This window comes from Pseudorasbora parva, chromosome 10 (genome assembly GCF_024679245.1).
Source record: "Pseudorasbora parva isolate DD20220531a chromosome 10, ASM2467924v1, whole genome shotgun sequence".
NCBI classification, from domain to species: domain Eukaryota; kingdom Metazoa; phylum Chordata; class Actinopteri; order Cypriniformes; family Gobionidae; genus Pseudorasbora; species Pseudorasbora parva.
Window position 1 is genome coordinate 29367452 of NC_090181.1, and position 134011 is coordinate 29501462.

Here is a 134011-nt window from a genome sequence, read left to right on the forward strand (position 1 = left end):
GACCTGTCTACTCATCCGGACTCCAACTGTTTATGACTGGCATAGTTTATAAATGCATTAGCCCCTCAAATATATGTTTCTAAAAACTGTCCGCGAATGTAGATATTGCTTCAGCACAGTTATTTAAATGCTGTTTATTAAAAGAGGAAATGCAAGTGGTTACTCTTACACATTTTTTAAGCATTTATGAACTATTTAAAAAAATATTGCACCATAACAGCCTGCATTAACATGTGAATAATAATCATGGACATTCATTTCATTTCTCATAATCATTTAAAATGTGTATGCATATCTTTAAGGCCTGCAGAGGAATGGTAAAGCGCTAAATACCTGCATCTCTCCCTCTGCACATTATCTAACCAGACAAATGCAAGCATTAGTCTGTATTACTGTCACGTCAGAACAAAGAAAAACTGGTGCGAGGACTCAAGTGCAGTAAGGAAGGTGATTTATTTACAAAAAAAAAACTCAAAACAAAACCCACAAGGGGGGAAAAACATAATAAGAATAACAAAAAAAAAAACTGAAACAAACCAACAGCGATCACAGGGAACCGGGAGACGTAGACGATACAACAATCCGACAAAAGCTCCATTTGCACGAGACTAGTATTATCTGGGGACCTCTGGTGATTTGTAATAATTGCAGAGAATGTCTGTGATCTTAATCCCGTGCGAATCGGTCATGTCTGTAATTTGTAAAGTTAAAAAAATCCCCCGCAAATTACCTACAATATTTCGCCGCGCACCGAGGTCCTGTGGTCATAGTTGTCCCGTGCGAATCGACATCTCTGTGATTTGGCCAGGATTAGGCGGATCGTATAGAAGTTTTTTTTTTTTTCTGTGAGCATTTTTGTCTTTATCTTTCATGAAGAATAAGTCTGCATTCATAATGCGCACCGTTATGAATTCCCATGCAGCCGCACAGATTATACTTTCACTTTAGAATGAGTATCAATTTGGGAGTAAACTGATTGAATGGTGTGTTTAAAGGTGCCATCAGTAAAAATTGAGGTAAAAATATCCAAAAAATGACCTACACGCATTAAAAGAATGAGAAGAAATAAGGGCGATGATGTCATAAAAAAAAATGTCAAGTTATAGTGCTGCAGAGATATCAACGTTAATTAGCAGTAGCATTACTAGCCCCGGCCCGTCAGGTGTCGTAATACCAGTCTCGGCCATGGGAGGCGGTATGCGGGCAACATGACCACCAGCCAACCTGGCGTACTTGAACCTGATGTCAATCGTGTGGAAAGTAGCCTACAGCCCACTACTTCATTTCAGTTCAGGGAAGAGAGTGGACGGATGGCCGAAGCCCTTGGCCCCTTAAATGTATCTGATATGATAAAAATAGCTGTTTTTACCTGACCGGAAAAAGCGGAAGTGCGGGCGCCCGGCGACTGTGTCCCGTCCCGTCATAATAAAAGTCCCGGTACTCGCGAGCCGTTTAGAATAGGCGCCCTCCAGTGGACGAAAAGTTGTATAGTGCACCTTTAATATTAACATCAATACTGTTCTTAAAGGGGTTGGTGAAATGCTGTTTCATGCATACTGAGCTTTTTACACTGTTAAAGACTTGGATTCCCATCCTAAACATAGACAAAGTTTCAAAAACTAATGTTGGACGTTTGATGGAGTATTTCTGTGTTAAAAATACTCCTTCCGGTTTCTCACAAGTTTCGGAGAGTTTTTTTCGAGTATGGCTCGGCTTGACGTTAATAGAGCAGAAGGTCCTTGTATGGGCCGTACGGGCTCTTCTCCCCATAAACACTCTCAGGTGCAGATGCAGTCGTCGTTATAGTCCGCGCCGCGCTCCACTTTATTCCTATGGGTGACATCAACGCTTCAGCACAGCATTCCGGGAAGGCAGCGCTGCATTTGAACCGATTTGAACACAGAAATGACGGAAAGCTTCACAACATCACGCCTCAGTCACGTCGCAAAGTGGATCTCCACCGTTCACTGCTGTCAGGACTTAATCATACCCAAGAAGTGTGTTTTTGACGGAGCAGTCCCAGCGATAAAGGTTCGGTCCTGCTTTGAAAGCAGCCGGTGAGTTAAACTGCTTCAAATGTCTGTGCTGTTGGCTATCGTCGCGTGAGTAAACATCAGTAAACGACACGATAGCGTGCTTCGTCATTCAAATGCGCTAACGGTTACTCCATTGTTGTTCTCTGTATAACGTTACACTAGTCTGACGTGCAAAACCGTTTTGCTTGCTACTGCTAAGGTTTAGTCGCATACAATAGTCCATAAACCGAATCATGTCCTCATAAACTGCGAGTAAAGACACACAAATGTTGACAGGCCACTAAATACAGTACATACCACAGAGACGGACGTCCTGCTGCTGCTGTTTCTCCTGTTCAATTTATTTCAGCCTCCGAATGATTCTGGATCATATATCTATTTGCTGAGATCGATAGCCATGAGTTTCTCCACGCTTGAGGACTTCACCGCTTTGTGCGCATTCGTTGTTCTTTAGCTCCGCCCACACGATACACCTCCAGGCACTCGTTTTTTTCCGGAAAGACTCGGTACAGCCCATATTTCTTTTATAAATATAATAAAACTAAAGACTTTTCGGAGATATGAAGGATGCAATACTACTCTATACTCAAGATTGACATGAGATTGACTGAAACTGAGTGTTTCACCCCCCCTTTAATGAAAAACAGAACAGAACAGTACAGTACAATGACAATCTTGTTTAAATAGGCTCTTTTACATTTAGTTTTGAAACTGAATCTTCCGCCTTATAGGCTTTTGTCATCTTCTCACTCGTGATAAATGAAATCTGATTCCTGCCACTGGTCTGAGCTAAGTTCATGGTGTCTGTTCGCTAACTGAATAAAATTATGTTTATGTAATACTATAAAATAATCAAAACAAGATCGATGTCTGTTTATGATTTCATACAGCTGTATCTATAATGAAGTCTTGACATCATATCCAGGAGAAGTCAGTAAATTTGAGTAAAATCACAGGCTTTGCTTATCCCGTGTGAATGCACCACGCAAAACTCAGATGTGGGGGAGTAATTTCTAAATCACAGAGGTCCCTAGATAACACTAATCCCATGCGAATAGTGCTAAAGACTGACAAACACAAGGAGTTTATAAAAGGGAACAAATGAGACAGGGACCGAGGGAAAACAGGTGGGGCAAATTAAACCAATAATGAGATAACAAGGGGGGAGGTATCAAACCAGACAGAAGCACAATGGCTTCTAAATTACTTACTATCACTTCCTAATCCAAAGTAAAACTACAAACATTTAACCACTTTCAGGGGTTGTGTTGTTTTTATTATTTGAATTTTTTTTGAGGTTTACTTATAATGTTAATAAAACAAATATGTCGGGAAAAAAATTAAACCGTCATTCTGACTTTTCTGTCTGAAATGATATTTTTTTACGGGGCTTGTAAGTAAACGGCCGCTGTAATGATTGGCTAACATTATTGCATAGGAAACCGCAGCCCGATCTCACATCAATTTGCATGTATTTTACGAGGTGGCTAATTCGTGCAAATTCTTACGATCTCACTCGTACAAATTTTTATGAATTTATCAAAATTGCACACATGAACTGCCCAGTTCTAATGAATTCGTATCTCACGAATTCGCCGTGCGATAGCATTAGAAACCATATGACGCCCCCTCACTATATGAAAACATTATTTTCTGTATATAAAACCGTCAATTACAGACAAAGCATTGACATAGTTTACTTAGTTTGTGATGCAATTGCTGTCAGATTTATTACAGCTGCTTCATCTTTCAACAAAAGTTTTTTGTGAACTCTCCATTATAAAACTATCTGCGGTCAAATTCTCTGAACAAACATATAATCCTCCAATGAGATCTGGATGTCATTGTAAATAAACCATTCATTTGTTTGTGACACTGATCCTTCTGAAGTCCTAACAATGACGCAGACATTGTAAAGGTTTTTAAGCAGGAAGCTCCAAAGCAAATGTTCTTTTACTCTTTCATTTGTCCCGTTGTCAAGAGACCCAAGTACGTTGTCACATGCCTGTCCTGTCTGGTGTGCACATGTGGGTTTTGTTATTTTGCGCATGTGCTCATGTCATTGTCTGATCCCTCCCCCCTTGTTATCTAATTCGTTTTTGATTTCTCCCACCTGTGTTCCCTCGGTCCCTGCCTCATTTGTTCCCTTTTATAAGCTCCTGCTTGTCAGTCTTGGTCAGATCGTTGTTATGTCTTCGTCTCCAGTTCCCTGTGATTTCCCAGTTGGTATGTTTTGAGTTATGTTTGATTATGTATTTTGCCCCCTTGTGGGTTTTATTTTGAGTTTATGTTTTATGTTGTAAATAAATCACCTTTCCTTGCACTTGAGTCCTCGCACCATTTTCCCTTTGTGTTTGTGACATGACAGAACGATCTGACCTTACTATGAGGAATCAGCAGAGAAGGTCTCTCTCAGTGCCAATTCCGGGGGTCCCGAGTCTGGGGGCCCCGAGTCCAGACATGGCCTGGAGCGCTGTAATGGGAGGCTTTGTGGTGGCAGTCCTGCATGCTTGGGAGAAGCACAGGGTGTCATCCACAACTCCGGTGGTCCCTGTGCCGGTGGTCCCAGTTCCGGTGGATCGTGTTCCGGTGGTCCCAGTTCCGGTAGATCGTGTTCCGGTGGTCCCTGTGCTGGTGGTTCGTGTTCCAGTGGTCCCGGTTCCGGTGGATCGTGTTCCGGTGGTCCCTGTGCCGGTGGATCGTGTTTCCTGTGCCGGTGGATCGTGTTCCGGTAGTCCCGAGTCCAGACACAGCCTGGAGCGCTGTAATGGGATGCTTCGTGGTGGCAGTCCTGCATGCTTGGGAGAAGCACAGGGTGTCATCCACAACTCTGGATCGTGTTCCGGTGGTCCCTGTGCCGGTGGATCGTGGTCCCTGTGCCGGTGGATCGTGATCTGGATGTCCCTGTGCCGGTGGATCGTAGTCCCTGTGCCGGTGGATCGTGATCTGGTGGTCCCTGTGCCGGTGGATCGTGTTCTGGTGGTCCCAGTGCCGGTGGACTCTGTGCCGGTGGAGTCTTTGTCTCCTCCCGCACCACCCAGGCATCTTGCTCTGCTCCTGTCCTGGCCGCTTGAACTTTGTGGGCCACAATGGCCTTATGTTTTATTTATTTTCCCTATTCCTCCCTTGTTTACCCCTCCCTTGCCCCCCCCCCCGGTTTTATTTTGAGCTTATGTTTTATGTTGTAAATAAATCACCTTTCCTTGCACTTGAGTCCTCGCACCATTTTCCTTTGTGTTTGTGACGTGACACATACGTGGAGTAGCTGCATCAGAAACTGAGCTGGTATCTATAAACTCTACATATACTCACTACGTTCAACAGAAATTCTGAAGTGTGAAACCTATATCGCGCGAGCCAACTTAACAGACATCATTGGATATTTTAAATGATAGCTATGTTTACTACCCGTCTATAATGTACAGTGCATCCGGAAAGTATTCACATTTTGTTGTTACAGCCTTATTCCAATAATTGTTCCCTTAATTCTACAAACAATACCGCATAATGACAACGTAAAAGAAGTTTGTATGAAATCTTAGCAATTTTTTTTTTTTAAATGAAAGAAAAAATGTACATAAGTATTTACAGTCTTTGCTCAATACTTTGTTGAAGCACCTTTGGCACCAATTATAGCCTCAATTATTTTTGAGTATGATACTGCAAGGTTGGCACACCTATTTTTGGGCAGTTTCTCCCTTCCTTTTGGCAGGACCTCTCAAGCTCCATCAGGTTCAATGGGGAGCATTGGTGCACAGCCATTTTCAGATCTCTACAGAGATGTTCAATTGTTTCAAGTCTGGTCTCTGACTGGGCCACTCAAGGATATTCACAGAGTTGTGCCATAGCCACTACTTTATCTTGGCTGTGTGCTTAGGGTCATTGTCCTGTTGGAAAAGGAACCTTCACCCTAGTCTGACGTCCAGAGCTCTCTGGAGCAGGTTTTCATCAAGGATGTCTCTGTACATTGCTGCATTCATCTTTCCCTCAATGCTGATAGTCTCTCAGTTGCCTCTGAAAAACTTCCCCACAGCATGATGCTGCCACCACAATTCTTCACTGTAGGGATAATATTGTCCAGGTGATGAGCGGTGCCTGGTATCCTCCAGACATGACACTTGCCATTCAGGCCAAAGAGTTTTATCAGATCAGAAAATGTTGTTTCTCGTGGTCTGAAAGTCCTTAAGATGCCTCTTGGCAAATTCCAGGTGGCCTTTCACCGAGGATTGGCTTCTGTCTGGCCACTCTACCACATAGACCTGAGTGGTGGAGTACTGCAGAGATGGTTGTTCTTCTGAAAGGTTCTTCTCTCTCCACAGAGAATCACTGGAGCTCTGTCAGAGTGACCATCGAGTTCTTGATCACCTCCCTGACTAAGGCCTTTCTCCCCCAATCGCTCACTTTGGCCGGGTGGCCAGCTCTAGGAAGAGTCCTGGTGGTTCCAAACTTCTTCCATTTATGGATGATGGAGGCCAGGTCACTGTGCTCATTAAACCCTTTAATGCTTCAGAATTTTTTCTGTACCCTTCCCCAGATCTGTGCCTCTATAAAATCCTGTCTCTGAGGTCTACAGACAATTTCTTTACCTTCATGGTACCACACCAGCGCGGTGACTGACAGCTGTACATTTTCCTCAAAACACTGGATTCCTCCGCACTGTGCCGTGCCAAGGCACAACTCACATAAAGTTGATAATTCCGCGAATACCTGCAAGTGCAGTTTTCGAACAGAGATTGCGACAAAGAGGGGAAACTAAGGACTGCAGCTTTAATCAAACTCCATCTTCTGGTGAAATTATTTAGTACATAATTATTTCGACGAATACGTATCATTCACTACCCTCCTGTTCGTTCATTTTTTAAATTTAGACATCAGCCTTCTTAGTTTTCCTCAGTCAATTAATTATAAACAATATAACCATAAAAAATACAATTATAAAAGAATGTCTGTTTTTCCTTTCATTTTTTAATAAAAATGGTATAGGGTCGCTATAACCCCAAGTGTGTAACAGTGTAAGCATCTTTTTTTTGCAAAGAAATAATTTTATGACTGAATAAGTGCAGTTGATCGTTTTTCCACAAGATGGCAATGTCTGATACACAATGTTGAAGTGACATTTCACTCATAGTCACCTCAGGCTAGCCTAGAAATCTAGACGCACCCTAGCGGCAGCAAATTTAATCTGCCCGCAAGTGTCGTCTAGGAACTCTCAATACCCTTCTGAGCTGTATTCCCCTCACTCTGGACGGCCAATCACATCGTGTATAGAGTCGGCGGGCGGAGCCATAATGACGACGGCCGAGTTGTTTTTGCGTGCTTCTAGTAAACACAGAAACTGGCGAATGGCGGCGGTCTTTCAAATCAGCTTTGGCTGCGATTCTGGAAGACTTGGAGTTAAGGTTTTTTGTCTGAGAAAAGAACAAAGAACGGCACTGAAGTCATTCTTAAAGCAGCACTAGGTAACTTTTCAACCTTCATAATATATTTTTTAAGACTCTTGTGATGATAAATCGACTTACAATAGGTTGAATGACACGTCTGCCATAGCCTGATGGGGTCTGTATCGTTTTTAATCGTACTTTTAAACTTCGGGTTTCGGGTAGTAACCCGAGAACAAAAAGAACTACAAAATTCGACTGCTTTACGGCATATACGTCACTTCCACCAACACCCACACTTCCTTACATTCGGACGTGCGAGCCCAACTTTGTTCGTCGGATAATACAAATAAGAAAGACAAATAAGAAAGAAAAGGTTTTGTTGGAGGAAAGCAATAAGAGGAAACGAAAAAGTGATGTGATTAAAGGCAGGACGAGGATCAACATGTGACCAGCGTTTGCTCGTCGGCGTGAGCTGAAGGAGGCGTGCCCGACCGATGCTGTCCTGCTTGTTACGGTGAGCTACCACTCAAACATTGAATTGAAGTATCATATAGATTCTGTAAAACGGTAACCAATAGACTACTATAATGACGCTGGCTTGTAAACGTGAGGATCGTGATTATTTGGCGTTTGAAAAAAATAAAACCCATGAAATTATATTCATATGACATGCTGAAACACATGCCACTGACTGTAACGTTACCTGGGATGAAGACATTTCACACGCGACACCAGAAGAACTCCTCTTGCAGTGTTCAGGGGAACTATTAGTGCTGCACCGACCCGCGGGACGCTTTTATGAAGTTATTTGGCCCGCACCGCACCACTGTATATATTTTTACAACCCGCCGCGCACCCGCGACCATTAAATAGACATACGGGGTCCGCGTTATGAGATGACCCGCGCATCACTAGTTCAGGGCTATCAGGGTTTTCATGTCAACAAATGCACGCCCGATGGCATCCCCTGTTGTAGGATGACAGCTCTTACAACAGTAGTTGAGGACATTATTTTTTCCAAACTGTGGGGGGACCCCAAAGGCAAAAGTAGCCAAGTGCGGCTTTAAAAAGGGAAGATGTGTTCAGGGTTTTGCCGACCAGATACGGCGAATGTTTAATCTATCAACAAGCTCTGCTTCACCTTCGTTGCTCTGGTTGGTTGTAGCGCTATCCTATCGCGTGCAGAGGGAGTTTGAAAGATAACCGTTTATCCCGCCCCTCGGATTGAGTCCTGTCAACCCTATCTTTCCAGACCAAACATCTTGATGTGGGTCTGGCTTGTCAGGCTAACCTCAGGCAGAAAAACGACAGAATAGGAATCATCAGCAAAACTTGAAATGGTTCAGTGATTTCGCAATCAAATATTAGTGTCACTGTCACTTGATGGTGGATCTGGTGAAGAAGCTGTCAGCGATCATTGAAAATGTGAAAATATTAGCCAAATGCTGAATGTACTGGGAAATTAGCTCTGAAGAGGACAGTGATGATGGCATAAAAACATCTGCTCAAACTGAACCCTTCCAAGCTCCTAAAGGTAACAAGGTATGCTTTATTTTATTCTTCTGTAATTGTTACTGTAATATCAGGAAAGTTTTATTTTAGATATAGATCCGGGACTCTAAAGATCAGAGTATGTGACAATGATTGGTGAAACATTAATGAATTTAAGGGTTAAATCCCACCCCTTCACAATTGACTGCAAGCTGGTGTTCATTTTTGAGAACAAAACTCACATCTCAAAATCCAGTCAAGAACCTATGAACTGAATAAAACCAAGTCCCCATCCTACTTTTTTAGTAGGCCTACGCTCATATTGCTACTTGTGTTTCATTGAAACTTCAAAGGAGCATTATGTAGTATTTTGCAGTAAACTAGCCAAAACCCACTAGGCCAGTGTTATATATTTTGTTTAGTTAAGTACTTGCAATATCTTAAATGTTTCCAACTATTTGTAAATTGTGAGAAAATTGGTATTTTAACAAAGAACCCGGAACGTCTGAGCTTAGCGTCTGAGGGAGTCGCCTGTCAATTGCGTCATATCTGCGTTACCCTCAGTTTCTGGTAATAATCGCATCCATGAACATGATTTCTGCCCGAGTCCTAAATCCGGTAATAATCGCATCCATGAACATGATTTCTGCCAGAGTCCTATTTTCCACCGGCTGTGAGGTGAAAACCACATGTCCCAAGATGCTGCGCTCAAACTTGGCATCATCAAACTACGCCTTTGTTTTGAATAGGCGCCCTCTAGCGGACGGAAAAGTTGCATAGTACACCTTTAATGTAGATTGTATTAATTCACATTAATAATTAAGATTAGAGCTGTACAGTAACTGTATAACTGTACAGTACAGCACAGCCTATGTAGGCCTACTTTTTTTGCTTTGACTATTGCATTGCAGAACACTTCCCAAGTGTTCTTTAGGTCTTTTAGATGTTTGCCATGTTTTATTCTCAAACCACTTAAATTGTTTCTTGCAGACAGAAAACCTGCAATTATCTTTGGAAGACACTCTTGGATCAGTTATTATCTTTAAATACAGGAGTTAACCACCAAAATGTATGTTCTGAAAAACCCATTAGGTAGCTTTATTTAACCGATTCCTTTAAGTGATTCTGATTCCTTGAGGCGAGAGAAATATTTTTCCTTCCATGCTGTCATAAAGAGTGAAAGGTAAGACATGTCTGAGAGGATCAAACACACCAACTCCAAAGAAAGAGTCTCTTTGTTGCTGGTGCTTTTAGATGACCCACCTATAGGTGAAGATGAAAAGCAAGTGAAGAATAATGCGTTTAACTCAGAGCTGAACACTTGACACCGTCAACACACCTTTCTCTTTCACATTTTAGCACATGTGATCGTTATACTGCCACTTGGGACAAATAACAATGATGGTATCAGCACTTGTTTGACGTTTCATTCTTTATGAAAAACGTCCCAGAGTTTCAGAGTGTCTATTTCCAAGACCCTATAATTTCACCGACAATCTACTTGAGTAGTTCCCATCCACCCTTCCATTCATAAAACTCAAAGTAGCTTTTAGTGGTACGGTTAGTTTATTGAAATCTTAAATTTGTGTCCCAGTCTAGATGGGGTATCTTTAGCTCTCACTCAAAGGCAGATCCCTGTTGCATCAACCAATAATTATTATATAGCATGTTCTCTTCCTGGGTGAGGAAGTGCTCTGGTCACTGGGAGGTAAACCCCAAACATCTTTGCATGTATCTTCAAATAACAGATTAGTAAAGCTAATGAAGGTTGAAACGGTTCAAACTTGTACTACCACTATTGTGGCCCTGTGTATTTTGGTGGAAAAAAGTACCAATATAGAATTATTACTTGTCATTACTTACTCACCCTCAAGCTGTTACAAACCTGCATGAGATTATTTTTTCTGTACACAAAAGAAAGTCCCTTTAGAGTGCCATTAATACAGAAAAATGTTTTTCGCTTTTCTATTATTTTATTTATTTTTTACAGTATCTACCAGAATGGGCTCAGTGATTTAATGAAATACTTCACAGAAAAATAATCATAAAAAAAGGATCACTTTTTTGAACAGAAAGCTTCTCTTTTGAAAATAAATGCCAGTCGATGAAAAGAAAGTTGATGGTGTCCATTGTCCAGTGTTTCTTATGTTCCCTAAAAAGAAAAATGCTGGTTTGGAACAACATGGGGGTGATAAAATTGTGACAGAATTGAAATTTTTTGTTAAACTGTCCCTTTAAGAATTCATTATTGTAGAATGTTAGTGTCTGTAATGACAATGAATTTACTTTTTTTTTACAATAGCTTTCTGTAGGTAGACACTTAAATTAGATGTGCAGTGTCTTGTTAATTTTATTAATGCCTACAATGCAGGCCATAATGGTTATTATAAAGTAAGATCGTAACCACAATAAGAGTGTCAGAGAGGGTAATGACTTTAACAGAGGCCTATGTGGCTGAAGGACAATATATTTATTTTGATATCTTTTCCTCTGTTACTGCAAAGTGAAGTCAGTGTAACCTAAGTGCTGTGTCATTTTATGGCACTATGACACAGCTCATAAAAAGAAAACTATATCACTCACAGGACAGTATAGACTTTTAATGACATATACAGCAAACAGCACAATTTCACATGGACACGTCTTGAGATCTCAGGTTGTGAGTTGAGTGATGAAAAGCACTCCACGCTGTTCGTTTTGACAGTTTTTCAAAGAAGTAAAGACATAAATTAACAAAACCTGAAAATGTTACAAAAAGACAGACTCCACCCATACTTGCTCTGTCATTAAACAAAATGTTAGTAGCATTTTGAGTCACTCGCCTCCTTAGTGGGTTGTAAACACAAACATAGTTTGCAAAAATGAACGTTTGCTGGAGGTGAAATGACGCATTTAGAAAGAACTATTGTCAGCAAAGTGGTCATGGCGTTAGCACACACTTAAAGGGATAGTACACTCAAAATGTAAATTCTGTCACTATTTACGTGTCCTCCTATATCATCCCTAATCCATATGATGTTAATTTAGAAGGAGAAATTCCAGATTTTTTCCACTAATAATCTAGACTTGCAGAGAGAATCTGATCATTTAGTGAGTTCAACTAAACAACCAGATCAGTTAATTAATGATTAATTATTTTACATTTGCATTTATTCATCCAAAAAGTTACTTACAAATGTCATAGAGCCAACAATATTCAACATTCTTTTTTAGTGAACCAGTTTGTCCACTTATGATCTCAAGATCTGGTTCTTCAGTTCAACTAATTCAATTCAGTTGGTTAATTAAATTTAAGAAGCTATCAAGCTATTTAAGTGACATACTGCCATATAAGTCAGTACAATTTTGAAAGAAGTTAATACTTTTATTCAGCATTAAAATGCATAAATCAATGATCAACTGAAAGCAAAGACTTGAAAAAAACATCAAATATAATACATTTCAATAATTAATTTCGCTTTTTAACTTTGTAATCATCAAAGAAGCCTAAAAAAAGTATCACAGATACATAAAAATATTAAACACACTATAAAAAAAATAAGTTTTGTGCTGCCTTAAAATTCTAATAAACTCAAATATCCAAGATGTCACGTCAACATTAACATTAAAACAAGTCAAACTTAAAATGTTAAAGCTACACTGTGTGATATTTCCCCCCATCTAGCGGTGTAAAGGTATATGACCATCCAGTGAATAATAGTTTCTGTTCCTCTCCATTCTGATTTCGTTTTAACTCCTACAGTGGCCGATTTAGTCCAAGATTAACATGGCAATCCCCCTCTTCACATTCGACACGGTGCCATCGAGTGTTAAAACGCGAAAGGCGAAGCTTGAATTTATGGGTATGTCCCTCTTTGGCTAATATTCTTTCAAGATGGAGGAGCAACATGGCGACCGGCATTCGAACCCCTCACCCGTATGTATTTTCAATGGCATATTATAAACTTACAAGAATACTTTATTACTTGAAAGAAGTAAATATACATTAATGAGCACATATATTTTTGAAAGAACTAAGTGTTTTTAGCTAAGAATAAACTAAAGTTACACAGTGTAGCTTTAAGGCAGCATAAACTTACTTTTTTAAAGTTTAAACACCATTTATTTTTATTATGCTGGGCTGGTACAGTTATAAACGGTTTTCAACATTGTTAATAAAAATAAAATGTTTTTGAGCAGCAAATCAGCATATTAGAATGATTTCTGAAGGATCATGTGACTGAAGACTGGCGTAATGATGGCTTACTGTAAACTGAGCTTCGCCATCACAGGAATAAATTGTATTTTAAAATATATTGCCAAAAGTTTTGGGACACCAGCCTTTACATGCACATGAACTTTAATGATATCCCATTCTTAATCCATTGGGTTTAATAAAATTGGCCCACTCTTTGCAGCTACAACAGCTTCAACTATTCTGGGAAGGCTTTCCACAAAGTTTAGGATTATGTTTATATAATTTTTTACCATTCTTAAGCACATTTACGAGGTTATAGGCACTGATGTTGGACGAGATGGCCTGGCTTGCAGTCTTGGCTGTAATTCATCCCAATGGTGTCCAACCGGGTCAGGACACCAAACTCACATCCATGCATACCTGTCAACAGTCCCGTTTTTGCCGGGAGTCTTCCGTATTTCACACCCATCTCCCGCCCCCCTTCCGTTTTGTAATTTCTCCTGGAAATCTCCCGTAATTTGTATGGCCCAAACCTCGTTCTTTGAGTAATCACATCAATATGTTATTCCAAGGTTGTTTAGTTGCCAGATCTTGTCTGAAACGCATACTCATACAATCGACACATCACAAATTTCAAACCATTTGTGAACTCGAATTGGCAACCTAGTTGCGCTGTTGATATCTGCACAGGGAGCGGGAAGTTGAATCAATCGTCATTAGTAGAAACGGGAGAAGACTCAGCTGGTAAATATTTATTTTCTGTAACTCCATGGCTAGTGTTGCATTAGGCTATATGATCAATATTATATTCATGCAAATGCTTTTAAACTATTTAATTATTTAATTATTTATTATTAATTATTATAGTTAAATAACTGTTCATTCCCGTCAAAAGTTCCCGTTAACTATTTAATTAATTAGCAACAAGAAAAAGAGAACGTGCTGAATAAAAATCTCACACAACACCCAGATTCAAGTTCTCTTTCGCGCTTAAAGGGATAGTTCACTTTGAAATGATTTTTTTTTCTGCCAGCCATAATGCATATGAATGGTTAACAACTCTATGAAAGTAAACAAAAAACATGCTTAGACAACATGCACAAAAACCCTGCTGCTCATGATGACACATTGATGTCTTAAGACATGAAACGATCGGTTTCTGTGAGAAACCGAACAGTATGTTTTTTGTTGTTTTTTATTCGCCTCATATCCAGGCGAATCTCATCTAGTGTTCCTATCCATCATAACTTCCGTCTGGTGAGGTCAAAGGAGCCCGATCTCATGAAAATAATATGTGTGCAATCTCGTGGAATGTATATGCCAAAATGAGTTTTGCCGTCCATATGGTACACGTTTTTTTGCATGCATATGATACGCACTTTATGTTAGTGCGGATCGGCGGATCGGCCAAATGAGGCATCTACATAATATATATCTATGATCACGCCAGTTTGACCTTACCAGACAGAAGTAATAGCGGATGGGAACACTAGATGAGATTTGTCTGATATGAGGTAAATAAAAACAAAACATAAATACTGTTCGGTTTTTATAGAAACCGAACGGTTTGTGTCTTGTGTCTTACAAGCAGCAGGGTTTTTTGTACATGATTCGCATGCATTATCACTGGCAGACTGCAACGGTTGGAATTAAAAATCTTAATTTGTGTTCTACTGAAGAAAAAAAGACACCTACATTTTGGATGCACTGGGAGTAAGCAGATAAACATCACATTTTCATTTTAGGTTGAACTATCCCTTTAAGAGTTCCTCTCAATGGAACTAAGGGGACAACCCCTGAAAAACAACCCCATACGATTATCTCCCCTCCACCAAACTTTACACTTGGCACAATGCAATGTACCGTTCTCCTGCTACAGACAATTCCAGACTCGTCCATCTAATTGCCAGACAGAGAAGCGTGATTTGTCACTTAATATAACTCCTCTCCACTACTCTATAGTCCAGAGGCGGCGTGCTTTACACCACTGCATCTGACGTTTTGCATTGCACTTGGTGATGTAAGGCTTGGATGCAGCTGCTCGGCCATTGAAACCCATTAAATGAAGCTCTCTGCGCACTGTTCTTGAGCTAATCTGAAGGCCACACAAAGTTTGGAGGTCTGACCTCGCTCTGTGATTTTAAATGGCCTACCACTTCGTGGCTGAGTTTCCACCCCCAGAACCCCCAGATTTTGGTAGTGTACATGGTCACAATTGTCATGGAAAAAAAAGAAATCTTTCACTCTTAAAAATAGGTTTAAGAGTGACTAAAGGATCACACAACCTGAACCCTCCCTTTAAATACATGACTGTTGATCACATCAGAATTAAAGGAAGAGGAAAAATCCTGGCTTTGGAAAAAATAAGTGTCTGAGTGTAGGTTGGAATCAAACACTTGCTGCAGACATCTGATATTGTGATCTTTTTTTTAGATGTCATGCCATGTCTATAAAATGCATGTCTTTATATTCTCAGCAATGCAGTATTTTACCAAGTCAAAGAAGTTGGTTTTTCAGGAACAGAACATGTTAAAACAATGCCTGTCAAATGCAATTATTGTTCAAAACGATTAAGTATGTTAAGGCACCACTTTGGGAAATTATACTTGATTGAGACTAATTCTGAAGATTGGAGTTGTTGAAACAAACTTCATGTTCAGGGCTCACTTAATGATACACTATGTGGCATGAATCTTCCATCATGTGTGCAAAAGGGATCTTCCATTCAACCTATTCCGCTTCAGTAAACAGTAGTAGGCCAACATCATATGGAATCATATGGGCAGAACCAGACCGTATATGTTATTATGTAAAGATTTAGGAGCTGTTGCCTGCCGCACATAGCTGATCATGATCATACCTCAAGACCACTCTTGTGTTGTAAAGGGTATGATTAATTGGGTGTGTACGTTTCCCATGCACCCAAAAATAAATTAAAGAATCCAGAGGCAGCCTCAGAAAGTGAGGGAGAGCTCAGTCAGAAAACCTAATTTAAGGAAATAAAACATGATGAAAGGACCATAATGGCAAGAAATGCTTAGTGATGAAGATGCTGACAAATCCAAAGACGTGCACTTACAGTGTTCTGTACAAAATGTGCGCCCCCTTCTGGACGCTTTGTGAAATTCTCACCGTGACCCCCACACAAGAGGGTAAAAAAGTCAAAGTCAGATGTATTTTCCAGAGCGTCTTTTAAAATATTCTTTATTAGCTGTTTCTGGGTGAAGCACTTACAAAAATACACACGTAAAGAACCATAAACTTGTTTGGCCTGAAATAGTACATTTTATGAAAGCCTCACACTCTTCGAACAGACACGCTGAACAAACAGAGTCAAAGTGGCTCCTGTATGAGCATTTCTCAAGGAAAAGAGTTAAATGTGTGCTCTAATGGTCAGACACATTTGGATCCATCGTGTTTGTTGTTATGGACAGCAGGAGGTTTTTGGTTCCCACACCAACCTGCTCAATCTATCTTCCTTTATGTTTTTGTATATATTTTTCTGAGAGAAATTCAAATTCAGACGGTCCAAAAACAGTATTGAATTTGTAAATACAACCAGCCAGACAAACAAAAAATTGTAACAGATAGATAGATAGATAGATAGATAGAGAGAGAGAGAGAGAGAGAGAGAGAGAGAGAGAGAGAGAGAGAGAGAGAGAGAGAGAGATAGATAGAGAGAGAGAGAGAGAGAGAGAGAGAGAGAGAGAGATAGATAGATAGATAGATAGATAGATAGATAGATAGATAGATAGATAGATAGATAGATAGATAGATAGATAGATAGATAGATAGATAGATAGATAGATAGATAGATAGATAGATAGAAAGATAGAAAGATAGAGAGAGAGATGACAGGACAGACACACTGTTGGAAAGTCACTAACTGCTATGTCAATTATTGTTTACATCATGTTTCTAAAGATAACAGCATTACATAGGGAGGTACACATCATACAGACCATCCATACCCTAAATTTGACATTTTCAACCCAAATTTAGGACTAAAATGTATCTTTTGCAGCTTTGAGGGGAGCTTAACAAGATCTAATCATGGGTCTAAACACTCAAAGCAAAAGCCATCCTGAAGTGACATGCCAAAAGTGGGCAAATCTGCTGGGTAATTACAGCCTTGCGATGAGAGGGGAGGTACTAGTGTGGTAGGTGCTTTTTTAATGATGCAAGGGCCAGATATGGTATAAAAACCCTCATCATTGTGCAAGGCAGCAGCAGATCCAGTCTGGCTCCTAGCACAAGGATATTCAGAAGTGGGAGCCGCGGCTGTTAAACTTTTTATTTATTTGGAATCCAAGTATGCCGGTAGGTGTCCATTTTTTTCCATCTCCTTTGTTTGTTTTTTGGGAAACTAGGCCTTGATATTGAGGGACATCTATCAGCAGGTGCAAATGGGAGGGTGCTCTTAAATGCTACTTTGAGTTATGGCTTAAATAATGCAATGGAATTTCAAAGGATAGCTTAACCTTCTTTACTTTAAAAAAATGACTAATGCATTATTGTTTTAGTAGACTTTTTAAGCCTTCATCAGCAGCAGGTTCTTTACATCATCACATCTAACTCTTTTCATTCCTTTGCAGATTTGACCTCTGAGAATGGAACTACGAGTAGCAAGCATTCTTCTTCTCCTGGTCGCCTTGACGGCTGCCCATGGTGAGAGATATGTTGTCAAGAAGGTGATGAAGGCCCCCCAGTACCAGCCTTACGCAGTGAAAAGCCAAGGTATGCATTTTAATTTAAAAATACTTTTCTTTGCTTTCTGTAGTGTACGGAAGAGCTTGGTTTCCACCTAAGGTGTTTGATCTAAAGACGTTTTAGATTAACACATTCGTTTAAAAAAGGCAATGAGGTATGCGCATAAAAAACTTGAATGGGTAGTCCTGCACACTGATTGGGTAGTGATACACAATGCTTCCTCCAATAGTATAATGCAACCTGTCTAAGTTTTGAATATTCAAATTGTAGATTCATGCCATGCCTCTACAAATGCATCACCCTATAAAGTCTGTTCTGCTGTGTCTGATTACACACCAGAAACTGTTTCTTTTAGTTTAGGTAAAAATGCCTTTTGCACAGCAGATCATTTAGTGCATCTTTGGATTTTTTCTTCACACGTCCTTTAACAAATCCAGTATGGAGTAGCCTACTGAACAATAAATTGAAGAATGTATTAAAAAGATGTAATATGTTATATCTTGTATAATTTTCTGATATCTTGTCTAACTGCATGGTTTGATGAAATATTCAAAGTTCAAATATAATCATTTGATTGGTACTACAAAATAATGTACAGATTTGTATGATTTGTTTGAGCAGACGTGGTTCAGTGTTGTTTTAGCTTTTAAAGGATATGCATGTCAAAACCAAACAACTTTTGACGGGAATGAACAGTTATTTAGAATTAGTCTCTAGAGGCATGTTGCAAAGTGATTTGTCTGGGTGTATCACAGCAAAATCTAGACACATCTGTTTTGGTTCATGAAAGCTGTGGCTCCAAGAATGACCTTTGGTATGATGTAGTTTACAAACCAATAAATTTTACCACATGAAGGCAATTATAAAACTGGAGTCCTAGCCACACACATACACACACACACACACACACACATACATATATGCATGCAGCTAGGACTCCAAGAATTTCGCTAATTAATATGATATCAAAACTGGATGAATGATAATTATAAAAGAAGTATTCATATATATATATATATATATATATATATATATATATATATATATATATATATATATATATATATATATATATATATATATATATATATATATATATCTTCTTGATATTATATTATTTATATATTACATTCTATATATATTATATATTATATTCTTTTTGTGCATTTTATAATTCCACTGAAAATTAGGTTCTCCAGTGGAATTTTAGTTTTAGTTCTAAGCTAAAATAAATTGATGGTTATGATGGTTATATTTGTATAGTATGAGTATAAATATATAAAATACATATAATTAATCTTTGCAGCTTTATACGTATAAGTACCCTTAGCCTTTAAGTTAAATTCCCATTGCAATGTTTTGAAGGAGTTACATCCTCTAAATCTTTATATAGATATTCTTCAAGGCCTTTGTCAAGTCAAGTTTTTTTTTAACAATAATGGATAAAGATTGCAACTGTAATTGCAGGAATTTAAATATTTCTGAAGGATTTAAAGAATTGAATAAAATAGAATAACAGATATAAAACTTTAAATTAAATTAAAACCTAAACATTTGAGGCAAGCACTTTTTTACAAAAAATATTTACTTCACACAATATGTATAGATTTGTTGTGCATCAGTGATACATAGGGTTTGAAGTTTAAAATTGATTAATTCTGATGTCAGAACATTGTGTTTTGATAAAAGGGACATGGATATAGAGGATCATACTCATTTACTCATACATATTAACATAATCAAATATACTGAGTTCCAGTTGTTTAAGAAAACAGCACTATTGGGAAAACATGTAGTTATGTATGTATATGAACTGTTCTTCAATAAAAAAAATTCTAACAATAAAGAAATAGGTTTTAAAAAGACAGCATTTGTTCATATTCACACATTTCTAGTCTATCTAAATATGATCTGGCACAGTCCTCTAGCAATGTTGTATTCTATGGTTTTTTTCTACACTGGTATATTGTATTTAAATGGGGGAAAGAAAACATTTAATTGCATGGTTAATTCCAAAAAGACAATTCCACCTATTACTGATTATTTAATAAATACAGTTGCCACTGCCACACAAACTGATTATGAGTACTACCATTGATAAACTTCTTGTTTTATTCCAGTGGTATCGGTAGCAGGAGAACCAGGCGCCCCCGGTGAGCCAGGCCCAGCTGGACCACCTGGCCCCCCTGGACCCGCAGGAGAAGATGGTGAAGGACTGCCAGGGCCACAGGGACCACCTGGACCACCTGGTCCTGCTGGTTACTCAGCACCTGGAAAACCTGGTTCTCCAGGTGGACCCGGCAAACCTGGAGCCACAGGTGCACCTGGACTTAAAGGAGATACTGGTGCAACTGGTCCTCAAGGCCCCAGAGGCATGCCTGGTCCTGTTGGTAGCCCTGGACCTGCAGGTTTTTCTGCAACAGGCAAACCTGGAGCAGCAGGTCTTCCAGGAGCAATGGGACCACGTGGAGAGCCAGGTCTTAAAGGACATCCAGGTATTCCTGGTCTGCCAGGACAAAAAGGAGAAAGAGGCATTGGGGTTCAGGGTCCACCAGGTGAAAGAGGTCCGGCAGGAGTAGTGGGTCCTTCAGGGAAGCCTGGTGAGCCTGGTGTTGGAAGACCTGGCAAAGCTGGACATCCTGGTGAACCAGGTAAATCAGGCTCACCTGGCCGTGATGGAGAACCTGGACCCATGGGTGCACAAGGTCCAAAAGGTCAAACAGGTGCTCCTGGAATTGGAATGCCTGGCAAGCCAGGTGAGAATGGTGCCCCAGGTATGCCTGGCCCTACTGGCCCCAAAGGTCCACAAGGCACGGCTGGTACTCCTGGTGCTCCTGGTGTTCCGGGTTATGGTAAACCAGGTGAACCTGGCGTAAAAGGTGACAGAGGAGTAGCTGGTAGCCCAGGTACAACAGGTCAGAAAGGTGAGCCAGGTGCTAAAGGGCACACTGGATATCCAGGTGCTACTGGTCCTGTGGGTCCAGCTGGTTCTCAAGGTCCAAGAGGTTTCCCGGGTGAGAGGGGGGCAACAGGTGATAAGGGTGATCAAGGTCCAATGGGACCTCAAGGGATGAAGGGGCACAAGGGAGAACAGGGAGCCCAAGGCATTGAAGGCAAGCAGGGATATCCAGGGGCAACAGGACAACCTGGTCCAAGAGGAGCTACAGGTGCTCCTGGTAACAAAGGAGATGCTGGCCACACAGGTGCTCCTGGTACCCCAGGAACACCAGGACCTGCTGGACCAAAGGGTCTTCCAGGATATCCTGGAGCAGCTGGTGAGAAAGGAGAGGAAGGAGCTCCTGGAGCAAGAGGCCCCGTTGGCCCAGCCGGTCCTGCAGGCCTACCTGGCCTTAAAGGGCACCCAGGTCTTCCTGGAGCACCTGGCCCAGCTGGTTTGGCTGCCAAGGGAATTCCTGGACCTCAGGGTCCACCTGGACTTCCTGGATCTGATGGCCCTGCTGGGCTTCCAGGTCCCGCTGGACCTCCCGGCCCTCCCGGTCCTCCTGGTGAGGTCATGTTTGAGAAGGCCCAAGGTGAAACCGTATACCCAGTTCTTGTCAAAAGTCCTGTGTCTGCATTCACTGTTGCAACTGTGACACCTTATCCCCCATCAGGTACACCAATTAAGTTTGATCAGATTGTGTATAATGCCGAGCAGCATTATGATCCTGAGACAGGTCTGTTCACCTGCCAGATTCCAGGAATTTATTACTTCTCCTATAGTGTGCATGTGAATGGAGCTAATGCTTTAGTGGCACTTTATAAAAATAGTGATCCAGTCATGTTTACCTACGATGAGTACAACAAGGGATTCGTGGACCAGATGTCTGGTAGTTCTGTCCTCCAGCTCAATGAGCAGGACACTGTTTATATTCAGATCCCTGATGATGAGGCTAATGGTGTTTTTGCTGCCGATAATGTCCATTGCTCTTTCTCTGGGTTCCTGATTGCCTCCACGTGATAAGGTGATCAAACCATGTCACTTCTAAAACATCACTATTTCTCAAACAAAATATCCTGTTCTGCAAACCTCAATGCACAACAGACTGTGCTGTTGTTCTGAGAAATACAAGCATCTCAACTTGAAAAATTCCAAGCAGTGGTGCCAATAAGAAGGAAGTAACATATGTAATATGGTATCAGGGATAGCAAGACAGTTAAAACCTTAACAATTAAAAAAAATTGTGTGTGGAGAGAGCATGTGAAGTTGTGTTCTGATAATTTCTCGCCTTTTCCTCATTTGTCTTGTTTGTTTATTTGTTTGTTTTTTGGACTTTTTGTATTTTTGTTGCTGATCACAGTGGCTATTCAAATCTTTGTGTCTTATTTTATTGTTATTGTTGTTCTTATATCCTGACTGATTAAACCAAGAGAATGCTCTTCCTGACATCCTTATTTCTGACTTGAAAATTGTGAGGTGAAAATGCTGAAAAACAAACTCGCAAGCCAACAAATAAACATCTATAAATGTTATCCCAAATGATTAATTTTAAATGTAAACCATGACTAAAATAAAATATTTCCTAAAGAGTTTTGTCTGTGTTTGTGTTTTACTGTGTACTGAATAATTTTCGCAAGAAATGTCACTTTTTTTCTTTAAAAGAAAGGTAACTACAAAGTGGCATACAATGCAACAGAATGGCAAAGGTACATATTTAAAATGTGGTATTTCAATTTTGTTTTGCCTGTAGTTCCAATAGTAGTGTCTTTAAAAACAGGAAAGTAAAGGAGTATGCTTTGAAGATAACTGTTAAGTTAAACCAGTCAACAAAATAAATGTGGGTTAGGTGGAGAGACAAGTCAAACAGAAGCCGCTGGGTGGAGGCAATCAGAAGCTTGGAGCCACAGGCCACAGGCAGGCACTGCCTTTGGAGGATTTGAGGGATGTGGTTGAATAAAAAATAAATTAAAAAAAAAGACAAGAGTACCTGCAGGGGAAAAGTCGTTACCATCTGTGAGTGCAGAGGTGGGAGCCACAAGTTTAACATTGGCATATAAGAGGAGTATCCAGCATCTAAACTAGGAATCGGAACATTGGGTGAAAACACCCATATTGTGGTTGCTAGATTAGTGGTGGAGCTCATCTTGGAGTGCAGAAAATGCATGGTTCTAAATTATCTTTAGCTTCTGTGGTAGGCTAAAAACATCCGAGCAGTGTCTGTTAACATTTATTTTATACTTGGAAAGTATTTGGCTTTCCTTGGGATTTGGAAGAACGGCAAGTGTTGAGGGTAAATGCACAGAAAACAAAGGAACGTTTTTCATACCTCAAGGTCTATGTGATATGAGAGAGTAAAACCTACAAACCCTTATATAAAATTTCATAATTGCGTTTTACTGAATGGTAAAAAAAAATACATAATTACTGTTGTTCAGTATGAGTTGGCAAATGGGATGCTCAGTGATTGAAGACCTCAACCAAAATAAACAATTTTATACATTTTTCTTTCTAAAAATGTATTCCCTTGTAAAATTTGCAAAATTGTTCTCACAATTTCATTTAAGGTAAAGGCATTCGTATTATATTATAATGTTGAACAATCAATACTCAAACAAAACCACTCATATATTGTCTGTCTAAATCCTTTATTTTTGTTTTGAGTGCCCCTAAAATGAAGGGGTAAAAGAAGCATTGTGAACAATTTGCACGCAGTTACATTCCATTTAAAAATCAAGTAGAGATGGTGCTGACGTATTTACAGGAAAAAAAAGAAAGAAAGAAAAAAATCTACTTGACGATTGCACCGGCAATTTTTCAAACATTTGTGGAACTCTGCTGGAATAAAAAACATTTTGACTGCATTACACATGACAGGCCAAATGTTTTGATCTTAAACATTTCAGAACATTATTTTCAATGAAACAGGAGTTTTTTCCAGAGAGAGAGAAAAAAAAAACACTTCAATTAATACCACTGATATAAAGAAAAAAACCAGGATAAAGCCAATTTCAACATCATAAAATCCAGCAATGACAAAAGCCAATACCAATACATAATGCTGCAGTATTGCACAATGCAGCTGCTGAGGTTTTGAGCACCTGTTTTAGTGATTGATGTAACGGCAATAAAGGAAGAAAAAAAAAGAAAAGAAAAAAAAGAAAAAAAGTGACAAATAACATCTGTAAATTGATGTCAATTCTAATAGCTTCTTTTTCCACACGCTTGATTTACCCAATAGAATGGCACCAGTACCTTCAACTAACATTTCAACTCAATGTCCGTACAACTAATGCAAGTTCATCTACAAAAGAAAACAAATGAAAAAACAATTGAAACAAGCAATGCTCTAATAAATCTCACTCATGCGCACACACACCCACACAACTTACACAACTGCTACAAAAAATTATGAAAAACATGGGGAAAATGTGCCTTTCACTTCCAATCATTCCATCCTACTTCCTTCCTTCAAAATGCCATATACAATGTAGTGGATGGAACAGGAATGGATGAAAGTATGGGAGAAAACAGAAGGTTTGAAATGTCATTGGTTTTGTACAAATTTTCCATGTTTGTGCTCCTCGACATCTAAAATGGGCTTTTCACCTCCATCTTACTCTGTGGCAGCGGCTGGGGCATCTGAGCTCTCTGCGGCTGCTGGTTCCTGAGGAGCAGCTTCTGCTGGCTTCTCCTCAGCTGGCTTCTCTTCGGCTACCTCAGTGGATGGTTTTTCCTCATTGCTTTCGGCTGGTTCGTCAGCTTTCGGTTCCTCGGTTGGAGCCTCCGTCTTAGCCTCTTCGCTGGAGGCCTCAGGCTTGGCCTCCTCAGATTCTGGTTCAGCTTCCTTCTTCTGCTCTCCATTCTCCACAGCTGCTGTTGCTGCTGCCGCCTCTGCCTCTCCACCTTCAGCTTCTTTTTTGGCACTCTTCTTAAAGGAGAAGCCGCTAAGTTTGAATGGTTTCTTAAAGGAAAAGCGCTTTTTGGTTTTGGCAGGCTCGGCACTCGCAGGGGCAGAACCGTTTTCTTCTGTCTTGGCAGAGTCTTCGCCATTCGCAACAGCGGAACTTTCCGCATCACCCTCTGGAGCGGCCTTCTCTGCGCCTCCTTCCTCGGCCTTTCCATCCTCTGCTTTCACCTCCCCATCAGCAGAGTGCTTTCCATTGGCCTGCACATCCTCTGTGGCTGCTTCTGCATTTGGAGAGGCATTCCCATTGGTTTTGGCATGGCCATTCTCCTGTAGGAATAAGAAAATACTTCATACAATAAGTGTTTTTGCAATGTGTAAAAAAAAAAAAAAATTAAATACAACTGTTTGCATTTATACTGCATATTTGCAATCTGCAAAACAGCAAAGGGTAGCCCTATATGAAAACAATGTCTGGAGTCTATAGGTTCGCCACGTGGGTGAAGTCTCATGCACTTTGTCTGGTTGATGCTGTTGCCATCTAAGTGAAAGCGTTGCAAGATGGACGAGTAGATCCACCAGCGCTGATCAAACCGAGATGATCATCGTGTTGAGCACATAAGCAGTCTTGCAAGGCTACTTCTCATATTAAAGCCATTTCTCATATTAAATATATGGATTTTGTCTCGTGGCTTATTTGTACTTCCATTTTATCAACAAGATGCAATAAAGGCGTGGTGATTTTACCGAAATGGCTTTGCACGACGGAGAATCTTGATAAGGATACGAAGATAACCCCATTTAAAATAATACAAAAAACAAAACAAAAATCGGAATGAAAGCACAGAATATCAACGTAGTCGTAATTCTATGGTTTAAAGAAAAGAAAAAAAATCCTCGTTTAAACGCACTTATTACATTTGGGTTCTATTACAATCAATGTGCAAATGAGAAAAATGCAGTTTAATCCAAATATAACCCATTGCGATGCTCCTTTCAACATTTATACAATATTAACATCGATATTTAAAACAAAGTGTTGATTTTCAGTGGAAAGTGGAGAGTCCCTTTGTTGATCGGCTCATTGTTCATTTGAACCGACTTGATTTTTGGTGCTGCACACCCCCTCAAAACATCACACGCCTGTGCAAAGATAATAATTAAAGTTATTACCTGTCCGTTTGATTTATTCGCAGCCTCGGCTGGTTTTTCGGCAGCAGTCTCCTCTTTTGCTCCGTTTTTGGAGATTTGCGCTCCCATGCTTTCACACGCAACAAAGAATCGCAGATCAAATGAATGAACAAAGAGCGCGAGCTTTCTCCCTCAGACGCGTCGCGTGCTCGCTCTCAAGAGCGTCTGATTTCAAATAAAACCGCGGAAAGGAGATAACGAAAGGTATAGCTGTGATCAGCTGATCAGAAAAAATAATAAATATAGCACTCTCTCAAATAAAATATATTATTTTGGGATACGAGATGGGGATAATGAAATTGTTCTCTTTTGATAATGAGATGCGAGATACAACGCCCAAATACCCCTGACGTCACAGAAGAGCCGCGAGAGCCAATCAGACACCTCCGTGAGGCCGGGGGGAGGGGTTACACTCACCCACTGGAGGGGGAGGAAGGGCGCGCAACCAGCAACTGGTGATTCGGTACAAATGAATCCAGTCACAAAGGTTTTTTTCTTTTCTTTCTATGTATATTTCTTTTTTGGGCATTGCTTTTTTTTCTCCATGAACCTGTTTTTAAAAAAAATATTTCTATTGGTTTCTCAAAATTGAAGGGTGATAGCAAAGAACCTAGATTTAAATGGCTGGAGCAGCCTATTTATTAGGGTGCTTTATCTAAATATAGACACTACATAGGCCAACACATAGATTCATTTGTGATCATTTCATTCCCAACACTCCAACCATGGATTACATTTTTCCAATATAAACATCCAGTCACAAATTGCATGCATGCTGAATTCATTCTGAGGAATCCTGGTGACCTAGATTCAGTCACAGTTTATTGTCAGCCCAGACGGGGCTGTTTTGAATGCACTGAAATAGTCTAAAGCGCACTTTCACATCACCATACTAACTCACGTCACCATGGCAACTGCTCAACATCACAGCAGATTGCTCATAAACTATAATAATACTGTCAATGTGCAATGTTGATATATTTGTTTACGTCTGAATGACTGAATGATCTGTATGAGTAATCCAGGTAAGAGTAAAGAGAGATTTAGCCCTAAAACATTACAACCTATTCGCCACACCAAACTGGTTTGTGCAAACTGGACATTTATAATAATAATAAAAAAATCTATGTATTACACAATTAAAGTCACAGGACATAAATGATTTGTATATAAAACAGATTTCATACTTTAGGCCCCCTTATGTAGCCTAATATATGGGCACATGTAATGCTAATTGTGACATCTGATCAACAATGATCTTTTTAGAGGTTGAAAAAATGCATGACTATATTTATAATATTTTTTTTTTATTTAACCAATGAAGCATTACAGCAACATTTTGAAAAATCAGCTCTCTGCATGAAGTGACTCAACAAAATCTTAATGATTATAAAATGTTTTAAAATATTTCAAAATCTCACGAATTGGCCGGTGCTGTAGCCACAGATGTTGATTTAGGGCGAGAGTCCTCTGGCAGAGTTTCATTTTCTAAGATTAAAACTAATAATATTGAAAATGCTTGAAAGTCAGCCCAAACCTTGATCTGTTTTTGCTGATTACTGATATGGAATACACTGCAAGTCATATGCACACATTAACATTTTTTTGGAACACGGTAGAGCTTTTTTAAAACATGGCAGTAGTTTTTTTGTTATGTACTAAATCAGTGGTTCATATGATCATTCAGTATTACCTAGACCGGGACAAAAAGTATAAAGCCAGTTATCAAAAGTCAATTTTACACAATCACATACCCATACAATGTAAAAAAAAAAAAATATATATATATATATATATATATATATATATATATATATATATATATATATATATATATATATATATATATATATGAGAGGTAATGACAACATGTTTTAACTCATCATAATTAAGAAGTTACAAGATTCAACACATTATTTTACAGTTAGCTTAATGTGATGTGCTTTAAGCTGAAATTACTTAAACATCCAAGTTGACTGTAGGCTATTTAAAAATGTAAGACATACATTTTTTTGTGTAAAAATAAAATAATTCAAAAGATGTTGGGGGATATTTTAGGGAATTTACATTCTGTCCAACATCATCTTTTGTTTTAGACAGAAGAAGGAATGTAACAGATTTCCAACAACATGAGGTAAATTAGTAAATGTTCCCATTTACAGGCAAACAATTATTTTTATGTTATTTGAACAACAACAAAAAACATTGAATGAACATTTAGATGATTTTATGATGGTGTGTTATTATAATGGAATTGTGGCTTTTCAGCAGTTCATGAAACAGCAAAAAGGAAACGTCAAACCAAGGTCATCGAATTAGGGTGAATTCAAGTTTACTAGGACACCTTTTCCAAGCCATCTCAATGGCAATGGTAATCTCAATCTCATCTCAAGTGTCCAAATCACCCTGCTAATTAATAAAATTAAATGATGACTTGCCCCATTTAGGCTGGGGGGAAAAATCCGTGTCCTAAGAAAACACTGCAACTTTCACTTAAACGATTTGCTTAAAATGCTACTAGGATGATCACGAGACTAACTTGTGGCAGAAGGTGTAAACTGAAAAGTTTAACACCCATACCGTTTCTAATTTAACGAAGAGTGTCTAGAAAAACAGGTGTAGCCTAGCTCACAACATGCATTGATTAGAGGAAAAAAAGTATTTTCGAACTCAGACTGCACACCAAAATTGTTGGGGTCGTAGGTTGTCGACGATTACAGAGAGATTTGTGGAGCATGACCAGACACAGTCCTTGTTTTCCTATAGTAACCACAGCTGTGCCCACGCTGCATAGTAGGAGCAAGAAAGGACCATCGAAGAGGCAGAGTATGCGCACGCATGCAGGCGTCTTCTGCGCCACCTGATTGGCTGAAGGTCCTGTCAATCACACCTCGGCTCCCCAGAGAATCCGCCTCAGCAACGCCATCATCTGTTACACTCGGCGACAGGAGCAGCCTGAGCCGTCAGGGCCAATGTTGTTATTTTCATAATTCACCGAGATTTTATTAATAGAAAAAGCTGTCTGCAAATGACCTATTTTCGATTGTCTCTTCGCGGTGAGATACCAAACACTTCAGACGACCCCTCTCTTGGTAAGCTTTTTTGATGGTCTGGCGTTTTTGATACACTTGGTGCAGCCGATTTGTAGCCAATGGACATTGTGGTTAATGGAAATGATGGGAGATGGAGACATTATAATGCCATTGCGAGTGGACTAACCTTAGCCTACTGCGTTCGTTTTATCAGCCGCGTGTTTTTAGGGATGTTTAAGATCGAGCACGAATGCATTTTGTGTAGGGATGGTGTGATGCTTTTGCTCCGAAGCGCTCGTCTCTGGCAGCAGGATTGATGCGCAGCAGAAAAAGCCTTACGTGCACAATTGAATGGAAGAATAAGGCCTCTGTCACTAGACTGTAGTCATCTTATGACAGAATGAAAGCATACAATACCCTTTATCAGGGTTTACAATTACTAACACACAAGTATTTTATTTTTAGTACAATCTATCTATTGATTTTTTGTTGGTTGTTTTAGGCTATGTCTATTCGAATGAATATGCAGTAGACCTAAGGCACAAAAAAGCCATTTTCCCCTCTTATTGCTCTCTTAATGCATCCCGAATTATAAATACAGGGTTAACATGGTCATGGAAAACCTGGAAAAATCGGGGTATTTTAAAATAGTCTGGGAAAGTAACCTAATAAACCATCAAAAGTCATGGAATTGTTTCTGTTGATACTGTACACCAGAAACAATTCCATGACTTTTGACGGTATATAAAAGCAAAACCAGAGAAACATATGTAGGCTACACTGTGTAGCCTACATATGTTTCTCTGGTTTTGCTTTAAGTCTCAGAAAGCCAAATCCTTCATTTAGCTGCATTCAAACCTTTTTAGACTATAGTTTAAATTTCTTAATTTAAAAGATTGGTGCCTTAAATTATCGCAGCAATGTCTGTAAAAAAAAACTTTTGTGCAGTAATAGTGAACAAAAAGTCCAATGATGAAAAGCATGAGTGATTTCATTTTGACTTATTATGAATATAGGGTCTCAAATATAATGTATAAAAGTATTTAACTTTATGTTTTTTTAAGGGATATAGATTCTTAGACTATGTTTGCTATAATGTCAAGGCTCAAGACACTTTTCCAAAAGCATGAATGGCTCTTCCCCTGAATTCAGTTTTCTGATTAATTAAAGGCTGTTAAAGGATAAAATGTGCAACTTAAGTAGTCCTTAAGTATTCCATATAGTTTCTCAGAAAGTTGTTTGCAAACAAAATTATGTCTCTGGCTTTTGTTTTGCCCACTCTTAGGCAAAGGAGCAAATCTTAGATGTTTTCACCCCATCTTTAATTGAATGGAATGCGAATACTCCACTGTGGTAGCCCAGTGCTTGCCTTGGTATGTTTATTGAATGTATGTTTTCATTTACTTTCTGCATGTACTGCAAATCTTTTGTCAAAACAAGCTACCAATATTTAAAGGCACAATATGTAAGATTTTTAGATTAAAATATCCAAAAAGCACTAGAACAATGTCATATATTTTGTTGACCTATACATTATGACAGATGTTTCCAACAATGTTTGAATCCAGAGAAATCAGCTATTTTAAGTTTTTTAACCAGTGTTACGGACCTTGCCCGGGCTGTCAATACTATCATATCCATGCTAACCTTGATTTCTGTAGAAACCTTGGAAACACAGAAGAGGCTTTAAAGAATTAGTTCACTTTAAAATGAAAATTAGCCCATGATTTACTCACCCTCAAGCCATTCTAGATGATGAACACAATCTGAGTTATATTAATAAATATCATGCCGATTTTAAGCTTTATAATAGAAGTGACAGGGTCCATTGAGTTTGAAGCAAAAAAAGTCCATCCATCCATCCACCCAACCACAAACCCACCCACTCATCCATCCATCCCTCCATCCATCCATCCATCATCCATCCATCCATCCATCCATCCATCCATCCATCCATCCATCCATCCATCCATCCATCCATCCATCATAAACATACTAATAAAGGCCTTCTAAAGCAAAGTGATGCTTTTGTGTAAATAAAATGTCCAAATATAATGTCCTTCCATATTTAACTTACAAAAAGCGTAACTGGCGCAATGTGTGAATAGTATGAAGCGTAAGAGTTTTGAACTACGAAAGGTGTTACACTTTTTTGAGATTCAAACTCAGTGGACCCCATCAATGCCATTAGAAAGTTTGGAAGCATCATGATATTTATTAATATAACTCAGATTGTGTTCATCAGAAAGAAGAAATTCATATACACCAGGATGCTTGAGGGTGAGTAAATCATGAACTATAATATAGTATGTATTTTATTAGACAGATGAGCAACTGTTTGCACTTATCATCAACAAAAAAACAATCATTATTATACGGCTAACGCGGTTAGTCTTATTGTTTGAATCGCTTGTTTTCTTGATTCATCAGAGTAACGTTTATTTTGAGTAACACTATTGGCTAACATAGCATAATCAGAGAGAGCTTTCTCCATTCATACAATAGGTGATATTTTAAAATGAATTGCATGTAATTTAGCAGCAGTCTTCTATCATCTTTTATTAATATGATATTCTAATATAGTTCTAGATTACTGCAAAGTGCAACAAGTCTCTCATACCAGGCAGCCATCGAGTGAATGCACATAACCCAACTTTCAACACATTTAAATGTATTTATTATGATTGTTTTAAGCATGTAAAACAGCACTGCGTTTCCCAACATACACAACAAAAAGAGCAGAAGTGGCCGACTGCAGCATACATGTAATAAAAGCTCAGAGAGACTGGTGTTTCGTGCAGGTCTCTCTCATTAGCATTCGCTCCAAAGGGATCTTGTGCGTCCTGCTTCATACCAACGTAACGTTAATAAAGCTTTGAGCTGATTCGTCAAGCTAACATACTGTGCCTTTAACATTTGTTAATCATGATGTTCTACATCATAGAAAACTAGCTTTGGTAGCGTAATACACGCATAGTAAATGTGAATTTGAATGTGAATGTTGAATCACATTAATGACTCGCTTGTCCAAATCTTTATGCTTGTGATGCAAATAAGATTAAATTAAACACATTTATTTGTTTTCACTTTAATTACAGATTTGTTTTGTTGCTAAAAACCTAGATGTCTTGCTGAATCACTTGTCGAATTTATTATTGATTGAGTAATTACTTAGGGTATTTGTTTACTTCAAATCAGAATCTGAATCTCGTCTTTAATTTGGCTGATTTGATAAAAGTTCCAAGCAGAAGTGAATATTTCCTTATGTCTGTAAATTAATGTTCATTTATGCCCTTTCTTCACCACAAAGAATATAGATAATGGGCTGTGTGCAATGTAAGGACAAAGAGGCAACCAAACTCACAGATGACAGAGAAACTAGTGTCTCACAGCATGCAGGATATCGATATGGGGCTGATCCGACACCTCAACACTACCCCAGCTTCGGGGTCACCACCATACCCAACTACAACAACTTCCATGCGCCTGTCAGTCAAGGAGTGACTGTGTTTGGTGGAGTGAACACTTCTTCACATTCAGGAACATTACGATCCCGGGGTGGAACAGGTAAACCAAGACACAAAATGACAAAGTGAGGTCAACATGACATCCTTATTTAATACTCATTTTTAGTTTTATTGTGACCAATCATTCATATCCTTCCAAATAAAAAAAGGTCTTTTTTTTAAACTCTGAAACGGATTTTCTTTTTGGCTGACATTACCAAGGCCTCTAATTTTTCAGTCCCTGGTTTCATTCTGGTATCAAGCATGCACATTTTTCGTGATCTAATCAAATTTGTTGGATCAAGTCCTGGCCCGCTTATTTCTCATTTAATGTCTTGTTTTATTTCGAAATATTAAACAGAAGTAAAATGAGTTTTGAATACTGACTGTTTAAAATAACATTTTCCTCAATCTTTTTAAAAATATCCCAACTATTTCCACTTTGGAGCACAATGTTGAGACATTGTGATATTTCTATAAAACCATGTATTATTTTAGTCTTTGTCAGTACGATGATGTTATTTGTCATTTACTTTCGCAGGAGTAACACTCTTTGTAGCACTTTATGATTATGAGGCAAGGTCAGAGGATGACCTCAGCTTCAGGAAAGGGGAAAAGTTCCAGATTCTAAATAGCACGTGAGTTTATAGAACATATTAACATATATATATTTTTTAAAAATACTACAGAACCCTGCAGATAAATATGTACAGTATGGCCACAAATGACTTGCTGATACATAAGGATGTTTTGCTAAATCATGTGCATGAGATAATAATTTGTTCCCTCATTTTACTAAACCATGCACAGTTTGCACACAATATAATTAGTTCCTTTTTTTAGTTAAATCAAAACGAGGGAACAAATTAGTCGAGCGTGGCCATGATTTACTAAAAAAAATTATTAATTTGTGTGTAATATATTCTGTTTATATTTCTGTCTGTATAGCATGTGCAGGGCTTCATTGGATGCTGTTTGAAATATTAAATTAAAATGTTTGTAATGTACACTGCGGTTTAAAAGTTTGTTGTTGGCAAGATTTTTTTCAATAATTTTTTAATGTTTTTTAAAGAAGTCTTACGCTCTGCAAGGCTGCATTTATTCGACAAAAAACAGTAAAACTTTAAAATTGTCTTGTACTTTAATACATTCTAAAATATAATTTAGTCATTTCTTAATTTTCAGCCCCGTCATAACAGCCTTTTACATTATTACATCATTACCTTCAGAAATCATTCTAATATGATGATTTGCTGTTCAAGAAACAAATTTCTTCTCATTATTATGTTGAAAACAGTTTGTGCTGCATAATATTTTTGTTGAAACTGTGATTTTCACAGGATTTCTTTGATCAATAGAACGTTGAAAAGAACAGCATTTATTTGAAATATAAATATGTTGTTACATTATGAATGTCTGTCACAAAATCTCACCCCAAACCTTTGAACAGTAATGTTTCTTTACATTATCTTTTGGGAACACAAAAATGGGATTTTATATGTGCATTATAAAACAGCCAGTTTCCTTCTAAATAATTGAAACTTGACCCATTATAAATGCATTCATTGTTTATTTGTTCTCTTGCACCTGTTGCCATATTTCAGGGAAGGAGACTGGTGGGAGGCCCGCTCTCTCACTACAGGTGGAACAGGATACATACCCAGTAATTATGTGGCTCCAGTAGACTCCATACAGGCAGAAGAGTAAGTTCTGTTTTAGTACTAAAATAGGCAAAAGTGAAATATAAAAAGGAGGACTGTCTAGAAGAAGAATGTCTGTTTTTTGCATTACTCTAAGAAGTATTTTCATTGGGACAAGCACAATAACATAACTTTGTCATGTGGTCATACTGTTAACTAAACCAAACACTATGTATCCCTTTGTAGTTGGTATTTTGGAAAACTAGGCCGTAAAGATGCAGAAAGGCAACTGTTGTCGAATGGAAATCCCAGAGGCACATTCCTTATAAGGGAGAGTGAGACCACGAAAGGTAATTTGCACAAAACCATTCAGAGATTTTTTTAAATGTTAAATTAAGTCTCTTATGCTCATCAAGGCTGCATTTATCTGATTAAAAATACAGTAAAAACAGTACAACTGTAAAATATTATTAAAATTTAAAATAAGTGTTACGTTTTAATATATTTTAAAATGTTGAAAATCAGGCTTCTTTGATGAATAAACATTTCAAAAGAATGTTTGTATTACATTATAGATATTTTTGTTTGCAGTGACAGTTTTGATCAATTTAATGCATCCTTGCTGAACAAAAGTATTAATCTATTTTAGGGAAAAAAACGCTCAGACTCCAAACAGTTGAACTGTAGTGTACATTAGTTGAAAGTTTTGCGAACTTTGAATTTTTAACTGATATTTCAGACTCCTGAATGATCTAATTTCCTGTTCACCCCACTGTTTTTTTTCCAGGAGCGTTCTCCTTGTCCATACAGGATTGGGATGAAACTAAGGGCGATCACGTGAAGCATTACAAGATACGCAAGTTAGACAATGGAGGATATTACATCACCACTAGAGCTCAATTTGAAACTCTGCAGCAGCTTGTGCATCATTATTCTGGTATGTCTGTATTAAATTCTTAATACGAAAAAGAACTGATCTTAAAATGATAACATGACAGTATATGTAATTAATATATCCGCATTCAGCCCGGGCTGCAGGACTCTGTTGCCGTTTAATAGTCCCGTGCCATAAAGGCATGCCCCGCCTCGCCGACCTGTCCGTCAAAACCAAAGATGTATGGGAGATCCCACGGGAGTCACTTCAGCTCATCAAACGATTGGGGAATGGACAGTTCGGAGAGGTCTGGATGGGTAAGAGATTAGCTTAACCACACGGCCAATAAAGAGTTTGATATTCATGCATTACTTATAATTCCAGGGGTATAAATCTAGACCCTGTCAGGGAGGCTGAGAACATTTCATCTCGTCAAAAGAAAGCCAGCTGTCTTGGAAGGATTTATGTGTGGTTCCTTTCAAGGGCTGTGTGACTCACTATGAAATCTCGTCTCTGAATGGCAGGCACTTGGAATGGCAATACTAAAGTGGCAGTGAAGACCTTGAAACCAGGCACAATGTCCCCGGAGTCGTTCCTGGAGGAGGCTCAGATAATGAAGAAACTGAGGCATGACAAGCTAGTGCAGCTGTATGCGGTCGTCTCTGAAGAACCAATCTACATTGTGACAGAATATATGAGCAAAGGTAGGATTTTGCAAACAGAAGTCCTAAATAAAGGCAGTTCTTTTAAACTTGAACATCACAGTTTCCACAAATACATATTAAGCAGTTTCTTGAGCAGCAAATCAGCATTAGAACAATTTCTGAAGTGACACTGAAGACTAGAAGAATAGCTACTTAAAAGTTTGCTTTGACATCAGAGGAAGACATTATGTTTTAAAATGTATTTAAAGTATTATGCAGTTCACAGCATAAATGAGTACACCCCCTCTGAACAAATACAAAAGATGCATTTTCTTAATGATGATCACTAATATAATTCATGAAAAGATATTAAGTATTAACATATACTTAATAAAAAGAGAGAAATAGATGTCATTAATATATGTAAAATAAGTAAATCAGCCATAAAAAAGAAGTATTGCAGAAATGAGTACACCCTAGATTTAATTCAACAAATGTATAATATTCTAATACTTAGTATGCCCGCCATCATTTTAAGTATACTGCTCTGACCCCTCTTGGCATGGAGATTACAAGTTCATAAATTGTCACATCTGTGCTGTTTAAGTCCCAGTGAACCAGAAGTTGCAACTGATTTTATTTACATGTGAAACAGAATATTGAATAAAGGGCAGGGTTTTACTTCAGTGCTCCTCCTCTCCATCTCTCGCTCATAGCAAACTAACGGTTGGAGTGGAGTTGTTAAGGATATTCAAAACCAAGCCGTCGAACTCCCGTCATCCGAAAGGGAACACCATTCCAGACCGGAAGTTACTTTTCAGATTTTGATTAAAGAGTACCATGGCAAACAATTTTTTTCTGTGTATTAAGTTGCACAGATTACTTGTTCACCCTAAGACATGTAATGTGTGCTAACAAAGTAAATAAGATTGACTTTAAATGCCCTGATCTTTAGTTATTTAGTTATTTTATAGCTCAAGAGTGTTGCGATCGGGTGAAATACATGTCCACAGAAGGTGAATGCATATCATCATTGTCATATTGAAAAAATTATATAATCATTTGGCACATGGCAACTAGCCATGGAAAAAAAAATCTTATGAATTATAAATATTAATATATGTGGGGGGAGCTGTTTCTTCTTCTTTGGTGCGCATGTCGTGCAGCCTCTTCTTCATTACTTTCTAGATAGGTGCATTATGGGTGGGTGGGCACTGGGCAGGCAGGTTACTTTAACTCAAATCGAATGCATCATGCGTGTGGTAGGAGCACCGACGCTGCAACTGAGTGCCGGTCAATTTAATGGCCCAATGGAAAATATGAAAACCAGGACATTTTCATCACTTTCTAAACAAACAGCCAGGACAGGACTTGAAAACAGGACGTTTGGTCACCCTATGGATTCCTAGAAGTCTATATTTAGTAAATATGGTCATTGGAAAAGGATAATTAACTTTATTGTGCTTTGGCTACAGTAGGTTGTTCCAGTGTGGACAATAAACCATGCATGTCACTTCTGCAGGCTGCATCTTACTCTGCGAGATAAACAGTCACTCTTTTTATAGCTTTTACTGGCTCTGTGACACTCACTTGGTATTTCTCTTACTTTTTGCCTAGCAAAAAAAAAAAACACTCATCACTAAATGAAAGCTTACAATGAACGAAGACCTGATTATTTCAGTGGCCTTCAGTCTATTGTTTTTGAATTTCTGTTACTTTTGCTATATTTTCACACGTAAAACAATAATTTGGTAATCCTTTTGTACCACTGTCCTCTTTTGTGCTAAGAAATAAGTCCCCTGGCAGTTCTCTCCCAAGTGGTTCCATTGCTGTCAACATTAAGTCTGAGAATGATTCAGTGGGCTAAATATATACACACAGTGGGGCAAAAAAGTATTTAGTCAGCCACCAATTGTGCAAGTTCTCCCACTTAAAAAGATGAAAGAGGCCTGTAATTTTCATCATAAGTATACTACAACTATGAGAGACAGAATGAGAAAAGAAATCCAGAAAATCACAATGTCTTATTTTTAAAGAATTTATTTGCAAATTATGGTGGAAAATAAGTATTTAGGCAATAACAAAAGTTCATCTCAATACTTTGTTATAAACCCTTTGTTGGCAATGACAGAGGTCAAACGTTTTCTGTAAGTCGCCACAAGGCCTCTCATCTTTTTAAGTGAGATCTTTTTTGCCCCACTGTGTATATATATATATATATATATATATATATATATATATATATATATATATATATATATATATATATATATATATATATATATATATACCGTATATAAATATACCGTATATAAATATACCATATATATATATATATATATATATATATATATATATATATATATGAAACCTCTAAACACTACTTCCCTTTCCCACCAAAAGCCTCTAAGTTCACGGAATCAATCAGAAGATGCAAATCGAATCATATGATTATAAAACTAATGGCGACGGCTTCAATTATAGAGCTAATATCAGTTTAATGTTTACTGACTTAATGCACAATTTATTTATTTATTTTGGTATCATCGTTTTATATTTATTTTTATAAATCTATTTAATTATAGATTATTATATTGTAAATGTATTTTGTTACTTATTTTGTGTATAGCTACTATGGTGTAGTTATTGTATAAAATCTTCCGTTTGTTGTTAGTGGACTAAAGTGTGCTGTCATTCTGTGTTTTACGGTTATACTGTGTGAATAATTTTGAGCCTTTTACCTTTATTCAGAAAGGACAGTGAAGAATGACTGGAGAGAGATAGGGTGGGGAAACGGGAAACAGCGGCGGGTCACATTCAAACCTGGGTCCCCTGTAATCACTTGGACCTGAATACAAAACAGACCTGGCAGTAGTGATTTCGCAACCGTTTAGTGTGTCTTGTCTAAAAAGGTGGACTTAGAGGTTTTTGCACAAAAAAAGCACACATGGACTTAGCTGGTTTTGCAGCAAAAGACAATCAGATTTATAAATATCAATGAATTGACTAAAGTGACATTATATATAAGTAAGTATATACAAGTATTTATATATACACCTCCAAAGACGTCACATAGGTTTGTTCACACATATTCTGATGGTCTTACAGGAAGCCTGCTGGATTTCTTGAAGGATGGTGAAGGACGTGGGCTTAAATTGCCAAATTTAGTTGACATGGCTGCTCAGGTTAGAAACATTTTTTGATATCCATAAACATTAAATGTATTAGTAAACACTTACCTGACCACGGGACAAATAAATATTTAATCGCTTGCACACTCCTCTTTTAGGTTGCTGCAGGCATGGCTTACATTGAAAGGATGAACTACATCCACAGAGATCTCCGATCTGCCAATATACTTGTTGGTGATAGTTTAGTGTGCAAGATTGCAGATTTTGGACTGGCCAGACTAATAGAGGACAATGAATACACAGCACGACAAGGTAAGGGATACGATTCCTAATCAGGCTTATCTGCTCTGCCTTTAAAGACTTATTTAACCCTCTGTGCTACAGTGTTTTCTTTGTCTACACCATTTTCTTACACTTAACACTTTACACTACCATTCAGAAAAAAGTACAACAAACTGTATTATTGTAGTTAAAGGATCAGTTTATAAAACCTTTAATATGCTGGTTTTAAGCCATAAGATATTCTCTTTTAAGATGTGAACATGCTGCCTAAAATTAAAATGTCCTTCTACACCTGGATATTTTGCTGCCTTTTGTATTATACATTTTTTTTAACAGATCACAGTCTAACATAGTTTTAGAACATAGTTTTACTGTAAACTGAAAAAAAAATAAAAGCAGAAATTAATTTTAAAATATGGCAAATGTTTACCACAATTGAATTGCAATAATCCATTTACTCACTGGGTGTTTTATAAATATTGGCATTACTTACATTACTGTGGTTATTATTATAGTGTTTATAGCAATACACATTTTCATGCATAAAAATACATTTGTATATAAAAGTATTTGTGTTTCATATGTTCATTAAAACATATAATTCATATATGTATTTTTAAATAATTAGTTTGTAAGGATTTCAAATGGATAAATATATTAATTCATTAGAGATTTTTTTTTTTCCATGGCTAGTTGCCATGTGCCAACATTTTCAGCATGGCAACATCTCAAAAGTAATTGACGTAGATGACGTGACCACATAGGTCATATAATATATGACTGAGCGGTGTTTTATCTATTAATGTTTGTTTCCTTATACACATATTCAACAGAGTTAAATCTGCAATTTCCCTGGGACCATTGCCCAGTTTACAAGTAGGCCACATTTTGAGATCAGATCCATAAATCCAGTGTTCCGTTGTAGGTGCCAAGTTCCCAATCAAGTGGACGGCTCCAGAGGCAGCACTCTATGGAAGGTTTACTATCAAGTCAGATGTCTGGTCGTTTGGAATACTACTCACAGAGCTGGTCACCAAAGGACGCGTACCCTATCCAGGTGAGATCTGATAGTGGAAGGAGCCGTCTTAAAACTTTAACACTGATAGAAACTGACAAAAATGACCAAAATTCATTCAGTTTCTTTGAAAGTTTGCTATTTGATGCAAGATGAATTCCTAAAGGGATATTTTTCTCAAAAAATATAATTCGGTCATCATTTACTCACCCGCGTCATTCCAAACCTGTATGAACACAAAAAATGTCTCTTTAGTTATTTCCTCACTTTTCTTAATCCAAATGAATCTGATCTGATTTCAGATTCTGATAGTTCTGTTTGTATGAACCCTAAATTTTGCAGTTGGATTCATATATTTGTTTACATGTGCATTACATTACATATTCTGAACAAAACTTCAGCGTATACGCACTGCACAGTCACCGCAATCAGAACGATAAAGCCACCATGATAATGTTAATGGAGGTAGGCTAGAACACAATTTTTTATTTATTTAAATTTGTTAAAGTATAGTTAAAGGTATATTTCAAGAATAAAAAATATCTAATACTTAAATATTAACATAGTAGTATATTTAAAGTGCAAAATTAAAGGTGCACTATGCAGGATTTTTCAGTAAACTATCCAAAAACCACCAGGCCAGTGTTATATATTTTGTTCAGATGAGTTCTTACAATATCCCAAATGTTTCCCACTATTTGTAAATTGTGAGAAAATTGCTATTTTAACCAAGTAACCGGGATGCCTAAGGGAGTTCCCTGGCAATTGCTTCATCTCTGTGTTACCCTCGGTTTCCAGGTTTTATTCTGCGCTCTACTCTTAGCAGTGTGAACGCACAGATTAACGTCATAACATAATTTTAAACACACTTAAATGTATCTAATTTGATTAAAAAAGAGCTACATTACCTCATACTCATGACCAGAAAAGTGAAATGCGGCAACTGTATGCCGTGGCAACTGTATGCCGGCAACTGGAAGCGGCAACTGTATGCCGTCATAATAAAAGTCCCGCTGCTCTTGTGTGTTGTGTAAGAATCGCTCCAGTGGTCTTGCTCAGCTCCCTCAACATTCGGTCCTGCTCTGCTTCATACTACAGTGACGTTAATAATCGAATCCATGAAAATCATTTCTGCCCAAATTCTATCCCAATTCTTTCCCACCAGCTGTGAGGTGAAGACCATGAGGTGAATGTCCTAAGATTTTGCGCTCAAACTTGGCATGATCACCTTGCCAAGATGCAAAACAACACCTTTGTTTTGAATAGGTGCCCTCTAGCGGACGGAAAAGTTACATCGTGTAGCTTTAATATATAAATAATAAACTACAAATATGATGTTATTGTTTTTTTTTAATTTCTTTTACTTTATGCGAGAAAACACAATTACAATAAGGTAATACAAAATGATCAAAGTCAAAATAAAAGCACAACTAGATAGAAACATAAGAGAAAAAGCAATATATATTTCTAAAGTTATGTCATTTTTTTAGAAAATGAAGGAATCAAATTAATTGTAATTTTAAGCCTAAAAAGCTATACTAATTAAACAATCAAAAAACAAATGTGCTGTTCTATTTTGGAATCCCAGAAAGTAAAACTATTGTGATCAATATTAAATCTACATCTAAGAAGTACTAAAATATATTTCCTTAGCTTTAGAGTACTATGTTATGTTCACTTAAAGAAAACTTACAAGTATATTTGCTGTATAAAACTACTAGTAGTTTACGGAAAGTATACTTTAAAGTGTACTTTGAAAAAAATCTGTTAATTTAAGTATTAAAATAGTAAACTACTAGTAAACATATAAGTTCACTTGTAGTACAGATTTAGTATAACTGAGAAACATAGTTGTGAACTAGTTGTGCACTTAAAGTTACTGTTACACTTATAGTACACTTAAATGTATACTTTTATATACTAAAAGTGGGCCAATTTAAACCCAAGCAATATTTAAACTGTACACTGACAAGTTTACACCTAGCACATTGCTATTTGTATACTTACTACTTAAAGTATACTTAAAAATATACTTAAGTATACGTATACTTATTTTTTTGTAAGGGGTTGATGACATATCTAAAAGGAAAGATAACATTTATATCAGAAGAGCATTTTCTTTAATTAAATATTCAATCTCCTCCACTGACCAGTTTGCAAGATATAAATAAACATATCAACGTTTGTAAAATGTTTGTAAACCTCAGAGATCGAATGACTATGGTAAACATACGCAGCAATGTGCAAGGTTTTTGAGTCTGATTGAGAGAATATTTGAATTCAAGAATTTAAATTCTTATTTTTTGTCCTACTGAGCAGATTATTTAAGGTCTACACCTTTTTTAATCCAATTGAAATTTTATTCAGACAAGCTCAAAAAGATTGATTGAAGTGGTTACCAAAGACAAAATATCCCAGAAATGTTTGTTGCTGATTACAGATGTCACTCATTACCCCCAGTTTGTATAGTGTCAAATCAGTAATTGAACCAAAACTTATTAGAAAAATGATCACTTGAACATGCCTGCGTGATAAGAACTACCTAAAATGACAGAAACCATCTTTGGAAAAAAGATTACAATTCGATTACATGGAGAGGGTTGGGTTTATGGTGTTTATCGGCCACCAGGGGGCGATCGAAATGCTTTGGCTTTATTTTTCAGGAGGTGTGTGGCACACTTGTTTCAATTTAATTGAGCCATTATTCTGTTTGCTCAAAGGTTATTTGGGTGCATGTAAACGCTGGACCCCATAGACTTGCATTGTATGGAAAAACATTCAAAATTTATGTTCTGCAGAAGATTGAAAGTTTTGTGGTGAACTATCTATCTTCAAAAGACTGAACAAATTAATGAAGTGCAACACAGCATCATACAGGAATTTAAGGGCCCCACAATGGTTTTCAGTTAAAGAGCACTTGCTTTGCATTTGTCCCTCAGGCATGAACAACCGGGAAGTCTTGGAGCAAGTAGAGCGTGGTTACAGGATGCCCTGCCCCCAGGACTGTCCCAGCTCCCTGCATGAGCTCATGCTCCAATGCTGGAAGAGGGACCCCGAGGAGCGGCCCACCTTTGAGTATCTGCAAGCCTTCCTGGAGGATTACTTCACTGCCACTGAACCACAGTACCAACCCGGGGACAACCTCTAAACACGGAGCACCAGAGTACAGAGAGTGCCACAAAAGACTGCCCTTCAAAAGACTGATCGCAAGAGCGTTTGATGAGAAAAGCTTCCAGGTTTTGTGCCATCTCGACCCAATATCTGACACAATCCATCTTCCATCGAACAAAGGACATGCAATCGCATTATATCTGTCAGTAAAGCCAAAAATAGTGTTCTGTGGAGAGACATCAGTCATGATTAATGATAAGAATGGCTTGTTTGTATGTAGTGTAAATAGTGTGTTTAGTTTTCCCTTGTATTTGGCTTGTTTTATTACTTTTTATAATGCTCTTTTGCGTTCTTATCCAGGCCGAGAAAGAGTCGACGCTGTGAGGAAAGCATGATCAACAGAGGCGGCATCAAACATTTTCAAATTTACAATGATTCTGGAAATCATTCTTAGACACTTCCAGTGGGATGTTGACCAGCCTCTTTTAAATATCAAGGGAATTCTGTCAATTGTATATTAAATTAACTGTACTTGTCAAAACACCCTTTTAGCCGAGACATACAGCAGTGCATAGGTAGCATTTCTGACACATTATTGTGACTTTCACCGAGGGTAATGATGTCTGCACTGGTTTTAGTGAGTTTGCTGGGCCGAATTATTTTGCACCTGCTTTTAGCAAGCGCTCGGTGTCTCTCTCTTGTTTTCTGCTTCTTAGAATGAGTGCATTTTCTATTTAGTCACTTTGGATTAACAATAGAGCAATGTATGTATCAGAATAGTATGAGACCAAGTGGGCATTATGCTTGACCATACTTGCATCTTTCCTGCAAATAAGATAAAATGACTGCTAACATCATTACTGTTGTGAGAGAAAAATAAAAGGAGTCCATTAAATGTATCTCACAATATCATGCATTATAAACTTAACACGACTAAATACGTAGAGAACTATTATGAAATGGTAGAATTTCACTCAAGATAACTCATCGCTGGTCTGCCTTGTTTTTGCCCCCCATTTTGTCCTTCATGATAAAATGATACGTATTTCAGAAAAATCATTATTGGGTCATTTCTTTAATTTTTTGTCACATTTAAGAAGTGACAAACATACTTACTCTAAGTCAGCGATACTTTTAGATATTCTCATTGCGGCAATTTCGGCATGAGCCATTTTACAGCAAGAGCAGTTACTCACCTCTTCACAACCAGTGTTGATTTCAGCCAATATTTTGGATAGAATAAAGGGTTCAATTGAGTGCTGCTTTGATCAGGGCCTATAATTTAAACTGTGCTGCATTTGTGTTCAAATCCAACCTTATTTTCTCACATTTATTTTTGTACCATCTATATTTGGATTTATTCATAAATATTGTGTTTATTTAATTTCTTTGTTTCGTTAAAGCACAAGCATTTTTAGAATAAAGTGTCATTCAAATCCATTTCTATCAACCTTTCTTTTCTTTTTTTCACTGGACATCAAAGTATAATTGAGTAAATTTTTTGGGTTAAGTTTGGCAGGTACTCCAAGATTTAAAATTCTCCATACTTAACATTTCGTTACAATTTTAAACTAATGAAAAAGTGGTCTTAAATTCATATTGATGCATTAGCACACATTTTACATTTTAGATGATCAAACAGTAAATATAAGGTTGACGTATGTGGATACTTTCTGGCTGTTAAACATTAGTAGCCACTTTGCTTGATGTTTTATTTATAAAATTAATCAGTAAGGCTGCATTTACTTGATCAAAAAGGGTAATACTGTGAAATATCATTAGTCTTCATTGTCACATGATCCTTGAGAAATCATTCTATTATTCTGATTTGGTGCTCAAGAAACATTTATGAATTTCAAAAACAATGGTTTAAAAAACACATTTATTAGAATTTTTTAACTGCAGAAGTCACTTTTTATAAATGTAATGTGTCCTTGCTAAAAATAGTTGTTTTAAAGTGAGACACTGCAAGCAAAACATGTTTGTTTTTTTCAGTCTAGAAAACATCCAAAATACACCATTTATAGCACTTTATCTATTTGCATCTATAGGTTTCAAGTACATATCTTTAAAATGTCAGAACACTTACATACACCAAACTTTTCTGACTGTATTTTCAGATCTGGAGGAATAAAAATAAAAAAAGATATCCAAAATCCGCTCTGTAAAAACCTTTGGCTCTCTAATAAGAATTTAGAACCTGGCTTTATCCAATGTTCAGATTTTTGTTCTAGAAATGAATGCAAATTAGTGCATATTTATTTAGATAATGAACCATTTGCATATTTAAACATTGTTTTAATTCTTAATGTTATCAGTCAACTGGGGAAATATGTTGATATCTATTAGTTAATTTTTTTTATCCTATTCACCGGGGGTGTCTTGCATGCCTTAAAAAAACGTACTTGTCCCCAAATGTTGAACAGTAATGACAATTTTAAAATGTGTCTATCATTTTAATCATGTTTGCAAGTAGCATGCATGGTCTGTGCTCATCTGCCATACAATACAACTCTGTAATTCCCTTTATGTCCAGCGGAGGGCCACTGCATTCCAGCCAAAACATGCCGATCCGTGCCACATCTCAGCTAGTTTATTCCCTAGTTAAAAATAAAAGTGCTGAAGTTCTATATTTCAGATCTGTTCTACGAAATCACCAATGAAACCATGCAGTGAGATTTAAATAAAGAGTGCTAATTGGAAGCATGATTAACTTTAAATGCCGTGTAATAGATCTAAACAGGCCTACCATTTAGTCTGAAGGCTAAATGCTTCCTTTTGGAAACTAAATTAAGTAAAGATGCAATGTAACATAATATAATGCAATGTCATTGATGGCACATGCATTTAATGAAGGACATTATGTGAAATACCAAAAAAACTATGACATACAGTCAACATTACTGTCAACTTTTCTTTTGCTCCCAGTAGTTCACACCCCCTACCGCCTAAAAAGGCAAGAGAGAGTGCAGCTGGTAAAAGCTACACTGCCTAAGAATAAACCAGGCTTTCAATGGATAAGGTTACCTTGAAGCAGCCCAGCACTTTTCCCGTCCCACACCCATGTGAGGCACCAATAACATGGGCTAAATTACCAGCACCTATTTGCTGCGTCCCCTGCCTGAGCCTGAACTCCCCTGTTTACGTCCCCGACCTAACATCCCATTCTCCCACAGCCATGATCCCAAATCCGGCACTTTGAAAACCCTCGCCCCATTTTTCTCACAAGATTGTGAGGTTTCACCCCTGGATTGGATGGGGACGACAAAGAGGAACATCATTTCCTGAATGGGATTTAACATCGACTGGGTGAAACCGACAAAATAAGATTACACAAGCAAAATCAAAGGACATTGAAGAACCACCAAAAACTACACCATGGCTCAGGCAACTAAAGGTACTGCAGGTCTTGTTCTCATGATCTCCTGCATTTGATTGACAGAGTTTAACAAATAATAATTAATAAAAAAAATCTAAATACATATTATAATATTTTATAATAATAAAACTTTGGAATAATAAAACACTGATCTACAATAAATACTTTTGTGATGCTATAAAACTAAACTAACTGCTCAGTTAATCTTAATGTTTTTTTGACAAATTGATTTTAATCTGGTGAAACAAATTAAATGCTGTATAATGATATTTATATAAAATGTAAAATAACATTTTCACGACTAATAGCCTACAGAAAAGTCCATAATTAACTTAAACTAATTAATATCCTTTGAAGTGTATAGATTTATTTAGATTTATGAACTATATTTATTGGTGATTAAAAATAGGTCTAGTGCAGAGCTTATATATATATATATATATATATATATATATATATATATATATATATATATATATATATATATTAGAAATGAATACAGTTTATTCAGCAAGGACTTTCTAAAAAATATAATTTGTGATCAAATGCAGCCTTGGTGAAAGATTTCTTATAAAAATCTTACTGACCACAAACTTTTGAAGGTATTGTTTTGTGTGTGTCATATTTTGGTGAATCTAGCAAACATGGTTTATATTTGCAATGACAATACCAAGACTTTTTTGTTAGCGATTCCAAGCAGTTTATTTGTTTAGTTGACGCCACTAAACTTAAGCAGCAGGGAGAAAATAACAAGATGGAGATGCAGTTTATTCTTGCAAGTGTGAAGTCAGTCGTGTATCTCCACTTAATGTAAGAGAACAGCTGCAACAAGTATCAGTGCATGTCATTATGGTCCAGTATAAAACAGGCATAGTAAATGGAATATACCTGTATTAATACAATAGACATTTAGCAAGCATATATTTTTTTCTTCCTGAATATGTGAAATTTAGGAGTATTTCAAAGGTTTGCTATGTGGTAAAATTAATGTGTGTGACAGGTCCAGTGAAGTCCATCCCTCCTCCCGCTGTAGATGCTCCGGCCAGGGCCGTGCATCCAGGCTCTCTTACGGCTGGGAGCCATGGAATTTTACGAATCATGAATCGCCCGGCACAATGGGTGGTCATCATCACACTCCTGATCTCTTGGTCAGTAGCAGGTGTTGTCATGTTCGACTTTGTCAGTGATGATCAGATTGCAAGTAAGTTTTAAATAATTTTTACAGTTGCCATTTTATTTGTGCTGTTATTTGATTTTCACTTTAAACTGTTTTCCTAGGCATCCAGGATTTTGGTTCTGACCCAGTGCAAGCAGTGAACAAGGCCATTGAAGGCATTGAAAACAAGATAAACCACATGAACAATATGTTTAATGATGCTCATGGTATGACAACTAGTTTCTTTTAGTAGCTAGCTATCATTTTTATATATTAAAATGTTGTAATTTGTTAGTTAATAAATAGTTCAGACAGCCTATTCCTTCCAGGGCAATTAAAATGGCTGAAGCTCTCAGTCTTCAAAAAAAGGTGCAACAAAAAGCTCATAATACAAGTATAAACGAATAACGTGCTGTATTTACTATTCCAACTGTATAAAGTAGCTTTGTGTGAAAATTGGATTCGCGAATGATTCAGACCGTATCAACCGATTCGCTAAAAAGATTCAACTCAGAATGATTCATTCATGAAACGGCCTTCTCTCACATGAACGCGCCAATGAAAACGAATGAGGCGGAAGCCTGAGAATAATGACTTTGATTTTCATCTCTTTCATATAATGTGGCTTGAAATATAGCCTGGGAGTGATATTGACAAAAAAAATATACTTTTATTATGTTTTTGCCCTTTTCTTTGAAAGCTAATTTCATTGTAATTGCATGCAAACCAGTAAACTTTGTGTTGTGGAAGCATAAAATCCGAGCTTGAGGTGAGTAAACAATGACAGATTTTTCATTTTTGACTAAGTCAATCCTTTGATGAGTATTATATATATTTGTTGGTGATTTTAAAAGTTCTCTCTTCTCTTTTATTTGGAATACAGAGTACATCACTGAAATAATATTTAATCCGAAGGAAGCTATTCATTTAGCAGCAGATTCATCTGTGTCTTATCTGACTGGAATATTAAGTGCAGATGGTATGTAGACTACATATTCATGTATGGCCTTTAAACATGATTCATAAGCTGTTTAAAAAACTAATTTTATTTAGCAAGTGCTTATGTTATATTTAATATGCTGTTTTTCCTTAGATACAGGAATCTCTGAAACAGTGAAATACGGCAGCACTGTAATGGATGAGGTTACAGATTGGATCAGATCCCCAGTGGGCTACTTATTCCACTTATTTGAAGGTACTTACATTACTGGTCATGATAAATATATGTGGTTGTTATTGTTTTGCAAGCTGTCATGCAGTCAGAGACCACTGTACAATTCAAGAACATGGTCAAAATAAATGATTAGTCATATTTGAGCATGCCAGATGCACTAATGTCTGTTTAATGCTTCCCGTGCTGCATAGACATACTGGATATAGTGATTACTCCGGTCGATATGGTCAGTGAAGCTGTTGTGCAAATATTAAGCGGGATCAAGACCATTATACAATATCTTTCAACTATTTTCGGAGGCACTGAAGGTACTGCAAAGCACCAACATTGATTCTTCTCATAATTTTATATATACACTCACAATATCTATATACCGGTAATCTATAAGGTGCACTGATCCTCTGCATTTGTTCGGATTGTTTTTTAATTTTTTTATCAGTGAATATAGACATCACTGAAACAGTGAAACTTGGTGGCACTGTAATGGATGAGGTTACAGAGTGGATCAGATTTCCAGTGGGCTACATATTCCACTTATTTGAAGGTATCTACATTTTTGTTGTTCTGAGAGCTGACCTGCAATCAGAGCCTCATGAACTCCATGTATGATGTGCATTTCAATCACCATTTGAAATTGCCACTGATTTCCATGCATAAAGTAATAATTAGTCATATTTGAGCGTTTCAATGAACCATGATTTCAGCTGCTCATGCCAGAGTCACTGATTTCTGTTTAATGCTTTTCATGCTGCCTAGACATCCTGGATGTAGTGATCATTTATCCAACAGACATGGCGAATAAAGCCTTTCTGCAAATTTTAAGTTGGATCAAGACCATTTTCTCAACCATATCCGGGAAACTAGTTGAAGGTATTGATTTCTCGCATTTTTTTAGACATTCAGTTCAAGAATTTGGGAGTCTGTAAGATATATATATTTTGTGCAAAACCAGCTCAACCGTTTTCAACTGTGATGATAAGAAATATTTCTTGAGCAGCAGATCATCATATTAGAATGATTTCTGAAGGATCATGTGACACTGAAGACGGGAGTAATGATAATAAAATTGCAGCTTTGCCATCACAGGATAAATTACATTTTAGAATATTTTAAATTGTAATCATATTTCACAATATTACTGCTTTTACTGTATTTTATTCAAATAAATGCAGGCTTGGTGAGCATAAGAGACTCATAAAAAACTTTTATTGACCACAAACTTTTGAATGGTAGTGTATTTACATAAAAAAAGATCAAATACAATGCACCTTATTAATATTTCAGCTTGGCTTCCCAAACTGAGCACTGATCCCACAGAACTGGCTGAAATTGTTGTAGAGGAGGCCACAGACATAAAGACCACTGTCTCTAAGTACCTCTCTGGTCTGTTTGCAAGGGATGAAGGTATTGTTCATTTGCCATCTCAAAATATTGTGTTCGATCTGTTTTTGCCAACCCAATATTCATTTGTTATATTATTTCTTTTCCCCAGGTGGTATTTCTGAGATTAGCTTTGATCCCATGAAAGTTGTCACAGACACTGTTGAGGAGTTTGTTGACAGGAGGGATTTGTTCTTGGCCTACCTCTCAAACATGATCATGGAAGACAAAGGTGTCCATAATATCAAGTATATACATTTTGTATGCTCATACATGTATCTCTCTAAATATACTCAATGTTCTCTGTTTCAGATAAAACACCACAAGTAATAAGACGGAAAGGTTTGTTGCTGCAATATGAAACTTCGGCCTTTCTTTTGCCATCTGTTCAGTTCAAACTTAGGCCTACAAGTTTTTAAAAACGTTTTTTTATAACAATATTCCTAAATGTTCTTCAGGAGAATTTCTGCCACCTATGGAAAAAGGTTAGTAACTGCACATTCTTTCATTTATATAAAAGCAATAGATTAATAGCGAAACTAACATTAGTAGGCCTACTCTAACCTAATCATTACTAAAACGGCATTGACTAACTTAGTAAACAGGACTTCAAAGGTGTTGTTTTTTTTTTTACTTGGAAAAGAACGAGAGCACGTGTAAAGCGTATTTTTATGTAACAATGCAAGATTTTAAATTCACTAAAATTATGTACTTTCCTGACTCGTCATCATCCCATATACATTCATCTTTATGCAGAGTTTTGTTTTGTCTTATCATGTTTCAATCAATTAATTAGAACAATTTAGAAAACGGTTATATGGTGCATGAAAAGGTCCTGCATGACTGCATTCAGGGATGATTGTTATTTATATTTTCTGTCTGTACTATAGTGTGAATGTTTATGTCCTGCACTCTCTCTCACACAGTACTTCATATTATGTACTTCATTATGTAAAAGTGCTTGCATTTACTTTCTCCAGACTGTTTTAAAAGGTGCATGACATATTTACCAAATACAAAAATAAAAAGTTGATATCAAATGCATTTCTTGCTGTTTGATTTCCTGCCCCTTTCTTGCGGTGTATTGCGACGTCTAAACTAACCTGAGAAACATTCATCGGTTGATATATTCACACACATAAAGCATGTAGGAGTTCTTACCACTGGTATGGCACATGTTGCAAGAATATTGTGGCACACAATATTGATGCCCTGAGATTTTAAGCTGAGGTTGTGAAAAGAGCATTTTCATTTGGAGTTGCTGCGCTCTAGATGCGTGTTTTCTGCTCAAACAGTGGAGGATTTTGCTAGCAAGGTCATTCATGAGCTGAAAAATTTCATGACTTGAATGCAATGCAAGTCATGTTCGATAAAAACGTCTATGAAATGCATAAATCTAAATGTACACAAAATAAATTAAAAAGACCTTAAGGTGTCACAAAATATAAGCATTGAGATTTAAAGAAACGACTAAAATGGTGCAACTGAAGTTTTTTGTCAGGGTGCAACATGTTACAGTCATCAATGTGATGTAATGAGTGTAACCAAATTTCCAACCAGAAAACATTTCTCATACGTAAACTGGTAAATGTGTTTTTATCTGCAAATTGAGTTAAAGGGATAGTTCACCCAAAAATAAAAAAATGATGTTTATCTGCTTACCCACAGTGTTTTTTTTTCTTTAGTAGAACACTAATGAAGATTTTTAACTCCAACCGTTGCTCGTATAATGCATGTCAATGGGTTTTTTCTATGAAAGCACTATAAGAGTAAAACACACATAATGCATATTAAACCCTGTGGCTTTTGATGATACATTGATGTCTTAAAACACGAAACGATCCGAACAGTATTATTATTTTTTTACCTCCTAGCAGGCGAATCTCATCTAGTATTCCCAACCCCATTACCCATTACTTCCGCTGGAGAAGGTCAAAATCCAGCGCGATCATAGATATGTGTACATAGATGCCTCATTCGTGTTCTACTAAAGAAACAAAAACAACTACATTTTGGATGTACTTGTAAGCAGATAAACATCAAATTTAAATTTTTGGGTGAACTATCCCTTTAAATTCTTTCATAAAACTGAATTGAAAAATGACTTCATAAAACAGTTGCAGAAATACTAGGCAAAAAACAGGACCCTACCTATGCTGCCTACATTGCTGTGAGAGCCACAGTGAAGGAGACAGACAGCACTAAACAGGAAATCGAAGAGGTTGAGGAGGAACATGGTGAGGTGGAAGTTGCTGAAGATAAAATTGAAAAAGCTCAAGCTATCTTGGACGTTACAGAGGTGGAAGAAACGGCTGAGGACCCCACTGCTATCACAGATGAAGATGCTGAAATGTCCTCCAGTGTCATGGAGGAGGGAAAAACTATTGGAACAGCTGAAGGTGTTGCAGATGTTACAGACGAGAAACCTTATATACCAGAAGTTATAGATGAAGAAACAGCATTTGAAAAGATTGAAGATATCTCTGATTTTGCAGAGGATGAATCAACTGAAATTACCTCTGAGGCTTCAGATGTGAAAGACCTTGAAGATACTTTGGATGTTGTTGCAGAGGAAGAAGTTAATGAAATGGTTGAAAATATTGCAGATGTTACTGAGGAGGAACCTTCTGATATGCCAGATGTCATAGATGAGAAAAAAGCATTTGAAAAGATTGAAGATATCTCTGATTTTGCAGAGGATGAATCAACTGAAATTACCTCTGAGGCTTCAGATGTGAAAGACCTTGATGTTACCTCAGATGTTGTTGCAGAGGAAGCATTTACCGAAATGCTTGAAGATACTGGAGATGTTACAGCGGTGGAACCTTCTAATATACCAGATGTCATAGACGAGGATATCTCTGATTTTGCAGAGGATGAATCAACTGAAATTACCTCTGAGGCTTCAGATGTGAAAGACCTTGACGTTACCTCAGATGTTGTTGCAGAGGAAGCATTTACCGAAATGCTTGAAGATACTGGAGATGTTACAGCGGTGGAACCTTCTAATATGCCAGATGTCATAGACGAGGAAATGGTAATTCAAAAGTTTGAAGATATCTCTGATTTTGCAGAGAACGAATCAACTAAAATAACCTCTACAGATGTGGTGGAAGACATTGGTGATTCCTCAGATCATTCATTTACAGAGGAGAAAGAAACAACTGAAGAACCAGCAATCAAAACATCAGCCGATAGTTCAGAAGTTACAACCGAAATTGAATCAGATGATACAGATGAAAAGAAAGTTGAAGATGTCCCCAGTGTTGCAGAGGAGGATGAAGAAACTGAAACAGTCAAAGATACTTCTGATATCATAGATGAGGAAGAAGAACCTGAAACAGATGAAGAAAGCATCATCACAGCTGAAATTGCACAAGAGGCACAGTATCTGCCACCTGAATTGGCTGAATCTACTCCAGATAACATCTGTGTGAAGAAAAAGGAGGAAGCAGCAGAACTTGATGATCATGACAAAGTCAACAGTATGGGTGGTTTAGAAGTGGAAGATGCTGCGATTTCTGATGCCGAAAAGAGCACAAAGGACCTGGTGAATGAAGAAGATGAGGTTGATGTTTTAAATGAGATTGAAGTGTCTGATCAAACTATCACTGCTGGTGAAGATGACCATGATGACAAAGAGGAGCGTGTCCTTCTTACTGTCCAACATGATGTCACAAACAGAGATGATGAGAATAACAATAACAATGACAGAAAGAGGGATGTTATAAAAAGCCTGAGCAAGCGGAAAAAATCTCAAAGTCATTCCATTAAAACAGATGACCAAGAAGTACACAAGGATCTTCATGAAGAGTCTGACAAAGGTAATTTTTGTATAATTTACAAATAGGAAAACGTGATAGTTGACAGATGGCAACCAATATCTTAATAGATGACTTTAATAACAAATTGTAATTCACTTACCATGGGGAAATTAATCACTAAAATAAATAGGCTGTTTATTATTATTATTTTGGTTGTTTAAAAACCATTGTTAACTGATTAATAAAAATAAAAGAAAGGTTGTACATTTACAATAACATAGCTAACTTTTTTTTTGCTCCCTAAAAAATTGTAGTAACTGCAGTTATATAAATAGTGTGATGTTTAAAGGGATAGTTCACCAAAAAATTACAATTATGTCCTTATTTACTTAAGAATGTCGGCAACCAAACAGTTGATAGACCATTTTCTTTTCAGTCTTCTTTTCAATATGAAAGTCGATGGGGCCCATCAATTGTTTGGTTACCCATATTCTTTAATACTTTTGTGCTGAATCATACAGGTTTGGAACAACTTTAGGGTAAGTACATGAAATGGGGGGGGGGGGGGGGGTCATTGAACTATCCCTTTGAATATAATGACAGTTCATCAAAAGCACCAACTATAGTTTTTCAATGATTAGGCTGGCCAAGCAGTGTTTGAATCATTTGTGATTGCTGTGGTTCACATCATTGTAGCTAAACTTTTTGTTGGCTAAGTACAAATTAGCTAAATAGGTTGCCATAATGCATCCAAAAATATCAGTTACTCTATAACTTCTCTCTTGCCTGTTTGATATTGCATAAATTCTGAAGAACGCTAGTGTCTTAGACATTTTGACTGGGAAGAACAACAAATTGATGGATGAAGATAAAGTTTAATTCACTGTTGCTTTTACTCCACCTCTGCTTCTGGAAATATATCGTTGAAAAAGGACCAAAACTGCTGGAGGATAACGGGATCTGCTTGATAGATAGATAGACAGACAGACAGACAGACAGACAGACAGACAGACAGACAGATAGATAGATAGATAGATAGATAGATAGATAGATAGATAGATAGATAGATAGATAGATAGATAGATAGATAGATAGATAGATAGATAGATAGATAGATAGATAGATAGATAGATAGATAGATAGCCTCTTTTGTCCAGTATTTATTGCTTTTGTTTTATATATTGGCAATTGTTTTCTGTTAATTTGTATTAAATACATTGTGTAATTTAGAATGACTTTAATTTAATTTATCAAATCACAGGAACATTTTAAACTATATACCATTCATTCATTTGTTTTTGTTTTTTGCACTAATTTGTATAGAATTGCAGTGTCTTGTTTATTAAGTACTGTGTAGTATGGTAGTTTTTGTATTAAATTTGATGGCACAAACATGCAACTGTAACTCAAAAAAGCTGCATTTAATTATTGCAAAGCCATTTATTTTGCTTACCTAAATGGTTCCATTATTATTTTCATTTTGCCATCTAACACAGTGACATGGCTGACAACCACTTTGCTGCTTACAACAAATATTGTTAACACAATTAATAAAATATTATAGTGCACTAATTCATGCACTAATTCTCATTGTTCATTAATCATATGTACGTTAAAAACATGTAACTCTCATTTAACATTTACTCGTGATTTCAGTTCTTGAACAAGTGAAAGAAGCCAAAGAAAAAAAAGCTAGAGAGGAGATATACAAAATCATTCAAGGTGAATGGTTGTTGTTTTCTTTAGTGCTTGCGCACCATAAAATATAGAGCTTGTGCAAAATGGAAACTGCAATTTTATGAGAATAATTTGACATGATCTTTTCTGTTATTCCAGATATGAGGGAAAAGAAGGGCGGAGGTGAAGAGGAAGAAATAATACTACAACAAATAAACATATCAGTAGAAAAAGTCAGGCAAAAAGAAAAAGAACATGACAAAAAGGAGATGGAAAAGGTTAAAAGAAAACAAAAATCAAAAGTGGACAAGACTCAAGAACCAACAGGTAAGGTTACACATATTTATCTTTTTCATTGATCTCATGTTTCTCATGTAAAAAGCTGAACATCCACATTTAGATTTTACACAAAGTCTGTATTCTGCGCAATTTGTTTTAGAATGTACCTTGCTACAGTTGCTTTTTATAGATTAGAAGTAAAATCCTGCACTGTTTCAAAAGATAATGTAATTGTACTATGTATATTATGTGTTCTAGAAAAGGACACCAAGAAAAAACTTGACAAAAAGGTCAAGGTGACTAAAGTGGATGAGGAACCCCCTCTAAAAAAGACAAAATCTGGTACATAAATGATGTACTAACACCATTAGAAAAGATAAATAAAGCTTTCTTCATTCATTACACTGTCTGGGGGTTAATGTAACAAAAAAAAACAGTAAGATATTAAGATAATTTCAATATTATTTTTTTTTTTTTATATATATATATTTTTTAGAATTATAGGATATATTGGTCCAGTAGTTGTTATGATCATCAGTAGAGTCATGACCATTAAATGTCACTTTTAATGCCAATTCACACTGACTAACATGGACAATCAGCAGATTACAGTATGTCACTTTTCAGACGTTCCAAGACCCCACAAATTCTTATTCAACATGTTCAGTCGATGAAAACAACTGCTGATGGGTAACACACTGATCTGACCGTTAGTTGGCATCTGTTGGTTTAGTGTGAATTGCCCTTTACAAAGCCGTCTGATTCTAAAGAGAAACAAACTTAAAATGTGTTTACAAAATGTATTACAAAATTCAATTTAATGTGTACAATTTAATCTGCACAGGAGCACCAGAGAAAAATGTTAAACCAGCAAAGAAAGGTATTCAACACATTTTGTGATTATGTGATTAATCTCTTTTACATTTCATATCTACAATATTTTTTGTTTTTTTTTTAAATAAAGATTTCAGTGAAGTAACATTCCTAAATTCCATATTTAATACAGAAGCCGAACCTGTGAAACAAAAAGTAAAGCCTGTGGAAATTATTTCTAAAGGTAACATACTGTACATGTGCCATGCACTTTATAGATGTGAATGTTATTACATTTTTATATAATTGGAAAAGCAACTGTTTTTTAAGGGTACATGTTCTATCACACTATCACACTACGTTCTGACGATTACACCTTCTAAACACAAAGCAAATGTTTTTACGCTATCAATCCGCTGTTGCTCTCATACACTCAATCTATCTGTTGTCTTTCAGATGATGTTACTAAGAAGGTGGCCAAAGCTAAAGGTAAAAAAGATTCAAAACGTCAGTTATAGTATTTCCATACCAGCATCTAACAGACAGTAACAAGGTGGTGACATGAAGGCTCAGCTCTATGGTTGCAGATCTGGGATGTATTTTATGTCTCTAATAGCCAGTTTATCCTCCGCTGCATTAATATATATTGTTTTATAGATATTGAGATTGCCAAGGACAAAACTAAAGCAGTCACTGTAAAGAAAGGTATGTACTTGAACTAACTTGTGTGATAGTTGACTTTCTGTTTGGTTCCATTTAAATGAACACACAATAAATATAAATGTGTATTTACAGAAGCTGAGTTGGCCATAAAAGAGACCAAACCATCCCCAGCTAAGAAAGGTATTGTTGTATGTTCTTGCTTCCCTAACACACACACAACGCAGAATACATTATATAAATGCATTATGTACAGTATACAACCATTGTACATTTTGGATATATTTTAAAGAAATTAATACTTTTATTCTGCAAGGATGCTTTAAATTGATTTAAAAAAAGTAACTAAAATTGTTTACCAAAAAATCTATTTTAAATTAATTCTGTTCTTTTGAACATTCTATTCATCAGAGAATCCTGATAAAATGCATCACAGTTCACCACAAAAATATTAAGCAGTATGTTTATTGAGCAACAAATCAACATATTAGAATGATTTCTGAAGGATAATGTGACTGTTGTAGATTAACAATACTGAAATAAGCTTTGCTATCACAGGAATAAATTATATTTTCAAATTTTCAAATAGAAGACAATTTTTATAAATTATAATAATATTTCTTATAATAATGTTTTAAAACCATAAATTGCATATAATACTGCCTAATACAACATCATATACAACATTGCATCAGGAAAGTATTCATAGCGCTTCACTTTATCCACGTTACAGCCTTACTCCATAATTAATTAAATTAATTATTTTCCTCAAAATTCTACAAACAATACCCCAGAATGACATGAAAGAAGTTTGTTTGAAATCTTTACAAATTGATTTATGTAAAACCACATGTACATAAGTATTCACAGCTTTTGCACAATACTTTGTTGAAGCACCTTTGTCACCAGCTTCGAGTCTTTTTGAGTATGATGCTACAAGGTTGGCACACCTATTTTTGGGCAGTTTCTCACATTTTTCTTTGCAGGACCTCTCAAGCTCCATCAGGTTCAATGGGGAGCGTCGTTGCACAGCCATTTTCAGATCACTCCAGAGATGTTCAATCGTTTCAAGCCTGGTCTGTGACTGGGCCACTCAAGGATATTCACAGAGTTGTGCCATAGCCACTCTTTTGTTATCTTGGCTGTGTGCTTAGGGTCGTTGTCCTGTTGGATGATAAACATTTGCCCCAGTCTGTAGTCCAGATTGCTCTTGAGCAGGTTTTCATCAAGGATGTCTCTGTACATTGCTGCATTCGTCTTTCCCTCAATCCTGACTAGTCTCCCAGTTCTTGCTGCTGAAAAACATCCCCACAGCATGATGCTGCCACCACCATGCTTCACTTTAGGAATGGTATTGGCCAGCTGATGAGCTGTGCCTGGTTTCCTCCAGACATGACACTTGCCATTCAGGCCAAAGAGTTCAATCTTTGTTTCTTCAGACAAGAGAATTTTGTTTTTTCGTGGTCTGAGAGTCCTTCAGGTGCCTTTTGACAAACTCCATCCAGCCTTTACCAAGGAGAGGCTTCTGTCTGGCCACTCTACCATACAGGCCTGATTGGTGGAGTGCTGCAGAGATGGTTGTTCTTTTGGATGGTTCTCCTCTCTCCACAGAGAATCAGTGGAGCTATGTCAGAGTGACCAGTGGGTTCTTGATCACCTCTCTGACTAAGGCCTGTCTCCTCCGATCACTGAGTTTGGCAGGGTGTACAGCTCTAGAAAGAGTCCTGGTGGTTTCAGATTTCTTCCATTTACAGATGGAGGCCACTGTGCTCATTGGGTCCTTTTATGCTGCAAAACAAATTTCTATACCCTTCCCCAGATCTGTTACTCTATACAATTTTGTCTCTAGGTCTACAGACAATTCCTTGAACTTCACGGCTTGGTTTGTGCTCTGACATGCACTAATAGCTCTGGGACGTTATATAGACAGGTATGTGCCTTTCCAAATCATGTCCAATCAACGAAATTTACCACAGGTAGACACCAATCAAGTTGTAGAAACATCTCAAGGATGATCAGTAGAAACAGGATGCAGCTGAGCTCAATTTTAAGTATTTAAAGTGTAATGGCAAAGGCTGTGAATACTTATGTACATGTTTTTTTCTTCACAAAAAGACTCAGGACAAGACAATGAAAGAGACAAACAAGAGCAAACTAAAAACTGGCTAGGGAAAAAGCTAATTAACTAAATAACTGAAAATAGAAAAGGAACAAGAATGATAGATAATCTAAAAAATAACCTAAACTAGCTACCAAGAGAAAAGCAAAAAAATACTAGGGATAAATGACTATGGCAAAAAAACCAAACAGTGATTCTACAGTCAATGAAATCATAGTGTACTTAGTTTTTCACACATGGACTTTCCACTTTGTCTTTATTTTTGTCAAATAAACCATGATACGGTATGATATGTGGTCTGATGTGTTGTTGTTCATCTAAGATTGTGTTTACAGAATTTTAAAACCTGAAGATTTTTTTGTAATTTTTTTGTATTATCATGTCCTGGTACATAAAACAATAGAATTTAACAGGGTGTACTTTCTTTTTCACATGACTGTACTTCCAATTAACAAGCCACTTAATTGCATTTCCTAATATATATATTTTATATACCTTTTGCCTCCATTTCAGAGGTTGTTGCTAAAGAAAAGGATAAAGCAGCCCCTGTAAAGAAAGGTATGATTTCATATCCATATTTTATTTTGTATGTGCTATAATTTATTTCAATTGTTCTTTACTCGTTTGCAGAGACTAAAATTACAACAGAAAACGCCAAAACACCTCATTCAAAGAAAGGTATCATAATGCACATCTAATGTCTCTAGTATGAAAACAGCTATTACAATTTTATATACTTTCTTTTGTTTAGAAATAACAGTGCTGCAGTATGTCAATGTTCAGTTTACAAAACCAGTAATCTTTATTTATTTATTTATTTTTTACTTTTTGCAGAGGTTGAAGTTGTGAAGGAACCTAAACCACATCCTGGAAAGAAAGGTATTTTTCTGTCTAAAATATTTACATTTTTTAGACTCTTTTTTTAGACAAAACTCCGAACTATTACAAATGCACTTAATAGAATCGTTAACCCAGAATGAGTCAAATGATGTATGGTATACACTTATGATTCTTTTATGGTATTTTTTATTTATTATTATTATGATGTCAGAAAGAACAGCTTTGGCATGTGTGTGTGGTAACATTTTGTATTTCAAGGAATAAAGTAAATAAAATAGGACTGAATTACGATTAAATGTTCATTTTTAGGGGAACAATTGCTTTAAACAACCACTGTTATAGTTCTGTGTATTGATGATGTGTGTTGATGATTGTTTGCTCAGACATGAGTATAAAATGTCACTTTTTCTTTCAAAAAATCTAAAGATATCAAAGAAAAGGCAAAAGTAGCTCCAAAAGAAAAAGGTATGTTTGTCCTGTAAAAAATATTTATTTAGTGTATCGTGCATAGTTAAATAAAAAAAATTGAATTAGAGATAACATATTTTTTTCTGTTTAGTTGCTGAGGCTGTCAAGGAAAAAGCTAAGCCAGTAAAGAAAGGTAGTTTGTTGTGTGTGTGTGTACCATTTATAATGTTTTGCATAAATTAACAGATTATATGAACAGTTTGTTTTAAATGCTTCCCAGAACCTGAGGTTACTAAAGAAAAGGTCCATCTTGCACCTTCAAAGAAAGGTACCAGTCTTGTTTTTTTTGTTTTTTTGTAAATAATTTTTGGGTGAAATGTGTCCTTTAAGGGTTAGAGATCATTTTCTGTATAACTTTGGGGTTAATGAGTATGCTTTAACATTCCTCATCTTACACATGCTTATTCAATTTTAAATCATTATGGGCTCCATGGATGATGCAAGCCAAAAAAGTACATTTCTCTTGTAATACAATTTAAGAGTCAGACAAATTGTCTTATTTCATATTACAGCTAAAGTTCCTAAGGAAAAGGCTAAACCTGTGAAGAAAGGTCTGTTTCTAATTCCACTGTTTCTCATTAAGTATTTTCTTGAGATTAGTTTTATTGTATGATATTACATGCAGTACAACCTAAAGTCGCAAAAAGAAAAGTGTTATTTTGATTAAGCTTTGAAAAAAGTATGCATTGAAAGTACTTACGTTTTTCACTTCTTTCAGAAGCTAAAGTCAAAGATAAACCACCAGCGCCTGTTTTATTGGCTGTGCTTTTCAAATTCAAGAATGTAGTGAAATGTTTTTCATTGTAAAAAAAAATATTTGATGTCTTTTTTTCTTTTGTTTTTTTCTTCTGACTTCTAGAAGCTGACGTTGCTGTAGAAAAAGTAAAACCAGCGCCCAAAAAGAAAGGTATGACAATTCCACAGAAAATAAATGGCCTTCTAAACTAAATGCAGTGTATTTCATTTTGGCATAAACTGCTGATGATGAAATTACAGAGCCAGAGGTTTCCAAAGAAAAGGCCAAACCAGAGCCCTTGAAGAAAGGTAAAAAGACTAAGGCAAAGCAAGTTATTTTGTGTGTTTTTCTATCACTCTCATTTATATATCATACACCTCTTACTTTCTTCATACTGTAGAGCCTGAGGTTCCATAACCCAAACCAACTGTAGTAAAATTGCAGCAATTTTATTACATTTTTTTGTTTTTATTTAGTTACATATTTATTTCATTTAGATACTGCAGAAGTTAAAGAAAAAACAGCTCAGGTTAAAAAAGGCTCTTATGTCAGTAATTATTGTATTATCTGGAGAATGAAAAACCTGTCCCTATGATTCACACAAAAATATGTCTTTTGTTGAATTGTCTGTACAAAACCGGATTCATAGATTGAAAAGCATTGTTTCAGATTTTTTCAAAAAATGGTTTAAACTTTGTTTCATGTAGAGCCGAGACAACTGGTTTACAGTTACTTTGTTGCAGTCTTTCTTTGGTTCTCAGAAAAGTATGTTTTTTATTTTTTTTGTAATATTTTCTGATGTGAAGACAAATCAAGCACCAGAAAAGAAAGGTTTCTTGATTTTAGATAATTGTGAATTAAACCTCTGATTTACATATATCATGTAATTTTTTCAGAGGATGAAGCCCCCAAGGAGAAAGCTAAAGCAGCTCTCGTGAAGAAATGTATCACGTTTTTCAACTCGAAATTATGTACTAGAAAATTGTATTTTTACTAAAAAATGATAATATTTACTTCCCATATCCACAGTCAGTTAAAAAGCCTGTAGTTTTGTTTCAGAGGAACAGTACACATCTGCAAGTTTAAATGCTTTTCTCTTTCAGTATTTCAATAATTCAGAGGCAAAAGCTCCCAAGGACAAAACTAAACCAGCTCTTTTGAAGAAAGACTTAACCTAACTTAACACAGCATTTAATTTAAAAGTCTATTGATTGTGACATTAACTGAGCCTGCTGACTCATTTTCAGAGCCTGGTGTTTCTAAGGGGAAAGAAAAACCAACTGCCAAGAAAGGTATGGAAAGATATGGAAGGATACTTGATCTTTTTTTTTTGTCAAACTCTATATTGTATATAAACTCACCTAAAGGATTATTAGGAACACCTGTTCAATTTCTCATTAATGCAATTATCTAATCAACCAATCACATGTCTCCTGAACTCCAAACTGAATGTCAGAATGGGAAAGAAAGGTGATTTAAGCAATTTTGAGCGTGGTATGGTTGTTGGTGCCAGACAAGCCGAGTATTTCACAATCTGCTCAGTTACTGGGATTTTCAACAATTTCTAGGGTTCACAAAGAATGGTGTAAAAAGGGAAAACATCCAGTATCCGGCAGTCCTGTGGGCGAAAATGCCTTGTTAATGCTAGAGGTCAGAGGAGAATGGGCTGACTGATTCAAGCTGATAGAAGAGCAACTTTGACTGAAATAACTACTCGTTACAACCGAGGTATGCAGCAAAACATTTGTGAAGCCACAACACGCACAACCTTGAGGCGGATGGGCTACAGTAGCAGAAGACCCCACCGGGCACCACTCATCTCCACTACAAATAGGAAAAAGAGGATACAATTTGCACGAGCTCACCAAAATCTGACAGTTAAAAACTGGAAAAATGTTGCCTGGTCTGAGGAGTCTCGATTTCTGTTGAGACATTCAGATGGTAGAGTCAGAAAATCATTTAAATGCCACAGCCTACCTGAGCATTGTTTCTGACCATGTCCATCCCTTTATGACCTTCGTGTACCCATCCTTGGGTGGCTACTTTCAGCAGGATAATGCACCATGTCACAAAGCTTGAATCATTTCAAATTGGTTTCTTGAACATGACAATGAGTTCACTGTACTAAAATGGCCCCCACAGCCACCAGATCTCAACCCAATAGAGCATCTTTGGGATGTGGTGGAATGGGTGCTTCGTGCCCTGAATGTGCATCCCACAAATCTCCATCAAATGCAAGATGCTATCCTATCAATATGGGCCAACATTTCTAAAGAATGCTTTCAGCACCTTGTTGAATCAATGCCACGTAAAATTAAGGCAGTTCTGAAGGTGAAAGGGGGTCAAACACAGTATTAGTATGGTGTTCCTAATAATCCTTTAGGTGAGTGTATAATATATATTTATCAAATATATTGATAAATATATAAATATATATTGCTTTCTTTGAATTGTAGAGCCTGCAGTTGCAGAGGAGAAAGTCAAACCAGCACCCTCAAAGAAAGGTAAAAACTTTTCAATATTATTCAGAGGCAAACTATCCTGAAGATAGGACATCAGTACCTTTTAAACAGTTAGGTTATTGAATATTACTTAACTTTCCAAGCCATGCAATTATGATAATTTCAGATACTGAAGCTACTATGGAGAAAATGAAAGCCCCAGTTAAGAAAGGTGCAGTTTGATTTTGTTGGAATTGTACATGGAATATGTTTTTTTTGTTTTGTTTATATAATGCTAACTGCTAACATCCACTGATGCACAGAGCCTGAGGTTTCCAGAGAAAAAGCTATGCCAGAGCCTTCAAAGAAAGGTAAAATGAAAACGTACCAAAAAATGATAAAATCGTTCAACATGCATATCATAAAATGTTTTTCACATCGGAAAAAATATGAATCTTGCACAGAGGTTGAAGCTGTTGAAGAGAAGGTAAAACCAACAGCGGCTACAAAAGGTACAGTACTCTATCACACTTTTGTACAGTACTCCATCACATTCTGTCACACTTTATTGGGCATAGACATGAAAAAGACTTTACCAACTTAATTGTAAAAAATCTTGAATACTTCAGAGCTCATACTTAAGTTTGGTGTCTTTATAAAAGTGAAACGTCATAGATGTTTGTAGAAGTTGTAAAAGTACAGTTTAAAAAAAAGTTTAAATATAATCTTTTATATTTTATATAAAATATATATTTTACAAAACATGTTCTGCTCTAAAACTTAAAGAAAATCTAAGCTAAATATCAGGACAAGTTCTGTGACAAATTTTAGGCAGATATCTCAAAAAAAGAACTTTCAGTTAGATTTTTTTTTGTCCATAGTACCAATGATTTCCACTAGATGACATCTAGGCTCCACCTGTTCCCATACAGTATAAGGACTCCATATGTGGTTTGAGCAATCTGAACCATACATTTACATAATTTCCATAATATTTATGAAGTAGATATTTTATTCCGAAGTAATGTTAATATTTTATTTGAATTCAATCTCTAAAACTCACATAAAAACATACAGGGCTTGCATCATAGATTTGCGCCCTGTCATTTCTTTGAAAATCAGTCACCAAATAAGAAAACTAGAGTCTAAAAGTTTTCAAATAATAATATAGTTTGTCAAGATTAATTTAGATTTAGACAAAGTGTTCTAAATATATAATCCCAAACGTCCCTCAGGTGTGAGGGAGGGGCAGTCTTAAAGGGGTGATGAATTTAGAAATCAACTTTCCCTTGAGTTTTTGATATATAAAAGGTCATGATAATATAAGAATATCCTGTAAGTTTCAGAACTGTAAACGTCCTTGTTAGTCAAAGAAAAGCTTTTATAGACACTAGGCCCAGAACACAATCGTGAGCTTCATTCTTACGTCACAGCGCGACGAAACACACCTCTACAGTACGTGTGATTAAGTAGCCCCGCCCACCGACTCATGGAGCTGATCGGTCGATTACAAGCCAGCAGCAATAAACATGTGGAAGAAGATAGCAAGCAAGATATTGTGGAAGAACACAGTCGCTGCATAAGCTTCCTTAGAATCATATAATATTAGGAATGTGTTATACTTCATTTATTTTTAATGAAGTTCCAGCTCGTGGGGAAGACTTGTGTGCTCGCTTTATTTTACTGCGGAATCGTTTGTAAACAAGTCTCAAGTGCTGAATTTGTAGAAACAATGCTGTGCCTTCTATATTGGATCCGACAGGAATGGTGCAACAAACTTATGTGAGTAAAACGTCTTTTTTATATGTAATAGTACAGGCCTGTACCAGACCAATGTATATAATACATATATATACAAATGTACGCCCGTCGGCAGAAATTCTTTCTTGATCTGGGCGCGCACGTGTGTGTGTGTGTGAGCGCGTGGTTCGTGCTTAGGCCAGGGACACACTGCAAGCATGCCGTGAATGTCTTTTTATTTTTATTTTTATATTTATTTTATTATTTTTATTTTCATGTCGGCTCCCATGTTAACAGGTTGGAGCTTGCACACTGCTTGCGTGACACGTGCGGCTCGGCTAGAAATAGAAGAGACCCCTGTACATCAATAGCAGCAGCAGCGCCACTTCAGACAAGCTGCTGGTGTGCATAGTCAGAGAAAACGCCCCGTGGCTAACAGGCAACTGAAACGCCATGCTCACAGTGTGTCTCCGGCATTATATCAACCGATCGTGCAGGTGCGGGCCATGTAATACAGTCGCGGGTGGATGAGAAATAAATCATTATGTTTGTTTGATAAAGACAAGTTGCAGTTGCCGCTTTCAAAATAATCTCTCCCTCATGTGAACTGAACTGAACAGTGTAGAAAATAGCCTATTACTAATTAGTTATGATGTTTTTGAATGTAAAAAACACACGATTGTCATTAGTTGACCTTAGAGAACAGTATAAAAAAAGAAAAAAAGCCAGTTCATGACACCTTTAAAAATAGTGGATAAATAAGATACTCTAATCAATGTCATAATAACATTGATTTTCAGAAATATTATCCTGTAAATCCTAATCCAATAAAATGCTAGTTCTTTTGAAAAGAGCATTCTGTTTTTCTTAATATATTTAACGTTAAGCATGTACATTATCTCTTCATAAATATTTTAGCATGTGATTTGACTTGATTTTCAGAGCCTGAAACTACTAAAGAGAAGGAAAAACCTCCAAAGAAAGGTAATTCATTGCAAATGTGAAAAACAGCTTGTGTCCATGTTATTATTTTTTATAATCTGTAAAAGAAAAACCTGAACCTGCTTCTGTAAAGAAAGTAAAGAAAGTGATTGTTTCTTGCTAGATTGTTTCTAGAACAAATTAAAACATCTGTTGATATCAAGAAAAATAAGTGATCTTTAATTATTAGTTTTATCTAAATATAAACATATATTGTACATGAAACACCACTCTAAATATGGTGTTGAATTTTCCATTCATTCACAGAAGCTGAAGTTCCAACAGAGAAAGCAAAACTGGAACCTTCCAAAAAAGGTTAATTATTTACATAATTTATAATGAATTTTTGAAATTGGGGTCAGTGTTTTGTTTAAAGGGCAATGTTTTTTTCGTTTCTTTTTTAATATTCAAAATAATATATTCTATATAATATAAATTTTAGAGGCAGAAGTTGCCACGGACAAACATAAACCCGTCACTGTGAAGAAAGGTATGAATGAGTCTTTTGTTACAATATAATTGCTATTTAAGATTAAAAGACAATAGGAAATGCGAAACTGAACCCGGTAAAAATTATTTCAATAATAATTTCAATAATCTTTTTTACAATGTAATATATCAGTAACCATTAGATAATAGATATTCAAGCTAAGATAATATTATGATATTATATCTCAACATTTTACAGAACTTGCTGTTGCAGTTGATAAGGCAAAAGCAAAACCTGCACCAAAGAAAGGTAGAAATTTTCTCTGTCTTATGACACAAGTTGCAACAGCCATTTTTCTAAGTGCAGTTTCCAAGTCTGAAGCTGCTATACAGATATATATGCATTTGCTTAACTGTTTGACTAGATTAAAACTGAACAATCATTCATTTATAGAGATTGAAATTACCAAAGAGAAAGCTAAACCAGAAGCTCTACAGAAAGGTATTACATTTGTATGCAGTATACACCGATCAGGCATAACATCACTGACAGGTGAAGTGAATAACACTGATTATCTCTTCATCACAGCACATGTTAGTGGGCAGGATATACTTGGCAGCAAGTGATTTTGTCCTCAAAGTTGATGTGTTAGAAGCAGGAAAAATGCGCAAGCGTAAGGATTTGAGTGAGCTTGACAAGGGCCAAATAGTAATGGCTAGACGACTGGGTAAGAGCATGTCCAAAACTGAAGCTCTTGTGGGGTGTTGCTGGTGTGCTGGGGAGAGGGTGCACATACAAGAGATTGAAACAGACTCGATAAACTTATCAAGAAAGCGGGCTCCATTGCAGGGACTGAATTCGATACTGTACAGGTGGTGGCGGAGTGACGAATACTCTCTAAGCTGAGATCTATAATGTCTAACTCCACGCATCCACTACACACTCTTGGAGTGCTGAACACCTGCACCTTAAGCTTGGAACATACTCTTCAAGAACAAAGAAATTTGTTTGTTTTCTCGAGGTGGCAAGAACAAGAACAAAGTTCGTTCTGGCAGTACATTCCATACTTCACGAGAAAAGCAGGTGCCGATCATCTGCGCTTCTCCGCATTAACCATGCTCACATTGAATCTCTGACCAATCACACAATAGTTCTCGGACACCCGCAAGAAAAAAGTTCTGCTCAGGCGATGTGTCGAGAACAAGCTGCAAGAACTCCCAAACCAGGGCTGCGAGAACGAAATGACATCATTTTCTTCTCGCAGCCCTGGGAGCGAGAACGTTTTTTCTCTGTTCTTGCGAAGTATGTTGCAGCCTTTAAATGCAAAAGTCTGAGCGTAGCAGGAAGTCCTTTCTATCGACTGCTATTAGATTATTTAATGTTCTATGCATATAATAGGATTAACTATTGGAATTACATATATAGGGTATTTACTTGTATATTAGGGTAAATTTTTTATTGCATTTATGTACATTTTTAGGTGGGACTATTTATTTTAAATGTTTTGTATTGTAGATTGTAAAAGACTTGAGTGTGGTGTTGTGTTGAGTGGTGAGTGTTGAAGCTGCCATGATGATATAATTTCCTGTAAAGGATATATAAAGTATCAATCTTTAATCTATAAATGTGTCAGGGCTGTTTTGACAGCAAAAGGGAGACCAACACAATATTAGGAAGGTGGTCATAATGTTATGCATGATCTGTGTATACTTTTACATTTTGCAAATCTTTAAAAATAAATACTAGACAAAACTCATGCATGTCACATTCCAAAAAATGTTTATGTTTAATAAATCCCATGTTTAACAGAACCTGAAATAATCAAAGAACAACCAAAGCCAACAAAGAAAGGTACACTACACACATTTATTTGTGATAATAATGACATATTACAGTGAAGTAAATTATTACATTTTTAGGTGCTGTTAATGGCAAGCTAATGTCTTCTACCCATTTTTAAGATAATGCTAATATTTTGTTTTCTTGATGTTTTTGTCATCACAATGTAGTGGATGAAGTCACTAAGGAGGAAGCCAAACCAGCGACTGAGAAGAAAGGTCAGCATTAACAATCAAAACCACAGCTTAAGATAACGCTAAAGTAAACAGTTTACAGTTTTAAAAGTATTTCTCATCATTGCCATTTTAGAGTCTAAAGTCATTAAGGAGAAAGCTAAACCAGTTCCTGTAAAGAAAGGTATCTGCATTAATCAACATTTTCCCTAAGTAAAATATAAAACAAATTATGCAAAAAAAAGTGTATATATATATATATATAAGGTATATTATCATCATTACAGAGGCTGAAGTCATCAAAAAGGTTAAACCAGCCCCTGACAAGAAATGTTTTTATTATTTTATCATTATTTTAACTGCACTGTAAAAAATTATTTGTTGACTTAACTTAATATATTTTGTTATCTTTTTGCATTGGTTTTTTTAAGTTTCTCTTACTTATTTGGATAAGTTATCTGAACTAATTCCATTTAGTAATAAAAACTTCCCCTTCAGTTTTCTGAACTTAAATGTTCTAGTCATCATAACTTCACTTCAGTTTTCTGAACTTAAATGTTCTAGTCATCATAACTTCACTTCAGTTTTCTGAACTTAAATGTTATAGTCATCATAACTTCACTTTAGTTTTCTGAACTTAAATGTTCTAGTCATCATAACTTCACTTTAGTTTTCTGAACTTAAATGTTCTAGTCATCATAACTTCACTTCAGTTGGTTGCAAAGCTGCTTTAATAAGTATTAATTGCATTACTATATTGATTTGTAAATTACATTTGATTTAGAATAAAACCTATAGCAAATTAAAATCACAGCAACACATATCAGTACACATTTATATTTATTGCAAAAACAAACACCAAAAACAACCACACAAAAGGTCTGAAATGTCCTTTCTTCAGAAAATTGCAAAAAGAAACGGCACAGACTGTTAAACACCTCTGATTTGGCTTTATACCATTTTAATTTAAATTTAATTTAAGTTCATTTTAATTAACAATGTGTAAGCTCTCAAGCTTCAGTACATTTATCAATGAGCATAAACAGCACATATGCACCAGTGTTACCTCACTGCATTTTTTTCAGCTTTGCAGCTCTCCCCAACCATTAAACCTAGATTAGAAATAAAAATAAAATAAAAAGTTGGATAACCTCATAGCTCGAGCCCAAACAGTGTGGCAAAGGCATTTAGGGCATCTTCTAGATCCATGACCACAATCTCCGTCTAGTATGACATCCACATCCACAACATCATCTGGGAAGGCACTATCATGTCTGATGTCCTCACTCATGGACAAGATGCCCTACATTAACCCCATGAACAATGTCTCTCTCATCATCATCTGGCTGGAAAAAAATGAGACACAGATACAAATTTTAAGTGGTGCTGTCATAAAATATTTATTCAAACATACATTAAATACTAAAGAACAGCAATACAATAACTATGCAATATAGTAAATATACTTTTTCTAGCTGACAGAATATTTTTTCTGAGGTAAATGTGACATGACATTGCTTAAAAGCTATTTATTGACGTTTGCGCAGTTGAAACACTGCGATTACATGAGACAATACAGATTTCATACATTGTACTGTATCTTTAAACATATTCTCTGATGTTCATACATGTTTATTTCATGCTGTATCTACTAGTAAAGTGCAATATTCAAATGCAAAAAAGCAACAAAAACAACATTTAAAACCACTGTCATATTAAAGGGTTAGTTCACCCAAAAGTGAGAATTAGCCCATGATTTACTCACCCTCAAGCCATCCTAGGTGTATTACATTCTTGTTTCATATAGTTCATTCACTTGGCCCAATAAAAAATGTGCTTGTCCGGAAAAAAGTTCGATATTTTTTTGTTTTTCCGTGCGTGTGTGCGTTGTAAATATAATTTATTCTGAAGCAATATTCTCCCCAGTGTTCAATCAGCTTTGACATATTTAAATATGCATATTTGTGATTTAAAAAAAAAAAATTGAATCATTTGAAATGTAGGATATTTTTACCTTTTATAAAGGGAATTTTCCCCCTAATCTTATTAAATAAAGGCGCTGCTTCAGGTTTCATTCTATATTGTTAAATTTGATCAATACATTAAATTAAAATAAGACAATATAAGGGCTGTTACCAATCAAATAAAATAATTTACACTGAAAAATCACAACTACATTAAATAATTTTTTGAGATTTGTAGTTTTGAATAGACAAATACAAATGTTAGAAAGTATGTTTAAACATGAAACTAAACCTCCAGTAGGTGGCAGCAGGTGGCCGTCTTAATGAGTGAGCCATTGATTCGTTCATTCAAACGATTCATTCAAACACTGAATCGTTCAGTTGCTGTGAGACGCGTTACGGTTCTGCTGTGAACGATTTTCGCTGCTGAAATAGAACAAACACACTCAATATTGCATCTAAAATGTAAGTGACTAAGTGAATGTTAATGTAATGTTTATGGAACCGTCATATGAAATCAGAGTCACTTTCTGTCGTGATTGTATTCAGGAAACAGCTTAAATGGCTCTAGTGTTGTAATTTCTCCTCGAGAGGCTGCACGAGTGTCAACAGCGCAAACTTGTTATCGTCATTTCATCATATATTATTATCCACTATCGATCGCCACTTACACTAAATTAATGCACAATCATTCTTGCATTTTGGTGATTCGCTAACGTTAGTTTATTTTTTGTTTTAATCAGGCCCTTGTCCAATGGGGAAAGTAAAATTCTCTTTCACTTGTCCCAGACAAGCGTTAATGTCGAGCCCTGAATCAGTTATATTAAAAAAAGTTCTGGCTAATCCAAAAATTATAAATGGCAGTGAATGGCTGCCCAAATTTTGAAGCCCAGAAAAAAAGTGCATCTATCCCAGGGCTCGACATTAACGCTTGTGGATTTTTCGAAGGGACAAGTGAAAGAGAATTTTACATGCCCGATGGACCTGATTAAAACAAAAAATAGCTAGCGAATCACCAAAATGCAAGAATGATTGCATTAATTTAGTGTAAGTGGCGATTGATAGTGGATAATAATATATAATGAACTGACGATAACAAGGTCGCGCTGTTGACACTTGTGCAGCCTCTAGAGAAGACATTACAACACTTGACCTGTTTTCCTGAATACCACCACGACTGAAAATGACACTGACTTCATATGACAGTTCATAGCAAAACAATTAATTAACATTCACTTAAATTAACATTCCCTTAAAGTCACTTACATTTAAGAAGCAATATTTAATGTTTTGTTTTATTTCAGCAGTGAAAATCATTCAGAGCAGAACCGCAACACGTCACAGCAAAATGTGTGTTACTGAACGATTCAGCGTTTGAATGAATCGTTTGAATGAACGACTCAATGACTCACTCATTAAAACGGCCACCTGCTACCACCTACTGGAGGTTTGGTTTGATGTTTAAACATTATTGGTCTATCCAAAAATACAAATTTCAAAACATTATTTAATGCAAATTAAATTTTTCAGTGTAAATTATTTAATGTGATTGGTAACAGCCCTTATAGTGTCTTATTTTAAATTAATGTATAGATCAAATTTTACAATATAAAATGAAACCTGAAGCATAGTCTATATTTAATAAGATTAGAGGGGAAATGCCCTTTATATAAAGTAAAAAATAATAATTAAAAAAATCACAAATATGCAGATTTAAATATGTCAAAGCTGATTGAATACTGGTCAGCATATTGCTTCAGAATAAATTATATTTAAAACACACACACAAACACACAAAATATCAAACTTTTTTCCGGACAAGCACATGAACATGCTTAATGTCAAGCCCTGTATCCATTATAAAAATAATCCAGAAGGCTCCGGGGGGTTAATAAAGGCTTCTGGCGGACCGCCCTCAACTTACGAAATAAGTGTAATGTCTCTCGAAGTTCAAAAGGTTTACGCCACGTCCGACGTCATCGTCGCGGCAATTACGTTTTTTTTACACCATGCCCGATGCCGTCGCTGCGCCAGTTGCGTTTTTTTTCCCCTCTACATCCGACGACATCGCCGTGCCAGTTACACTTTTTCCGTAACTTTAATACGGAAGGCCGTCGCGCCAGAAGCTACATATTTTACATTATAACTTTTTACATTACAAACCCATCGATTCACATCAGAATGTCTTTATTAACCCCCCTGGAGCCATGTGGATTACTTTTACAATGGATGGATGCACTTTTTTCTGGGCTTAAAAATTTGGACTGCCATTCACTGCCATTTATAATGCTTTAGATTTTTTTTTAAATATAACTCCGATTGTATTCGTCTGGAATACACCTAGTATGGCTTGAGGGTGAGTAAATCATGAGGTAATTTTCCTTTTTGGGTGAACTTACCCTTTAATAGTTATTTATTTTACCTGTATCGATTCAAACTCACATTTAATAATTTTCAAGGAGTTTCATGAAACTTATCTGTATCTGATGGCGATCTGAGAGAGAGACCATGCAGTGAAGCGAGATGTAGTTTCATCCGATCCGTAAACCAGTTCAGTTTCTTGTCAAGGAGCCATAGATAAAAACATAAAAAATAAAAATAAAAATAAAAATGTATTGGCTTATTGACAACATGTTGCAATGTTTACACTGTACAATGACTCAATGTGATTTAATTAGGGCTGAATACTTCAAATTTCACAATTTGATATTATTTAAATTCATAAAGTTAATATTTACCAGAAATTGCAGCAAATATAGTGAAACGGCTGTCCACCTCCAACCATTCGAACAAATAGACGGCGCGAGTTGTTGAGAGCTCCATGAACCCCGCGAGGTAAAAGCGTGTAACGTTAGGAACTCTGTATTTCAACGTCTCTGGGAGCACAACACACACACACACACACACACACACACACACACACACACACACACACACACAAATATAATTATAAAACAATATAATGTCATAAATACACTTTGTAGATGAGGTTAAACACGTAACTTACTTTGTGTTATCTTGGTTAAAAGTAAACTCCATGTCTGCACTGCACGGTGAGTCATGTCCCCTGAGAGAAAAATTTTGGCTCGTTTAAACGCGCACAGCATATAAGTTACATATTGGTATAAAGCAATAAATTATGAAAAACAAATGGTTTAATGAGATAAAACACTTACTTTACAATATTTCCCTGTAAAAAAGTTCTCTCGCCTCAGTCGCCTGTTTCTATCCTCCGCTCTGCACCGCGAGTCAAAGAAGATATCTCTAAGTTTAGGTGCGCACGGACACACACACACATACCATCCTACCACAATATAATGTTATAAACTTCATACTGTTAATGAGATAAAACACTATGCCGGTGTAAACATTACTCATTTGCTCAGCATTGCGATTGAAGGGAAATGGCGTCTGGTCTGTCAGTCGGTGGGGGAGGGGATACGGGGGCGCGCGCATACAGCACGTGCATTTCCTGGATGTACATAATTATCCTCTCCGCCAGATGGCGCTGTTTTCACTAGCCGTGTTAATACAAAAACTCTTTACTCATTGACTCCTTGAATTAAGACTTGGTTTATATGGTGTGGAATGGTACGTATTAAATACGGTAAGTTAAATAAATGTGCTCATATCTATATAATTAGAGTGTTGTATATAAATCAGCTGCACATAGTAGATTAAGTTTAGTTTACTGTAGTTAAATAAATAGACTAAAGTATAATTGGAGTAAAATACAGAACAGTTCAACTTATGTTTGTAAGTTAAAACAACAATTATACTTGTTCATTCAACAGAAAATCTAGTTTAGTTATTTCAACATATGTTTTTGAGTTAAAACAACAATTATACTTGTTCACTTAACTTTCAGTCTAGTTGAGGACAAGAAAACTTAAAATGCCTTGTTGTCTGGACAATCTAGTTATCTCTACTGAAATTTTTTTGTTGAAATAACAAAATAAAATAAAAAAATTTTACAGTGTGGATGTGTGCTTTTATGCTATTTAAAAACAATGCTAAAGAAAGCCATTTACTCTCTCTCTAAATATTTTCATATCATTGCCATTTCAGAGGCTGAAGTCATTAAGGAGAAAGCAGCTCCTGTAAAGAAAGGTATGGATGACAATGAAATCATCCTGCAGTTGCTTTCCACTGTATCATTCATGACATAAAAAAACAATGTTACTAATGTTTTTTTGTTATTTGTCATTCTTTGTTGTTGGTATTTGTTGTTTTACTAGTTACTAAGGAAAAGGCACCTAAACCAAAACCCAAAAGAGGTGTGTTCTTGAATGTTAAAAACCATTTACCAAGCATTGTTACATATTTTATCAGCAGTTAGTTTAATTATTCCATAAAAAGGGAGACTTTATCATACTATTTCATAAGTTGAAGCTGAATTAAAGTTGCATTGATTGACATTATTGAAAGTGAAATATCTGTGTTTTGTAGAGAAACCAGCACCTCCAAAGAAAGGTAGTGAGATATACAGTATTTTTGGTCACACTTTATATTAGGTGTCCTTAACTACTATGTTCAATATACTTATTGTGTTCATATTGTATTAAAAAACACTTGTGCTGCTATTGAGGTGGGATGTAGGTATGGTTAGGGACGAGTTTGGTTGCATGGGTAAGTTTAAGGGTGGATTAAAAGGCCAGGGAAGGTCAACAGTGTAATTATAGATGTATTTACAGATATTAATTGCAGCTGTAATTACATGCAGGTATATTTTTTAACATGTATATACACAATAAGTTCATTTGTTCATTGTAAGTTCATTGTATCAAAGCAAATTAATTTCGGTCTTAGTGCTTAGTAGTTTAAAACACCTAATATAAAGTGGGACCATATTTTCTTTATCAACATTTGCAACAGTAAATTAGATACTTTTACATTACAAGTTTGTCTTAAAATGTACCTTCTAATCCTTACAGTTGAGGTTGTGAAGGAAAAGGCAAAACTTGTTCCTGAAAAGGAAGGTAAAGATTAAGAAATACAGAAAAGCACTTTTATTTATTATAAGACCCTGTGTCAATGATTAAATAACTTAAAAAGTCAATTATGACTCTGCTCTTACCGTTTTGTTTCCCAGCACCTGAAGAAAAACCAAAGCCAGCACCAAAGAAAGGTTCATTAGTTAATTTGTATTGTATTAATGTAAAGCTGTCAGTCAGCTTTAAGAAAAATGCTTTAATTATTTTGTTATCATCCTTTTAGAGGCTGAAGCCATCAAGGAGAAAGCCCCTGAGAAGAAAGGTTTGATTTAATGAATTAAGAATTAAATTACTATTTTCGTTTATATTTTATTGTAAGGTTTTTACATTTTATTGTTACAATGTAATTATATATTTAACTAGTATATGTAAGTAATATTAATTAACTACATGTTACTATTTGGGTTTGGATGAGGGTTAGTTGCATGTAATTATGCATCATTTACTTTTTTTACTATGGTAATGTGACGTGTAACAAGAACACTGTAAAATAAAATGTTACCCTATTTTATCTAACAGCATTTAAGATTAAACTATACAAAAACACAAGCAACAAATCTAAATATGTTTTGCATTATCATGATCTTAGAGGCTGAAGTCATTAAGGAAAAAGTTAAACCAGCCCCTGAGAAAAAAGGTGAGTTCATGTTAATATTTTATCTAGACAAATTCAAAAGATTATATTTAAATACCTTTTACAATCTCCACATTACCATTCCAGAGGTTAAAGTCAAGGAGAAAGCAAAACCAGCCACTGTAAAGAAGGGTATGGATTTTAATAAGTGATTTTGTCTAATGATTATTCATCACATTAATATTATTTTGTTATGGAACTTATACATATTTTTTATTTTCACATATTTCAGAAACTGAAGTCATCAAAGCCAAACCAGCCCCTGAGAAGAAAGGTAAGAGTACTATTATTTTAACATTTTATATTTTATCCATTTTATGTATGATTCTTTCAGTTTCCGCTAATAACGTTACCCATTTACAATCTCTAAAATTATTTTTAGAGGCTGAAGTCATAAAGGAGAAGGTTAAAGCCGCTCCAGTGAAGAAAGGTATTGATGTGAATGAGATTACTTTTGATTTTTACTGAATGAGGATCATTCATCACGTGATATTGTCTCATAGAGTCTGAAGCTGCTAAAGAAAAGACACCTGAACCAAAACCAGAACCCACTAAGAAAGGTGTTAATATATCATAGTTGCTTTTTATCTTTTAAAATTAGCCATTATGAATGTATGCCTCACATATATTTTCATGCAAGCTTTTAGAAACAAATATTAATCTACTTGTGTTGTCTTTCCAGTTGAGGTTTTAAAGGAAAAGGAAAAAGCAGTCCCTGAAAAGGAAGGTACATATTGAGTTTTCCTGTCAATTTAAAATCACTTTTACTAATTATGTAATGCTGTGCCCTGTTGATTTATCGTACATTTGCAAATTCTAAAGTTAAAGCCAATACCAAAGAAAGGTAACCCCTTTTTCAATATATTAGGGAGAATAATGCTTAAATTTTTTTCACTGCATTGTAAACCTGAAAAAGCAGTGTTACATCAAAATTTTTAAGTTAAGTAATTCAAAGTTCAAAGTAACCAGAACTCTTGTAAATAGCATAGAAACCATTAAAAACTACTACGGGCCCTATTTTAACGATCTGAGCGCATGGGGCAGGTGAACTTAGGGCGTTTCCCTAAGTTCCCTAAGTTAGGGCGTTAGGGCCTGAATCCACTTTTCCAAGTTTAACAACAGAAAAATGGTTGGTGCGCCAGGCGCATGGTCCGAAAGGGTTGTGCCTCTCTACATGATTCATGGGTGTGTTTTGGGTGTAGCATGCAACAAAACAATCAGAGTATTATCTCCCATTCCCTTTAAAAGCTAGTTGCTCTTGCACCATGGTGGAATTTGCAAGCGGAAAGACTAAACACTTCTTCAGGGAGGAATCCTTTTATTTTTAATATATAAAAGTGTTGTGCACCCGCCTATAAGCGTATATTACAGACGTGCCCTTAAAAAAAAAAAAATACTGCACTATTGACTTTAGACCAGGTTTTTGTTGGTTCAATAATGCAGTCATTTTCAGTTGCCTCAAAATAGCAATGCGCCAATAATGCGCCTGAACACTAGCCTGGATGCCAGCCGAATTTAGCCCTGCCCACAACATTTTTAGGTCGGGCAGTTCGGTCTGGCCTTGCTCCATAGAGGAGTAATTATCCCCGAAAAGAAACGGTTTGGACCAATTAAATCATCAGGGCGGGCTTTAGACGATGACAAACAGATGATCAACAGTAACGTAATCATGCACGTCATCAAAGGGGCTTGGATTATATTTGTTCGAATCCTAAATGGAGAGCTTGTTTGTATATGCATTTACCATCACAATTTCTCTCAGAAATGATGATCATGTTGGGTAAGTACTCTGTGTATCATTAAATTATTTTATTTTTTTAAAACACTGGCAAAGATCGTGTATTCCAGCCTGATACCAGTGCGCGTGCAGACAGGGTAGCCAAGTTTTTACAACAAAACCCGCCAAATTCTAGCCCTAAACAATAGCTTCTCGGGGGGTTCTCCGGGGGGGAAATGCTGTTTGGGGGGTAAAATGTGTGTTATTTTGGCAAGGTTGCCTGCTAAAATTCGCACTCATGGGTCTATATATCACATAATAGTCGCTTCAACTCACAGACATAAAAAACAACCCGCGGGGGAAAAAACGCGGACTTGGCAACACAGTGCAGTTGAGCTCTGTTGATATTTGACAATGCGTCGCTTTGTTGCTCTGATTGGTTGTAGGTCTATCCAATTGATGTCTTTCCTGGTTCGGTTGAAACACGCCTCATAATCACAGCCCAATGGAGTTTCAGTTTCAGACTCATATTCTGACTAGAATTGAGTATGACCACTTCAGGCTACCTGAACACACCTATGAGTGCACTATTCCATAAGTGCATGGTTTTCAGACCATGCATTTATGGGCGTGAGTGCATTTGCTATTTAAACAGCATTGCAATGGACGTGAAAATGATAACTGCGTTGGGCTGAAATTAGCAAAAAAAACACTTAATCTTGCAGAAAAAAAGATTATATATCAAATAATTTTATTATTTACTCTGTCTTTTGAGTGTCATGACAAAGCATGCTGGGAAATAGAAATCCCAGCCCAGTTTCTATTAAAATCTATTAAACAATGAAACAATTCAGATTACTTTAAAAAGAAAGTTCTATATACTCATAAAAGTTCACTTGATTTATTAACTAATTTGCTTAATTTAAGTTTACCCTACTCAAACCAATTAATTATTTTAAGCATTATGGTTTACATGTGGTCTTTTTTTTAAGATAATGCTAATTGTTTGTATTTTTCAGTTGTATTTTTTTATATTTTAGAAGCTGAATTCATTAAAGAGAAAACTAAACCAGCCCCTGAGAAGAAAGGTTTGAGTTTCTGCATTAAGAATAAAATTATCCTTTTCTCAAAAAAAAAAAAAAAAAATTTAAATATGTTTTGCATTATCATGATCTTAGAGGCTGAAGTCATTAAGGAAAAAGTTAAACCAGCCCCTGAGAAAAAAGGTGAGTTCATGGTTATATTCTATGTAGACAAATTCAAAAGATAATATTTAAATACCTTTTACAATACCTTTTACAATCTCCACATTACCATTCTAGAGGTTAAAGTCAAGGAGAAAGCAAAACCAGCTACTGTAAAGAAGGGTATGGATGTCAATAAATGTTTTTGTCTAATGATTATTCATCACATTAAAATTATTTTCTTATAGAACTTGAAATTTCATGACTTTTGGGTCTATAAATATTTTATATTTTCACATATTTCAGAAACTGAAGCTATCAAAGAAAAGGCCAAACCAGCTCCCGAGAAAGGTTTGATTTACTGTTCTAAGACTATTTCCACAAACTCACAATATTAAAGAAAATCTAAATCTCTAAACATGTTATATCATTACAATTTTAGAGGCTGAAGTCATCAAGGAGAAAGTTAAACCAACTCCTGTAAAGAAAGGTATGCATGTGAATCAAATGCTTGTGTGATTGTTCATCACATGAAACCGTGTCGTATCATAAAGTTACTAAAGAAAAGACACCTTAAGATTTTTTTTCCCTAAAAAACGTTATCCTGCAAGTATTTTATATATTTATATATAAAATGTATATATATATACACAGCCAGACAGTGTGTTATATATATATATATATATATATATATATATATATATATATATATATATATATATATATATATATATATATAGGAAAAAAATCTACCATACTAAAATGACAAAAGAACATTTTTTATGACCATTATCTATATCCTATGATTTTTATATTCTATTTTTTAATGTATTGAAAATAACCAGATTTAAAACTAGTTTAGAATAATGTTTCTTTTTTCCCTAAATGTTTTTATAATATATCATAAGCTGAATTAATCAAATAAAAAAGCTAAAGCAGCCCCTAAGGTGGTGAAAAAAGGGTGAGAAGTAAATTAACATTTTCATAAGGAAATCTTTAAAAACCCGACACCATTGCCATTTTAGAGATTGATGCCATCAAGGTGAAAACAGCTCTTAAAAAAAGAAGAAATAGATATCAATGAAAGTTAATGTTTTCTTTTAGCCAGTTTTTAAGATTAAACTGAATTCTTGTTTTTTTAAATGCAAAATATTTTATATTATCATCATTTTAGAGGCTGAAGTCATCAAAGAGAAAGCTAAACCAGCCCCTGAGAAGAAAGGTCTGATTCACTATGTTTATATATTTAAATGTTTCCTCCAAGCAAAATATAATATTATCCAAAAGGACTTCTTTGGCTTCCTCTAAGTGTTTTTGTATATCATTCCAGAGCCTGTAGTTGTTAAGGAGAAAGCTAAACCAGCCCCTGAGAAGAAAGGTAAGAGTTACCATTTAATTAGCTTCGTAAATGATTTCAATTTGTGGTAAAAAAATTAATTTAATTTAAAATAAAATCTTAAAGGTGTCATGAACTGGCTTTAAAAAAAAAAATGTATACTGTTGTCTGAGGTCAACTAAGGACGTTTGTGTGGTTTTTACATTCAAAAACATTTTCTGCACTGGTTTTGAGGCTCTCTCCTGAACGCTGGGTTTTGATGGGCGTGCTGTACTGGAGGCTTGGAAGTAAACACCCACGGCTAGAATTGGATAAGATTTGCATATTTAATGAGCTTCAGTTCCCGTCCGTTCAGTTCACATGAGGGAGGGATTGTTTTGAAAGCGGCAACCAGAATGATTCTCTCGACCACAGGGCTCGTAAACATCTTTATCAAACAAACACAATGATGTATTTCTCATCCACCCGTAAATTGATTGGAATATTATTTTTGTATTACATGGCCTGCTCGATCGGTGGATATTAGCACAAACCTCGTGCACATGCACACACACACGTGCGTGCATGCCCAGATCAAGAAAGGAATATTATTTCACCACTTGAGATTCACCAGCCTGCCGACGGGCGTACGTTTTGGTAGCCCGTCTGGAAAACACATAGCCCCGAGACTACTATTACGTATAAAAAATACTTTTTACTCACATAAGTGTGTTGCACCATTCCTGTCGGATCCAATTTAGAAGGCACAGCCGTGTGTTTCAATCTCAGTATGTCTGCAAATCCAGCTCGACCTGAGACTTAAATGCAGTTAAATAAAGCGAACACGTGTCTTCCCCGCTTGAGCTGGAACTTCATTAAAAATAAATGAAGTATCACACATTCCTAATATTTGGATCTGAAGGAAGCTTATAGCTTATCAGACTGTGTTCTTCCACAATATCTTGCTATCTTCTTCCTCATGTTTATTGCTGCTGGCTAGCGTGATCCGTACGCCTTTACGAGTCAGTGGCCGGGGCTACTGAATTAGATGTGCCCTGGACAGGCTTATTATTCTGTAGAGGGGGCGTTTCGCAACAGATGCCGTCAAGATGCAGACACGAACGTTTTCTGGTCCTGTTGTCTATAAAAGCTTTTCTTTGACTAAAAAGGGAGTTTTCAGCTCTGAAACTTACAGGATATTCTTATATTACCATGAATTTTTATATATCAAAAGCTCAAGGGAACAGTTGATTTCTCAACTCATCACCCCTTTAAGATAATGCAAAGAAAACATGTATGATCTCTAATTATTTTTAAATCTCTGAAAAATTTTCATTTCAGAGGCTGAAGTCATCAAGGAGAAAATTAAACCAGCTCCTGTCAAGAAAGGTGAATTAAATTAAATTCTATCCTGCATATATGCTTCCGCTTTCTGCTGTATGATCAGTCGTATTAGATCCATTTTAAACTGTTTTATAGAGCCTGAAGTTGCAAAAGAAAAGGCTCCTGAAGCAAAACCCAAAAAAGGTGAGATGTTTCCCCACAGTCCCTTTTTACAACTGTGCCTGTTACTATTTCAGAGATTTAATAGGTGCATTTAACATGATTGAAATTCCAATTTTTTTGTAGAGCCTGCAGTTACTAAAGAGAAAGCTAAACCAGCCCCTGATAAGAAAGGTTTGACTTGCTGTGTTGATTGATGATTCATCATTACCAACATGTTTTTATTTCTCTAAACATATTTGTCATATTCTCATTTCAGAGGCTGAAGTCATCAAGGAGAAAGTTAAACCAGCTCCTGAGAAGAAAGGTAAGAGTTATCATTAACTTAGCTTCATGAGGGATTTCAATTTGTGGTATCATACATGTTAAGATAATGAAAAGAAGACATTTACAATCTCTAAATATTTTTATAATTATTTATTCTCATTTCAGAGGCTGAAGTCATCAAGGAGAAAGTTAAACCAGCTCCTGTAAAGAAAGGTATGGATGTCAAACAAATCATCCTGTGTGTACTGTTGTTTTCCACTGTATGATGTTTATTCATAACACAACAAAATGCTGTTTTATAGAGCCTGAAATTTCTACAGAAAAGGCTCCTGAACCATCAAAGAAAGGTATTCATATACTGTATATTCCATTTGCTAGAAACAAATCATACATTTTAGTTTGAGTTAGGCTTTTATAAATGTTACAAAGAACATTATGATAAATTATGTCATGAGAGAAGTCGCAACAATTTCGGACTTTTTAACATTAAACTCTTCTATGCTTTGTAGAACGAGAGATAATTAAAGAAGAACCAAAGCCAACACCAAAGAAAGGTGTGCTTACTTGCGTTAATTTGTGAAAATAATGACAGTTTCTGTTGTAAGATAATGTTAACCTTTTGTTTTCACTTTATATTTTGTCATAAATGTAGAGGCTGAAGTCATCAAGCAGAAAGCTAAACCAGCTCCTGAGAAGAAAGGTTTGATTCAGTGTGTTACCTATGAAATTAATAAGCAAAGTGTGATGCTAAAATGTTTTTATATCATCAACATTTTAGAGGCTGAAGTCATCAAGGAAAAAGCTAAACCAGCCACTGAGAAGAAAGGTAGAAGTTATCATTTCGTGTGTGCTTTCAGCCAAACTAAAAAATCCAGTTGATGTTTTGCTCAAAAAATAATAAATACACACTACCGTTCTAAAGTTTAATTAGATCGGTAAGATTTTTAAAATGTTTTTAAAAGAAGTCTCTTCTCCTCACCAATGCTGTCTTTATTTTACCTAAATCACAGCAAAAATGGTGATATTGTGAAATATTTTTACCATTTAATATAACTGTATTCTATTTGAATATATTTTAAAACACAATTTATTTGGCAAAGCTCAATTTTCAGCATCATTAGTCCAGTCTTCAGTTACACATGATCCTTCAGAAATCATTCCAATATGTTGATTTGTTTCTATTCCCTAAATATTTTCACATGATTACCTGAAAAGGTAAAGAAAAGAAAGATGAAAGCAAGACATTTACAATCTCTAAATATTTTTATAATTATTCTCATTTCAGAGGCTGAAGACATCAAGGAGAAAGTTAAAGCAGCTCCTATAAAGACAGGTATGGATGGCATATTACTGATTTTGACATTATTATAATCATTTATCACATGCAACAAAAAAACCCACAGTTTTACTCTTTTAAAGAGCCTGAAGTTACTAAAGAAAAGGCTCCTGAGCCAAAACCCAAAAGAGGTGAGTTTTCTCAACAGGCCTTCTAGAAAATTGTGTAGAAAAACATTGTTTGACACAATGAAACTGAAATATCCATCTGTTTTGTAGAGCCTGAAGCTGTCAGAGAGAAGGCTAAACCAGCTCTTAAGTTGAAAGGTTTGCTTTACTCTGTTAAAGGGGGGGTGAAACACTCAGTTTCAGTCAATCTCACGTCAATCTTGAGTACCTATTGAGTAGTACTGCATCCTTCATATCTCCGAAAAGTCTTTAGTTTTATTATATTTATAAAAGAAAGATAGGCTGTACCAAGTCTTTTCGAAAAAAACGAGCGGCTGGAGGCGTATCGTGGGCGTAGCTAAAGAATCACAAGCGCGCAGCTACAGCACGAGAGCTTCTGAAAGCTGACATCGCGGAAAAGAAAACGTTACTCTAAATAATGTTTATGGGTGCCATGCATTTGCTCTCGCTCTGGTCGCTCGCGCGCGCGCGCTGAGAAGGGTGCTGTCATTACACATACCCCTTTTCCACCAAGGCAGTGCTGGTGCTAAATCGGAGCCAGAGCCTAGTTTCAAATTGGTTCTTTGTGTTTCCACAGCCAAAGCACCAGCTCCGAGCCAGGAAAAGTGGTTCTTAAGTAACACCAAAACATTGCTGGGCTAGAAGTAAAAAACGCTTGCGTCACCGGCTGGGGGCGGCGTTACCGTGATCAACAAGATGAACACAAACCTGTGACCGCCATTTTTTCAATAGCAGCTAATCAAGCTAACAGCTGCTGGATTGTAATCTCCGTCTATACAAATCATGGAAAGCTGCACAAATGCGTTGGATTTGTGGCGTTTTAATGCTGATGTAGGATCATTAAGCCATGAGCCACTGAGGGAAGGCTTGTTCGAGATGCATCGGCGCACGCTGTGCAGACTGATTGCGTATTACATCAAAGTAGAGCGAGCGCCAACGACTCCTTATGCTTTTGAATCGCTCGCGCAGTATTTGGATATCATATGTGGGTTGGTCTGCGCAGCGTCAATGCATTAGATAGAACACGCCTGGAAATTGTGTGTGTGTGTGTGTGTTTCCCGCTGCCTCGCTAGCAGTAGAGTCCTGCAACGGGTCGGGTACCCGCGGGCATAAAAGTGGCTAAAACAGGTGGATTGTGACATTCATTATAAAATACACGGACGGGGTGCGGCGGATAATTAATTCCGTGCGAGCGGGTAGAAGCGCGGATGAAAAATATGTGCAATATTTTTCTGTGCTGTAGCAAAGCGGAGGAGCGAGTGAGACCGGGGCGTGATGGCGAATGAGTGTCACCTGTGAGCCACACCGGTCTCAAATCCTCTCATGAGGGAGCTCGGCGGCATATGAGGACGAGAGATCACCAGACCTGGATTTTACGTTGAGTTGTGTTTGTTTTATTATGTGTGTGCGTGGCAGATGTCCGTGAGGGGCCGCGTTACTTTTGCTTTGTTTGGTTAAGTCTTAAATGTTCGCCGGTTCTCGAAAAACGATCAAAACGATCCGGTCGTCCTTCTTCCCCCCCAAACATACTGTATTACAATTTCTATGTCCAATTTACCATTACACATACACGCAACAACGATATGCCATATGATCCATCACGTCACCACCACTGTGACTTTTGTTTATGCCACTCGTAGCCCAGATGGAGCGAGCGTTGCAGGATTAGCAATGGATGAAGTAATAGTAACGTTGGTGAGTGAAGTATATAAAATAGTTGACAACAAGTCTATAAAGGCACTTTAGCCTGTTTCTTTAGCCCATTCATGATGCTGTTGATGTTGAGAGAAGTGCAATATAAAAAAAAATAAAGCATTTTAATTGGAATGATTTTAGCGTGTGTGATTTATTGCGGCCACGGATCGGGTAACGGGCAAATAAATATTAACGGGTCTGGGATGGACCCTTGCAGGACTCTGGAATGACGTAAGACCTGGCTCTGTTGTGGCTCTTAGCATGTGGAAAAGCAAACGGTTCTTAGAAGGCTCTCAAGTCGAACCAACTTAGAACTGACACTAGCACTGGCTCCGAACTAGCACCCGGTTCATTCTGGTGGAAAAGGGGTAACAGTAGCCTACGAGAGCTCTGAGAAGGGTCTGCTGGTATTATATAGCGCGAGAGCGGCCTCTAGAGGCCAAATAAAAAACTATCACTGATTGTTTACATTAACACGTGAGGCTGCGCGCTTCATCGAACGCTGCACAGAGCGCTCTGACGCGAAAAACAGCAAAAGGGAACCGGTATGAATACAGACCACCAGTGGCGTAGCACCAAATTTTGGGCCCTGGGTACAAACCATCTTGCTGGGCCCCCGTACCATGTATGTGTATGTATAGAAAACGGACTTCCCTGCCTCGGGCCCTGGTTACTCAGTACCCTTTATCCCCCCAGTCCCACGCCCCTGCAGACCACTTCCCTACATGTTTGCCAAATCATTATAAAGTATTTTTTTTTTTTGGTGACTAGATGCTTTAGCAACAAAAGAACAGCAGTATGGATGTACTTTGCTTTGTCGTCAAGGCTGAGAGGACGCCAACATTAACATTTACCTCAAGCAGTTAAAGCGATGTAACAACTAGTTCTGTAAGAAACCAAACTGTATGGTCACGCATCCGACAGAAATATAAACAGAAACGCATTTGATTTCAATACATATTTTGTTATTTTGATAAGAAGACCGTCAATTGTTCTAAAAAAGCTAATTGGATTTATATGAAATAACACTGAATATAATACAGTAATGCATTATAATACATCATATCCAATATTCCATTTGTAACATTAAGTAAGGTTAATAAATGCTGTAGAAGTATTATTCATTGTTAGTTTTATTTGTTAACCTTTTTTATGCACTATGAACTAACATGAATGATTAAGATACATTTGTATTGCTTAACTATTATTACACGGTGTAAAATGTATATTGCATATCATTCATGTAAGCTAGCTAAATAAGCTAATAAATCCTTCTTAACAAATGGGACTTGCAGTCTGTTACCTGATATTCACTTACATGTTTCTAGGTTATAGCTAAAGAAACATTTCGTAATATTTTAATGTTTTAGTTATTTTCTGTAGATTTTTTTTTTCTGTGAGAACTTATAATTTTAATATATTCATATTTACATATGCAATTTAGAATTGCATATGTAAATATGATTAATTTGTTATTATTATTTAAATTTTAATCTAGTAGCTTTTTAAAAACTATCGGTCGATTAAGCTCTTGTTCTCTCCAGACTGGACTATTGTAATGCTCTTCTGGCTGGGCTTCCAGCATGCACTATCAAACCCTTGCAGCTGATCCAGAATGCAGCGGCAAGAGTGGTCTTTAATGAGCCGAAGAGAGCGCATGTTACGCCTCTCTTCATCAGACTGCACTGGTTGCCAATGGCTGCTCGCATCAAATTCAAGGCACTAGTTCTCGCCTACAAAACAACCACTGGCTCTGCACCAATATACCTAAACTCACTTGTTCAGACTTACACACCCTCCAGAAGCTTGCGTTCTGCGAGTAAGCGGCGCCTCGTGGTTCCATCCCAAAGAGGCATGAAATCGCTCTGACGGACATTTTCCTGGACCGTTCCCACCTGGTGGAATGACCTGCCGATTTCAATTCGTGCTGCCGAGTCTGTAGCCATTTTTAAAAAACATCTTAAGACACATCTTTTCCAATTGCACCTGACCAATACAGAATAGCACTTACTGATCACCACAGCAACGACCAAAAAGCGCACACTCCTGGATCATATCTACGTCTCTCATCCGGATTTGTGCCTTCAGGCGGGTGTGTTTCATAGTTATCATAGCTATCATAATCCGGTGTACTGTATTTTGCGTACGTGAGTTTTTGTTGTAGATGGCTATTGCTGCGCGTTTAGCTAGAATGCCATACAAAACCAACCCATTGGGCCACTGAATCTGCATTAACGACAACAGTTGGGGCAACAGCCTTAGTCCTAATGGGTTGTTATCATGGCTATCAAAATCCAGTGTTCTGTATTTTGCGTACGTGAGTTTTTGTTGTAGGTGGCTATTGTAGATGGCTATTGTAGATGGCTATAAAAAAATAAATAAAATAAAAATATTGTACTGTGCTAATTAATTGAGACTTCTTACAGCTCTTACAGGTTGTTGGCCTTGTTTGTTTCGTTGCTTCTATTGCTCTCCCCTTTTTTGTAAGTCGCTTTGGATAAAAGCGTCTGCTAAATGATTAAATGTGTTAATCGGTTATCGGCAAGAGTGGTCCAACCTAGCTATCGAAATCGGTAAAATCCACTATCGGTCGACCTCTAAATCCAAGTCTTTAACAGTGTAAAAAGCTCAGTATGCATGAAACAGCATTTCACCCCCCCTTTAAAAATCAAAATAACACAGCAAAATGTTATATTACACTACTATAATGTTTAAATGGTACATAATGTTATAATGTTTCAACATATTAGAGGCTGAGGTCATCAAGGAAAAAGCCAAACCAGCCCCTGAAAAAAAAGGTAAACGTCATCATTTCATGTGTGATTTTACCCTCAACTTAAAGATCAAATTAATATTTTCTCACAAACAAATATGATTTCCTTTCAGTGGCTGAAGTCATCAAGGAGAAGGTTAAACCAGCTCCTGTAAAGAAAGGTATACACTAATTTAAATAAATCTGCATATATTGTTGCTTTTATAATGTATGATGATGATTTATAACACCAAATTGTACTATTTTATAGAGCCGGAGGTTCCAAAAGAAAAGGCACCTGAACCAACACCTAAACCTGCAAAGAGAGGTATTATATGTGTGTGCAGTTTTGAACACCTGAATGTCATATTATATGCTTTGCTCTGAATTTTTTTTATTTATCTTCTAATGCCTTTCAGTTGAAGTTCCAAAGGAAGAGACAAAACTTGTCTCTAAAGAAAAAGGTACATTTCTAATAGATGTCTTAATATTGCTGATTTATCAGCACAGTAGAAAATGTTGACAATTATGATTTCATTCTATGCTTACTTTGCTAATATTACTGATATGTTTATTACAGGATATTTGACAATTTATATGTTAACTTACAGTAACACAAAATTACAGCTGCTATTTTAAAGTTAAAGTTCTAAAGTTAAACTCTCATTTTTGTAGTACCTGAGAAAACTAAAGAAAAACCAAAGCCAGCACCACAGAAAGGTACTGCAATTTATTAATACGAATAATGGCAAAAATGTCAGTCAGTTTTAAGACAATGCTAATGCTTTTATATCATCATTTCATTTTAGAGGCTGAAGTCGTCAAAGAGAAAGTAAAACCAGCCCCTGTGAAAAAAGGTTTGATTTACTGTTTTATTTGTTATATAATTTTACATGAGAATAAAGGTGAGTTATCTTTTTTCTGTGTTAAGATGAAGTTAAGATTTTTTTTCTTATAAATTTAAGATATTTTATAGTCTTTAATATTGTCATTGCCTTTTCAGAGGCAGAAGTCATCAAGGAGAAAGCTAAACCAGCTCCTGTAAAGAAAGGTATGGATGTTAATGAAATCGCCATGTGTGTAATGTTGCCTTCCCACTGTATAGTGGCTCATGTATAACATGAAAAAATACTGTTTGATAGAGTCTGAAGTTTCTAAAGAAAAGGCTCCCGAACCAAAACCAAAAAGAGGTGAGGTTTTTTTTTTTTATGCCAAAAAAAACCAGATGGTAGGTGGTTTAAAACAAAAAATGTGTACATTAAAGTAATATATGTATTTTCTTTTCACTAAATATGTTCATATTTTCAAAATTTTAGTAGCTGAAGTTGTCAAAGAGAAAGTTAAACCAGCCCCTGAAAAGAAAGGTTTGATTTACTGTGTTAATTATTGAATAAACATTATCAGTTAAAGACTAAAACCTCTTCAGTAAACAAAATGATCTTTTCAGAGGCTGAAGTCAAGGAGAAAGCTAAACCAGCCCCTGAGAAGAAAGGTAAGTTTTTTTATTTATTTATTAATTTTATGTGATTTTATTCTGTTAAAGAATAAAATAAAGATTATATTCTCATAACTTCAAGATATTTTACAATCTCTAAATATTATCATATTATTTCAGAGGCCGAAGTCATCAAGGAGAAAGCTAAACCAGCTCCTGTAAAGAAAGGTATGGATGTTAATGAAATCGCCATGTGTGTAATGTTGCCTTCCCACTGTATAGTGGCTCATGTATAACATGAAAAAATACTGTTTTATAGAGTCTGAAGTTTCTAAAGAAAAGGCTCCCGAACCAAAACCAAAAAGAGGTGAGGTTTTTTAACACAAAAAAATAATAGGTGCTTTATAGAAAACTAGTACTGTAATGCATACAGTTTCTTTTCTCTAAATATGGTTTTATTTTCAAAATTTTAGTTGCTGAAGTCGTCAAAGAGAAAGTAAAACCAGCCCCTGAAAAGAAAGGTTTGATATATTGTGTTAAATATTGAATTAACATTATCAGTTAGAAAAAAAACTAAAACTTTTATGAGAAACAAAATGATCTTTTCAGAGGCTGAAGTCATCAAGGAGAAAGCTAAACCAGCTCCTGTAAAGAAAGGTATGTTGTTGTTTTTTGTGGATTTTTTTTTTTTTTACATTGTGTGATTTTATTCTGTTAAAATGAAGTTAAGATTATATTCTCATAAATTCAAGATATTTTACAATCTCTAAATACTATCATATTATTTCAGAGGCCGAAGTCATCAAGGAGAAAGCTAAACCAGCTCCTGTAAAGAAAGGTAAGTTGTTTTTTTTTTGTGGATTTTTTTTTTTTTTACATTGTGTGATTTTATTCTGTTAAAATTAAGTTAAGATTATTTTCTCATAAATTCAAGATATTTTACAATCTCTAAATTCCATCATATTATTTCAGAGGCCGAAGTCATCAAGGAGAAAGCTAAACCAGCTCCTGTAAAGAAAGGTATGGATGTTAATGAAATCGCCATGTGTGTAATGTTGCCTTCCCACTGTATAGTGGCTCATGTATAACATGAAAAAATACTGTTTGATAGAGTCTGAAGTTTCTAAAGTAAAGGCTCACGAACCGAAACCAAAAAGAGGTGAGGTTTTTTTTTTTATCCCAAAAAAAAACGATAGTAGGTGCTTTAAAACAAAAAATGTGTACATTAAAGTAATATATGTATTTTCTTTTCACTAAATATGTTCATATTTTCAAAATTTTAGTAGCTGAAGTTGTCAAAGAGAAAGTTAAACCAGCCCCTGAAAAGAAAGGTTTGATTTACTGTGTTAATTATTGAATAAACATGATCAGTTAAAGACTAAAACCTCTTCAGTAAACAAAATGATCTTTTCAGAGGCTGAAGTCAAGGAGAAAGCTAAACCAGCCCCTGAGAAGAAAGGTAAGTTTTTTATTTATTTATTAATTTTATGTGATTTTATTCTGTTAAAGAATAAAGTAAATATTATATTCTCATAACTTCAAGATATTTTACAATCTCTAAATATTATCATTGCCATTTCAGAGGCTGAAGTCATCAAGGAGAAAGCTAAACCAGCTCCTGTAAAGAAAGGTATGGATGTTAATGAAATCGCCATGTGTGTAATGTTGCCTTCCCACTGTATAGTGGCTCATGTATAACTAGGGTATCCGCGGGGTCTTGAAAAGTATTAAAAGGTGATAAATCAATTTTGGGAAAATTAAGACCCTTATAAAGTGTTAAAAAGTCTTATCACGGCTTTATAAAGTCTTAAATTTTGAAAGTATTTTGTTCAAGCTTTGTCAAAAGAGTTTTTGTATTATGTGTATTAAGTATTTATGAATATATTTATTTTCATCCCCATAAGTATTAAAAAACAATGGGGCGCTCAGTCTGAGATCGGCTCGGAGGGCACGCACCAGGGATGGAAATTAGCACCGCCACCTGCCAAATGCGGCTGATTTCGAGTTGTGGCGGGTAAACTCGCTTCACCTACCGAGCTGTTTCACCTCTTTGTAAACTTTGTTCAATGCATGCGAGTGCTGCCGTATGTGCGCATATGACCAGTCGTTTTCTCCGTCATCACTCGCGTGAAGACGCGCTGTGAGACTCGCGGAGTGAGTAGATCTGACGCTGTGCATCATCCGAGAGCGTGCACTCGTCTCACAGCGGCAACTATTGAGTTTTCTTTCAAGTCTTGCGCTTAAGAGGACCAACTCACACAAGAAGTATGTCAACATGTCCATCTTGATGAGTATCCAAGCAGACATCGTCTGAATATGCCTTAAAGGGGGGGTGAAACACTCAGTTTCAGTCAATCTCATGTCAATCTTGAGTACCTATAGAGTAGTATTGCGTCCTTCATATCTCCGAAAAGTCTTTAGTTTTATCATATTTATAAAAGAAATATGGGCTGTACCGAGTCTTTCCGGAAAAAACCGAGCGCCTGGAGGCGTATCGTGTGGGCGGAGCTAAAGAATGACAAGCGCGCAAAGCGGTGACGTCCTCAAGCGTGGAGAAACCCATCGCTATCTCAGCTAATACAGATAATGATCCAGAATCAAATCTGAGGCAGAAATAAATTGAACAGGAGAAACGGCAACATCAGGACGTCCGTCTCTGTGGTATGTAAGTTACTGTATTTAGTGGCCTCTCCACATTTGTGTGTCTTTACTCGCAGTGTATGAGGACATGATTCGGTTTATGGACTATTGTATGCGACTAGACCTTAGAAGTAGCAAGCAAAACGGTTTTGCACGTCAGAATACTGTAACGTTATACAGAACAACAATGGAGTAACCGTTAGCGCATTTGAATGACGAAGCACGCGATCGTGTCGTTTACTGATGTTTACTCATGCGACAGTAGCCAAAAGCAGAGACATTTGAAACAGTTTTACTCACCGGCTGCTTCCAAAGCAGGACCGAACCTTTATCTCTGGGACTGCTCCGTCAAAAACACACTTGGTATGATTTGGTGAAGTCCTGACAGCAGTGGCGTGTAAATCCACTTTGAGACGGGACTGAAACGATGTTGTGAAGCTTCCCTTAATTTCTGCGTTCAAATCGGTTCAAATGCAGCGCTGCCTTCCCGGAATGCTGTGCTGAAGCGTTGAAGTCGCTCGACGTCACCCATAGGAATAAAGAGAAGCGCGGCGCCACATAAGTGTTCACGGATGACTGGATCTGCATCTGAGAGACTGTTTACGGCGTGCATTTCCTCTCTCTCGCTTTAGTCACGCGCGCGCGCACCCTACCGGGAGAAGAGCCCGTACGGCCCATACAAGGACCTTCCGATCTATTAACGTCAAGTAGACCTATACTCGAAAAAAACTCGCCGAAACTTGTGAGAAACCGGAAGGAGTATTTTTAACACAGAAATACTCCATCAAACCTCCAACATTAGTTTTTGAAACTTTGTCTATGTTTAGGATGGGAATCCAAGTCTTTAACAGTGTAAAAAGCTCAGTATGCATGAAACAGCATTTCACCCCCCCTTTAAGCAGGGCTGGACTGGAGCTCAAATTCGGCTCTGGCATACCCAGCACATCCGGCCCATGAGTTCCCCGTGAATGTTTTTGCTGGGGTTGGGGCCTTAAATTGGAGTATATAAATAAAACTAGGACAAGGACAAATAATGATAGATATTATCGAATTTGCTGCAAATGCAGATAAACTTAATATTGCTTTTTTGTCACCCGGAAATGCCCTTGGCAGTAAAGCACTGATGATTTTGAGCTAGGATGCAGTAAAGTAAATTTACTTCTTTTAAATGCTGTCATCATTTACTCACTCTCGTGTCCTTCCAAACCTTTATGACTTCTGTGAAACACAAAATAAGAGGTTTTGAAGAATGTTGGCAACCAAGCCATTTTGGTTAGGCTACCATTTGAATATTGTATGAATAAAAAAACAACTCAAGTTATTTTATTTTATGCTACACAGAAATAAATTCCTTTAGGTTTGGAATGACCTTAGGGTAAGTAAATGATCACATTTTTGGGTTGAACAATCATTTTTCAAGAGTTAACACATCATTTAAGTAAGACACATATCTATCTTTCATGAGGCTATTAAATTTCATTAAATCTATTTAAAAAGTTAATAAAACTTTTAAAGAGAAAAAAAAAGCTTTGTCTTTAATTCATGGGATCCAGACTTTAAAACCGTTTTCTAGACTATAGTTTAACTGTAGGCCAGTTTCATTTAAATGTAAGTTCATGGTAGCCACAGGGTAAAAAACATAGACTGTACAAACCTTGCTCCTTATTATATGACTATATGGTTTCCAAAACTATATAAAACATAGTCCAGAACTGGACTAATATGATCATACTTCCTGGTTCTAGTAAGAACTCGAGCTGCTGCGTTTTGGACCAGTTGCAGTTTGTTTATTAAGCGAGCAGGGCAACCACCCAGTAGAGCATTATAATAATCTAGCCTTGAGCTCATGAACGCATGTACTAACTGCTCAGCATTTTGCATTGAAAGCATGTGCCGTAATTTAGTTATATTTTTAAGATGGAAGAATGCCGTTTTACAGATGCTAGAAATGTGGCTTTCAAATGAAAGTATAAAACTATGAAAAGTGATATAACTATGAAAGTGACAATACAGGTCCTTCTCAAAAAATTAGCATATTGTGATAAAGTTCATTATTTTCCATAATGTAATGATAAATATTAAACTTTCATATATTTTAGATTCATTGCACTCCAACTAATATATTTCAGGTCTTTTATTGTTTTAATACTGATGATTTTGGCATACAGCTCATGAAAAGCAGGCCGTCTCAAGCAGGCCGGCCGGATAACTGCAGGCTTGCATGCCACCGCTGAACCGCCTCATAGAGATGCGCGGTTGGCGGTTACAGCCGTGGATCGGGCCGATAACGTGACGGAATATTATTTTTTTATTAAATTCGGGCGGGTGGCGGTTGAACCAATCACATGAAAAATATATATACATAGTTAAATATTGTTATAGCGCTTGGTAACAATATTTGGCAAGCTATGAGCCCAGCTGGAGGCCTACATCTCGTAGATGAGACTGCCTGGGTTATTTTATGATATTAGCCTAGTTATATTTTAAAACAGCCAGTCATTGTAGCCATTCATTCGGGGAAAAGGCATTTAAAACATGGATAGATTATGGAGTTATATCAGAAATGACATCGGCAATGGCAGCGCGAGATGTTCAGAAGAATACAAGAGCTAAACTTCTACAAGCTCAATAACATCCACAGCACAAAAAAAAAAAATGGTCGAATGAAATGTGCTAATTTTTTGAGATAGGAATTTTGGGTTTTCATGAGCTGTATGCCAAAATCATCAGTATTAAAACAATAAAAGACCTGAAATATTTCAGTTTGTGTGCAATGAATCTAAAATAAAAAATATTGAGAAGGACCTGTAGACCATTGAAATAAAGTGATATTGTTAACAGCGGAGTTTGTGTCGAGCATAAAAAAGACTGAAATGATAAAGTGTTAAAAACCCTGATACTTCCAAAAGACAGTGTCTCATACTGGATTGAAGTGATGTTTACTGTAACAGTACAATTATCACCACGCTGTGGTGCACTCTTCAATTTCTTAGCAATTATTATATTTGCCAGACATCGACTGTTACATAAATCTGTCAACACTGTTAGACCAGATATTAGAAACATTACTTTTAAATTAAAAAGGCATTGCAGAAGTCGACAAAACATTTGAGAATCCTCAACACTTTGAATTAATTGTAAACTTTTAATCAACCACATAATGTGGAATAGAATAGAAAGTGTATACCAATCAGACATGAAAAGATGAGGAGCAACAACAAGATCCTGTGTTGAAGAACCACTTCAGTCTCTACAAACAAGAAGAAATCACTTATTCTTTTATATTCAAACGTCTCTTATATGCATATACTGTATGTGTCTATGGTAGTTTAACAAACATTCAAGAAACTGATCAACTTTACCTTTGGTAGCCAATGTGAACAAATAATCAAATTCTCCCAAACTTTAGCTGTCACCTCCTGTAGTTTATATGAACAAGCCTCAGTCTGCTTTTTAAAGGCTAGGAGCTCTTTGAATACTACGTCAAAATACAGAAGAACAAACAAAACTGAGCCAGCTCATATTGAATTTCATCCCACATTTTGTGTAAACTTGTTTTTGAGATTCTAATAAGCCTCCAAATGGGCTCCAAGCTATGAGTACAAAAGCAGTTTGCATTGCAGCGTCACACTCAAAAAATGACTTAAAAATTAAAAATTATATAATATGTGGTAAGTGGTTGGCTGGTTGCACACAACTATATTGAGCTTTTTTTTTTTTTTTTTTACAAATAACAATTTAGTTATATGAAGAAGAAAAAATAAAGTAAAGCACAATTTCTTTGAGTAAATACATTTGAATTTGTCACTGTTACATAATATTTATATGTGCCGTTTACTTAATGATGTTATGTATGTAATGTAGGTTATTATGTAAGGTGAACACTGTTATCAATTTAATTTGCCTTTAAAACTTTTAAATAACAACAAGCATATTTTTAAAATTAAAATGCAAAAATAACTTATTGGACAAAATATTTAATTGAGGGCAGGAATTACATCCAATGAATTTGTACATAAGTGCCCTCAGCCTAAACACAGACACCACTCTTCTGCATAATGGCAACCAAATTACAGAAACTCCTCAATTTCCAACATAATTGAACATTAAACACTAACATAATTTTCTCTCCTAGCGCAGTCCCTTGCAAAGCATGCTGGGAACTACAGATCCAGTTAGTAATGTCAACACAAATATTTCATGTAGTTTTAACGCAAATTAATTAAGTAAACTTCAGTTTTAAATATATTAGGCTGATTGAACACAAAACATACCTAATTTCGCTAAATTAAATTAATTAAGTAAAGTAAAAATGTGTTATCTATGAAGGGCCTGAATCAGGAAGAGTCATGAATCTTTCAACTTTTAGTATGCAGACTTTTTTATTTACACCGGTTAAAGGTGAGGAGGGAGTGAGGGACGGTGAACTGCTTCAGGAGGAGTTGTAGTTGCGGTTGTGTTTGTTGATCCACAAGTGCTTTAGTTTCGGATCATTCATGTACCGATCAAGCAGCAACTCTTTTTCTCTTCGCTCCTTCTCCTTGATTATTTTCTTCTTCTTTTTTTTCTGGGCCTTCTTCTCTGCCCAGGTGAACAGAGAAAATGGCACTTTTCTTTTTCTCTTTGTCTGGTTCATATTGTTCTGGGTCTCGTTCTTGGGACCGTCAGGAGAGGCTTCGCAGAAGAGCTTCCTCATGAACTCTGCGATCTGAGGGTCATCATCCGAAGGGCCTTCTATGGCCTCGGAGTCTCCCATTTCACTGGGGTCATAGTCCTCTTCCTCGAATGCCCGGACCACTTCCATTGACCATGCTTCCTCCTGCACCTCGTCCTCGTCCACCTCCAACCAAGCAAGCATCCTTCTCTGCCTGATTTCGGCCTCCGGCGTTTGGGGGCGCTCAGACTTGCGTAAGTCACTGGCCCGGAAGGTCTTCCCCGTGTACTCCACATACTCGCTCTCCTCATCCTCTATGTCGATCAGCATGAGTTCTGGAGGGGGCTCAAACTGGGAAGAAGGGAGCGGCTGAGGCTTCCGGCTGGGAGGACGTCGCAGAGCAACAGCTTCATCAGGTACAGGAGTGGGGCTCGGAGGAAGTCTTTTGGGACGACGCACTTGGGATGAAGAGATGGAAAAGTGTTCATCAGGTTCTGGATCTGGATTCTGAGGACGCTCAGGTTTTGTCACTGGCGGCAGGGGTTTGAGGTGAGCGGCTGGTAGAGCGAGGTGTCCGGAGACACTTGAGAGCATTGGCAGTTCTCCCTCTATTGGCTTTAGGAAGGAACATCGGATGGTAGAAGGCAGAGGTTTGACCTCCACAAGAAGCGGCGTTGGTTCTTTGACCTTTGGCTGCTTCCGTTTTCTCTTCTTCCTTTTCTTTTCTCCTTCTTCTCTAAGCTCACTTCCTCCCTCCATCAACTTTTCCAGACTGTGCATCTCTCGTTTCTGCTGTGCACGTCCTCTCTTCTTTATCTTTTCGGGTGTTATTTCAGCCTCATCTTCATGACGGCCTCCCTTATTGACCTTCCCCTCTCTTTCCTCCTCTCTCTCTCCAAGTGGGTACTTCTCAGGCACCTTGCGGCGTCTCTTCCTGCACTTCTTGTCATTGGCAGTGTAGTCGAAGGACTCACACTGCTCTGGAAGTTTCTCTGCCGCAGGTTCTGACTGCTGTGCTCGTGTCTCGCTTTTTAGCAAGAAGTGAGCAAAACGCTCAAAAAGTCGAGATACACTGCAAAACAGCGCCATAATAGACACTGAATGCTGCAAGTGGCTTCAGTATCTGTCGTGGATATCTGCAGAAAGTGTCGAAAGTCTTTCGATCGCTTCGCTTCTCAAACACCGACGGCGAACGAGAGTCAGATTTGCAGCTTCGTGCTGAACGGAATCTCCACTATGATGTCACAACAGTGAGCTCACTGATGATGTCACAACAGTGAGCTCAGCCACACTGAGGAAAGTTCTAGCATTGCTGTTGTTCGTTTAATGTGTATTTTCTCATTGAAATAGCTTACAATTATTATTATTTTCATTTAAAGTAAAGTTTTAGTTTATATTTATGGTTGAATCCATTTCTTTACATGGATACAATATAAATTGGCAGCGGGACATTAAGTTCAAGTTCAAGTTGTATTTATTTGTCACATACACAATTATATAGGCATATATAACCAGCAGTGAAATGTGAGTCAGGTCCGTTCCATGGACAGTGCAATTATAAAAAAATTAAATTAAATATAACACAGCTGAAAATATACATAAATATAGAAATAAAATAAATAAAAAATACATTTAAACAATAAAACTATAAGAATCAAAAAAAATGATGTATATTGTAGAATTAAATATAGAATGGAAATAATTAGCATGAGAGTAAACTACAGTCCTAAATAATAAGATACCCAGGGATGTAGAAGAGGCAATGTGCATATGTGCATTATACTGTACTCTTCAATATTAAGATACACAGGCATGAACAAAAGGTTGTGCAAGTGCAAACAGGTGACACTGTCAGAAAGTGAGGTAGTGAAATATGGAGATCTTACTGACTAAGTGGAGACATAAAAATGTTAAGGGGCTGGTTTTGAGTTAAGGAGCCTGATGGCCTGGGGGAGAAAGCTCTTCCTGAGTCTCGGTTTTTGCCATCAGACTACGAAAGCGCTTACCAGATGGTAGTAAAGTGAAAAGATGGTTACTGGGGTGGATGGAAACTTTGATAATTTTAACAGCTCTGCTTTTGCAGCGTTTGAGGTAAATGTCCTGTAGAGAGGAGAGAGAGCAGACCCTGAGATGCGCTCAGCTAAGCACACAAGTGAACTGTATAGTGTGCACAGTCGAGAAAGACGAGCATATCCCTGCATCAGGTCTTAAAGGCGCAGTAGCCTTTACTGCTGCCTGAGTGATGTCCTTATATTTAGTTTGACATTAAACAATGCTCTTGATTGAATAGCTTTTGTAAGTTTAATTAGGATTAATCTTTCATTTAAACAGTTAAATATGCAGTTATTTTACATTTGATTACTTAATTCAATTTCTGTACCTTTCTGCAGGCCAGTAGGCATGTGCATTATTATTTAATGTACACATGAGTGAGGTCGAGTTAAACATTTTAGTTTGAATTTGATTTGTCGAAAACCGAAAAATCTAATTCAAACTAAAATGTTTAATTTGGCTTTGGTTTCTTCTTTTTTGGTTTCGGCCAAGAATTTTGATTTCGGTGCATCCCATTCTGACAATGTTCTGCTCGGTATGTTGTCAACACGCTTCAAAGATGCCAGAACGAATAGTTTCATTGTTGGGACTAAAAACCATAAAACTGGAAGCCATTGTAGAGCTTGTAGTATTAATTTTCACATGCAGTTACACATTGTCAGTTAAAAACAAAAAAGTGGCTGGTAAAAACATTGAGTGGTAGTCTTTGAAAAAAGCGCTGTGAGTGGTAGTCTTTCCCTGGCGAGCGCTGTCTACGGGTGACGTCATGTATTTTGCGAAATGCGCAGTTAGGTGATGTGTTGCCCTCCATACGTTGCGAAACAGCTATGCAATATAAATGATACAAAATTGGCCTACGATAGAGATTTTAAGTCTACATTCGACTACAACTGTTTATTAAAGGTTTGTTGCCGATTAGAACTTGAAATGCGATGAGGTCTTAAAATATTTTGAGAAGGTCTTTAAAAAGTCTTAAAAAGGTATTGAAATTAACTTCAGGATTCCTGCATCTACCCTGATAACATGAAAAAATACTGTTTTATAGAGTCTGAAGTATCTAAAGAAAAGGCTCCAGAACCAAAACCAAAAAGAGGTGAGGTTTTTTAACCCAAACAAATAATAGGTGCTTTATAGAAAACTAGTACTGTAATACGTACATATTCTTTTCTCTAACTATGTTTATATTTTCAAAATTTTAGTTGCTGAAGTCGTCAAAGAGAAAGTAAAACCAGCCCCTGAAAAGAAAGGTTTGATATATGGTGTTAACTATGGAATTAACATTATCAGTTAGAAAAAAACTAACACTTTTATGATAAACAAAATTATCTTTTCAGAGGCTGAAGTCATCAAGGAGAAAGCTAAACCAGCTCCTGTAAAGAAAGGTAAGTTGTTTTTTTTACATTGTGTGATTTTATTCCGTTAAAATTAAATTAAGATTATATTCTCATAAATTCAAGATATTTTACAATCTCTAAATATTATCATATTATTTCAGAGGCCGAAGTCATCAAGGAGAAAGCTAAACCAGCTCCTGTAAAGAAAGGTATGGATGTTAATGAAATCGCCATGTGTGTAATGTTGCCTTCCCACTGTATAGTGGCTCATGTATAACATGAAAAAATACTGTTTGATAGAGTCTGAAGTTTCTAAAGTAAAGGCTCCCGAACCAAAACCAAAAAGTTTTTTTTTATTCCAACAAAAACAGATAATAGGTGCTTTAAATAAGAAATGTGTAGATTAACCTGTTAACTGTCACCCTTTTTGAAAATATACATGAAAATTCACTATCCAAACTTAAATGGTTGCAATTCAAGAACGCTTTGGAATATAGCCATAAGTTTGATCTCATTTTAAAGAAGAAAGTCGCAGAGTATTGCTCAAGTGAAATCACTTCAAAAACGTAAAGTATAAAAAAGTTATGGACGTTTAAATTTACTGTAAATCAAATATACTGCACTAGATATTTAATATAAAATATATGTTACAAAATAATTTGTACTCTAAAATTACTATCAAATGAAAGCCATATGTCTAATCAATTTGTGTTCCAAATTTGAAGTTGATATCACAAAAATTGAAGTTCCCATGAGCGTATGTTTAGGCGCTGTACCACAAATAGCCACCGGGCGTCATTGAAATTCCATTGATTTTTTTAAATGCAATTTCCTGTGTCAAGTTAAACGTGCAGTATGCAACTTTTGGCCACTAGGGGTCACTCATTCAAAATAATAACAACAGACGTACTTTGATGACGTCGGGAAAGTGCGTGGGCTCATGGGAGTTGTTGTCATTGTCACTGTCAACCAGCAAATCTGACATCTCCAGCAGAAAACATGTTCACTGACAAGGTAATGTATTGTTATATTACATCTATATTATTGTTATGTTTAGTTACGGCTTTTCACTTTATGTAATGTCAATCTAATGAAATATCAGCGAGCTACCGTTACTTAACAAACTTATCAGTAACGTTAGCTAATGTGTGAGACAGAATGTTGTGCGGGCGGTCGCTATGTCAACATACCTGTAAGTTGGTAGGCTATGTTGACATAACCGCGCATCATAATTTGAGTTACTCAAATTATAGATATGTTGACATGGCATCTGCGCTTGTCGAACATTCTGTCTAACATTCTGTCTATCAGCTGTTCAATAAGGAAATAAATTTCAATTTAGTTTATCATTACCAACATAATACATAGTAAATGAGAGAACCAGCAATATGTTGTTCATTGGAACACACGCTGTGGCTCCCCACGTTCATCAATCATTCTAATAAACATTTATTTTGGAACTCAGAGATATATGAATTAGTAGATCATTATTAAATCAATATTATATGTAGCTAGTATTAACATATGATAAAAGTGACGGTCACCTTATATTAATTGACCAAGATAGTGGCATATTACCATATGAAGCTAACGTTACTTTCTCCAGCTACATATAAAACCAATAATAGCTAGTCCATCTGCGTTTTACACATGACATCATTGTCACCAAATATACGGATAGAAATATACTTTTGAATCAGTTTTTTAAAAAATAGCTGTTTCAGTCTCCAAAAACACAGGATCCGCCTGTTTGAAACGCCGATGCAATACAAAATGTATACGTATTCAGCTAAACGCGTCTTAATGTGGTCAAGATCGCTATGCAAAATGCAAACATACAGCGTGTTATGATTATAATGTTAGCTGAATGGTTACTTAAATGACCTGTTTATTAAAACGCAAGAGAGATCAGCATCTCTCTGCAGTCCGAGCTTGTCATGAAGATTTCGCCATCTTTCAAAGGCTTCTCCAAACTTTACACGTCTCTTGCTTCTTCTACTGTCCCAAAATCTTCTCGGGTCATTTTTTTCACCCGTACGTTTGCGCTTTGTTGAGCTGGCAAAAACGTACAGGCAAAGAGTAGTCATGATCCATTATCATACAGACTTTTTTATACGGGTGTTCCCCTTATACTGTCAGTGTTCCTCTTTGAGTTTGCCAAGATTTTGTCAAGATAAGAAAAGGTTTTTATTATAAAGTAGTTAAATAAATATGAAACATGATGACGCCACTTGGGGAGGAGCCCACTAGAATCATTTAGAGCACCGTTTCCATGGTAATGCAAGGTCCGATTACAAAACAGCTTTCACAGAATAAATCTGGAGTTCGTAAGCTTTTGAATGGTATATAGTTTGTCAACATTAGATCAGGATAAATATAGAATATAATTGTTTTAAACATACGGTGGCAAATGGGCCCACCGACAGTTAACAGGTTAAAGTAATATATGTATTTTCTTTTCACTAAATATGTTCATATTTTCAAATTTTTTGTAGCTGAAGTTGTCAAAGAGAAAGTTAAACCAGCCCCTGAAAAGAAAGGTTTGATTTACTGTGTTAATTATTGAATAAACATTATCAGTTAAAGACTAAAACCTCTTCAGTAAACAAAATGATCTTTTCAGAGGCTGAAGTCAAGGAGAAAGCTAAACCAGCCCCTGAGAAGATAGGTAAGTTTTTTATTTATTTATTAATTTTATGTGATTTTATTCTGTTAAAGAATAAAGTAAAGATTATATTCTCATAACTTCAAAATATTTTACAATCTCTAAATATTATCATTGCCATTTCAGAGGCTGAAGTCATCAAGGAGAAAGCTAAACCAGCTCCTGTAAAGAAAGGTATGGATGTTAATGAAATCACCATGTGTGTAATGTTATCTTCATACTATAGGCAGATAGATTTTTGTTTTTCAGTTTTTTTAATACAGTGTAAATTGAGTAGTACTTTAATACTCTATTATATTTATTACATTTAAAAATGTAAACATATTTTTAAAATTTCAGAGGCTGAAGTCATCAAAGAGAAAGTAAAACCAGCCCCAGAGAAGAAAGGTTTGATTTTACTTTAAAATGTAATACAAAAAATTGTAAAGAAAATATGTTTATGCCAAAAAAAAAATATTTAATCAATATTTTAATTTAGAGGCTGAAATCATCAAGGAGAAACCTAAGCTGGCTCCTGAGAAGAAAGGTAGTGTGGCTTGAAGTGTGCTTTCACTATGAAGATGACGACGACGAAACTTCAATTATGATACTAAAGTTTTTCTCATTCTCTAAATATATTAATTGTGTCTGATGTCTGAAGTTCTGAAAATTAAACAAGTTCCTGTAAAAAAATGAATTTATATATATATATATATATATATATATATATATATATATATATATATATATATATATATATATATATATATATATATATATATATATATTGTTTTTTTTTTGTTTTTACAGGAACTTGTTTAATATATATATATTAAGTTTTAAAACTTATTAATATATTATATATCAATGTCAATGAAATCTTTTGTGTTGTTTTCTGTTGTATGATATGTATTATTATATTAATGAATTAAAACTTTTATAGAGCCTGAAGTTATAAAAGAAAAGGCACCTCAACTGGTACCGAAAACAGGTGAGTTTTCCAGAGATTTACATAACAAAAATTAGAAAAATATTTCATTTAACTCATTGTTTCATGAGGAAGATTAGACTTCATTGATAGGCATGCTTCAATACTCTAAAATGTGTCAAAGTTAAACCTTCATGTTTTGCAGCTCCTGAGTCAACCAAAGAAAAGCCAAAGCCAGCACCAAAGAAAGGTACTGCAATTTTTTTGGGGAAAAACAATGTCAAAACATATTTCTGTTTTAGATAGTTTTAAGATAATGCTAATGATGGAAATATTTTATATTATCATCATTTTAGAGGCTGAAGTCATCAAAGAAAAAGCTAAACCAGCACCTGAGAAAAAAGGTTTGATTTACTTTGAAATGTAATGAAAATATAGAGGGAAAAAAAATTTAATACCATGCTAAAAAAAAACTTTTTATTTAATATTATCAACAATTCAGAGGCCGAAGTCATCAAGGAGAAACCTAAGCCTGTTCTTTTGAAGAAAGGTAAGGGTTACTTAACATAGCTTGATATTTGCTAGGTTAAAGACCAAGCTTAAATGTTTTCTCATTCTTTAAATATTTTTTGTTATATATTTTACAAGCAGAAGTCATCAAAGTGGAAGTTAAACCAGCTCCTGTAAAAAAAGGTATGGATGTCAACAAAATCATCCTGCATGTGCTGTTGTTTTTATGCTTTTTGAAGATGATTAATTTTATGAATTAAAACTGTTTTATAGAACCTGCAGTTGCTAAAGAAAAGGCCCCTGAACCGGCACCAAAAATAGGTGAGATTTCCCCATAGCAAAAATGAGGGTAATATGTTAGATTTCATTGTGAGGCATGCTTGCAACTTGAATATCTGCCTGATATTCAAAAATATTAAAAAAATTAAATCCCTATATTTTGCAGCACCTGAGATAACCATAGAAAAGCCAAAGCCAGCACCAAAGAAAGGTACAGCAGTTTATATTTATTTAAAAAAAAAAGACTAGGTTACATATGTGACCCTGGGTCCCTGATATTGGCTCTAATTATAAAAGGTAGAAGTATAAAAAGGGTGCCTGTAATACATGTCATCAAATCATTTGTCTTAAGGAGACGTACAGACAAGCCATAGACATGGGAACAAGACGGCATCTTGTTCCCCTTCTCAGAGAACCTTGGTTGCATGCATAACCGGGATGTTCCCTTTCGTAAGAGAACTTTAATGCAGTGTCTGATATTGTTGCTATGGGGAACCAATACCCACTATGCTGTTATGAGGAAATGAATGCCTGCCTCACTAAGCTGTAAATATGCACAAACATAATAGACATAACAAAAATGTACTCTTAGCTGGAGTCAGAGCACGTCAACTCTAAGGGAACATCCAAAATTACTTAAAAAAGACTGTATAGTGGCACTACTCTCTAAGGATATCTTCCAGTTATAGAAGATACCCAAGCTTCTATGCTCTAGCTTAGGGAAGTCCCAACCTTTACAATCTTACTCCCTCCCTTGTGGTATAGGCTTCAGCCTTATTCGCTTGTTAAGTCGTGACGTAAGGAAACCCGTTTCTGGGTCCAAGCCTCAACTCGTTTCACTTGAGAATGACATTTTTTCAGAGCGCTATTTTTTTATATTAAACATCAAACATTTAAAAAAGTTAAACATTTTAAATACTTACAGTCTACACAACATTCTCTATGGTCACAGCGTTACAGACATTGATATTTTAACGATTTATAAAAGATGAATCACTGTCTGGCCATCTGGAATTTTGGTATGGAGAAAAGGGTTATTATTATAACTTTTTTTGTAGTATTACACCACATTGTGTGTGTATATTAGCACCGTTTGTAGTTCCCTATATCGAGGGATCTTCGCACTGCGTCGGAACGACGATTTGGGGATACTCCCTTAGCATGAACGCGTCTGAAGTATGAATGAAACTAGTCCAATCCTTATTGGTCCTACGTCATGACGTAGATGTGACGGCATACCCGGAAGCTATAAAGGGGAGCCCGGCGCATAGTAGCGTCAGTTATCGCTCTTCAGCATAACGCTCTGTGTGTGTTTGAACATTGTCTGTCTATTTATTGTTGTCTGTCCCATATAAATATATATATATATTCAGTAAAAAAGAGACCTAAGAACGAAGATAATATGTCTAGTTCTGAGTTTAAGAGGTGCGTGCATCCGTGTCCCCGCTACATCTCGGGAACGGACACGCACTCTCTTTGTGTACAGTGCCTGGGCGTTCAGCATGCTCAGGCGGCTCTCGAGGGAGCCGCCTGCAGCCACTGCGAGCTGCTGACGCTCAGGGTGCTGAGGTCTCGGTTGGCGGTCTTTGACGAGGCCGGCCAACCACGCGAGCCCCGTGGTTCTGGGCCTGCGTCCGCTGAGGCGGCGCGGCGTCGCAGATCATGGGGCTCGCAGCTGGACGTATCAGCGGAGATTGAGACTGCCGAGGCACTTTCTCAATCTTCCTCTGATAGTTCAGAGATTCTCCCACCTCGTGTGGAAGCCCGCGAAGCGGCTTCTTCCCCCGGGGTGGAGAATCAGATGTTGATTCTCTCCGGATCCGAGGATCCGGAAGATATCAACATCGAGGCGGGTGGGGCCGCATATATGTCACCACCGCACCCACCCGCCCAAGAGGAGCTTATCGAGGTACTGACTCGTGCCGTGGCCAAGTTAAATATCGATTGGCCACAAGAGAGGCAGGAAGTCCAGCCATCCAGCAGGCTGGACGACCGGTTTCTCTCGCGCCGGGCTCAGTCGCCTCGCCGGGGCTTGCCGTTCTTTCCGGACCTGCACAACGAGTTGTGTAGGTCCTGGAATAGACCATACTCCGCGCGCATATCCAACCCCCCAGTATTAGATTATGCTAATGTTATGGGTGCGCGCGAGGCAGGCTACGGGACGATGCCGCGGGTGGAAGATGCTCTCGCGAGCTATCTGTCACCCGAATCGGCATCGTCCCTAAAAGCCCCGGTACTGCCCACCAAGCCATGCAGGGACACATCAGCGTTGGTGGGCAGGGCATATATGGCGGCGGGTCGGGCTGGTAGCGCTCTGCACACCCTATCGATATTGCAGGCGTACCAGGCCGACCTATTAAAAGAGCTTGACGAGGGAGAAGGTCCCTCCCCGGAGGATGTATTAGAGCTTAGGAAGGCTGCTGATCTGTCTCTCCGCGTCACCAAGGAGATGGCCCGTGCCATCGGCCGCTCCATGGCCTCTATGGTGACAGTGGAGAGACATCTGTGGCTAAATCTGTCGGGGATGAAGGAGAAAGATAAGACTTTTCTCCTAGACTCCCCGATCTCGCCTTCTGGCCTGTTCGGCGACGCCGTTAATTCGGTCGTCGACAGGTTTCAGGAGGCGAGGAAACAGTCAGCAGCCTTCCGACAGTTTCTCCCTCGTCGGCCAAAACCAGCAAAGGCTGCCACTAGTGGGCAGCCGCAGCCGTCAGCCAGCTCCTCGCACCGTCAGGTGCAAAAAGAGAGCGTCGCTTCTAGAGCCCCTCCTCCGGGAGCTTGGCAACAGAGGCGGCGCTCTCACCAGCAGGCTTCCGTGCAGAAGGGCGATCTAAGGAACGTCCTTCTCGCTAAGAAGGCTGCTGGGAAGAAGTCCTAGCTGTGGTAGGGCTTCAGAGAGCGGTCCCCCTCGCGCGGGAACAACAGAGGTTGTCTCTCGCGCGACGCTCTCGAAGGGAAAACGATGTGGTAATCCCGCCGTCACAGACGCTTCGGGCCACATCGTTTTTCCTAGGGCACGTTTCGATCCAGTCGCCTCGAGTAAGACCTGCGACTGGGCGGGACGAGTGTCCAAATATCGGAAATCGTATTTCGTCCCCTGCCGGGCATCCGCTTCAGGGGACGGGAAACGAGACTCAAATAACACCCGAGACCAGCCTCGAGAGGCTGATTCCCTTAGTAGATTATCTCGGCGCATGGAAATGCCTTCCGAATATATCCACATGGGTCCTGCGTACTGTAGAAATAGGGTACAGACTGCAGTTCGATCACCCCCCGCCAAAGTTCAATGGGGTGACATGGACTGCAGTGGTGCCAGAGCGGGTTCGGGTAATGGAACAAGAAGTAAAATCCTTGCTGGCAAAGGGGGCCATAGAGTGGGTCCCGCCGTCAGAGAGGGAGGCCGGGTTCTACAGCCGGTACTTTATAGTTCCAAAAAAGGATGGAGGGCTTCGGCCGATTTTAGATCTGAGGTATCTGAACCGGTCTCTGAGGAGATTCAGGTTCAAGATGTTAACCATTCCCACGATCGTGAGTCAGATCCAGCCCAAGGACTGGTTCGTCACGATAGATTTAAAAGACGCCTATTTTCATGTCTCCATCCTTCCATGCCACAGGAAGTTTCTGAGGTTCGCTTTCGGGGGCGAAGCGTACCAATATCGAGTGCTTCCCTTCGGTCTAGCTCTTTCCCCTCGCACGTTTACCAAATGTATGGATGCAGCTCTGGCTCCATTGAGACTTCAGGGCATCCGAATACTAAATTACATCGACGACTGGCTTATTCTGGCCCAGTCGTCCGAAATGGCAGTTCAACATCGAGATGTAGTTCTAGCACATATCCAACGCTTGGGGTTGAGGCTCAACACAAAAAAGAGCGTGTTGGCGCCAGCCCAGAAAACGACCTTTCTGGGGGTAGTATGGGATTCGGTTTCGATGCGGGCGCAACTCTCCCCCGCACGAATCAAGACCATTCTGGCGGTAGTCTCAAGAATAAAGCTAGGCCAGAGTATCACTGTGAAACACTTTCAGATAGTGTTAGGGCATCTAGCGGCAGCGTCCAACATTATTCCGTTCGGCCTGCTACATATGAGAGCTCTACAGTGGTGGCTGAAAACCAAGGGGTTTTCCCCCAGAGGGAACCCATTCCGTATGATCAGAGTCACGCGCAAATGCCTTCGGGCTCTAGGTATATGGAAGAAAGCTTGGTTTCTGTCCCAAGGGCCAGTCCTGGGAGCATCATGTTGCCGGAAAACCGTTTCAACAGATGCTTCCCTAACTGGTTGGGGCGCGGTCATGGAAGGCCGCTTTGCGAGGGGTCTATGGGAGGACCATCATTCAACCTGGCACATAAACTGCCTGGAAATGATGGCGGTTTACAGGGCTCTCAGGAGTTTCCTCCCAGAGCTTCGCGGGTACCACGTTCTAGTCCGTACAGACAATACGGCTGTCGTGGCATATCTGAACCACCAGGGGGGGTTGAGGTCGCGCCCGCTATGCAAACTGGCGCATCTCATTCTTCGCTGGTCACAAGACAGACTGTTATCCCTCAGGGCAATGTATATCCCGGGGATACAGAATCAGGGGGCAGATATACTATCGAGGCAAGGGCTGAGGCCCGGGGAATGGCGGCTCCACCCAGAGGTGGTGGAGGCGATTGTCAGGAGGTTCGGCCCAGTGGAAGTGGATCTGTTTGCGTCTCGAGAGACGTCCCACTTTCCACTGTGGTTCTCCCTCACGCACCCAGCCCCGCTGGGGTTGGACGCCATGGTACAGACGTGGCCGAGGCGGCGTCTGTATGCATTTCCCCCCGTCGCTCTGCTCCCAGGGGTCCTGGAGAGGGTTCGGCAACAGGGAGTCAGTCTCCTTCTGGTAGCTCCTTGTTGGCCGACTCGGGTATGGTTCTCGGACATAATAGCGCTGCTGGCGGATCACCCGTGGCAGGTCCCTCTGAGGAGGGACCTCCTATCACAGGCGGGGGGCACAATATTTCACCCCCGCCCCGAAATCTGGAACCTCTGGGTCTGGCCCCTGAGGGGGCCAGGTTCCGAGAGGAGGGCCTGCCGGCAGACGTTATAGAGACCTTACTTAGCTCTAGGGCCCCGTCTACTAGGAGATTGTACAGCCTCAAGTGGAATGTTTTCGTCACTTGGTGTAGAGAACGTGAGGTGGACCCAGTTAACTGCCCAGTGGCTTCAGTACTGGAGTTCCTCCAAGATCGTTTCTCTGCAGGGCTTACCCCGTCCACACTTAAGGTGTATGTGGCAGCTATTGGAGCTTTCCACGCTCCGTTAGGTGATGGGCCTTTGGGTAGGCATCAGTTGGTTGTACGCTTCCTTCGTGGGGCGCGTAGGTTAAGACCTGTAGTGCGTACCAGAGTTCCAACCTGGGATCTGGCAGTGGTTCTCGAAGGCCTGGCTGAGGCCCCCTTCGAACCACTGGAGACAGCAGAACCTAAGAATCTAACGCTTAAAGTGGCGTTCCTCCTAGCTATTACCTCTCTCAGGAGAGTGGGAGATCTTCAAGCTTTGGCCATCACGCCAACCTGCTTGGAGTTTGCCCCGGGAGGAGTAAAGGCCGTACTCCACCCTAGGCCAGGGTATGTGCCGAAGGTTCCATCCAGTACGGTCAGATCTTTGGTTCTTCAGGCTTTTCATCCTCCGCCCCATGTGACGGCGGAAGAAGGGAGATTATTCCTTTTGTGTCCAGTTCGGGCCCTAAGGATCTATCTGGAAAGGTCAGCTCAGTGGAGGAAATCAGATCAACTTTTAGTGTGTTTTGGCTCACCCAAGAAAGGGCTGCCTGCGTCAACCCCTACTATCAGTAATTGGATTGTGCAGGCAATAGCCTTGGCATATCAGGTGCGCAATCTGCCTTCACCTATTGCCTTGAGAGCCCACTCGACTAGAGGCATGGCCTCTTCGGTGGCCCTTCTGTCCGGAGTCCCTATGCAGGACATCTGTGAAGCGGCTGGCTGGGCTACTCAGCACACATTTATAAGGTTTTACAGCCTACACCTCCCTGCGACCCCCGGCGGCAGGGTACTCCAGTCCTGATTGTGCCTGGTCTCCAGCTCACAATAGGGCAGGCGTATCCTTGGTGTGGCCTAGTGGGTACTCGTTCCCCAAATCGTCGTTCCGACGCAGTGCGAAGTTCCCTCGATATAGGGAACGGCTCAGGTTATGTATATAACCCTTGTTCCCTGAGAGGGAACGAGCACTGCGTCTCGTCGCCACACCGCGTATCGCCTGAGAGCATTATGCTTCATCGCGATAATTGACGCTACTATGCGCCGGGCTCCCCTTTATAGCTTCCGGGTATGCCGTCACATCTACGTCATGACGTAGGACCAATAAGGATTGGACTAGTTTCATTCATACTTCAGACGCGTTCATGCTAAGGGAGTATCCCCAAATCGTCGTTCCGACGCAGTGCTCGTTCCCTCTCAGGGAACAAGGGTTATATACATAACCCGAGCCGTTTTTCTTGTAGTATAAGATAGAGCGTTTGGACCCGGAAGCGCTGCCGTGTGACGTCAGCCTTAACAACCGGATAATGCCCCAAGAGTAGAGCTCTAAGAAAAGTGACTCAGCTATGCCAACTTCTTTTACCTTGACAAAACCCTTAATGAGTAAACGACCAAAGGGAGACCTTCAGTATTACCACTACCTCCAGGGTGAGAATGCAACCCTCAACTTGATCTGAATGGATACAAATAGGAGAGTGACATAATATATAAAGACTCGCACCATCGTAACCCCTAGGGAAACCATGGGGAAGCTGAAGCTCTACTTAGGGGAGAGCACTCACACCCTGCTTGTTCTTCTCCAGGATCAAAAAAAACTGATCTATTCACTTATCTAAGTTATAGATTGCAAAATAACAAAGGGGAATGCTACCAGGCAAACTACCTCTACTTGTCAGGTTTTTTTGAACATTTTAGATTAGATTAGATTCAACTTTATTGTCATTACACAAGTACAGGTACAAGGCAACGAAATGCAGTATCGTTGCACGATACTGAAATGCACCATGAAATGCACCACGAAATGCACCATGTACTCTAGAACATGGATGATACTAGAGAGGCTTTACGTGAAACCCAACTAAAGGGGGTCAAAAGATCCTACTTTAAGACCCAACAACAGTTGGGGAATACAAATTGCTAATTATATCTACCGAGTAACCATTCATACGAGAACGCATAATTCTAGTTTTGGTTCTAACATAGGGGAGAATGCTCATCCCTGGAAAAAAAAAGATACTTCAACATATCTGAGTAGAGCAAGAAAGATGCCAAAGACAGTCAACCTCTGTCCACAACCACTGATCAATGCTAATACTATCTGACCAAAGCCCCAGAGGAGCATGCTGAACCACAGCATTGCTCTTGACCAGAAAATCACACTCTTCACGTTAGTCTATACTCTGTGTTTATTATGCAGGTCCATAAAAGCAGACTCCAACCTCAGCGTATATTTGGGGAGCTTATAGCGAGAAAGAAATATGTTTCCTCTATTCTGCTAAATAATTCTCCAGTCCTCACAGATCACCAGAGAGGGATATTTATATCTCGTGAAAGCTGCTGACTGAGCCCCAGAGCTCTGTAAACTTCTCTACGGCCGCATCACTTGTAGACCAAAGGACCAGGGCTGAGTATCAATACAGATTTCCTGATTTGAATTCCAATTCAAAAAGATCTCAATTTGATCCAGTTCAATAAATTCAATGATTCAGTTTTAACTGGTCCCACCATAAAAAAGTAATAATGAACACCAAAATTTTACATACCAGTGAAATTGAACAATTCTCAGTTCCAATTTCAATACCACAGCTAAAACTAGTAAACAATATACATTTCAAAGATTGTTAAAGACAAGTAAACAGTAATTTAATACAAAAATATCAAATAATCAAACTACAAGCAATAGCACAGATTAATCCTTATTAAAGTTACAAAAGTTACTCAGTGAAGAGAAGCCCAAAAAAGAGAAAAATCAGGCTTCCCATCAGATTCCTCCTACTCGAGATCGATCCCGCCTTGGCAGCTGAGAGACCCGAACCACAAGGTGTTAGACGAAAAAAGCTGATGACGTGTAGTACAAGTGGCCTTTTATACTTGCTTACTTTTATACTCCGCTTGCGAGGCCATGGACTGTCGTCAGCCAATAAATTGGTGTGTTTGTCTCACATGGTTCAGACACAAAAACCGGTCAGTCTGATAGCATTCCCTACTGCATCAATATCAGATGCACCCAGTTTTAAGATAATGCTAATATTTTAAATATTTGATATGATCATTTAGAGGCTGAAGTCATCAAAGTTAAAGCTAAACCAGCCACAGAAAAGAAAGGTTTGAGTTACTTTAATCAAATTGATGTTATCCCTAAGCCAAAATGTGTTCTTTAACTAAACATTTGTATATCACTGTAGAGGCTGAAATCATCAAGGAAAAAGTTAAACCAGCTGCTGTAAAGAAAGGTATGGATGTCAATGAAATCTTCCTGTAATGGTTGCTTCCCACTGTACGATCATTCATCAATCAATGCTGATTTACAGAGCCTGAAGTTCATAAGGAAAAGGCACCTGAACCAGTGTCAGAACCTACAAAGAAAGGTATTAATATACAAAGTATAATCTGCGTTAACCTTTTAACATTTACAAATTTGAATACATAACTGAATACCAAATGCATGTTTCCTCAGAAACAAATCCTTATTTTTTTATCTTTTCAGACAAGGTTCCCAAGGAAAAGGCAAAACCAGTCCTTGAAAGAAAAGGTACCAAGTTGACGTTTTAATTCCAAATCACAAAACAGAAAAACACAACTGTCCATTTATTTCATTTAATTCCATGTTTTACAGAACCTGAAATAACCAAAGAAAAGCCAAAACCAGCACCAAAGAAAGGTATTTGAATAACATGTTCAAATAATGTTGAAGTAACAAATTTACTCAGTTCTGTTTTTTACATTTTCTAAATATGTTTTCCCTTATCACTAATTCAGAAGCCGTAGTCATTAAAGAAAAATCTAAACCAGCCCCCCTCAAGGAAGGTATGAGTTCATATGCTTCTATTTTAGTGTGATATCCTATAGTGTGATTATTCCAGCAAATCAGGTTATTTCAGTCATCGATTTTTTTCCAAGTCATAAGTATTACTACTTTTTTTGTGTATTATAATTATTATTATTATTGCTGTTTTAGAGGCTGAAGTCATCAAAGAGAAAGTAAAACCAGCCCCTGAGAAGAAAGGTTTGATTTACTGTAAAAATCAGATTAACACCACAACAGAATTTTATATTATGCTACATTAAGTTTTTTATTTACTCTGCATGTTTTTTATTTTATCAACATTGCAGAGGCTGAAGTCGTCAAAGAGAAAGCTAAACCAGCCCCTGAGAAGAAAGGTAACAGTTAGCAACATTTCACCTCTGATTTAAAGAAATTGTATTTATTAATGTGTTTTCGCATAATTTCCTTTTCAGAGGCTGAAGTCATCAAGGAGAAAGTTAAGCGGGCTCCTGTAAAGAAAGGTATAAATGCAAATTAAATCATCCTGCATATAGTGTTGCTTTCTGTAATGATTTTTATATAAAATTATCATCACATGAAACAATACTCCTGTATAGAGCCTGAAGTCGCTAAAGAAAAAGAACCAGAACCAGAACCAAAAAAAGGTGAGTTTTAAGGAAACTTAATTATGCTGTTTTTGGAAATATATTTAAAGCTTATTTGCACAATTTATTCTCATGTTACTCTCTTACCAACTGTGCAGAAGTTACATTTCGATCGTCAACTTTAGACATTCTATTAATTATTAGTAACTTATTCCTCATTAGAGGATTGGTACATTTTGTGGTTAATATCTGAGTCTGTCTGCATGACCACAGATCATTACATACATTATTTCAAAACACTTGAACACACAGATGATGTTGGTCTTATCGGTCTGGGTGTGGAGCTCCTGAACTCCATCAACCAAAAACTGTCTCTTCTGGATATAATGAGAAAGGACATTGGTGAAATGAAAAGTGATCTGGAGTCCACTCAAAATCAAATTACACTTTTACGGATGGACAACAGAACAATCAAAGGTATGTCATTCATGTTAGAAATAATTACAATTTTAACAATATCAGGCTGCAAAAAGACATGTATTTCCATCAATTATAATTCAAAGTAAAGCTATCAGTACAAATAATTTCTTGACTTGTATGCTGCTTGTGTCCCTTACAGAGCCGGAGACTGTCAGTGTGAAAGTAAACCCAGTGGTCTCCAAAGAAAAAGCCAAAAAGGGTATCAAAAATATATATTCATTTCACAAGCTAGTCATCAATTATAGTCATCTAGGTATAACTAAACAGGAACCAGCTGAACCAGTTTTTATATAAAGTGTGAATCCCACTGCAATGTTCACATGCGTTAGAGTGAGTGAAACTTTTTCTTTCATAGATCGTGATGCTCTGATGAACGTTACTAAGGCACCGCATATTAAAACAGGTAATGGGCAATCATTCTCTCATCCTACCTATTATTTTATAATTTTGAAATCAAAGCTTCTTAAGAGCAATATAAGAATATTCCACGTTGCACTTTTAATCGCCTTGGTTCTGATACTTTTTATGTCCAGTCTTTCATGTAGGTTTTATCCATGTTTTCTTTTTGTCAGCTCTGTACTTTGCATATATACAGTACATGATGAGTGTATATTATATCAGACTCTTGTGTTCAGTTATGAAATTGAAGCTTACATGCAGCTTAACTAGTTTTTCTTCCCCTTGCCACAGAACGTGATGCACTGGAAAACATCACTAAATCAGCACCTGCAAAGAAAGGTATGTCAGAACTTCGGCAGATGGAAATATATAAATATATGTTCAGTGACAGAATTTTTTTAAGCAATTTTATAAATGGTGTTATTTTATGGTCAATTAAAACCGAACCACATAATCGAAATCGGAAGTGCATTTTTATAAAAAAGTTTTAGTTTAGTAATTAATTATGTATGTCCGCATTGAAAAAAATTACTTTTCTATACTAGACAAAGATGCTCCAAAAGCTAAGATCAGACCAGAGGCCAAAAAGAAAGGTAAAATTTATATTTACTATGTGTGTGTTTTGTAAAAACTCATCTACCACATTGACTTTCTCCTAGTTTTGTAAGGGTTAAAATAAAAAGATTTATTGTTTCGGTGTTTGTTTGAATAAAAATCTCTCTCCTGATGCTAGAAATCATCCGTGAAAAAGTCAAAGAAGTAAAGGAACCTTTACAGAAAGGTACTATGGCTTATTGCATAGAAATATTATTTAGTAACAGACTAATATTATTCTTAATTTCAGCAATAGTTCTGTATTTTTACCCTCCAAGAATAATAATAATTTAATATATTGATTAACAGACGTATCATTAATAGTTGCTCATTTGATAGCTGGTAGCGTGCTACTATAATAGTTGACTTAGGAGTATCTTTTTATCTACATACTTGCTAAAATATATTTGTAGACATTAATTGTAATCAATTTTTCCTTGAGAAGAATTATTGAAAGTATTAATCCCACTAAGCAATCCAGCACATAATGAACAAGAATCCATTTGGCAGACCTTCCCAGTAAAAACAAATGCATCATAATAAAAACATTTTAAGATACTTCTAATGCTGTTTTCCTTTTTTTATTAGAACCTGAGCATGTAAAAGAAAATGTTATGTTTTTTTTTTTGTTTTTTTTTTCGTCATGAGTAAATATAGGCTTTTTATATTTTCTTAATCCTCAAGTGCCTTGGCCGTATGCTTTTTTGTATTTGCTTTTTTATTTTCAGTATAATAGTTAAGCAGTTAGGGTATAATGTGCAGTACACGTATTCTGATTATGGGCTACATTTTGTACTATTTACAACCCAAATGTACATTTTACCTGATTTTTTTTAATGTTTTGTGATCAGTAGTACAGCCGACTGAGAAGGAAGCTGTCACAGACAAGGAAGTAAAAGGTGTGTGTGTGTGTGTGTGTGTGTGTGTGTGTGTGTGTGTGTGTGTGTGTGTGTGTGTGTGTGTGTGTGTGTGTGTGTGTGTGTGTGTGTGTGTGTGTGTGTGTGTGTGTGTGTGTGTGTGTGTGTGTGTGGGTGGGTGGGTGGGTGGGTGGGTGGGTGGGTGGGTGGGTGGGTGGGTGGGTGGGTGGTTCAGGTATTACCTATGTTAGGATGAGATACCAAGCATAGTAATGCCAGATATATATACAGTTGCAAGAAAAAGTAGATGTGAAGCACTTACAGAATCTGTGAAAATTTGAATAATTTTAACTAAATAACTAACTGATGCTCCAGAAGGATTTTTTTTTTTCTTTAATGTCCAAATGCATAACGTTTTCTGCTAGGGTTGTTTTTAGGAGTAGGTTTAGTGTTTGTACAATATAAAAATCATTATGTCTTCGGAAAGTGTCAACCCATCGTGGAGTGTAAAATATAAGATTAGAATTAAAAATATTTTTTGATTTGTTTTTGTAGAAGAAGAACCCGATGTCACCAAAGATATTCCAGAGATAGAGGAGGGTAAGTTTTTGTCACTATATCAAGTTTGGACTCAAGATCATGGTGAAGCTTTATTTGCTTTTATTTATCAAAGCAAATCATATAACATACAAACCCGATTCCACAAATGTTGGGACACTGTACAAATTGTGAATAAAAAAGGAATGCAATAATTTACAAATCTCATAAAATTATATTTTATTCACAATAGAATATAGATTACATATCAAATGTTAAAAGTGAGACATTTTGAAATGTAATGCCAAATATTGGCTCATTTTGGATTTCATGAGAAATACACATTCCAAAAAAGTTGGGACAGGTAGCAATAAGTACAATGGAACAGCTAGAGGGCTTATATGTCAATTGGCAACATGATTGGGTATAAAAAGAGCCTCTCAGAAGTTAAGGGCGGAGGATCACTAATTTCCCCAATGCTGCGGCGAAAAATAGTGGAGCAATATCAGAAAGGAGTTTCTCAGATAAAAATTGCAAAGAGTTTGAAGTTATCATCATCTACAGTGCATAATATCATCCAAAGATTCAGAGAATCTGGAACAATCTCTGTGCGTAAGGATCAAGGCCAGAAAACCATACTGGATGTCCGTGATCTTCAGGCCCTTAGACGGCACTTCATCACATACAGGAATGCTACTGTAATGGAAATCACAACATGGGCTCAGGAATACTTCCAGAAAACATTGTCGGTCAACACAATCCACCGTCCCAATCGCCATTGCCGGCTAAAACTCAAAAAGAAGGTCAAAAAGAAGCCATATCTAAACATGATCCAGAAGCGCATGCATTTTCTCTGGGCCAAGGCTCATTTAAAATGGACTGTGGCAAAGTGAAAAACTGTTCTGTGGTCAGACTAATAGAAATTTGAAGTTTTTTTTTGGAAAACTGGGATGCCATGTCATCCGGACTAAAGAGGACAAGGACAACCCAAGTTGTTATCAGCGCTCAGTTCAAAAGTGTGCATCTCTGATGGTATGGAGTTGCATTAGTGTGTCATGGGCAGCTTACACATCTGGAAAGGTACCATCAATGCTGAAAGATATATCTAAGTTCTAAAACAACATATGCTCCCATCCAGACGTCGTCTCTTTCAGGGAAGACCTTGCATTTTCCATCATGACAAAGACAGACCACATACTGCATCAATTACAACATCACGGTTGCTTAGAAGAAGGATCCGGGTACTGAAATGGCCAGCCTGCAGTCCAGATCTTTCACCAATAGAAAACATTTGGTGCATCATAAAGAGGAAGATGCAACAAAGACAGTTGAGCAACTAGAAGACTGTATTAGACAAGAATGGGACAACATTCCTGTTCCTAAACTTGAGCAACTTGTCCCCTCAGTCCCCAGATGTTTGCAGACTGTTATAAAAAGAAGAGGAGATGCCACACAGTGGTAAACATGGCCTTGTCCCAACTTTTTTGAGATGTTGATGCCATGAAATTTACAATCAACTTATTTTTCCCTTAAAATTATACATTTTCTCAGTTTAAACATTTGATATTGTCATCTGTGTTGTACTCTGAATAAATTATTGGAATTTTAAACTTCCACAACATTGCATTCTGTTTTTATTCACAATTTGTACAGTGTCCCAACTTTTTTGGAATCGGGTTTGTACATGCAGTATGTGCCTTTTAAAAAAATAATAAAAAGCAATCTCGTATTAATAGATTCTTCGGAATAAAAAGTGCGTTATGAATAAAATCTATTATTACTACTAATTTATTAACCAACTTGATAATAAAAATATATCAAGTCAGTGACAAAGGTCAAATGACACGTCTGTACATTTCTATGCGCTTTCCCCCTAAAAAAATCATTCTATAAACAGCCTCAATTTTTTTCCCTCTACAGAGGATATTCCCTACTTCCAGTGTTTCTTTGTGGATGAGGATGATACTCAGTATCCGTTCTTCCCCTTTTCACCACCACTGTGGTGAGTCCAGCCAAACCTGACATTAAACAACATGGCAAAGCCAGTGGAGACAGACCTCTGAAGAACGAGGAACCTGCTTAAGTCATGCAGCGTAAAGGTTCACAGTAGGTCCTACAGCATTACACCAACAATGGCCTGGAAATGTGAAAGAGATTTGAGTTATTTCCTGGAAAACTTCCTTCTCAAATTCTTTTCGTCGTTTTAAAGTACAGAGGTTGCAAACATTGCATTACGTACTATCCATCTTTTAATTGATACTACGGATTTGAGTATAGTTTTCCAGACAGCACTGACAGGAAGTAATGAAACAATTTCCTTTCTGAACACTGCAGTGGGGTTCAGGAAACTAAGATCATACCATCTTTGTACATTACCTCATTTTGATGGGGTGCTAATTCAAAGCATTCCACTGTGTTTTCTGTCAGAAAGGAATTGATCAAGATATAATAGATCAAGAAATATGTAAACATATTTCATGTATATTTTCTTACCGTTTACTAAACCGTTTACAGATGTAACAACTGCACTGAGAAATAAGAGCTTTGGACAGTAAGCTCAGTTCCTCTGAATGTATAGATGATTTTATTTATTTGTATTATTTAGTTTTATATATTTTGCCAAACATATTTATAAATCTATACTTCAGGCTCTATGAAACAAATGTTTTGTTCAGTGCTCTGTATAAATGAACACACTGGATTTTGCATAAAGTAATTAAAACCAAACCATGGTGATAAATCCAGGAAAATGCATTAAACATCAGGGAAACTGTATTGATTTAATCTAAGCGAATGTATTTCTTTGTACTTTGCAAACACTAGAGCATTTCTACACAGAACTTTAATAGTTTATGCAAATAAAAATGTTGGTGTTTTTGCAATAATAAATGGATAGACCTACATAATAAAGGAGAGCCAATTATATGGAATTCTAATTGTGTTATGCAAATAGTCTGTATTGCACATTATACTCGTGCAGAAGATTTTTAGTTTTTCAGTATGGGATAAAATGATGTGGCAGATTAAATGTAATGCATATAAGCACAGTGTTTCTCAGCACTGCCCCTGGTGGATCCCTGGCACTGCACCTGATTCTCATCAGCTCCTTTACTTGATTTAATGGTGTTAGTGAGGGTTTAATAGTCTCTACTAATGAGACTCCTAAAATGTGCTGTGCCGGTGGGCCGCCCCGAGCCATTTCTTTTACTGCCACCGTCTTTTCTCCAGGAGTTTAGCATGTGGCTCCTTAGAGGATAAACTCATGTCTGTACAAAGATCTTCATAAGTATATGTGATATTGTTTTCTCTGATTTGCAGTAAACTATACAAATGCATATAATAGCAGTACTCAATTGTAACAGAAATAGGTCTCTTTTGGACTTGCGTAACCCGTGGTAGATCATGGGCGTGTTTTCATGCAAACTGTGCAGCAATGAGTAACTTGCAATTTTTCATAGTTCTTTGCAGTGTTGCTTATAAATCTAATTCACACTTTATATGTTCCTCAAAGATAATATTTTTGCATGATGTTTGCATGAATCTTATTGTTTAAAAAAATATCTAAACCAGAGCATATTTAATTTAGTTTTTTTAATTGGAATTATATAATTTATCATGTATTATTGTGTAATGTTTTTTTGTTTTTGTTTTTTGCATGGTTTTACAGTCAGGTGTCATAATGCAAAGACAATAAAAGGCATGGTCAAGTTGTGAAATATGTACATTCTCTGTAAAAGTTAGCCATAAACTGAAATCAGAGTTATAAATCTATCAAGAGAATCAACAATAATGTCACTGGTCAAAAAAGAGCCCTGTATGCAAATGTAATTGCAAATGGAACTGTAATGCAACTGTAATAGAGACTCAAATTGTGCTGAAGGTCTGATTGAAGACTTAGAAGAAATACATTTTTGCAATAATCAAAACAGTTGTTTGGTCATGCAATTATTTACAGAATTATTTATTATCAAAATAAATACTTTTTTATGTTATTCACATGTTTGTTTCTTATTAACATAGCTTTTTTTTCTCTTTTCTTCCTTGGTCAGGTCATTTTAAGGAACTATTTCAATATCACCCAGGCTTTTTTGTCATCATCCACTATCACCAGTAGGTGGCATTACTGCAATAGGCTCTCATGCTACCTTTCTGGTCCTTTTGTAGTTTTCCTAGAAAGGCAAGTTAAAAACGTAAACCTCTTGTTAAATAAATACATTTCTCATTAATAACATATGTTAAAAAGTATTCACATTAAACTAATTGTTTACAATATTATGTCATGTCACAAACTACATTTACATTATTGAAATGTAATGTGGAATGAAATAGCTACATTTATTTAAAATGTTTTATATTATTTTAAAAGATTAAGGATTCAGAAGTATGCCCATTTTGTTAATCTAGTTCTCTGTGTTAACTGCATTGGTATGCACACCCTGCTTTGTGCTATTCAAACTTTCTGCCAGACTGCTATTCAAGGATCCAGAAAAAAAAAAGAAAAAAAAATGAAACCTCCCCATGCCAACAGAGACCATTCCTAACTGAGCCTATCCTAAAAATTTCCTTTGCATGCAAAGCTATATATTTTCTGGTCAATCATCTGGTCTTTAGCAGGTCTTAAAAGGATTTAAACACAACATTGGATAAACAACAACATGACATATTACACTATTTAACAAAAATAACACCAAAATGAAAAAGTCTTTATTAGGTACACTTTGCTAGTACCAGGTAAGATCAACTAATGACTTTTGTGTGGTTTTTACATTCAAAAATAACTAATAAGTAATAGGCTATTTTCTACACTGGTTTTGAGGCTGTCTTTTGAACGCTGGGTTTTGATGGGCGTGCCGCGCTGGAGACCTGGAAGTCAACGCCCACAGCAAGTATTGGATAAGATTTGCATATTTAATTAGGTTCAGCTCCACTGTCATATCTATGCCCCTGTCAGTTCACATGAGAGAGGGGTTGTTTTGAAAGCGGCAACTGCAATGATTCTATTGACCACAGGGCTCATAAACGTCTTTATCAAACAAACACAATGATTTATTTCTCATCCACCCGCGATTGATTGGAATATTATTTCTGTATTACATGGCCTGCACAATTGGTCGATATAAGCACAAATCGAATGCACAAACACACACGCACACACGTGCGCAACCAGATCAAGAAATCATTTCTGCCAACGGGCGTATGTTTTGTTAGCCCGTCTGGAAAACACCCAGCCCCAAGACTGCTATTACTACATATAAAAAGACGTTTTACTCACATAAGTTTGTTGCATTGTGTCTGCAAATCCAGCACTTGTTTACAAACGATTCCGCGGTGAAATGAAGCGATTGCGAACACGCGTACGCGGTCTTTCCCACGTGAGCTGGAACTTCATTAAAAATAAATGAAGTATCACACATTCCTAATATCCGAAGGAGGCTTATGCAGTGACTGTGTTCTTCCACAATATCTTGCTATCTTCTTCCAGATGTTTATTGGTGCTGGCTTGTAATCGACCGATCAGCTCCATGAGTCGGTGGGCGGGGCTATTTAATCACGCGTTCTGTAGAGGTGTGTTTCGTCGCGCAATGACTCAAGGATGAAGCTCACGATCGTTTTCTGGGCCTGGTGTCTTTAAAAGCTTTTCTTTGACTAAAAAGGAAGTTTTCAGCTCTGAAACTTACAGGATATTCTTATATTACCATGACCTTTTATATATCAAAAGCTCAAGGGAAAGTTGATTTCTCAATTCATCATCACTTTAATTATTTGTGGCACAGATTCAACTAGGTGCTGGTAACATTGCTTCTAGATTTTGGTCCATATTGACTTGATATAGCATGACTGCATTGCTGCAGATTTGTTGGCTGCACATCCATGATGCGAAGCTCCCGTTCCACCACATCCGAAAGGTGCTCTATTGGATTGAGATCTTGTGACTGTGGAGGATGTTTGAGTTGTGAACTTAATGTTCAAGAAACCGGTCTGAGATTATTTGAGCTTCATGACATTGCACATTATCCTGCTAAAGGCAGCCATCAGAGGATGGGTACACTGTGGTCATAAAGGGATGGACATGGTCAGCAACAGTACTCAGGGATGTGATGCTCTTCTGCATATTTTGGTTGTAACGAGTTATGGTTATTTGAGTTACTGTTGCCTTTCTATCAGCTCAAACCAGTCATTAACTTCTGACCTCTGGCATCTTCAAAACAAGGCATTTTCTCCCATAGAACTGCCGCTCACTGGATATTCTCTCTCTTTCAGACCATTCTCTGTAAACCCTATGTGCATGAAACTCCCAGTAGATCAACAGTTTCTGAAATACTCAGTCCAGCCCTTTTGCCACCAACAACCATGTAACATTGAGGGTCACACAAATCACCTTTCCTCCCCTTGATCTTCAGCAGATCGTCTTGACCATGTCTGCATGATTCAATACATTTAGTTGATTGGCTGATGAGATATTTGCTTTGAAGAACAGTTGAACAGGTGTACCTAATAAATAGGCCAGTGTGTGTATGTGAATGTATACTGCAATAAAAAGTATCTGAACCGCTTGCAGAATAATTGCTACAAAATAAGAGATAATTATTTTGTCCTGAATTAGATATTTTACTTAAAGTATGTTTACAAATAGCCAACAAGACAAAAAATTGCAGATTTATTCAAATGATCCTGTTCAAAAGTTTATAAAACTTTTTGATCAAAACCATTGATTCTCATGAAAACTTTTTGCATTTGAAGATTAATAAATCTTACTTAATTTGTCTTCCGGGAAACATGTAAGTATCTTCTGTTGCTTCTGAAGTGCAGTACTAAATGAAATAAGATCTTTAAACAAAATAAGACATTTTTTGGACATCTTCAGCCAATTCAAAAGTTTTCACCCCCGGCTCTTAATGATTCGCGTTTCCTTCTGGAGCATCAGTGAATGTTTGAACCATTTTTTAATAGTTCCTCAGTGTGACAAGATAGATCTCAAAATTATACTGTCATTGCTGGAGAGGGTTCAAATATTCAAAAGATGCTGGAAAACTGAAGAATGTGCAGGACCTGGAGGATTTTTCTGAAGAACATTGGGAAATTTAACTGCTCAGGACAAACAAGGGACTCATGAACACAAAATATCATATTGAGGGCAGCACTATATAAAAATATCTTATTTTGATAAAATTATTCACATTTTCACAAATTCTGCAAGCGGTTCACATACCTTTTCTTGCAACAGTATATATAATAAATATACAGGATTTATTTTATGCAGACATTAGGCATCATATTTCAAAATGGATTGCAGATATAGCATTACTAAGAATACATTTAGAAATATTATTTTACTATGGAATTTTAAATAGTTCTTACAGTTTCGATAGGACAAAAAATTGAATATTAGGACATGTGTAGCACAGATGGCTGTTGGTTTTAAGTCATGAAGGATGTCTGTGTGTAAGCTGAGTTTACACGTATGTAGACATCCCTCCATTAATGAAAAATTGAAACTGAAACCAAATGAATCACTCGCTCGTTTGAATCACTCTATTACACTAAACATTGCTAGCCATTATGCAACAAGTCTGCCCTAAATTTAAAAGCAGTCTCAGAGTGAACCGTGGTCCAGTCCTGGAACGGTGCCTGATTACAATCTGTGCATTGTCAACTGAAATATTTTCTCTTCTGTGTTAGCAGTTCCCATGGCAGGCATGGAGGAGTGTCAGGGTTTCCCAGAGCCTCTTTGCCTCTTCTCTTTTCATTGGGGAACAACGGGGAGAGTTTCTTTCATGACACTTGGCAAGAGCATAATCTGGCAGTGATGTCACCCCCAAACTTATAGGCTATTGGCCGCGGAAGAACGGACTACTCTCGGCCCACAAAGAAGAGAGGCAAAATCAGCTTAAAGCTGAACCGTGGTTGGCCTAAAGAAGAAAAAAAGGGAGAAGATGAAGGCAAGCATTCATGCTTCCTGACAAATGGCCACAGAGACTTGACATAGACTGAGGGGCTGAATAGACCCCCCATATCCTCTCGCTTTTTTTCTCTCTCGCTCAGTCAGTTTGTAGACAAAATTAGTCTACACGGTAGTCTTGGCCCTTTTGGAAACACCTGTGGTGATCTAAAGGAAATTAAAGCTTTACTTATTATAGAATTTAGTTCCAGAATTAAACAAGAAACTAGTGTCTTTTCACCTACACTGCTACTCAATATAAATGCAAAGGAATCATTGAATACACATTAGAAATGAACACTGAATACTATAAATTCTTTATTATATAATAGAAAAATGCAAAAGTTACTACTTGTTATAAAGTGCCATGATTTTGCGAGCAAATGCAAATATTTCTTTGGGGAACACAATTGTTTTTGCGAGAGAACACAAAAGCATTGCAAATGTTGAAATATAGCTTTTCTCCCACCTCATATTATTTACATTACAGTAAGGTGAGTAACAAGTGCATGCAACCCTGCTGAAAGAAAGCCTAAGCTAAGTTAAAACCAGCCTAAGCTGGTTGCCTGGTCTTAGGTGGTTTAAGCTGGATGTAGCTGGTAAGCTGGTCTCCCATCTTGGCAAAGCTGAAGTTCAGCTTGACCAGCTAAAACCAACCTCACTAAAGATATTGTCAAAACCTCCCTAAAACCAGCCTAAACCAGGCTGGAAGACCAGCCAACCAGCTTATTTTATTTTTTTTTTTATTTTTTTTTTCAACAACAGGGAAAGTTTCGGTCCAGTAAACAATACATTCAACTGATCAACGTAAGTTTTAGACACAATATATTGCCAGTTATTAATCTGTTTTTGTTTTGATTCAATGATTCACTTATATAGCATTTCTGAACCTATTCCATGGTTACTACAATAGTAGAAAGGATTACTGGTGCTTTTCGAATACTAATTCAGACATGCATCATTTTTTTCACAGTACTATAATTAGGCATACAGAAGCAGTGAGTGCATGTCACCTTAAAAAGGAGTCACTGAATACCCAACACTAATGTTAAGTTATAATAGCAAAATAAATAGAATAATCAACCTTTTGTCAACATGAAATCAAAATGGACAGTTCTTATTTTTAAATGGAATACATGCAGTATGTATAATAATAAGATTATCCATGTAAAATGATTTATCTGTGCACACCAATTTTTTGGGTAACACTTTATTTTACACTCTAAAAAATGCTGGGTTGTTTTAACCCAATGTTGGGTCAAATATGTACTAACCCAGCGATTGGGTTGTTTTAATCCTGTGGTTGGGTTAAATATTTGCTTACGGCAACCCAATCGAATGGTTAAAACAACCCAACTGCTGGGTTAGTCCATATTTGACCCAACATTGGGTTGTTTTTTACTCAGAATTTTTTAGAGTGTACTGTGTCATTGTTGCATATACTGTATGTTACATGTACTTACTGTATTAACAATAAATATTGCATAATTACATGCACCTAACCCTCATCCAAACCCTAATCCTACCCTAACAGTAGAGTACATGTAGTTAGTTAATATTACTCAGTACCTAAATATATAATTACACTGTAACAATGACACCTTAAAATAAAGTGTAACCTTTTTTAAAAAAAAATCATGCCATTATAATCTTTAATCAAAATAACTTCCCCTCTATGTCTCTTCTCTTCACTGATGATCTTTTTGGCATGAGGGCAGACAATAATCATCCAGTCAACAAAATCAAGTTCTGCCCTACATTTTTTCTTGTTTGAGAAGCCGTTTTACTTGGATATACATCACAATAGGGGAAAAAAGACTATTGCAACTTCCATTTCATGCCTACTTTCAATGCAGGAAGAAAATCCTTAACGTTTATTTATGTTGATGTAAAACGCTCCACGTCCAATCAAACTGATATTTTGGCACAAATTCATCTGTAAGGGTTAGCAGCCAAACCAGACACCAATATGAACAGGTTACATGAACCTCAAAAACTATGATCCAAACTGTATGCAGGATAGAGATCACCCAAAATTAAAATTACTATGAAGAAAAAAATTCAAGTTTGCATTTTTAGTGTCAGTATAACGTTAAGCTTCTGCGTATAATGTTGAATATAATGTATAATAAGGCTGGGTCTTGAGACCGATTTTTTTGAAGGTCTTGGTCTCGACTACATTGTATTTGGTCTTGTATCGATCTCAGACTTAGGGGACTCTGGATTTTTGTTGACCACAACTGCTGGGATATTAATAAATTACCTGATTTATTTATTAACATCATTAATGTAATTGGTTAATTTCATTTGATTGGTAACAGCTCTATATAGTGTCTATTCTAAATATATTTATTGATTAAAGATAAGTAATTTATCAGGCGGTAATGCGGATCTTTCTGAATTTAAGGAATGCTGGTCTCAACTCGGTCTCACCCTGCCTTGGTCTTGGTCTTGGTCTTGTCTTGGTCTCAAAACACATTAGTCTTGGTCTCGGATTAGGTGGTCTTAACTACAACACTAAATAATGCAATGGGGAAATAGTTGTGGCCCTGATAATGCCAAATGTCTTATATTGCCAGTTAAAATTAGCATTAGCATTAGCAGAATTAGCATTGATTATTTTCAATATATCTAGTCAGGGTCAGATTGCAAGCATTTTCATTTAAAATAATTAAGTTTTTTCAGCTTTGACAATGTGTCACCATTGTCCTGTGCATTGTGTTACCAGCACCAAGTCCAATTGATTTACATCACCAATGTAAAATGTAGCAAATTTAGCATTTTAACCAACAGAACATTTTTTGTTAACCTTTTACCATATGTCTTGGAGTAGCTTGATAATATCGTATTGTGAGTTCAATATAGTGATATGTATTGAATTAACACGAGTGTCTCCTTACACCCCTAATGCATGATAAAGGAAAATTCAACCCATGCAGCTGCATTCAATAAGGGTTACAGGCTTCATTTGTGCCGTTACTTTTTACAATTGCTCCAAAGCAAAAGCAAAACCAGTTCTCATCACAGCCATATTTAAGATAAGCTGCCTGTCTCAATGTTTGGCCTGGCAAAACTGTATTGTGATGCGTGGATAGACATTTGTTTCATTAATCAGAGCAAGTTACACATGAGTCTCATGCTATTAGGTCAGCCGTGAGTGCTGAGAACAATGGCTGATTACTTTCCACTCCAATTACGGCGCTTTTGTGACCGAAACAGTCCATTCACAATCTGCTGTTCGACTGAAGCTGTCGTGACAGCCATGCGGGTCACACTAAACTGTCACTGTACAATCTGGAACACACTGAATCTTGCCAAATATCATTTTGAGCAAGAGCAGCCAGGCACTGACAGGACTATTGCATAAGTAGGGTTACTACAATAAACTAAAAACTGAAAAAATGATGCTTAAAAATGAAATACACATTAACTGCGGTTTACTTTGTGAATATATAGCATAATTGAATGTACAAGTGGTTGTGACAAAATTTGGCCAGTAACATCACACTAGAGACTATGAAGCGTGGTTGGTCAAATTGATCGAACGATGCTCCTACGTAGAGACAGCACAGATTATAGGATTAACTTTGACCCAGTGACAACATGTGCCCTCCTGGCAGGTTCAAGTTGAGGAGAGGTTACTGCAGGTCATCTTCATAGGGCTGCACGATCCTTCATACTAGCGACGCAAACAGACGCAGGGTTGTTCTTGTCCCAGACATTTTCAATACAGATGCAGATATCTCTGGCCTGCGCTAAAGAGTCTTTTAAATAGTGTTTTGCCTGTGTTCAAACTGCTCCAGAAGTAAAACAAACAGTCATTCAGGACTTCAGACAGCCTTTTTTCTCATACAAAACTCTGCAATTCAATGAGTTCTCAGTCTGAAGTGGGCGCTTGAAAACGCTAGCACGTCAAATAGTTAAATAACCCTTAAATTCAATCTTCTCTGATATGACTCGAGTGTTGGCCAGCCGCTCAGTGGATTAAGGCGGCACAGTGTCGACTCTCAAATTCAAAATCGAATTAGCATCTAAAGCACAAAAATGTCTGCTCATCCCACTACTAAAGGATACAATCTATAATCAGACTGGATTACGTGTAATGAAACTAAATTACATGTAAACAAATTGTTCAAAAACCACATGGTACTGTACAGACTACAATACCATGTTGTTTTAGAACAATGATTCAACTAAGAACTTTATTTGTGTGATTTCAAACATTGTCAATTTATGGCACACAATCAATAAGAGCGTATGCAAAACTGACAATTTTGCATTATTCCGATAATGCTTTGGGGGGATAAAGGTCTGGCTATAGGCATTAGAGCAGCTAATGTGCAGAAATATTTAAAACTTTAACATCTATAGACTGATTCCTTCAGTGCACAAATTACATGAAGTATTCATAAACACTGGATAGAAGTGAAAAAAACTGAAAATAAAAAGCAACAAAATCTCCAATTACGAATATTGCAAGCAAACTTTGTTCACTTCAAATATTTAAAAAAAATAATCACAAATTGTGTGTGTGTTGTATTTGTGCACTGTAAAAAATTTTGGTTGGTTTTTGTTGGTTTAACTTAAAAAAGTAAGTAACCTGGTTGCCTTAAAATTGTGAGTTTATTGAAATTAAAACTTTGAGTTGATACAATGAAGGAAGTTAGTTTAATAAATAGAAACTCAAAATATTATTGTATCTGAACCACAAAAAAAAAAAGATAAATCATGAAAATAGCACTATTTGGCATATTTCACTGCGTCATCAGAAATAAAACACACACAATTACCCAATATGCTTACAAAATCGTTTAATCCTATTTTAATAAAGGTTGTCGAATCTCAACATTTTTTCATTGTATTAACTCAATTTTAATTTCAATGAACTCAAAATTTTAAGGCAACCAGGTAACTTTTTTTCTAAATAATTTTTTACAGTGTGTGTGTGCAGTGAAACATGCCAAATTGTGCTATTTTTATGATTTATTACATTTTTATGTGGTTCAGATACAATAATATTTTGAGTTTCTATTTATTAAACCAATTTTCTGAATTGTATTAACTAAATTAACTTTTTAACTTCAATAAACTAAAAAAAAACTTAGTGTACAAACCTATTTCAACTTAAATTAAATCTATTGCTGCCTTAAATATTTAATTTAAAGCAACTTAAAAGTACAAATCATTTTAACTCACTATATTACAATGAACTGACTTACAATTTTGAGTTGAATCTTGTATAACTTAAATTAAAAAGTTGAAATTGATTAACTTATTTTGAGGAGTTAAATTAACTTAAAAACGTATGTTCTCACAACTTATTGACACTATCATTTTTACAGTGTGTGTGTGTGTGTGTGTGACAAATATCAGGAAACTTCAGTATCAAACCAGTAAAGACACATTTTGCAAAAGAAAGTAAGATACAAAAGAAACAGTTTTTGATCAAGTGTGTATTTCATTCAATTTGACACAAAAGCAGGCCTCAGTTATACAGTCCACCAACATCAATGACATTCTGCAACATTCAAAAAACAATTCACAATGTGCATTTTGTATAAAAGGTCTTACAAAAAAGTCTTAAAAAGGGGAAAACTCTCAGTTGAGAATACAATGTAAAAATTCCCTTGTAATATTGTCAAGTTGCCAGGGTAACACTGAAACGTCATCCATCAGTTTGACATTATGCCTTTTCATATGTGCGGACAGCCTGCACGCCCTCAAAGTTCAAGGTCTGGAAGCAGCAGAGACAAGGAGAGCACATTTAGGAACATTAAATATCCATGACACTGATTAAGAAAAAAAAACAACTTTGGATGACAATAAAATAAAATAAAAGTTAGTAATGCTGCTTACCATAATCATTTTGCCATCCTTGATTTCTCTAACAAACTTTGTCTCCTTGCCGTCCCAACTCTGAACATGGACGAGATTGTCTCCTTCCAAGGTTACAGTGGACTGAAATGAGAGAAGAGTTGTGGATGGTATAAACAAAAAGTACAGATCATATATGATCAAATTCAGAGTATAAAGGAGACTTAACCTGCCAAAAAATATTAGATATGGATACGGACATTGCATTTATCAGTGAATGAAAAAACACAAACCTTCACATGTCTGTCATCTGCTGTTGTTTCATCAAACTCCTCTCCCAGTTTGAAAGAAATCTCAGTGTTTTTGAAGGTGCTCAGCGTCTTTACGACAACTTTGTCACCCTCGTGACTGATGACAATTGTGGGTTTGGTAACATTGCCTACTTGCCTAGTGGCAAAACCGACACCTGTGGAACAAAAAATCAGAAACCATTACTGAGAGAACCAAATTATTATTATACAGGGCTATAAACTGCACAGAAAAGCTATAACCCATGCACTTAAACAACAGGCTGCACTACTGCACCTTGCACGTGCAGAGGATGTTAAGGTGTCTTAAAATAAAGAGATACTAATCTTATTGTTAACTTACCTAGTGCTTTCATGTATTCATCGAAGTTCTGGCTGTCAACCAGTTTCCAAGTTGCACAAAATGCATCAACCATTATGAGAGTTTAAAAGTAGAGATCAACCACACTGAGGTCCTTGTACAGTCACAGAGTTCTCAGTCCCGTTTGAGTCTGCGGAGCGGACTGCAAAGCCCAAACTAATTAATACTGTCAGGGAAGCGGGGCTTTAGGTGAAGCTTGCGCTGATTGGATGGAATTTTATCCACTCAAGCTGTGATTTGTTCAAATACATGGCGAGAAGTGACACTAATTTCAATAGTCTAATCCAATAACGGGTCTGGGAGAAAATATTCAGACGTTAATAATTGCATTTATTTATAATAGCCTAGTATTTTGTATGAGCAACTAATTCATCTAGATTATCATCTTAATAGCGATCAAAAAATGCATTGTACAGTAGAATAGGCTATGCATAACACGTTGTAATGTTAATGCAATTTCAGGTCTGTGTAAAACTGCATTTTTTTCAGAGCTGAGCATCTCTGAGGTATTTTTGTGGGATAAATATGCCTACATTGCGGGGGTGTTCATCAATGCACAAATAAAAATAACTAATCAAACATAAATCCATTTGAGACTCGAGCATAGCAGTGCACCAATCTGTCAGACGGGTAAATGCACGACTGTAGAATACAATACTCTTCACACAATAAATTGCCCAGCACTGTAAATCTGTAATAAACTGCTATTTAATCACATACAATTAAATATAGAGCTATTACATATTATAACCACGTGTAGCCTACATCACGGTTCATCACTCTCTATGAGTGAGTCTTCATGATGAGGATGTCTCCCTCCAGGGGGCGCATGAAGGACAGTATTAAAATGTCAGGGCGTGATTTGTGTTGCTCTTTGTACAATTAAAATAGTTCGCACAATCATAAACGATTGCGATTGGATTATCCTGAACAGTGTAGTGAAAGGTAACAGGCATCATCACAGCGCCGCGCCTCTGTGACTTGTTACGCTGTTACCAGCCTGAAGAAAGAATATAAATTAATTGCCACTAAACTACAATTACTAGAAAAATGGGCAGTGTGCTGTTTGAACTCGTCAGAGGACCCGTCCATTTCATTAACTTGTTTCGCGATAACTGCCACTCTACCCAATGATAATAATTATAGTAGTTGCACTTCTTAAAGTCAGCCGCTAGATAGCAGTCGTGTTACATGTGAGTGCAGTTTACCTAGCACTTCCAGGCAAGTCATTTGGTACAGTATTCAAACTATCGCAAATGTTACCTGGACAACAAAACGGTACATTTTTTGAAACTGAGATTTACATCACCTAAAAGTTGAATAAATACGCTTTCCATTAATTTCTAAGGATAATATTTGGCCGCGATATTTTAAAATATGGAATCTGAGGGTGCCAAAAAAAAAAAAAAAATGAAAAAAATGCCTTTAAATGTTTCTAAATTAAGTCCTTAACAATGATATTACTACTAATAGACCTACTATTATTTTGTATTATTATTATTATGTATTTACGGTAGGAAATGTACAAAATGGAACCTGATTTCATGGCTTAAAAGAAAAATCGATTATTTTGACTCATACAAATTTATTGTCGGCTATTGCCGCAAATATAGCCTACCTGTGCGACTGGTTTTGTTGTCCAGGGTCACAAATGCGTTATTTAAGGATTAATTTCAGACATAACTTTTTTAGTGTCATAAGCTCCAGATGTAGCCTGTTAATAAAAACATGGTTGGACTAGTTAATATATATTAAGAAGGTTGTCTAACTCATGTTGTCTTTTCCCCAGTGGAATACAAAAGAAATTCTGAAGAATCTTCTCACAATTTGCCATAGGGGAGAGTGGGGCAATGTGAGACATCACCCCCTGTATCTGGTCAACAGAACACATTTGTGGTCAAGGTCATATGACCATTATGTTGTTTTCAAGCCCCAATTTTTCAATTTCCCCTTGCCCATTTAAGAAAGGACCTCATGGTGTCCCCAAAGGACTAGCTAATATGGTTGTCAATAGCTGTCAGGATTACAA

At 37.0% G+C, this 134011-nt stretch overlaps 6 protein-coding genes and 1 long non-coding RNA gene across 8 annotated transcripts; 4 read left to right on the top strand and 3 right to left on the bottom strand.

Moving 5' to 3' along the window:
- Nucleotides 1–17307: 17307 nt before the first annotated feature.
- On the top strand, nucleotides 17308–22306 carry col10a1a (collagen, type X, alpha 1a). Its single transcript, XM_067454651.1, has 3 exons — nucleotides 17308–17405; nucleotides 17681–17822; nucleotides 19916–22306. The coding sequence occupies exons 2-3, from the start codon at nucleotides 17696–17698 to the stop codon at nucleotides 21754–21756; spliced, it is 1968 nt and encodes a 655-aa protein (XP_067310752.1). The 5' UTR covers nucleotides 17308–17405; nucleotides 17681–17695; the 3' UTR covers nucleotides 21757–22306.
- Nucleotides 22307–23364: 1058 nt separating this feature from the next.
- On the bottom strand, nucleotides 23365–26165 carry marcksb (myristoylated alanine-rich protein kinase C substrate b). The gene is made up of 2 exons (XM_067455786.1): nucleotides 25814–26165; nucleotides 23365–24970 (listed from the first exon to the last, which is right to left on the bottom strand). Exons 1-2 carry the CDS (start codon nucleotides 25898–25900, stop codon nucleotides 24350–24352), a joined length of 708 nt encoding a protein of 235 aa, XP_067311887.1. The 5' UTR covers nucleotides 25901–26165; the 3' UTR covers nucleotides 23365–24349.
- Nucleotides 26166–28724: 2559 nt separating this feature from the next.
- On the top strand, nucleotides 28725–44506 carry fyna (FYN proto-oncogene, Src family tyrosine kinase a). 2 transcript variants are annotated; one of them, XM_067455788.1, is made up of 13 exons: nucleotides 28725–28923; nucleotides 30149–30251; nucleotides 32174–32430; nucleotides 32911–33007; nucleotides 33974–34072; nucleotides 34256–34359; nucleotides 34797–34946; nucleotides 35036–35200; nucleotides 35408–35587; nucleotides 38636–38712; nucleotides 38817–38970; nucleotides 39866–39997; nucleotides 42895–44506. In XM_067455788.1, exons 3-13 carry the CDS (start codon nucleotides 32184–32186, stop codon nucleotides 43101–43103), a joined length of 1614 nt encoding a protein of 537 aa, XP_067311889.1. In that variant the 5' UTR covers nucleotides 28725–28923; nucleotides 30149–30251; nucleotides 32174–32183; the 3' UTR covers nucleotides 43104–44506. The 2 variants fall into 2 exon arrangements, with proteins under 2 accessions (XP_067311889.1, XP_067311888.1); XM_067455787.1 differs by having other exon boundaries at nucleotides 28726–28923; nucleotides 30149–30236.
- A 1616-nt stretch (nucleotides 44507–46122) lies between these two features.
- LOC137090452 (uncharacterized) lies at nucleotides 46123–56225 on the top strand. Its single transcript, XM_067454416.1, has 15 exons — nucleotides 46123–46463; nucleotides 47446–47646; nucleotides 47724–47828; nucleotides 48485–48580; nucleotides 48695–48796; nucleotides 48967–49083; nucleotides 49215–49319; nucleotides 49532–49645; nucleotides 50060–50179; nucleotides 50268–50387; nucleotides 50468–50497; nucleotides 50614–50640; nucleotides 55576–55641; nucleotides 55756–55923; nucleotides 56134–56225. The coding sequence occupies exons 1-15, from the start codon at nucleotides 46445–46447 to the stop codon at nucleotides 56223–56225; spliced, it is 1482 nt and encodes a 493-aa protein (XP_067310517.1). The 5' UTR covers nucleotides 46123–46444.
- A 422-nt stretch (nucleotides 56226–56647) lies between these two features.
- si:ch211-266g18.10 (axoneme-associated protein mst101(2)) lies at nucleotides 56648–121497 on the top strand. Its single transcript, XM_067454417.1, has 102 exons — nucleotides 56648–56755; nucleotides 56882–56932; nucleotides 57145–57177; nucleotides 57346–57393; nucleotides 57484–57531; nucleotides 59981–60025; nucleotides 60098–60145; nucleotides 60302–60346; nucleotides 60734–60772; nucleotides 60867–60908; nucleotides 60996–61043; nucleotides 61288–61326; nucleotides 61635–61682; nucleotides 61772–61819; nucleotides 62759–62803; nucleotides 63968–64015; nucleotides 64140–64184; nucleotides 64276–64323; nucleotides 64417–64464; nucleotides 66635–66676; nucleotides 66941–66988; nucleotides 67116–67163; nucleotides 67362–67412; nucleotides 67557–67604; nucleotides 68619–68654; nucleotides 68913–68954; nucleotides 69113–69160; nucleotides 69252–69299; nucleotides 75148–75189; nucleotides 75318–75356; nucleotides 75529–75552; nucleotides 76014–76058; nucleotides 76172–76207; nucleotides 76297–76335; nucleotides 76663–76710; nucleotides 76795–76839; nucleotides 76940–76981; nucleotides 77090–77137; nucleotides 77211–77267; nucleotides 77390–77434; nucleotides 79465–79512; nucleotides 79603–79650; nucleotides 79747–79791; nucleotides 79915–79959; nucleotides 80051–80098; nucleotides 80783–80830; nucleotides 80939–80986; nucleotides 82265–82312; nucleotides 82403–82450; nucleotides 82553–82600; nucleotides 82686–82733; nucleotides 82859–82906; nucleotides 82996–83040; nucleotides 83203–83247; nucleotides 83346–83393; nucleotides 83472–83519; nucleotides 83979–84026; nucleotides 88739–88786; nucleotides 88876–88932; nucleotides 89024–89068; nucleotides 89280–89324; nucleotides 89414–89461; nucleotides 89608–89655; nucleotides 89747–89794; nucleotides 89921–89968; nucleotides 90052–90096; nucleotides 90220–90267; nucleotides 90359–90406; nucleotides 90513–90560; nucleotides 90649–90696; nucleotides 90830–90877; nucleotides 91151–91198; nucleotides 91323–91370; nucleotides 91454–91498; nucleotides 100720–100767; nucleotides 103724–103771; nucleotides 103863–103910; nucleotides 104307–104354; nucleotides 104497–104541; nucleotides 104648–104695; nucleotides 104794–104841; nucleotides 104940–104984; nucleotides 105075–105122; nucleotides 105247–105291; nucleotides 113508–113555; nucleotides 113634–113690; nucleotides 113810–113854; nucleotides 113939–113983; nucleotides 114082–114129; nucleotides 114281–114328; nucleotides 114436–114483; nucleotides 114562–114609; nucleotides 114706–114753; nucleotides 115006–115170; nucleotides 115313–115372; nucleotides 115529–115576; nucleotides 115864–115911; nucleotides 116118–116165; nucleotides 116306–116353; nucleotides 117018–117065; nucleotides 117579–117623; nucleotides 119481–121497. The coding sequence occupies exons 1-102, from the start codon at nucleotides 56674–56676 to the stop codon at nucleotides 119564–119566; spliced, it is 4938 nt and encodes a 1645-aa protein (XP_067310518.1). The 5' UTR covers nucleotides 56648–56673; the 3' UTR covers nucleotides 119567–121497.
- On the bottom strand, nucleotides 72820–74803 carry LOC137090695 (uncharacterized). The gene is made up of 4 exons (XR_010907945.1): nucleotides 74256–74803; nucleotides 74087–74146; nucleotides 73818–73955; nucleotides 72820–73638 (listed from the first exon to the last, which is right to left on the bottom strand). It is a non-coding gene; the product is annotated as an uncharacterized lncRNA (long non-coding RNA).
- A 9437-nt stretch (nucleotides 121498–130934) lies between the features above and the next one.
- fabp7a (fatty acid binding protein 7, brain, a) lies at nucleotides 130935–132122 on the bottom strand. The gene is made up of 4 exons (XM_067454652.1): nucleotides 131965–132122; nucleotides 131607–131779; nucleotides 131356–131457; nucleotides 130935–131233 (listed from the first exon to the last, which is right to left on the bottom strand). The coding sequence occupies exons 1-4, from the start codon at nucleotides 132035–132037 to the stop codon at nucleotides 131183–131185; spliced, it is 399 nt and encodes a 132-aa protein (XP_067310753.1). The 5' UTR covers nucleotides 132038–132122; the 3' UTR covers nucleotides 130935–131182.
- Between the last annotated feature and the right edge of the window lie 1889 nt (nucleotides 132123–134011).

Excerpts from the sequence above, each read along its gene's own strand:
- fyna (XM_067455788.1), top strand. The coding sequence starts at position 32,184 with ATGGGCTGTGTGCAATGTAAGGACAAAGAGGCAACCAAACTCACAGAT. Across the intron at positions 32,431-32,910 it reads ACGATCCCGGGGTGGAACAG|GAGTAACACTCTTTGTAGCA; the intron begins GTAAACCAAGAC and ends TTACTTTCGCAG. Across the intron at positions 34,360-34,796 it reads GGAGAGTGAGACCACGAAAG|GAGCGTTCTCCTTGTCCATA; the intron begins GTAATTTGCACA and ends TTTTTTTTCCAG.
- marcksb (XM_067455786.1), bottom strand. The coding sequence starts at position 25,900 with ATGGGAGCGCAAATCTCCAAAAACGGAGCAAAAGAGGAGACTGCTGCC. Across the intron at positions 24,971-25,813 it reads CGAATAAATCAAACGGACAG|GAGAATGGCCATGCCAAAAC; the intron begins GTAATAACTTTA and ends TTATTCCTACAG.
- fabp7a (XM_067454652.1), bottom strand. The coding sequence starts at position 132,037 with ATGGTTGATGCATTTTGTGCAACTTGGAAACTGGTTGACAGCCAGAAC. Across the intron at positions 131,780-131,964 it reads TGAATACATGAAAGCACTAG|GTGTCGGTTTTGCCACTAGG; the intron begins GTAAGTTAACAA and ends TTTGTTCCACAG. Across the intron at positions 131,234-131,355 it reads AGGATGGCAAAATGATTATG|ACCTTGAACTTTGAGGGCGT; the intron begins GTAAGCAGCATT and ends TGCTGCTTCCAG.
- si:ch211-266g18.10 (XM_067454417.1), top strand. The coding sequence starts at position 56,674 with ATGTATTACAAAATTCAATTTAATGTGTACAATTTAATCTGCACAGGA. Across the intron at positions 61,683-61,771 it reads ACCAGCGCCCAAAAAGAAAG|AGCCAGAGGTTTCCAAAGAA; the intron begins GTATGACAATTC and ends ATGAAATTACAG. Across the intron at positions 67,605-68,618 it reads ACCAGAAGCTCTACAGAAAG|ATTGTAAAAGACTTGAGTGT; the intron begins GTATTACATTTG and ends TTTGTATTGTAG.
- LOC137090452 (XM_067454416.1), top strand. Across the intron at positions 47,647-47,723 it reads CAGTGATGATCAGATTGCAA|GCATCCAGGATTTTGGTTCT; the intron begins GTAAGTTTTAAA and ends CTGTTTTCCTAG. Across the intron at positions 47,829-48,484 it reads TATGTTTAATGATGCTCATG|AGTACATCACTGAAATAATA; the intron begins GTATGACAACTA and ends TTTGGAATACAG.
- col10a1a (XM_067454651.1), top strand. The coding sequence starts at position 17,696 with ATGGAACTACGAGTAGCAAGCATTCTTCTTCTCCTGGTCGCCTTGACG. Across the intron at positions 17,823-19,915 it reads TTACGCAGTGAAAAGCCAAG|TGGTATCGGTAGCAGGAGAA; the intron begins GTATGCATTTTA and ends GTTTTATTCCAG.